Source organism: Electrona antarctica, assembly GCF_951216825.1.
Source record: "Electrona antarctica genome assembly, chromosome: 13".
In the NCBI taxonomy this organism is placed as follows: domain Eukaryota; kingdom Metazoa; phylum Chordata; class Actinopteri; order Myctophiformes; family Myctophidae; genus Electrona; species Electrona antarctica.
In genome coordinates, this window is record NC_136794.1 from 8,104,361 (window position 1) to 8,232,066 (window position 127,706).

General features: G+C 41.4%; 3 protein-coding genes across 3 annotated transcripts; all 3 read left to right on the forward strand.

Annotated features, from left to right (window-relative positions):
• Positions 1–14,814: 14,814 nt before the first annotated feature.
• LOC306935623 (guanine nucleotide exchange factor DBS-like) lies at positions 14,815–71,514 on the forward strand. Its single transcript, XM_079518723.1, has 34 exons — positions 14,815–14,854; positions 30,501–30,584; positions 33,822–33,936; positions 42,432–42,522; positions 45,766–45,885; positions 46,423–46,539; positions 47,387–47,536; positions 48,552–48,676; positions 50,162–50,276; positions 50,444–50,563; positions 51,183–51,374; positions 54,754–54,945; positions 55,624–55,783; positions 55,911–55,978; positions 57,068–57,153; positions 57,683–57,749; positions 58,455–58,570; positions 58,804–58,873; positions 59,259–59,351; positions 59,501–59,593; positions 59,851–59,976; positions 62,038–62,259; positions 62,731–62,823; positions 63,277–63,355; positions 65,234–65,303; positions 65,875–65,978; positions 66,603–66,695; positions 67,284–67,343; positions 68,064–68,138; positions 68,725–68,802; positions 69,220–69,329; positions 69,629–69,741; positions 70,079–70,182; positions 70,299–71,514. The coding sequence occupies exons 1-34, from the start codon at positions 14,830–14,832 to the stop codon at positions 70,376–70,378; spliced, it is 3,606 nt and encodes a 1,201-aa protein (XP_079374849.1). The 5' UTR covers positions 14,815–14,829; the 3' UTR covers positions 70,379–71,514.
• Positions 71,515–75,857: 4,343 nt separating this feature from the next.
• phf11 (PHD finger protein 11) lies at positions 75,858–88,133 on the forward strand (the record flags this gene model as incomplete). Its single annotated transcript, XM_079518699.1, has 12 exons — positions 75,858–76,091; positions 79,525–79,629; positions 79,996–80,129; positions 80,289–80,311; positions 80,646–80,728; positions 82,211–82,284; positions 84,576–84,625; positions 84,697–84,746; positions 84,919–84,941; positions 86,410–86,465; positions 87,939–88,025; positions 88,129–88,133. The coding sequence occupies exons 1-12, from the start codon at positions 75,951–75,953 to the stop codon at positions 88,131–88,133; spliced, it is 831 nt and encodes a 276-aa protein (XP_079374825.1). The 5' UTR covers positions 75,858–75,950.
• A 122-nt stretch (positions 88,134–88,255) lies between these two features.
• On the forward strand, positions 88,256–92,921 carry LOC306935452 (uncharacterized protein). Its single transcript, XM_079518524.1, has 6 exons — positions 88,256–88,294; positions 89,136–89,191; positions 89,736–89,805; positions 91,079–91,348; positions 91,443–91,514; positions 91,925–92,921. Exons 3-6 carry the CDS (start codon positions 89,736–89,738, stop codon positions 91,999–92,001), a joined length of 489 nt encoding a protein of 162 aa, XP_079374650.1. The 5' UTR covers positions 88,256–88,294; positions 89,136–89,191; the 3' UTR covers positions 92,002–92,921.
• The last annotated feature ends 34,785 nt before the right edge of the window (positions 92,922–127,706 follow it).

Here is a 127,706-nt window from a genome sequence, read left to right on the forward strand (position 1 = left end):
GGTGCTCTAGCACCCCCTAGTGTCTATCTGTGCACGCCACTGATAATGTTCCATATGTTTGTGCCGTCATGAGACACCTTTGCCTTACAGTTACCACACAGCAAAGCGGGCTAGGAGCCAAAAGTGGAAAAGTGGAGCTATCGCTAGTGGTGTATTTTTAAGCCTTACACACACCCATCAGCTGACGACGAGAAGGGGGGGGGGGGGGGGAAGGTCACACGAGGGATGTACAGTATTCTAGCCACCCTGCCTTAATTCATCAACTTGATTTATTTATTTCTCACCGGGTTTATATTTCCAGTGGGTTCCAAGGTTAATTACGTAAAGCTGTTCTGAGGGTGTACGTTTTACTATTCGTGTTCTTTCTTCTTTTTTCTTTTAGCCTATCTCCATTCTATCCCCTTTCTGTTTCCATCCTTATCAGCCCAGGGAAAGCGTTGTAAGGATCTCCCCGTCGCACACTGACCTATTCTTCTCTGTGCTGTTCCTCACAGCCTTCCACATCATTCATCATCAAGCATATCATCATGCCATCCTCTCCTCTCCCCCAACCCCCTGAACAATGAGCATATTGTATCCACGCTCGCCGCCATGTGGCTATGCATGGTAACGACAGCAGTGTTTAGGCAATGGTTCCCAAAGTGGCGTCCCGGGGACAACCCCAGGGGTCCTGGAGGGAGTTCCAAGGGGTAAAGTGAGTAAGAAGCCATGAGGCCCATAGGGCAGGAGCCTATCTCCTGTTTCTGTAGCGTGAGGCAGCTTGATGTACAAGTACACCCCCTGGACATGACGCTAGTATGTCGCAGGGACTTGGACCCCAATCCAACCCTTGATGCTGAGTGTCAAGCAGGGAGGTACTGGGTCCCATTTTTAGAGTCTTTGGGTTCCAGGGGGTCCCCAGCTAAATGATAGTTAGGAACCAAATGGACCCTTATGGGGTCTGTAACTCAGAGTGTACAAATTGAACCAAATGGACCAGTCCGGGTCCATATTTGGTTCCATTTGTACACTCCTGGGTTGAGAATCACTGCTGGAGCCATACAAATCTTCTCTTATGGGGGTTCCGTGGCATATATTTTCAAATGAGGGTCCGTGGGCTGATTAGTGTCAATTTGGGGGTCCTTGACATGAAAAGGTTTGGGAACCACATGTTATAACGGACAGACACTGGAGCTAGTTCACATGAAGTGTGTGTTGTATGTCGGGAAGTCCAAGGTGCGATAGGGTATTTTATTTATGGGCTTCCTAAATGACTCGCTGTTATTTTTGTTTGTTGTTTGAGTTCTGCTTGCTGCCATGCTCTGTTACTCACATGGTTAAGTCCTATAGAATGCATGCTTATGTCATGTCGTCCTCAACGTTTTGAGGATATTCTCTTTTTGACTACTACCGTTTTTTTTTTTGTTCTGCACTGTTAAGATTATTCATAGCAGTTACAGATATTGAATGGATGGATCTTATACTTTTTGGAGGTGAATATTATATCGGGCGGGCCTGTTGTAAGATAGAGAGGGAGACTTGAATCAGCGGTGTAACAATCAAATCTCTAAGAATGTTGATTTATCCATCATATCCTTCAGCTAAAGATTGTAGCTCATGGATGTACCGCTTTACTTTTTTTTTTTAAACATTTGAAGTCCCTTTTTTTTGGTTGTTGTTTGTCTCATCTTGTTGCATTACCGAGTGACAGAAAGTATTGAATGTCGGATTCGGAAGCGTCTTTGTGCGTTTATCCAGAGACGAGATGCATTGCATGGCCTACTGCAAACTTGTATAGATGACATATCCACCTTCTGTTAGGGGCTAGTAGGGGGACACTAGGAGGGGGACACTTGGAAGATGTCAGACGTTCAGACGTGTTTATAGTTTTCACTCCCAGCCCGCAGACATAAAAGTGTTATGCTGGATTTCTAGTCAGTTGCGTGCCACTGTCGCGTAGGGCTTTAAGCAGCTAGTCGACTATTCAACTAGTCGACTAGTAAATTCACTAGTCGACCTTGTTGGTCGACTAGAAAGAAAATAAAAGGTTTTTTCTTTTTTTCTTCTTTTTTTTAGGCCTCAAGATCAGCTAGAATGCTATATTATAGTCACCAATGTACACCGTTTTTTTTTTTTTTTACACAATAGGTAGTTAAACGACTAGTCGACTAGTAAACGAGGCAACTAGTCAACTAGTAAAAATCACTAGAAGTGAAAGCCCTACGCGCACCAACAGCAACAGATGTACTACAAACCTCACATTGCACTTGGCGTTCCGGACGGTGCACGTACGACACCGGCGCACAACAAAGTGTTTTTAGTTAGTTGTGCAGCAGCACGGGGCTTTAGTGTTTTTTAAAAAATACTAATTTAATTTGACGGTACAACCTATATGACCTCAGAGGTGTTGGAGAACGGCATTGGTGCTTGTTATGGCAGTGTGCAACCTCACTGTGTTGTCATCATTATGTCCAGAGCTATTCTAAATGTCATACATTATATATATATATATATATATATATATATATATATACTGTATGTAATATGTCAAAGCCCACTACAATAACTTTGTATGGTATATTTTGTTATAATGGAGTGATTAGGACGTTCAGTATTGTTGAAGAGTGTATATATTTTTTGTCATTGATCAGACTTCATTTGTTAGATGAGGGGGAAATCATCATTTTTCTCATGGCTGTCCATCGGATTGTTATTTTAATTTTTTGTTATTATTTAATTTTTTTAGTTTTTTGGGGGGGTGAGATTTCTTTTGCTACGTTTTGTATATCCCGGAGAAGAAGACTATATTTTAACTCTATTTATTTAGACTGTGCGTTTCGAGTTTGTTGTAACCAAAAGGAGGACATGGATACAAGATGTTATAGAGAATAACCAATAGGCTCTATATACACTGCACTTTGTTCTACAGTACAAGATTAGTTTATCCCCCTAATGAAAGGTCTATCGTATATCGTATGTACTGAGGTTTATAAATGTTACACTGGTTTCTCACACTTATTTTTCTAAAGACGATTGTAGTGTGGGGCGAGAAAAAGTGTGACCAAAATAACTTGACTAGGAATGAACTCTATAGGTGTCAGACAAAAAAAAATGGGTTTATTGCACCAGCCTTCTATACTGCTGATCAGAATGTCAAAACTGCTTTTTATAGAAGTCCCATCAGCACAACAGCAGGTGCTCATCATGTCACCCCTGAGCTTGGCATAGGTTTCGGGTGGGGTGGGGGGGAGAAAAAAATAAATAAAATGTAACTGTGCTGTCAAAAAGGCAGTGAACTGAAAAGCAAGCTGCATCCCACAACTTCGATACAGCAGTTTGTATTACTAAACCGGTTTTGAGAACTTTTTTTTTGTATGATGATAAAGAGAAAAAAAAAATATGTTCATCTGTTGACTTTTTGCCAGCCTATCTGTAGCGAATGAGGGCAAAGCATTGTATTGTCATTCTGCTTGTAATAAAGAAACTTAAAAAAAACAACAACAAAAAAACACTCCAAATTATTGTTGTCATTTTATGTTTCCGATGGTTTATTGTTTTCATTGCAGCTTAACCCATTTTGGACGGGAACCTCTACAAGTTCATAGCGCGGCACCGAGTGCCGCACTATGAACTTGTAGGTCTGCTATTTTTGAAAAATCGTGAAAATGTGGCGCAAATCTTTGAATATATATTCTTTCAGAATGAAAGTTTTTAACTCAAATCTTTGCTTCTGGGGGAGTCCCTGGAACAACATATTTTCAGATGGGGGTCGGCGGCCAAATACAGATAATTCTGGGGGTCCTAGACATGAAAAAGGTTGAGTATCACTGACATAGAAACAGGTTTTTCAGAAAACTTTTAGGATTTAGAAGACATTTTTTAAGAACCGTCCTCGGGTCTAAATGTAACTTAACACGAGGACACTTTTATGTGAGTTTGCTGTGCTCCAAAACAGGTATGCTCCACTGGATCCACCCTCAATGAAGTGGTCCCTGAAAGCTGGACATCAAGGAGCAGTTAGTTGGTCCACACAGCTGGTTGAGTCGACTGTCCTGGACAAAGTAAGTAAAGTAATATGAATCTTACTCTTTCACTTCAAGCCGAGCTTCTGTGGCTTATATGCGTTTTCAAAGCATCTTTGCTGAACTGCAACTGTGGTTTTAACAGGGGCGTTTGATAAGCTTTGCCCCACGGCCGGTCAGCCAGAATCTTCTCAACGGTGAAAGCTTTGTCTATCATGCAGCTGTCTCCTAACTCCATTAGGAATAGAGCAGTGTAGCAATGTAGAAGAATTGTTCATTTTGATCAACGTTTGCCAACAGCAACAGCAATATATCACCGAATAGTGTATGCAATTAATGCATTCAAAAGAGCTGAATAAATGTTTTATGGACCCATAATAGTGATTAAAATTAAGTTAAGTTTTGCCATAACCATTTCTTTTGCCATAAATCAGGTAGCTTTAAGGTACGGCCATGACAGCAATGGTAGGAAAAAAGATATGTAATATTAATCTTATTCGGTTTTAGGCCAACTGTTTCATATATTCGGTATTCGGTTTCGGCGAAGAATTTCCCTTTCGGTGCATCCATATTAGAGACCCGAGTTATTCCAATGTGGCAGACTGTGGACAGAGGACACACAGACAGCCGGCCCCTTCTGTGACACCTTTCGCTCTCATGCCACTAAAAATGTGGAACTCCCTACCAACAGCTGTTAAGAAATGTGAATCCGTATAGCCTCCTTCAAAACCGCTCTCGATGAGCACTTTCGGGCGGCTGCAATTCGAAACTGGCCCCTGTAAAACAGTAACCCATCCCCCCCTCTATTTTTTGGGGGGCGCTAGCCCCTCCTATGCCCAGCTTTGTGTGTTTGTGTGTACCCCATTGCAATGATTTAATTGGCTGAGCACTGAATGTGAGGACAGAAAAGTGAGGACGCCAAAAGTGATGGCATTATGTATGATGCCCCTCACTTCACACAAGTGTGATTTTTGTATACTGTACACATTTTCCCTTTTTTGATGTCCAGCTCTTGGTGTATGTGCACACACTTTGTCCTATACACAAACATTAAATCCCATTGACAATGAATGGACAATTTTGAGTGTTCGTATAAACACAAACATTGCGTAACACAAACATTGAAGAGGAAACTAACATTGAGGACGTTTCAATAAAACATCCATGAGGAAGTGGGGCCTGGCGGACGGAGCAGCATGTGAGTGTCATGGGGAGCCGGAGCAGACCGCTGACCACGCGCACTGTATAATAACCGCCTGTCCCCTGTATAAACCACCCTCGGAAGCCGCGGCCTCTTCGATGTGGGACCTGAGACGAGGCCGTGGCTGTGAGCTGGACATCTGATGATGATGACACACGAAAGAAGATTGAAGACGAAGGTGGGGACGCAAATTCTGATTGGCCGGAATGATCCCGAATCCTGGTCTCTAAAACTACCCCCCCCTGGCCAGCCGGGGAGCCTGATAGGGGAAAGGAACTGGTCGGAATAACGTGTTCCTTCCACACACGTCCGGCTGGGGAAACTCCCCTGTCAGGTGAAAACCCTCCTTTTAATACTCTATGGGTGAAAAGAAGCAGCTTGGACTCCTCATGCATACAAAGCATGAGGTCAGTCCGCTGCCCCCCAGGTTGGCAGAGGAAGTGTAGCGCCCAGGATTACATTAGATAATTGACACTGGGTGAAAAAATGGGTTACAAATTGCAATAGTTTGGTGGTAATCTCAAAGAATAATTGTATATATCCCAGGGCTGTGGTCTGAATGTTGCTCCACTTAGCGAACAACATCTAAGGGATGTTCATTTTGAATATTGTACAGTGGATGTGAATATGATCCAGGAATTGCTTTCCATTTTGGCAGAAGTGACTGTGTGCGGTTGAAGCCAAAACCTGTTATATTTTCGTGAAAATGGCCTTTTTTTCCTGATGACAATGCAGCATGTCATAGACACGTGTGTCCACATGGTGGCATTGCAGCATAGCCAATGGCCCGTGATATTCACTCGGGCTCATCTCCACAGAATCGCTGTGGCGTTTCTCCTCATGTGAAACAGCCACTGCTGTTGAAATGCTGACATCCAGAACCCCTCTACCTTGGTTATAGCCACCATCACACGTTTTGGGTAGACTGTTTATGCGTGAACGAGCTGTGCGGCAGTCCGTTTCCCTCCACCTTCACTCCTCCCCCTCTCTCTCCATCATACCAGCATCCCCTGCTTAACATCCCTCGCTTGGCGGAGGAGACGCCACAGCTCAGCTGAGACCACCGTCAACAGCCTCAGCATCCATCCACCGCTACGCATCATCCCAGCTGCAGCATCCTCTCTCCTCACCGAGGCATCCATCCATCTCTCATAAGCATCTGGGCATCACGCAGCCACACACCCCCTCCCCTCTCGGTTCTCTTAATTCCCTCCAGAACCATCTGCAGTGAGGGGTCGGGCGCCGTCCTCCTGTCTCCCCCCACTCCCCCTGTCGCTGCATCCATCCATCCACACTGTGGGCTATAGCTACCCTTCTCCAGGGCTATAGTTGACCTCCCCTCTGCCCAGGCTTGTTGCGACTGTGGCAGTCGTCCTCCTCCTCCACCAGCCATACAGTAGCAACGTTGGGGCAAGTGGGCAAGCTGTCTCTTCTCCCCGCTACAGTGTCTGTTGGCTGCTGGACAGCGGGATTTCCACTGTCCCTGTGGAGGATGATCCTGTGGATGAAGACGGAGGAGATGGCCCTGGGTGAGCTGCTGGACAGACTGAAGACGGTCACCCAAAACATAGGTAGGTGCCAACTGGCAGGCTCATCTTCATTCATATATATATTACATTGTAGTGATTAGCACAGCATGTCATACAATACAGTATTTGTCCCGAATGAGAATGAAGGACATGGTCACAACGTAGAATGGCCTGCATTCTGGACGATTGGATGTCAAAACATTGCTTTGTGGTGACATGACACAAAAAACCCAGTGAGTCATTCAGTTGCCGATACTGAAATAGCACAACACCATGTTTTTAATGCTGCGCATGCCGTGCATAGCATTTCCCCCCTTAAGCTATATGTTTACTTTGCGTGACACAATTTGTTTTGGTGTAAAAAGAAGGAAATATATATATTTAGGCTGTTCAGTGTTCGTATTACAGTACGCTTCCATTCTGAAACATTAGATCGTCGACCCACAGTCCCACACCGCAGTATATATCGTTTCATCTCGCGGGGAAAATGAATGCAATTGTAGTGAAAGTTATAGCTCTATGGATTTCTGCCAGGTAGAGTGAACACAGATATATGTGATATGTTGAGGTGATCAAAGCAGAAATTGGAGACAGGTGTGACCTACATCTATGTATCCCTGGGCACTGGGCGGTTTACCTGATGTAGACCCACATATTTCACTACTATACTCTTAGACTATAGGTCTGTTAGGTTGGGTGTGGTGTGTTTTGACCAGAGCTGCAATGACCATTTTTACAGTTACCTGAAATGATTAGAATTTGACCAGTAAGTATCATAGTTCTGAACAGTCACTGGCGGCTGCAGTGCGAGAATTGTAAAACGCACATCTAAAATAACTGATCTGCTATCTCACAATGCATTGAAGCATTGTGAGCGTGTAGATCAGCATATTTTCTATATGTTAGTTTTGTACAGCAGTGTTATTGTATTGCTATAGACTAAATGGAGTGATTCATTGATTGAAAAATCAAAAGTCACGGACTGAAAAAAAATCTAAATACATTTTTAAAAAAAGCACAGGAAAGTACAGTTCAATACAAGGTCTGATAAGAGGATTTTAAACCCAAGAAAGCCATATGGCTTGTTTCCATCGGGGTCCTTTGTAGTCAATTCATCGGCCACAATCTAGTGAGGTGAATCCAATACTGTGGAAGTCATATCCTGGCACTCTTAACCACAGTCAGGATTTATGACCTCTGATAGATGGCCAGTGTTTCCATCTTCCTCCTATTAATCTAATCCCACTAATATGATTTCTAATGGACGGCATTCTATCCGACTTCATCCACTTATAGAGCTCTCTCTTTATCCACTCAGTGCCTGCAGACACAGACTCTCAGGCCTGCATACAAGTATACAAGACAGACACACTGACTTCCCCCAATATGACTATAATTTGACTCGGCTATCTTTATTTCCATGTTTGTTTGTTAGGGATGTTGACCTCGTTTATAGAAGGACTGCAGCTGCTCCCCCAATGAACATCAGAGTTGATGTGTTTAGGACATTGTATCGTTTTCCCAGATGTAATTTGTGTTTACATAAGTGTTAATTCAATTAACACATTCTATAGGATTCACAGCTGTACATAATTATGAGGAAGAGAGAAAGAGAGCAGTGAGGTGTGAATACCTTGTGCTGTCGGTATGAATATAATTTAATCCGTCGACCTTTACGTGACTTGCTTTTACTTCTCCGAAGTTATACGTTTGCGGTGTGTGAGCATAGTTTACAGGCTACTGCAGTGCCTCAGGGCACTGTTCACTGTTCCTCAACACCAGAGATGGCAAATACACACACACACACACACACACACACACACACACACACACACGGCAAATGTATATGGGGGGAGGGGGTATTGCACACGCCACCGAGTCGTGAGAGAGAGACCTAGCTGCGTCAGGGTGGTACAGAGACATGACGAAAGAGATGTCACTGGGAATGATGACTCTGCAAAATAAATTGAATCATGCGGATGTTGTTGGGATCCAAAAAGTCTAAAACAGATGTGGAAAAAGACATTTGGCGCTGATTGCTCCAGCATTTTTTGCAAGATTAGCTCCAGACACACACACACACACACACACACACACACACACACACACACACACACACACACACACACACACACACACACACACACACACACACGCAAAGCAAAGTTCTTTGTTTACCCAGGGTGAATGGACTAAGCTCGACGAACTTGTTTACAGCCAGACCCTGCTCATAGAACATTTCATGGTAGGGGTTCAATGCCTTGCTCAAGGGCACTTCAGCGCTGGTAATTTTAACGTGCCGGTCCGGGGATACGAACTGGCGACCTTCCGATAACAAGACCGCTCCGCAAACCGACCCTCTTATACAGTAGATTGCTAGCCTCCTGCAGTGCCATAAAAACGAGTTAATTCAAAGAAGTCCTGTCAGCATGATTTTATTCTGCATGAATACGCATGCAGAGCTAGCTGTGCGTCCTCCTAACTAAACATAGAACTGCATTGGTTGGTTGATGCTGCATGACATTCATAATGGGATTTGGTGCAAAATGTATGAGTGGATGGAGAATGGAGATGGGACCAGACTGTTAATGAGAATAGAGACCTTGGCCGTTCACACTTGAGCACTACAACTCGGGGAGAGAAGGCGAATGAAGAGGGAGAGAAACGGAGAGACGGTGTGAATAGAGTGTGAAAGGGGTGTATGTATGTATAGTCTACTGCAGGGGTTCTCAACGTTTTTGGCCGGGGACCCCCGGAAATGCTTTGGCAATATCTCGGGACCCCCGCCCCGCCCCCTCCCGACCCCCAATATAAATTGACTGCTACAATAACCTTAACCCATTTTGGGCGGGAACCCCTTTTGGTGTTTTAAGCATTGTTATAATTTAGCTATTTAAAAATAGCAGATCTACAAGCTCATAGCGCGCCACCGAGTGGCGCGCTACGAGCTTGTAGGTCTGCTATTTTTGAAAAATCGTGAAAATAAATTTTAAAAAATAAATCTTTTTTTTTTAATATATAATTTGGGGACCCCCTAAAATAATTTGGCGACCCCCCCGAGGGGTCACGACCCACGGGTTGAGAACCCCTGGTCTACTGCAGAGTAGGTGCACAAACTGCACATCATGCATCATATGCTGCATTGCATAAGCTGGAGGGCTGTTGTTCACCTCCGCAGGGCATTTGAGGAAGTGTCATTCGGAAGTCTGCAACACAATGTGCTCCACTCTGTGCTTGTGTGATTAAAAAATCATGCAGATGATTAAAAAATCATGCAGATTAGCTCCAGACACATAGACCGTCTTATAGACGGCTAGCTTCCTGCAGAGCCACGGTATACAAATTGAATCATGTCGATCTGGGGATCCACAAGGGGTACAACGTGGCTCCAGTGTTGATCTGTGGTCAGTCTGTGATGTCAGTCAGTCGCTATGACATATCTATCATGTGCGACTTCAAATTCGGCACACGACATTTGACACTGATCCACACAGTCCAGTAGTTTGCGAGATTAGCTCTAGAAGCACAGACATTCACACAGACCCTCAAATAGACAGCTATATACTGCAGATCGAGCCACACCGTAACAAAAGAGATGTATGCACATTTTTTGTATCTCAAAGTTCTCCAAGTGGGTCCCCAGCTAAATTATTTATATAGTTATATAGTTAATTATAGGTATGAAATGGACCTTTGAACTCTGAGCGTGTACAAATGGAACCGCACGCGTCCATTTTGAGCCATGTCGGGTGTATGTGATCTCCAAAATATTTCACAATGTGTCTTGAGTACCTGTTAGCTAAGGACCAGGCAGCCTTACAGCAATCAGAACTTAAGTGGAAGAAGCAATCAGTCAAATCAGTCATGTAAGCAAATCTATGACTACTTTGAACAGAGAGCATCTCCTTGCTTTGCTTAAGAGGCCAATTGACCTACTTCCAGTCAATTCAAAGTGACACATCTAGAACAGAGAATAACTATACGCTAGGCGTTTTCAGTTGGCAGTAGTTAATGTTTGGACTTTAGGGCATGCTTACTAAAGGGATATTAAAACAGGGTTTTGTGTCTTTTTCTTTACTGTGCGTTCGTGCATGCTACGTAGCTTGCACATGTGCATATATCAGCGTGAATGCAGACTGCTGAGTTAAAGCCTGCTGATACTGTTGAGCCAAGGAAGGACCATAGGAAGGACATCTGCAATTTACAGACTGGTCCTGTTTTCTTCGTAGTCTCCAGAGTTCAGGGTTTGGACTGGCCATTAATTAACTCATAGCTTCATATTATTAATGTATCTAGTTGATGTCTTGAGTGTTTGACTTCCATTTTATCTTTCTTCTTGTGTTATGTATCGTGACATCTCACAATGCTTGTATTGGCGTGCAATACCTAATGTACGCTAAGTTCAGGAATGTGTATAGATGGCCAAAATGGGGAATTCATATATTTACATAAGGCCATACCCAGGTAACTTGAGAAAGCCCGGAGGGGCGAAACGTTGTTATATTTAGGTTGAAATAAAAAAGACGGGGAGCAGAACTATATCGTGTGCGGACATTCCACTTTTTTCTTCATTCAGTCATTTTTTTGGGTCCAGCACCGTATTCTGAAACTGGGATGTGTGCATATCGTTTTCCTTCTTTACATAGAATTCATATATTTACTAATAAGTGCCAACATAATACTACTTCAAAGGAGGAGTTCGACGTATGTTGAGTTTAGTTAACCCATTCTGGGCGGGAACCCATTTTGGTGTTAGAACCCTTCTGGACGGGAACCCCTCTTGGGGTTCTGTACAGGATGTACAGTATTCAAAAAAATTAAATATGTGATGCTGGTATATAAATATTTGAAGTTTTTCAGAAAACTTAGGTCAGGTTTTCAAGGCATTTTTAGAATCGGCCTCAGTCCAAAATGGGTTAAAGGGAAATGTTTATCCAGATTTGTGGCTTATGGTGGAGAGTGTTCACCTGAGCAGGTGAGCCGCCGTGACCCACTTCGTAGAAGCAGGTCAGGTGTATGTATAGCCAGATGGATCTAGCAGGTCGTAGTTATATTGGTCTTCAGCCAGTCGGTCACACACAACCAGAGTGGCCAGATGGCTGCTTGGCTCCATTGCTGCATTAGAACGCCCATTTCATTTATGTTTCAACTTCGCGACTCACAATGTGTTCACAAAGTACAATTCCACGCAAATACAAAATTTGCTTCTACACATGATATTGCTAAAGAGGTCTTGTATTGTACTTACATGGCAAAGTGGTTTTAGAGCAACATGAAAAATGATTCCTGGAATCTCCCGAGTTTTATGGCCTGACTATGAAGATTTAACCTCTACTCATGTACTGTACGTATTTCCACAGGAGAGTGGTAAATATCATACTGTAGTAGTAGCCAATATCAATATCACTACAAGGTTTATTGCTTGGGACATGTTTCTCCAAGTTTCTCTCTATGGTCTTAATTGTTCTCTATAGAAATGTTATGAACTGCAGCGATGATTATGCTATACGACATGTCTGCGGTTTTACCCAGTTCTCAACTATATTATATTTATTCTCAGACGCTGACTTGCTTTCCTAGACCGCTCATGGCCGACAGAACACAGTAGGTCCCTTCTTGTAGGAGGGAGTCGAGCGACTGTCTGCTTGTCTGCGGTTTGTGTGAAAGATATATGTGTTAAGCCCTGCTGGAGGTGAGCGCGCACACCTGAGACTCGTCAATTTAAAAGCGTTGGAAAGGTCCAAGGCACGAGAAGTGCACACGTCTGCAATGCATGCACGCACATGTATTAAGTGTGCGTGTGTGTGTGTTGTGTGTGTGTGTGGAGTGAGTGTGGGAGCTGAGTGTCATTAAAAGGTCCGTGACTTTTACAGGAGGTGCAGCTCACAGTGGGAGTCACGCTCACATGATTAACGAGTGATGAAATGGAGCAGGAAGGGGAGAGAGAGAGAGAGAGAGAGAGAGAGAGAGAGGAGAGTGCTATGGTGTCGTCTCTCCTCCGCCTCTGCAGTCGCCTCATCAGTATGTGTGAGAGAGAGAGAGTGCCTCCTCCCTCATCTCTATTCTTGCCCTGTGCAACAAAAGCAGGAGGCTATTGCATGCCAGCTTTCGCTCCACAGACAAAACCACTATTCCCATGAAACGCAGGCGTGCACACACATGCACACACACACACACACACACACACACACACACACACACACACACACACACACACACACACACACGCACGCGCGTGCGCACATGCACACGCACACACTGGCAGCGAGCCACCTCCTTATCTCAGGCTATTCTATGAACTTGAATGCTCTTTGCTTGCCTCCCCTGCTGCTGACATACATTGAGCAGTCGGAACTCTGTACAAGTGTAAACGCCACACTCCAATTATTATTCATTCCTAAATTTCCCAGTTTTCACTTTGCTCCTGCAGACAAAAGGATGCTGTGCGCTTGCTTTTCGGGATGTGAGAGTGAGAGACATGGAGATGTGTATAATAAGGAGAGGGGAAAGGGTGTCAAAGTGGCAGAGAAAACGATTAGCCCAGGAGGTTGGAGAGACCGAGAGCTCGGTATAATTAGCCCGTGAAGCAGAAGGGGATTTGCTCCTCCAACGGCTGCCCCCCCCCTTTCTTTCCCCTCCTCCTCCTCCCCCTCCCCTCACCACTCCCTCGCCTGCTAGAGGATGCTGCTCTGGAGCTATACAATACGGCAGTGCAGTCTGGATGAGGTGCGTGTGTGTGTGTGTGTGTGTGTGTGTGTGTGTGTGTGTGCAGAACTGGGTCCCATGCACCTCCAGCGAGAACAGCGTGTAGTCGCGGTGTGAGGTTGGGGATCGAGAGAGAGTGACTCAGCTCTGTTTTAGTTCTTCTGACTGCAGGACGGGGGATCTGGAGGACCAGATGGACCAGATGTCTCTGACTTGGATTTGCTCTGGAAATCGGCGTGTTGTGTGAGAGAGAGGATGGGTCTTTCTCTTTTGTGACCCTGCAAACAGAAGCTACAAAAAAGAAACGGGGAAGAAAGAGGATTTCTATACTCATCGTCATCGTCATGCCCATCTCTGTTTACAGACCTCTAAGTGGATGCTGCACCTTGGAAGTCTTATTAGTTTAGTGTGTCGGAGCGGAGCGGCACCTGCATGCGCGTGGCGGAGGGGTGTGGGGGGGTGTGGGGGGGTCGTTGGTTCTGGATGAGACAGAGCAGTCCTGTTTGAGTAGTGTGGTGAGACTGGTATAGTAGTGGAGCCCTCATCATGTCTGTGCCTGAGTTTCTGCGGGATGTGGGCGCCGGCGAGGGCGAGGCGTCGCACCGGATCATGAACCGGCTCAGTCAGCTGATCCAGAACCTGGACCTCTCCGGACTGGCTCCTTCTTCTCCGTTCAGCCCCGGCAGTCGCAAGAGCTCGTGGAGAGACTGGGATGGTGAATATTATTATACTGCACTCACTGCACTATTATAGAGTTTGAGTTTGACGCGTGAGCATGTGCACGCTTGTGCTTATACAAACGCATCATTTCTGCTTGTGTGCGTATGTGCGTGCATGTGTTTTTTTCCGATTGAAGTCCTGGCTGGAATTCTTCAGGGCGGTCTGCCCAGAGCACCACACACACACACACACACACACACACAGGGTTTCCTGTGGGCTTCCCCCTGCTCCCAACTTATGTGTGCGTGTGTGTGTGCGTGTGTGCGTGCGCGTCCAAATATCTGTGTGTCAGGAAACTCTCCGATGCAAGCAACAGCCACTGAAAACGGTAGTCACATCAGTAGTCAAGAGTTTTTGTCAGAGGGATCTGAACAGCTGCATTAATCCTCTTCTCGTCTCGTGCATGCCAGTTATTATCTTCTCAGGAAAAGAGCTAAAACTGCAACCCTAGGGTTGGTACAGAGTACAGACTGAGGAGTATAATAGAAACTGCTGACCACCCCCTTTCTTTTTGGAGTTGTGGAAAAGTTATAGCATTAGCTTTTTCCGAGCCATTTTGATGCGGGCTACTATAGCACAGGTTTGTTTCCCAGGGGACAACTACCAGTGAGGGAGACAAACCATGCTGAGAAAGCTCAGGAGGAGCACATCTAGATGTGATATTGCGGCAGGGATGTCCCTGGTGCCACTAATGCAGCGTGAGTCAGTCAACTGTTCCTTTGTGATTGTTCTTTTTTGTCCTTTCGCCTTCTATCTGTGTGTGCGCAGTGCGCGCATGCGTGCGCGTGTCATTTGCTCGTGTACGCATGCACTACTGTAGGACGGTATAACCTTGTCATTGACTCGTTGCTTTAAATATCTGCAGCCTTGCTCTGGACATGACTCTGGTTTATGTGTGTGCCAGCCTATTTCTCCACCAAGGTCATTGTTGCATTGTTCTGCCCCTGGCTAAAATGTCACTGCGTATTACACAAGCTATCATAATTAAGTTCCTGACCTGTGGGCCTGTGTGTACATACGTGTTTGGGTCTCACATGTGGTTTTGTGTCTGTGACTTTTAAGTCTCCAGTGAATGTAAAGGGCAGCAGTGAAAGTGCTTCATGTCTCTCTCTCTCTCCTGTTAAAGCCATTAGCCATGATATGAAAACATGCTGGAGAGGATCAGCCTCCTGCTGCTTTAGATCAGTATGGAAAGCCATTCAACGCTAATGTCACATGCTTCTGCGTTTGTTTTTCCCTGTAAAAGTCTTAGTTACCAGTAAGACGCCGGGGGGGGGGGGGGGGGGGGGAGAAGCGATCTCGCCTAAAGGGCGAAAGATTTTGACAAGTTTCGATAATCTTTGGAGAAAAAAAAGTAGTTGTGCATAATGGGTACATATTACATTTGCTACTTTAAGTATATTTTTTCTACTTTGTATCTAATACTTTTGTACTTTGACTTTAGTAACATTTTGAATGCAGGACTTAGTAGTATTTTAGTATCTTAGTAGTATTTTTACACTGTGGTATTGTTACTTTTACTTAAGTCCAAATTCTGAGTACTTAACTTGGCTACAGCAGTCGTGAAACTGCAGTTATACTGTATGTATTTATAGTGCTTGGTGTGGACGGCCCTTTAGTATCTCAAAGTAATGAGAAGCTTTCTTTAAATATTGATGTATGTCAAAAGAAAACAATGAGAGCCTTTATTATAAATAATGAGAAACTATTAACGTATTCCATTGAGGAACTAAGTCATCATTTTGTAAACGTTTCTCGTTATTTTTAGATAATACTTTAAGTCATTATTTTGGGACACTAAAGGTGGTTGCACACCGGCCGCGTTTTTCGGAAAACCGGTGGAGAATCGCCGCTAAAAATCCGAATTCGCATCCGATTCGCGCCCGGTGTGTGGAGACCTTTACTCATTATTTTGAGAAAGCATCTCATTATTTTGAGAAACTATTTCTTTTTTGTGATTAGTATTTTATTGGATTTTCTTTTTCAGACACAAACACCCACAATACCAGTAACAACAATACAGAACAAACAACGAAGAAAAAATAAATAAAAAAAAGGGTTTGACACTAATCGACAGTCACAGTACAAAAAAAAAAAAAAAAAAACACAACTAGGAGGGAAGGAAGGGGAGGGAGGCTGTGTTCTTCTCGATAGAGACATATGTGAGCAGGCGAAGATCTACTGTAGGGGGGGGGGGGGGGGGGGGGGGGGGGCAGCCAGTAGTCTGTCATTACGTAGTGCTATCATACAGAAGGAATCTGTCCCATTTTGAGAAACTATTAAAGTCATTCTTTTTAGATACTGAATCATTATTTTCAGGCTGCATGTTATTTGCAGGGGGTGACTGACTGACTGACTGACTGACTGACTGAATGACTGACTGACTGACTGACTGACTGACTGACTGACGTTTCAACAAGCCTCTTGTTCTTGACACAAAAATGTCATCCCTGCAATAAACGTTGCTCCATGATGGCTGTTTGAACTATTTGCATGTGACACGTGTGTAGGAGATGTTGGGGGCACGATTGTACTGATCAGGCTTTGATGAGTTCGCCCCTCTGGCAGACCTTAATCACACGGATGTGGAATATCTGACATGGATAAACAAACACCTCTTCACTCTACAGTATCTGGCGACCTGGCTGTCTAACCTCCAGCTGTGAGCCATGCAAGGCCGATAACATAAGCCATGTTTTGCAAATAAAATGCTTTATCTGTAACTGCATCCAAGGCCACATTTGTGTGCATGTTTCACCCCCCTTTCATTTTTTTTGGTTTTGTTTTAAGATTAGTTTTTTGGCTTTTCTGCCTTTATTGATAGATACAAGTGAAGATTGACAGGAAAGAGAGAGAGACGGGGGAGACACGCAGCAAGGGTCGTCATGAGCGGGACTCGAACACGCGACACTGTCAGGCCAGAGCCTATAATATGTGTCATGCGTCTGGACCACTAGGCCAGTGGGCGCCTCCACCCCTCTTTCATTTTCTCTCTGTAGAATACTGTAGATGAAATGGAGCCCAGTGTAACTGATAAGATGCTTCCAATACATTTCAGGCTATGAGTGTTGCATATAGTGCCAATTTATGGGTTTAGCCTAGCCTGCTGATTATCAGACTAAAGCTGCGTGGAGCGCAGACTATGGGCTGGATCCAGGCTAGGTTTGGCCCATATATTGGCCATTGTATTTGACTCTTTTGACAACAATTTGTGTGCATAGGCAGTTAAGCAGTGGATGTGTAGTTTTAAAAAATCACACCCGTGTGAACTGAGTGCTGCAACTACACTGTGATGTCAGTGACGTCACATACTAACCATAGCAACCATGCTCGTTTTTTTGGTTGCTAACCATAGCAACCGTGCTCGTTTTTTTGGTACGAACAAACACGGGTACACGGGTACAAAGCCAGTTGTTGGAGTGGTTTGCACCACTCAAAAATGTGCTTAATGTACCATATCTCTCTTGGTAAAACATCTCAAGTCACCAAACTAGACTTTGTGGTTAATCAATGAGCTGTGCCTTTTTTTCTCCAGCCCACTCTCTGGAGCCACTCTCGGGTTTATGACACTGATAACCTCATGTATGCCCTTGCTATAGAGCAAACACATTTTACACATAACAAACACACAGACACCCATGCATGCACAGTTGCACACACGCATGAATACACTCACTTAGCTTATAGGCCTATAGCCTTTTAGACTGTTTTGCTACCAGTGCTTTTGCTAGCAGATAAAGGCAGATCTGAATGGATAGAGATAGAATGGCAATAGTATATGAGCAAGGCTTACAGAATGACGTCTTTAACCAAGCCCGTGCAAAAGGACTCCTCCAAATAGCCATGTTCCATTCAGAACACAGTGTCTTTCTTTGAGAGCTCGGATTAGAATTACGTCTTTCTTTGAGAGAGTTTTTTAAATAATGAGGGGCTTTGAGTGGTGTAAACAAGAACAGAGGGCTTTGAATAGACGCAGTCCATGAATGGTTAAATGGGGATGCACACAGTGGTTTGAATGGCCCTGTCAGAATGGAGGCTTTGTACTGTCAGTCCAGATCTGCTGAGATAAGACAGACTGAGAGTCCAGACTCTCTGTTACTCTAGGTAAATGAACATCACCAGGAAACTACGGGGACGGGGAGCTATAGCTCCCATTAATAAGCCAACCTTATTATAGCATCCCTATTCTGGAGGTAAATTGGTAATATTCGCCACAAAAAATAACGCGCCAAGTACAGACATATCTCTGCTGTTGGGAGGAAACCTCATAACTCCAAAATGTTCATTTTCCAGGAAATGAAAAATATAAATTTTTCAGTAAATTAAGAAAACCTTATATTTTTAAAACAAAGCAATACAGCCTCATCAAAGTTGGTGCTGTAACTTTATATATTGTCAATTACTTCCATGAGAGGGGGAGAGGTGGTGGAGTTAGTTGCTTTAGCAGACATTTTGAGGGTCCTATGGAGTTAAGAGGTTTTGTCCAAAGCACTTTTTACTACTTTCCATTGGTTCAATATTTTCGAAACGACACACAGACGTAAAGGGTGTTCAATAGCACTGATGAAAAAAAATCAAAAACCTAGTAGTATTGCAGAGGAGCATGTGAGGAGAAAGGAATAGGAGTTACACTCTCGGTCAGAGTTAAATGAACACTGGTGGATGTCTTGTTTTTCCTCCTGTCCTTGATATAATACCTGGGTCATATTCAGACGTCAGGCTCGGCTCCATGTTTAGTGAGGGAAATACTATGGAAGTGGGAGGGATCGAGTGTAATTGTCCCATAGTGGGAGGATAAAGGTTAGTTGGTTTGTCAAGGGGAGGGTGGGGTCGCAATTGCTACACTGTAGCTTTTGTCTATGGGGCAGGTAATCTGAGGTCGAAAGAGGAAGTCCACGCAGGCTCTGAGTGTCATCCTGCAGGCTATAGCGCACAGCAGCAGTCACACTGAGAGCAGGAAGGGACAGAGGGAGCGTGTTTAGAGGCCCGCCATCAGAATGATAGTCAAATGGTTCCCACGATAACCCATAGACAGTGCTGCATGGAACACGACTACTCGGGGCAGAGGAGCGAAGGGGGAACAACAGGGCGACTGCAGTGGGGTAGAGAAGACACGTACTGGGACGGCGGGATGGGAGGAGAGGACGAGACGACAGACGCTGGCTTCTTCTTCGCAGGGGAGGACATCTCTGAGGTTGAACTAGACTCTGGGTTTTGTGTAGAGGGCGACTCTGTGCTGAGTCAGGTGAGCGTGGTGGTGGACTCGGACGAACAGCCAGAGGAGGAGGAGGAGGAGGAGATGAACTGGCTCGTTGGGACTAAAGGGCTCTCACGTCCTCCGTCCGGCAGCGAGGGAGAGAGAGAGGGTGGGGGGAAAGGTAAAGGAGGCTGCCCGGTGGTTGCATCTGGGTCAGTGAGCGATGGAGAAGCAGGTGAAGCAGGTGGAGGCGCAATGATGGATGGCGATGTGGAGGGCAAAGAGAAGGAGAAGGCAGGGAGAGCACTGGAGGTGGTTTTAAAGCCGATGGAGCAGAGCGGAGGCTTCATGAGGATCTCTCTGGAGGAGGTGGAGCGCTACTACAGATTCTCACGCTGCTGCCACTGGCTGTACAGTAGGTGTCCAGTCCCACTCCCCAACCTTGACCTACTCCCTAGACTTCAATCTGCTTTTCCGTCTTAATGACAAATACTCTTATCACTCTCTCTCTCTCTCAGAGTCTCTCTCTCTCTCACTTCAGCCAGGCTGAAGGCCTATCTGCTAGAGTTTTTACAGGACAGAAGCAGTATAGATTTGCTTGTTTTATGGTCTGCTATATCTCTTGTTGCACAGAGCGATTATAGTTTTGTGAAGAAGTCTACCCTGGAGCCACGGTTTAACATTTATATTTACATCTAGTCAAACTGCACTCTGTCACCCTTCGCTAAACCCTCTAACCCCCCATATTGTCTCACCACCGTCACCCACCTCCCGTTTAGTGCTTTTATCTCTGCCCTCCGCCCGTGTGTTTGTTTGCCTTCTAAGCTCTTTTTAACCCCCCCAAGCCCACACCGTTTCCCACCCCATCCCCCATCGGCCTATTCTATAAGCATGTGTCGCACTGCGACCCGTTGTGAACTTGCAGATATTTTGCTATTTCGCCTTTTTTCTGTGGAATGTTTGCCTATTTTAACTGAATGTTCTGCTATTGTGACTGAAATCCTATTTTCCCTGAATGTTCGCCTATTATGGCAAGCCCATGCCCGCTTATTATACACGACTTTGGGCTTGTTTTTCTGTAAAGGGGGGGTTTCAGTGCATGTTATTATTATCATTATCATGGCAAGGACCCCCAGATTAACGTGTAATTGTGCCAGGGACCCCATACAAGATTTGTATTGTTAAAATGTTTCAAAAATATCTTCCAAAATGTGTAACTCAAATTATTGAAGATTATTATCATTATTATTAGTATTATTATTTAGTTTATTTGATTTTTTGGGGGGAAATAGCAGATCTACAAGCTCACAACTTGTGCTACGGTTATTTTCAAATATCCTTACGCCCGTAGCATAGCCGCTTCTTTTGGACTTGTTTTCAAGTATATTAGCCAGCTATGTTTTCCACACCCCACAACAACAATTGAGAAGCATGTTTCTTTGAAGTGAGATAGAGTTTCAGGCCGTCCTTCCTGCATGCTGTAAAAGGTTTCTCTGTTGTCACTCCTCCTCCCACAGTTTAATCTGTGTCAGTAGTGGCAGAAGGTCCCAGTGTGTGTGTGACTGTGACCCACTAATGTTTGACTCCTTACACACAAATGTGAGCATGCGGGGGAGTCGGCGACGCTAATCCCTCATGGTTAAGCCTTTTAAAGTCCATTAGGCCTTATGAAGCAGGTGTGTGTGTGTGTGTGTGTGTGTGTGTGTGTGTGTGTGTGTGTGTGTGTGTGTGTGTGTGTGTGTGTGTGTGTGTGTGTGTGTGTGTGTGTGTGTGCAAAGTTAGAAAGATGATTTTCACTAGAAATATTTTGACAAACATGTGGTCATTTTTGTCAGTGAGACATTTATGCATGACCTCATTGACCTGTATACGAAACCAGCTCCTCTCATAGTGAAGACTGACATGTTGGGAGAAATACAGTACAGAAGCTAACAGGTAGCCAGCCCATAATGCACACAAAGCTGTCTGTATCCTCAAAGGCGCTGAAAGTGATATTCTTTAAAAAAATAAGTGTTAAATAGCTCTATATTCTGATAGCAATCATCGCTGTAGAGTGTTTGTTCAGAAATAATTGGTTTTAGGTCTCCAAGTCTCCTGCTCACAACAAAACAATACATGTTCAATTTCATCCAATCATGAGAGAGAACTTATACAAGCTACAGGGAAAAGTGAAATTGGAATTGATGAAACAAAATTGGAAGTGGAACAACTATACATAAAAGTTAAGCTCATAAATTGGTTCTCTCTCCTGACTGGATGAAATTGGGCAACCCACCTGAAAATGTGTTTTCTGTTTACTAAAGTCAATATCTCTAGCTCTCCATTACTGAAAAACACTATAGCAATGATTGCTATCAGAATAAAGAGCTTTAACATGATTGAAAAACATCACTCATTACAGCACCTTGAAATCTCCTGTCACCCCTCCAATATTGACTCTTGTGATTTAACTTTGCAGATACAATTTGTAATTTAGCTATGTTTGTATATGGCTGATAATTTACTTGCATGAATAGAATAGTAACTGTTGCACTTACTGGCCATGGAGCACTTACTATCAGCTGTTTAAAGTAATACAATCAAATGCATGCACACCACAGCACACAACATTATTAAAACATTTTGGGCGGGGACCCCTTTTGGTGTTTTAAGTATAAGTATGTTATACTTTAGCTATTGAAAAATATCAGATCTACAAGCTCATAGCGCGGTGCCGCGCTACGAGCTTGTAGGTCTGATATTTTTGAAAAATCGCGCTACGAGCTTGTAGGTCTGATATTTTTGAAAAATCGTGACAATGTGGCGCAAATTTGGAATATATATCCTTTCAGAGCGAACGTTTTTAACTCAAATCTTTGCTTCCAGGGACCCATCTAGCTGTCCCCGGAACAACATATTTTGAGATGTGGGTTGGAGGCCAAAACGCCAAATACATATAATTCTGGGGGTCCTTGACATGAAATAGTTTGAGAACCACTGACATAGAAACAGAGGTTTATCAGAACGTCTTTCGAAGACATTTGTAGAATCGTCCTCAGGTCTAAATAGGTTAACCTGAACCCTGTTGGCTGTGAGCTTGCAGAGTTTGACTGTTAGGATGTTGCCTCTGGGGTGCCTCAACCTTTCATAGATGCAGAGGGTCCATTGAGACCACCGCAGAGATAATATACAGTAGGATAACCTGCATGCGCTCAGTAATACAATTACTTGTTTCTCCCACAACAACCCTGTCCTCTCGTTTTGTGACATCACCGAAACTAGCTGAGGGTTTGAGAGAGAGAGAGAGAGACAGAGACCGAGAACGTGATACAGAGAGATATACTTTGGATCCTTTTGTAAGACACACTATCTGATACCATTGCCCTATCCACTCCCATTCACAGCCCTAAGAGCCTCAAGGGCTCTTAACAAAGCACAAAACTATGTGAACAAGGTGGTCGTAAACAAAGATGTTACCACGTATGCAAGGAAGTCATTAGTTTGGAAGATAGAATGATGGGCTGAACGAAGAGGACGATATTAAAAATATTTAAAAAAAACAATAAAAGGCGGATGGAGAGAAATGGCTAAACTGATGAATTTTAAATGTACACCCACGATTTTACACTTAAATTAAGAGTTAAATTAACACAGGGTTTTGCTGTGTGATTGATTGTGATTTTGGGGAGGTAATACTGTATCATTACAGTATCAAGACTGATCATTTACAGTAACACTGTGCTGTTTTTCAGTAGTATGGGTGTTACAGTTGAATCAACACTAGGGCTTTCACTTCTAGTGATTTTTACTAGTTGACTAGTTGCCTAGTTTACTAGTCGACTAGTTGATTAACTTCCTATTATGTAAAAAAGAAAAAGAAAAAAAACAACTTAAAAAGAAAGTTTAAAAAAAAAACTGTGTACATTGGTGACTATAATTTAGCATTCTAGCTGATCTTGAGGCCTACAAAAACGGGAAAAAAACGCCTTTAAAATTATAGTACCAGCAAGGTCGACTAGTGGATGTACTAGTCGACTAGTTGAATAGTCGACTAGTTGCTTAAAGCCCTAATCAACACCCATTATTTTTTCACACTGGTATTTGTCAGTAGGGGTACTGATTTCACACTGTGGTATTTATTGTCAGTATGGAGCAGCAGAATCGAATCAACACTGATTATTTCACACTGTGGTACGTATGCCAGTGGAGTAACAGGAGAGCATCTACCCAGAAATCAGTTGTTGCGGTGGAGCCGGGGAGGAAGCGCAGCTGCTGGTGGTTTTCCTTTATTTGATATGTGTGGGAGTCGCTGGGGGGCGAGGTGGGGCCGAGTGAGGCTGCAATGGGCGAGATGGAGACCGCTGGGGGTTTCTAAGCGAACTTGATGCCGTGTGTGGAACGTGTGAGTGCCTCCGAGCAGATGACCGGACAGTTGAGGGCTTTGTTTGTGTCCATTTCACCTCCTCAGGCATTTACCCAGCGCAGACTAGTAGCAGGTGTCTCGCAGAGTCGTAGCATAACACATGACAGACATGCCCATCTAGCTGTTTCTGGCCCACTTGGCTTCTGGCAGATGCTATCCATGACATTCTTCAGCCTGGGGCATGCAGGCCAAGCTATAGACTATAGAGGGAAGTTGTTTCTCAAATGACAATCGGTCAATAGTTCCTAATCAATATCTGTTAACTAGCACTGTCAGTTCATTCAGTAGTGTCAAATGCCTGATACAGGGTGGAGCAACCTTTAGCTTTATAGGCTTAACATGATTAATGACAGGCTCTGACAACAGAACATTAATGTCTACACGCACGCACGCACGCACGCACGCACGCACGCACACACGCACGCACGCACGCACGCACGCACGCACGCACGCACGCACGCACGCACGCACGTGGCTGTGGCTGTGGCTCAGGAGGTAGAGCGGGTCGTCCAATGATCCATGGGTCGGCGGTTCGAATCCCGGCTCCTCCTGTCTACATGTCGAAGTGTCCTTGGGCAAGACACTGAACCCCAAATTGCTCCCGATGTGCTGGTTGGTACCTTGCATGGCTTCCGCTGCAATCGGTGTATGAATGTGTGTGTGAATGGGTGAATGTAATGCACAATCTATGTAAAGCGCCTTGGATAAAGGCGCTATATAAATGCACCATTTACCATTTACCACGCACGCACGCACGCACGCACGCACACTAAGTGTCTGTTACTCAAAATAAAGTCTTAACTGGTAATGTCTGGAAGACGTTTAACAATAGCAGTTATAGTGATTTTCGATGTTAGGTTATATATTAATTCACAATTTGTGACCTTAATTACCTCATCAGAGACAGAACACATTTTCTGCATAAGTGGAAAAAGATTCTTGCCGATAACAGATAAGTGATAAAGGTGATAAAAATGAGTGTGTGTTGTGCGAGTCACCTCATTTTAGGCTGGCTGTCCATTTAATATTCAAAACCCAAACACAACACAAACTTATTCAAAGGCTTAAATTAAGGTTAATTTCTTACACCTTCTGTATTTCACAGGGTAAGATTACCAGTGAGACGCTCTGAGGGCGAGAAGCGACCTCGCCCCTAAAGATCAACATATAAATTATATACTGGCCATATATGGAGTGTGTCTTGAGTGTACAGGGTTTGATGAGGTCAGATAACATACATACATAACATATGGGATGTCAAATCAGGAACGACGGGTGGGGAAGGATCAACATATGGAATGTCACTCAGAACAGGTCAGCTTTATACAGTATATTGAGAGGGTTTGAGCTTTGAGGTCAGATGTAGAGTTGCTGGCCGGCTCCATATAATTATGCAGATCTAGAGACTGTATAACAGTAGTCTCTCCTGTAAAGCCCTTTGGAACTTATATAGCAGTATAGTCTCTCGAGACAGACCGTTATACTAAAAGAAATGAGGGCGCTGGTTCTCCTTTATTTGCCGATGGGTTCTCAGATTGGTATAGCAGTGATTGAGGACTGTAACCAAAAAAAATGAAAATACACAAAAATACACAAAGTATATATTTCTAACAAAAAAAAATTAAACGTTCAAAAGTAGCGTAAATAGCAGATCTACAAGGACATAATGCATCACAATGCGAAGCTATAGATCAGCTGTTTTTGCTGTTTATCGCACAAGGAAGTAGAAGTATACAGTGGTTAAGAGACTTGGCACCAGCTGACAGAGACACATCTGACTGAAACTGAGCTTTGTGTGTTTATTTGTGTGTACGCGCATGTGTACACTACACATGCATGCGTGCGTGTGTGTGCGTGTGTAGTGTACACACGTGCGTGTGAGCGTGCGTCAGTGCGCGAGAGAGAAAGGGCAGACTCTAAGTTAGTGATACCCTGAGGCCAAGGCTGTCACCTGATAAGTCTCAACGTTGTCAAACAAAGAGCCCCAAAGAGGCATTTTGGTCTGTTTGAACTGTAGTGTAGTCACAGGGGGGAGGAGGACCCAGGGGAACTCGTACGGGGCTGTTCCTGCAAAGAGAAAACCAAGGAAACTTAAAAGACAAGAGGCAGAAGAACGTTTGGCCTATAAGGAGTACGGACAGGCAGCGTATACTGTATATTTACATTCTTGGGTGACGTGTTTGCAGCTGTATACAGTAGACAGTACGGTATACAGTACAGTATGAAGCTAGCCTTGGACGAGCTGCCCTGGGCTGCCACTGCTATGCCGTGACGTACGTCACCACTCCCTGGCAGGAGCACCGACACGGGACAGCACAGGTACGGTATCCGGAGAACTCGCCAGTTTTCCCGACTCGCCGCGGTTTAGTGCATTTTAGTTTTACTGATATGATATGATATAGTACTTTATTGTCAGTTCACGCTGAAATTTGTCTTGTGTGTGTATATGTGCGGAACACATATACACACATTTGACATAACACAAAGAACAAGACAATTTACATACATAAAGACATGAAGACAAGAGCAATATCCACCGCTTAGATTACTCCGTGGCTACTACAACTCCTGATTAAGCCTCAAGGTCGACTGGTGGACAAAGGACCTCTTTAGTCTGACCTTATTGAATGCTGGTACACCATATCTCCTTCCCGAAGGTAGCAACCTATATTCTCCATACAACACATGCTTAGTATTAGAGGTGATATATTACTTCACCCTTCATTTAAATGTAATTGCATTGAATTGAGAGAGAGGATAGTTATTTAGGGTTTACACTAGATGAAGTAGGAATGCTAAAGTTTAAACACCAAAGTCCCGAAACAATATCCTGAAATATCATTGGTACTATCATTGGTATTCACATACTCACCTTTGTATCGTCATCTAGCTGAACATTTAATTGCACAAAATAATCACTTTGGAAATGAACTATAACATCCGTGGGTTTGACATACTACACTGATGAAGACAGCATGTTAACATAACGATGAAGACATTGATGAAGAATTTTCGATGCGGCGAGTTGTTAAACTTGCGAGTTCTCCGGTACACATCCAGGAGATATTCTGGGAATAGACTCAATTAGTGTGTTATCGGTTTGTCATTTCTCCTTCTTTCTAGTGACTTGTAGACTTCACGCTCCATCGGTTTGCTTGGGACACACACACAAATGTAATCATTTTATTTATTTATGTCTAATGGTCCTGACTATAAGTAATATGGATGATGAACTAAGCCAACCGAGCTTAGAGAATTGGTGCGACAGAAATGAACACAGGCTATTATAAAGCAACAAAGCTGTGTGTTTTGCAGCATGGCAGATGTGTGTTGACTCAGTGTTGAGTGTTAAAGGAAAAACAGAGCAAACAGTCTAATGAAAAGTCAACATTGATGTTCCAGGCCACACCCCATCCATGTTTACTTCACAACCCATGCCTACTACGGTGTTGTTTGTGAACATGAAAAAAGTCTTCCGAATATCGTCTTTCTTCGGCCCCATGCCTGTCCCTCCTTGTTCCCCCTTCTCCCGTCCTCCTCTGCTGAAGTGGTACGGTGAATTTGGTAGATGACAGCAGGCTAGTAGTGTGACTAGACTTGCGAAGGTCCATTTTGGAACCTCCCCCCCCTCGAGGAACCCTGAGGGTCCCCCATGGACCCCACTTTGAGAACCAACTGACAACAACAGGTCGTTGCTTTTACATTAGTGTACATTCATTATTTTACACAGCTCTGTAGTTCTAGATTTAAAAAAAAATAGCAGACCTACAAGCTCGTAGCTTGTAGATCTGCTATTTTTCAATAGCAAAAGCATAACATAATGCTTAAAACACCAAAAGGGGTTCCCGCTCAGATATATATAAATAAAAAAATATTTAAAAACGCTGTTATACAGTACCATTGATATACTGTACACAGTATAATGTGTGGTCATGAGAAATACACGTGTGTTCATGACATGTGTGTATAAGGGCTCAACTTGGACTTGGTCATGATGAACTCTTTAGTCCTCCCATAATGTCCTGCTTCTGAGAACAGGACAGATGGTTGTGTGTGTGTGTGTGTGTGTGTGTGTGTGTGTGTGTGTGTGTGTGTGTGTGTGTGTGTGTGTGTGTGTGTGTGTGTGTGTGTGTGTGTGTGTGTGTGTGTGTGTGTGTGTGTGTGTGTGTGTGTGTGTGTGTGTGTGTGTGTGTGTGTGTGTGTGTGTGTGTGTGTGTGTGTGTGTAATCCTTTACTGGGTATAGCTCTTCTCGGCCTGTCTCCTTGCATTGATCTGTTTGGCTCTGTTCTCTCATCTTCAATAATTGTCGTGGGACTTTTAGCAGTTTTTTTGGCTGGGCTTGTATCTTATAGCCCTGGGCTGGAGTTGTGACAGCACTGTTACACGATTGGTCAGTTTTGCTGTTTTGGAGATGCAGGAATGGTCAGTCAAAAGAGAGAGAGAGAGAGAGAGAGAGAGAGAGAGAGAGAGAGAGAGAGAGAGAGAGAGACACACACACACACACACACACACACACACACACACACACACACACACACACACACACACTTGACTGTGTGTATATGTGTGTTGGCAGTGCTTGCACTATGCTAGAAGATTTTAAACACAACCAGCGAGTCCAGGACTAAAGTTCTATTGAAAAAAGAAACAGTAGGAGTGTTGTTTGACAATATTTTTGTGTATTGATGTATTTTCATGAAAGGGCTATTTCACTTTCAAAACATGTTTGGGTAATTTCATTGTCTACCCCCAGGCTTTTGTGAACACCCAGGACAGTTTTGAAGTTGCTTGATTCCGTGTTTGGTTACATATCTGATATTCATTTTAGCTGCATTTTTTAATCTTAAGTGAAAGTAGTGTGATCGATGTGTACAGCTGACAACGTAATACATGCATGTAATTGTGAATGTGAACGCTAGCTGTGTACGTGTGTGTGTGTGTGTGTGTGTGTGTGTGTGTGTGTGTGTGTGTGTGTGTGTGTGTGTGTGTGTGTGTGTGTGTGTGTGTGTGTGTGTGTGTGTGTGTGTGTGTGTGTGTGTGTGTGTGTGTGTGTGTGTGTGTGTGTGTGTGTGTGTGCTGGTGTTGACCTAACTTACACTACTTAAAATGTGTGTTTAGTCTCCTGGTATTTCAGTATAAATCTCTGTATTTCACTACAACAGAACTGACCTGTATGCTGAAAGAAATACTCACGGTAAATGTTATTGCAATATTTCGATTATTGCATTTGATGTTTGTGGTTAATTTAGGGCTGTCCTATCATGCCTTTACACACATACTGCTGAACCTCTTACTGTTTATCTTTTGTGTTTACACTCCAGTTTTCACTGGAGTTCATCACTGGTTAAAATAAATACCATGAGGGCACCTGATGCTGAAACACATTCCACAGACACCGGTCGGCGGCCTTGCGTTATAAAGCTGAACCTGATCTCGCAAACCTTTCATTGTGATTTCACGGTCCATTAGAACAGTGGTTCCCAAACTTTTTCATGTCAAGGACCCCCAAATTGACACTAATTAGCCTGTGGACCCCCATTTGAAGAGATAATGCCATGGACCCCCAATAGAGCGTCGCAGTCCCGCCCCCTACCATGGACCAGGAAATGAATCCCAATGCATTTTTCCCATAGACATTTCAAAAAGTATTTATTTAAAGACGGTTACGCCGCGGACAAAGCCAACTCGAGTCGTGACAACTCATGACAACACAAACAATATGTTGGACCAAACAAATAATGAAAAAGAAGAAAAACAACAAACAAAAGTGTCTAATTATTTGTAAGGCCCAAAATTTTTTGTTTGTTGTCATGATTTGTCACGACTCGAGTTGGCTTTGTCCGCGGCGTAAACGTCTTTAAATAAATACTTTCTGAAATGTCTATGAGGAAAATGAACGGAGAATCATTTCCTGGTCCATGGTAGGGGGCGGGACTGCGACGCTCTATAAGAGAAGGTTTTCTTTTTACGGCTCTAGCAGAGATTCTCAACCTGTTTCATTTCAAGGAGCCCCTAGTTTGACATGCATTAGTCTACGGACCCCCATTGCATTTCTATTTCTGGGACCCCCAATTTATATTGTAAAAATCAACGTTAATGGAATGGAAAATCAATGTTAATGGAACCAAATGGACCCTGATGGGTCCATTTGGTTCCATTTGTACACTCTCAGAGTTACAGACCCACAAGGGTCCATTTTGTTCCAAACTATCATTTAGCTGGGGACCCCCTGGAACGTCACAGAAGGACACACCATTGGGGTTCCCTGACAAGCTCCCTACGGTACAGCGGTCAGGCACGTGCACACATAGACATCAAAGGGGGCTTGCAGCCCCTGCCCTTTTACCCGTCTGTAAAACCACTGACCAGACCACGAATGCAGCATTTGCTACGGTGAAAGAAATGCAAAATGCCACTCCTTTCCATGCCATACCGGAAGGCAGCATTCAGGAGAATTGCTTTTTTCCCCTGAACTTGAACGCAGCTAGCATTTTGCGTTGAACTAATTTGTTTCGAAATCCATGTCGTATACACCGCATCTCCAGTATAGATAAATAAATAGCGCTACCGAAAATAGCAGATCTACTAGCAGATCTACTAGCGACGTGTCGCAGCGCGACACATCGTGAGCTTTTATGTGAACGTTTATGGGATTTCAGCCCCTGCATCTCTAACACTCTCCGCACGGCCCTGACGGCAGTGATGTGTCACTCACATTGGATTTGTTCTCTGTCTCCTCCACAGATGAAATCATGCAGCAGGACCACAGTCCTCTCTGTGCTGCTGACATCACCCCAGACCTCAGGAAGCAGTTTGCCTTCCTCTCAGGTTAGTCACTTTCCACTATCTTTCTGTCCTGGCTTTCTATTGAACCCACATGCGTAGGTATGGCCCAATTGGCTTCCTCTTTCTATTGAACCCACATGCGTAGGTATGGCCCAATTGGCTTCCTCTTTCTATTGAACCCACATGCGTAGGTATGGCCCAATTGGCTTCCTCTTTCTATTGAACCCACATGCGTACGTAGGTATGGCCCAATTGGCTTCCTCTTTCTTGATTTGTAGCTGAGTATGTTTCCGTCTTTGCCTCTGTACTGTATATATCTTCGTCTGTCTGTCTGTCTGTCTGTCTGTCTGTCTGTCTGTCTGTCTGTCTGTCTGTCTGTCTGTCTGTCTGTCTGTCTGTCTGTCTGTCTGTCTGTCTGTCTGTCTGTCTCACTTTCTATTCCTCTGAATGTATAAAGAACCTCTTGCACACTGCTGCTTTTTTCGGATTTCTAGCGGCGTCTTTCCGCTGGTTTTCCGAAAAACGCATCCAGTCTGCAAGGACCTGTCCTTAACTGTATATGATCTATAGTTCCTGACTGTCTGCTTGTATGACACTAGTGGCCATTCTGCTTTGTTTCTATCCCACCGACTGGCTTTCTGATCTGTCCCTTAATAGATACACTGACAGAATGTGGGTAGGGCAACATTCTCAGTAACTTGGGCAACTTGACTAGCCTGACATATGTTTTTAATGGTAGCGATTCAGGGCTTGAGCCAGGCTACAGTACAACTTGACATCCAAATTTGATGGTTGGATTTTACAGTGAAAAAGAATGACAAGACATACTGCCACTGTTTCTGTTATCTTGAAGTCCCCTTTAATCAAAATGTAACAAATTTGTTATAATATTTTTAATCCACTGTGATTCCATAACATCTATATATTGAAAATGTATTTCAAGGAAAGCCCCTTGAGATGCATCATCCTGTTTTAGAGGGGGTCCTCGGGCACAACACAATACAATGAATACAATACATAGACAAATAGACAGTATTATAAGCGTATATATGCTGGTTTGTTTGATTAACAAAAAAACAAAAAAAAGAAGACCCAAAAGTTACAGTATAGGTTAGCCGGCTTGCTAGGTAAAATACTAAATAAAATAATTTTGGGCTGTTGAGGAAAGCTCGCTTGACCAAGCTCACCTTGACCTGACTTGTATCTGGCAGGATATCACACTGTATTGTTTAGAGTGGAATTTTTTTTTGCTCCAATATACAATTGTACATGCTGTACAGTTATATCATATCATTCAGGACAAGGATCATGATGGCGGCATAATTTTTATATGCGATATCTAGATAACAGTGACCCGCTTGCTTTAGTACGGCGGTTGGTTAGCGGTTCATGATTTGCTATTCAAATTATGTCCCGTGTCCTTTTCCCCTTATCAGTTGGTTTGTGTTTCGAGTCCAGTGCAGTTATGCTGAGCTCCTTTAACCCATTCTGGGCGGGAAGGGAACCCCTTTTGGTGTTTTAAGCATTATGTTACACTTTAGCTATTGAAAAATAGCAGATCTACAAGCTCATAGCGCGTGCCGCGCTACAAGCTTGTAGATCTGCTATTTTTGAAAAACCCGTGAAAATGCGGCACAAATCTTTGAATATATATTCTTTCAGTTTCAGTTTTTAACTATAATCTTTGCTTCTGGGGAGGTCCCTGGAACAACATGTTCAGATGGGGGTAGGCAGCCAATTACATAATAATCTTGGGGGTCCTTGACATGAAATAGTTTGAGAATGAAAACATGGGTGGAAACATGGGTTTTTCAGAAAACTGTCAGGATTTAGAAGGCATTTGTAGAATCGATCTCCTCTTTCCTTTCTATGAGCTGAGCTCCTGTACCTTCTGCACAGACAGCACCATGCAGGGTCCTTTGTTACATTGCCGTGTGTCTGTGTGTCTTCTCACCACGGTGACTACATCAACTGTACAGAGATCACCAGACAGCTGCAAGAACACTCTCCCACTCAAACCACACAGAAATAACCCACGAAACGCACGCACGCACACACGCACGCACGCACGCACACACGCACGCACGCACGCACGCACGCACGCACGCAACAAACACACAAAGGATATTATTCAATATCACAAGGAATGGCAGGGGTGATCCTGGGGCTGCAGCAGACTGTTTTCTGCTCTCCGCATCCATTTTCGAGACAAAGATCAGCGCTATCTGACTATAAAAGCATGACCGTGCACTTGCTGTTGCTATAGCGATGGCAGAGGGAAAAGCAGACGGATTGATATTCCGATCACATGGGCTGACAGAGCAGCTCCCCCGAAGGAATGGTTGCGTGTGTGTGTGTGTGTGTGTGCGTGTGTGGGTGTGTGTGCGTGCGTGCGTGCGCGTGTGTGTGTGCGTGCGCGTGTGTGTGCGTGTGCGTGCGTCAGTCACCATGTCTGCTTCTGTAACTGCCAATGTGTACAAACACCAGCCTCACCAAAAATAGCAGATCTACAAGCTCACAACGCATCCCATCGCAATCGTGTTATGAGCTTGTAGATCAGCGAGTGACTCCATTCTATGACAAGGTATAAAATAGGCTTAACCGAGTCTCTCTCTCTTCTTGTGTTTTTGTTTTTGTTTGTTTGTTTCACTCTCCCTCAGGCAGACAGCCATAACACTAGCATGTGCTCATAATTTCTCTTTTTTTTTAAAGAGCTGAAGACAAGCCCTGCTCTTGTTTGTTTCACTGTGTATTCTCTCCTTGCAATGAACTCACTGGGTTCATCAGTCCACGGGCCGGAAATAGAAATAAAGAGTTTCAAAATGATTCTGAAAGTAACTAATGGTGATCATTGCTGGCAGTGATTGTAATTAAGTTACATTAACACTCTTATAGTATTCTGCGTTCACACGGGGCGAGATGCAAAGATACAGTCTACCATTCATTGTCGATGGAAGCCATGCAGCGACATGATGATGCAAAGACGCATCCGACGAAAAGCTGAGGGGGTCAACATCCAGATGCAAAGCTACAACTTTAGCTGCAATGACACAGGTCACTATACGGACGCACATCTGACGACGTCAACGACAAATATGCTGTGATCTTTGCATCTTTGCATCTGCCTCGTGTGAACACAGCATTAGGCTTATCTGCTGGACCTTCCTCTTACATGATTATACATTAAAGCATACTGTTTATGGACGGCTTACTGTACATGCGGTTGATGGTGTATTTGCGCCTAATATTCCTTCTTGCTGTGCTCCCATTCCCCTGCAGGGGGCAGAGGTAACAACGGCAGCCCCATCATCATCTTCCCAGAATTCCCTGCCTTTGGACACATCCAGGAGAGAGAGTTCCACAATGTTCTGACCTATCTCACCAGCGTGCCCAGGTAGCCTTCTATGCCCAGCTTAAACACTGGATGCGCACGCACGCACGCGTGCACACACACACACACACACACACACACACACACACACACACACACACACACACACACACACACACACAGTCACACACACACACACACACACACACACACACACACTCACACTCACACTCACACTCACACACACACGGACAGTCACACACACACACACACACACACACACGCAATGCACTGCACTGCACTGCACTGCACTGGTGCAATCTGTCCCCTTCTTGCCGCAGCACAACTGCATTGCTGCTGAAATTATTTTGGTTGTCTGGAAGCCGTGTTCATGATGCTACGCCCACTGCAGAAATCCTCGGTGTGAATCTCACTGTAAGTGTGTAAAAGTGTGACTCACATGGTTCCATTTTGACACTCTCAGCTAGAGATGTCATGGTTAGTTTTAAGGCAAGCAAGTAAGTAAGAGATGACACAGGAGACGAGGAAAGGTAGGGAAAGGCAGTGGTTCTCAACCTGTGCACGCAGATGACAGTAAAGTGACAATTTAGGACCAGTAAGACATTTTTAACATCTAGAAAACAACAATGAAATGAAAAGAGACCATTACTGCATCAAAATAATCAACAAACTATAGTCCTACTATAAAAACTGGTCAAACATTAATTAATAGAAGAAATAGGCAAACACATTGAAACTATAGCCGACCGACAAGCTCACAACGCGGTGATTTTCACAATAATTATCTGTGGAACAGAGTCAAACTAAATGTAATGCCTCAACTCCTGCAAATCGAAGTGCTTGTCAGGGTGGAGGTCCCCAGTTCAACTATGATTATTTTGGGGGGGGTCATTCACGTCCTGAAAAGGTTGAGAAGCAGTGGGCAAACGTTGAGCGTGTTTGTGTACATGACATGTGTTCCAATCAGGGGTCATCGCCGCCATGTTGGCTTGTTTTGGACATTTTTGTCAACATTACATTTTTGCCACAGACATACAAAATGAGTGGACAATAATATTACCAGAAACACATAAATACATAGCCCTGAATGACCATAACAGGTCTGTAACAAATGGAACCAAAATGGACGCTTACGGGTCGATTTGGTTCCATTTGAACACACTCAGGGGTAAGGGGGTCTTTGCAAATACAACATCTGAGAACCACTTGTACTAGTGGTCTCCTAACGTGCCATAATAAACAATTGTCAAATGTCATACTCATTCTGAAGAAAACCTGGAGACTTGACATTCAGTGGGTGGCTGTTATGATCAAAATAAGAACATTTTAATGGTGTGTAAAACAGAAAATCTACAATTTGCCACGGACAAGGTCTTGTCTAGTCTCAAAAGCAAGGCAGGGCAAGGCATCACAGCAGGCAGGTCCTGCCTGCTGTGACTGTGAATGAATTTACCTGGAGCATTAGTACAAAGTGAGTTGCGAGCCCTTGCTTTTGTTCATGATATCTGTTAGTTTAACAGTTTGGCTCAGCACCAAAAGATCAGAGGATTTGTGCTGTTTTATCTTATCATGACAAAGTCTTTGCCACTGACACAGTACTACTGTGTCTGTGTACTGACATGCTGTGTCTGTGCTGACATGTTGGTGACCCCTGGTGACCCCTGATTCCAATGCCTTGTTGCTGCTGTCTGCCAGCAGGGGGCGTTAAGACACTTCCACACGGCTTTGATCTTGAACAGCCTGGTTAGGTGGAGATAAGAACAAGGACCAGTGTAATTCCCTTCATATCACAGCATTGCATTTCGGGCTGGTTTTAATGGATGAGGCTGTCAGTTTAGCCCAAAGAGCTTTCTATGGCTGTGGCGGAGAGGACGCGTTCTCTATTCACTCCTGGGTTAATTTAATTAGCTGGCCATGCAGAGACAAGGCCAGGTTTATTTTATTTTATTGTGTTTTGGGGAGATTGATTATCGGTCTGCAGACTGACTGACAGGGCCTGGGGGCTACAGTACCTCCATAGTCCATACCTCCTTCAAGGACCTCTTTACTGTAGCGGTTTTTCAAGGTGGGGGTCCGGGCACCTACGGGGGCTCCCAGGGGTCCTCAGCGAAATGTGTTAATATAGCACCAAAGGAAGGATTTGTTTTTGGCTTTTTGCTTTTATTGATAGTTATTAGTGAAGACAGACAGGAAAGTGGGAGTGAGAGAAGGGGAGAGACATGCAGCAACGGTCGTCATGAACGGGACTCGAACACGCAACGCGCTGTCAGGCCAGAGCCTATATGTGGCATACGTCTGGACCGCTAGGCCAGCGGGCGCCCGCACCAAAGGACGTTTAACCACTTTAACCCTATTTAATACTTCTTATTTTATCTACAGTCCTAAAGTCTTGTACTAGAGAGAGAGAGAGAGAGGTTTGAGAACCACTGCTTTACTCTTCATGCTCTTCTCTTTCCATTCCCAAACATGGCCTCTCTTAACCAAGCCAAACAACCCTGCCTTCTTCCATCCCCCACTTTGGGTCTGCTCTGCTGCATCGTGGCTGCAGTGTGGCACATATACTTAAAAATAGAATCAGCCGTGGAGGTTCTGCCCGTTTAGGCCTGAATAATGCATTTAGACAGCTAGATGAGCTTGTGTTTGTGTGTGCGTGCGTTGTGCAAAGAACCTGTGCTGTGAATAATATACATTCCAATGCAGAAATTATCCTGTCAACAAAGCTTTTTCATGTGTCTCTTGGTTTGGTGCACAGTCTGCGTGCACGTATATCCTTTTGAATCATGGTTTCCTTTACTCACAGCTGTCTAGCTGTGATCAATCATTGATCATTATAAATTTCTCCAGCCCTTTAGTAAACAGTAAATAAATGTTCAGGTCAGGATATACATTTGTATTCGTTCAGGAGAGAACCAACCCATTGACGCCTGGTGCAACCTATACGTTGTTCTACCTTTGATGCCAGCGCGCTCTCTGTGTCTCATCAGCTATTGCTATACATATAGCAACATAAATATTTAAAAAAAAGAATGAATCAGAAACCTTAGGTCAGGCCCTAGAAGGCGTCCCCAGATTCTGCCTCAGGCATCAATTTTGACATTAAATTAAAAGACTACAATATTACAGTTAAGACTACAATGTGATAATACAATTTGACAATAACACGTTGTGACAGTAAACCCTACAATATTATAGCAAAGACAATGTGACAGTACACTGTGACAGCAAAAAAGTATATTACTTCAAGTATATTCAAGTATATTACTTCAACTTCAAGTCAATAAGAACTATACCTTAGTTCAAATAGAACATCAAAAACCACAGGGCCTACACTACAATCAACGAAACTAAACTATTAAACAAACGGACTGTTGCAGCCTCTCAGTGGAAGATAGTGGTCGTCCACTGAATGTACTTCTGAGATTATTAAAAATACTAAATTAAGGTTGCCATTCGTGAATCGCTCACTATTGTATTTTTGTAGAAACAATGTAATTTACTCATATCTAGTCCAAAGTGTACACATGTTTGGCTTAATAGAGGATATAATTCCTACATAAACTCCATCTATCCATCCATCCAGTGTAGGGAACAACCAACTGAAAAAAACTGAAAACTTCTCAGCCCACACCTACAGTAATATAATTTGGCTAACATCATAATTAGATTGATAACAAGGAATTTCTTCTCTGTACTTTTATCATAATTATGGAATCCAAACACCACATTTTGATATGTGAATATTGAAGGGATGCTCGTCCCAAATTGATGATGTTGCTTTGTGTTGTCCTTTTTAGCAAAAGGCTGATGCACACCTCAAGGCTATTGACAGGTGCGTAGGGCAATAAAGCATACTTAAAAAGGTTATCTTTGAAAAACAAAGAAGGGTCCCGCACACCGTCAGAAAACTTGCCAATAATGTTGCTCTTTATTCAACGTTTCGGTCTATTCGACCTTCATCAGGACAGACAATGTCTGTCCTGATTTTTGGCAAGTTTTCTGACAGCTTTGTGATGTCCTGTCAGTAGTTCTCATAGCTAAAAAAAAAAAACAGCAAGTAATGAACATTCATGGATTTTTACTCCAGTGACATCACTGGAGTAAACAAATGCATAGAGATAATGCATTGATAGCGTCCCTTTAATATTTAAACGGGGCCTTACTACCCCAATACAATCCCTGTTAAATGGTGCATTTATAAAGCGCCTTTATTCAAGGCGCTTTACATAGATTGTGCATTGCATTCACACACATATTCATACACAGATGGCGGCAGAAACCATGCAAGGCACAAACCAGCACATCAGGAGAAATTAGGGGTTCAGTGTCTTGCTCAAGGACACTTCGACACTAACTCTGGGGGAGCCCGGGTTCAAACTGGCAACCTTGCGGTTGCCATCCGGCCACTCTACCCCTGAGCCACCGTCACCCTGTTCAATTTGAAGCATGTCTCATTTCACCTCCTGCTAGAGGTGAATAATGAGGTGACCGACATGAGAGCCTTGAGCTTCAAGCTGTTGTGAACAGGCAGGACAGATGGCACCTGCAGGTACCTGCGGGACCCATGTGAAAAAAATGTATAGCCGCACTGTCCGCACACTCATAGCTGCCAATGCAAACGTTTTAATGAGGACACAGAGACACCAACGTTTCGGACAGATAATACTGCCTTGCCCTTTTTCAGGGTGACCAGGTACATGCCGCCTGTCTTCAGTGGCATGGGTCCTGCAGGTGGGGTGGGGGGGGGGGGATGGGGCGGTCTCAGCCCAAGGACACGTACAGCTGTTAATTAATTTACTGAGTATGTTTGACGATGCAAAGCATAAATGGGTAAAAGGATTATGACACAGAAGATCACATGCTTCATGGAGACTATAGTGGGAGAAATTCATTAAACATCAAACAACATTAAACAACTTCATTGTCAAAGGAACCACAATCTGTATAAAATGATTTGTATAGTAGTAGTAGTAGTATTTCAGTCATCATTAGCCATGAAAAATTATGACATTTCATACAACTAAACAAACAGAAAACAGCACAAAACAAAAACCGGGAAGGCATCTGTGCCATTTTAGATTTTAGCAGACATCTGCTATTCTTGAACATTTTTGAAAAATCTTGGAAGTGTGATAACTTACTGATTTAGAAGGCATTTGTAGAATCGGCCTCAGGTCTTAATGGCTTAAGGAAAACCTGAATATTTCTGGAGGGAATGCATTCATCCACTATTACTGCGTTCAGTGGCATGGGTCCTGCAGGTACCTGGTGCCGCCTGCGTTCAGTGGCATGGGTCCTGCAGGTACCTGGTGCCGTCTGCGTTCAGTGGCATGGGTTAAGCAGGTACCTGGTGCCGTCTGCGTTCAGTGGCATGGGTCCTGCAGGTACCTGGTGCCGCCTGCGTTCAGTGGCATGGGTCCTGCAGGTACCTGGTGCCGCCTGCGTTCAGTGGCATGGGTCCTGCAGGTACCTGGTGCCGTCTGCGTTCAGTGGCATGGGTCCTGCAGGTACCTGGTGCCGTCTGCGTTCAGTGGCATGGGTCCTGCAGGTACCTGGTGCCGTCTGCGTTCAGTGGCATGGGTCCCGCAGGTACCTGGTGCCGTCTGCATTCAAAACCATGGGTCCTGCAGGTACCTGGTGCCGTCTGCGTTCAAAACCATGGGTCCCGCAGGTACCTGGTGCCGTCTGCGGGACTCGTATACACCGTATAGGACAAGCAAATTATTTTAATAGTGGATGAATGCATTCCCTCCAGAAATTATTACCTGAATATTTCTATTAATTATAGAAATATTCAGGTTTTCCTTAACCCATTAAGACCTGAGGCCGATTCTGCAAATGCTTTCTAAATCAGTAAGTTATCACACTTCCAAGATTTTTCAAAAATGTTCAAGAATAGCAGATGTCTGCTAAAATCTAAAATGGCACAGATGCCTTCCCGGGTTTTTCTTTTCTGTTTGTTTAGTTGTATGAAATGTCATTATTTTTCATGCTTAATGATGACTGAAATTCACTACTACTACTACTACTACTACTACTACTACTAGCATTTTATACAGACTGTGGTTCCTTTGACATTGAAGTTGTTTAATGTTGTTTGATGTTTAATGAATTTCTCCCACTACAGTCTCCATGAAGCATGTGATCTTCTGTGTCATAATCCTTTTACCCATTTATGCATGCTTTGCATCGTCAAACACACTCAGTAAATTAATTAACAGCTGTACGTGTCCTTGGGCTGAGACCCCCCTCCCCCCTAAACCTGAGCAATCCGTGCTCCATGTAGTGTGGCAGAGTAAGAGGAGTAGTAGTCATATCTATGCATATGTATCCATTCATGCAACAAATTCTCAGGCAGAGCTTTTCCACAGCTCAGCTGACATAACACTCACACAGTGAGTGAAGGTTTTTCCACAGGCAGCCATGATGAGAAATCCAATTATTTGGACACCTTCCAAGTGCACGGTTGCTCCCCCACTAATCAACCCAGAGGCATTCCATGAATATTTAAATTAATCAATTTATAGAAATGTGTGACTAAATCCTTTCACCAGTATTAGCGTATGTATACCAAATGTTTTTAATACACATTTATTTTTCTCCATACTACTGAAGTAATTATGTCACAAAAGAGAACGTTTCCATCCGTATTATGAAACATCAATTTGAATGCGATTTGTTTTTCCAAATCCAAAATTGTACATCGTTGTGTCTCTGATTAAAACTCTTGGGACACCTGCAACAGCCAATCAGCTTCTCCCGTCGGGGTCATTGTGTTTGGCGTGTCCTCGCGGGCAGAAAGGGCATGAGGGCCATGCATGAATCTCATCACATGACATGTTCTCTTATTATGCCAACCTCCAGCGCTGTGTTCTGGGCATAAACCAGTTAACAACCATGCTATTTCAGCGAGCGCTCGAATGTCTCGGAGGCAGACCCGCTTCATCTTCTCATGGCTTGCCCTCCCTCTTCTCCTCCTCCTTCCTGTGTCTCTGCTCTGAATGCCTATAAGAGACCAAGGGGGGTAATTGCAGAACGAACATTTAGGAGGGGGGGGGGGGGGACGGGGGGGGGGGGATAGAAGAAAGGGGAAGGGTAATGATTTCAGGAGGGGGAAAAAAGGATGAGGGAATGGCACTCTCAACATAGAATGTGTCATTGAGAGAGAGAGAGAGAGAGAGAGAGAGAGAGAGAGAGAGAGATATAAGAGGTAGTAATAAGCAGAGACTGGCAGACAGAAATGAGCCGGTATTGAAAGCCATACTGTATACCCTCCTCCTTCACAATAGAGAAAGCCTGCACCTTCAAGAGACACTGCCCCACACACACACACACGCACACACACACACACACATACACACACACGCGCACGCTGATTGGCCACCCGAACCTGTTTTCCACCTCACAGCCATCCTCAGGAGCCACCGCCCTCCTCTCATTGGCCGAGTGTCGCGCGCGGTACAAAGCAGCAGACGCTGGGATGCTGGGGATGGTCTGAAGGCAGTGCTTTTCTCTCCCTCACTGGGCTCTATATCTACATGCCTCTCAGGCACATCCCCCTCCATTCTCTCTCTCTCTCTCTCTCTCTTCCTCTCAGGTCCTTTCCCTTCTTCTGCAGGTCTCTGCTGGGACATTCATTTCATTTCATCTCCTGCCAGCCGGTTGGTTGTGAAGAGCTTGGTTGGATTGGATGTTGTGTCGTTTGAGGGAATTATACACTGCTGAGAAGGAGGTCTTGGTATATCTACCGTATTGCTGCCGACTGTCGGAGGCTTGTGTTGTTGTAACCCACGGAGGTTGAGGGCTCACGCGTGTCCACAATAGGAGGTGCGTGTTTCTACGTGTGTGCCAAGGAGAGGGATTCTGCTGACTGAAGCTGCATGCAGATCATCTGGCCATTGAGTGCTCCCGCCAGCAGTGTGTGTGTGTGTGCATCGTGAAAAACCCTCGTCTCTCTCTCTCAGGACCACAGAGAAAAGCGGGTGGGGGGCGGTTGGGGGGCGTTGGGGGGCATGGCGCTGGAGGCTGATAGACAGCTAGGGCATGTGGTGGACGTTCTGGCACATCGTTCTGTCGGACTGTCTGGGCGACCTGTCTCAGAAGGTCAGATTTGTTTGAGCAAGATATAAGTAAGAAGAAGAAGAAGAAGACATAAAAGGACTTGTTTCATGATTCTTTGCTGTGTATAAGCGTCTCCCTGCTGCTCCACTTGTCCTATTGGGCACAGAGCAAAGGAAAGCCAGGTGGATTATTTTCTTTAACACGCTTGGATGTTTTCCTTTTATTAAGCAATAGCATTGTTAAATGATATCTTCTGTGTTCTCAACTTGACTCATTGACTGGGTATTTGTGTTTTCCATTTCACTATATATGTTTTTTTATTGAATCCTTCACATCAGTGCCAACGTGTCTGGTCGACGTCTTACACCTTTCAACGTGGTGTTAAACCGCCAAGGACTGTAAGCGTGCAGCGTGTGTGTGTGTGTTTTATTGTGGTGTGTTGTGTTGTGTTGACCACAGTGGTCCTCTGTGTGTTGCAGTCTGTCAGCGACAGGAGTGGGTTTCATCTTGGTCATCGACCGCCGGCAGGACCGATGGGCGGCTGTCAAGGGGACCCTGCTTCGTATCGCAGTGAGTTTTGACTATTGTACTTACATGTGCTTGTGTGCGCGCGCGTGTGTGCGTGTGTGTGTGTGTGTCTGTCTGTCTGTCTGTCTGTCTGTCTGTCTGTCTGTCTGTCTGTCTGTCTGTCTGTCTGTCTGTCTGTCTGAGCATGCTGTGTATACATTTACTTTTCCACAGTGCTTCCTCTATTGTGGCTCTCCTTTGTGTCTGTACATGTGTTCGCTCCTTTGTTCAAGAGAAACCTAAAGTCTATAATCCTTGGTGTTGAGGGCAGCAGTCCCAGGTTTGAGAGAAAACCCACTTTACACCCTCACTGGGCGTGGGGGGGGGGGGGGGGGGGGGGGGTGGAGCATGTAGTAGGAGAGGTGTTATCACTCCCCCCTTCTCTCTCTTGAAGAGCTCCCACATCATGTTGCAAGGGAGAACATAATAGACTACCCTTGGGGGCTGTTATGAGGCACCCACCCCTCGACACACACACTCCCCCATGTCCCCTCAACTCCCTCCAACCTTCCTCAAAGGCATGCCATGTGTTTTCACAGATTTTTCTCCCCCAATTGAGTCGTTATGTGCCAATTGATTTCTTTCCACACACACATTTCTGTGTTGTCTCTTCTATCTCACTGCAGTGAAGAGCCCCCACCGGGAGGCTAGAGCCTAGAGATATCCTAGACTAGAGCCTATTCTCTATACTCCTCCCGCCCGACATTCCGTGCAGGTGCTATAGTGACAATAATCACCCTTCCCTCCCGCCCAGCTTCCCTCCCCCCCCAAACACGGGCCAATTGTGTCAATGTAGAATGATGAACACAAAGCCGGATGTAATGCGGTGGATTCGAAAACACACAACCTCTATACGGTGGTGGGCAGTGCACTTTAGTACCGCGCCACCCTCGCGCCCTGTGTTTTCAAATAGCTTGAGGGCAAAACAAACATGTACTGCATATGCCAGAGCAGGCAGGGAGGAGGCCGTGCTACTCTGGTTGTCACTTTCAGTTTATAGTTCATCTGTCTGTTCATGTTCATCTCACTCATGGATGACGCAAGTTATAGGATCACGCAATATCCAAATTCTTTGTAATAATAAATAGCATGCCTCTTTGAGAGGCTGTGATGTTCTGGGTTCACCCCACTAACCTACTTTGGCTGAAATATAGGGTGACTCATATTCTCGTTCGTGCTGTTATATCAGTTGTATCACACTCACGTTCAGACACCATGAAGGGAAGCAGGATGAGTCTCTCCCTCCACCCTCCCCATGTCTCTCTCTCTCTCTCTCTCTCTCTCTCTCCCTCCAATTTTTGTCCAAACAAGACAGACATGCCCCTCCTCCCCCCCACCCCCTCTCCCAAGTGGCGTTGTGCTTTCAGCACCAACGCAGCGATGGACAGCTCCCTGACGGATCTCACATTACCATTGAAGGCCAAAATGAGCTTCCACACATGTGTTTGTGGCGTATTATAATACCGGACCTGCACGCTTTTCAACACTCGCACTGCGCGCCAGAGACAATAACAGGCTGCTGCCGGGAGAGAGACCGTGGGGGGGGGGATGTGTTGTGTTGTGTTGAGAGATGGATTGTTTGATACAGAGAGAGCCATGAGAGATGAATATCACCACCCATGATCCCATGGGGGACACACGGGAGGCTCACTCGCTCATTTCAAATTGAATCAGGCTTTATTAATCCCACAAGGGGGACGTTACTAGGCTGACAGACATGGTTAATGGGGGGGGGGGGGGGGGGGGGGGGGTTATTCAGTCAACCCTGGAAGAGGCTGCTGGCCTGTTTGGGGGGGATTCGGGCCGCAGGTTGCTAAGTGAACGTTAATGAAAGCTGGCACGTGTTGAGCTGCCGCCATCTAGTTCAAATGAGGACGAATTAAGTCCAAATCTCCAGCAAGAGTCAAGTATATTTCATGATGGTTTGATGTTTATATTTGTTTCCTACTACAGTAGGTGTAGTTGGCGTGCATGCGTGCATGCGTGCGTGCGTGCGTGTGCATGTATGTGCGCTTTAACAAAGGCTACCGTTGCCGTGCATGTTTGGGTTTCCGCCTGCTGCTAGATTGCTGACAGACAGGCCATGCAGAAGTGCAGTTTATAGACCCGTCTTTAATTAAAACCCTATACTGTTTTCACTCATGCAGCCCCTAGAGAGATATACAAGCCCTGTGCTCCATTTATCAGGCAGCTTCTGTGTGCCGGCCTGCGTGTTTTCTTAGTAATAGGTGTGTAAAGAATAAATGGGCTGTGACCACTAATGACTAAACCACCAGTCTAAACCTTGTGGTTGAATAGTTAAGAGGTTAGACTTTTAAAGCCGTGCGTTTCAGGCGTTCTGACGTCTGTTTTGACGTCGTCGCTCATTCTGTCTGTTCAGCGAGAAGGAACAACTAATTGATTTATTAAATCCATTAAGAGTCCCCATCTCAAGTGGTTGTTTGTTAGCGGGGTATTCCCGTTCTATCTTCCCAGGCCAGCATTCCCATGGCTCTACGGGGGGGAAGAGGGCCATGCAGTCTCGTCTCAAAGCACCGCTTTGTCATTTTGCTAATTAAACCACAGCTGCGTTAACAACCGGCAGTCCATCTGGAAACCAGCCGCTTGCAGGTTGTCTGTCAGTTATAAAGATTTAGGTGGGATTGTATTGTTTATGTTTGAATTGTTGAGAGGTAAAATGGCACATTCTTTACCAAGATGAACATTCACTCGAAATGTTCATAGTGTGCGTGCGTGCGTGCATTCGTGCGTGCGTGCGTGACAGGGGAGTGTGTGTATGTCTGTGGGGGTCATTCTAACTGAAGAGACAGAATATTATCAGAGGCGGAATGGACAGAATATCTCCTTCTGATCTGAGTTGTGGTTGTAGACTTTGGTCAGAATAGGGTGTTCCATCTCCGTCCTGTCTGTGTCTCATCGATGTGTCAGGATGTGAGACGTGGTTTATACAGTGTTCCATCTCCTGTGTCTCAGGATGTGAGACGTGGTTTATACAGTGTTCCATCTCCTGTGTCTCAGGATGTGAGACGTGGTTTATACAGTGTTCCATCTCCTGTGTCTCAGGATGTGAGACGTGGTTTATACAGTGTTCCATCTCCTGTGTCTCAGGATGTGAGACGTGGTTTATACAGTGTTCCATCTCCTGTGTCTCAGGATGTGAGACGTGTTTACAGTGTTCCATCTCCTGTGTCTCAGGATGTGAGACGTGTTTACAGTGTTCCATCTCCGTCCATGTGTGTGTCTCAGGGCTCCTTCCCAGGGAACCTCCAGCTGGTCCTGGTACTGAGGCCCACCACACTCCTGCAGCGCGCGCTCTCCGACATCCTGTTCAAGTTCAACAAGGATGAGTTCAAGATGAAGGTGCCGGTATGTAATCTAATCAGCCTGCCTGAGAGTGGACAAATATGACCGAATGGGACCCGTCCGCTTGGTTGTATTTGTCCAGTCTATACGAATGTAGACACGAACACTCAGGATTTTTTGCTGTGCACACATGCTATTACATTATAGGAATGGCTAATGTGCCTATATGCACACACGCTGACTGTGCAATGTTACTGTGTGTACATAGTTACTTATGCATATTAAGAGTCACTGAAAACTGGAGTGAAATTCCATTCATGATTGCAATACTGTACTGTACTGTACTGTACTGTAACTTGAGCAGTTGGTTACGATAAAGGCACATTTATAGAACGGATCAACTCCAGTTTAGAGACAACCTTTGCCAAAATGTGTTTTTGAATCAAACTGTTGAAGTGTTTCATTATGTTTTGGAACCAATCTAGCTATTGTTGGTATAAAAATAATTCCCCAAAAATACTATGCTGAATATTTCAATGCTTGATTGAATTTGACGTATCATAGTGTGTGCGTGTTTGTGTCTGTGTGTGAATTCCGTAGGTGATCATGCTAAGCTCTGTGACTGAGCTCCACTCCTACATCGACCGCAGCCAGCTGACCCAGGAGCTGGGAGGAACGCAGGAGTACTGCCACGAGAAGTGGATCTATCACCGCACGGTGAGTGCAGTGCACGAAAGCTACTGGTTTTCACACCGCCACACTTTCAAAGTGTATCCAAAAACAGCGTTGTCTACTTTTGTACACTGTTGTACGACAAACTAGAGCAGGGCTGGGCAACTTTGACGATGGAGAGGGCCACTATATTTCCACACTCACTCCCTAGGGCCATATATTACTGTCGTAGCAAAAATAGCCGATCTACAAGCTCAAAACGCGTCGCAGCGCGACGCGTTTTGAGCTTGTAGATCGGCTATTTTTGCTATATTCGAATTGAAATCTTGCATTATTTTTTCCTATTTCCTGAAAATTAACATTTTTATGTAATTTCAAATGCCTTTAATTATACGTGTGTTGAAGCATTGAGCTACTAATTTAGACTGAAGTAATTAAAGCGGGTCATGTTTGCATGTTGTGGAATTGTAAACAGCTGAAACCAATATTATATCAGTATTCTGACATTAACCTGAGGGCCACATTAAGTGAAGGTGGGGGCCGCATGTGGCCCCCGGGCCGCCAGTTGCCCACCCCTGAACTAGAGCATTCATTTATTTAGGAAGAAAAGAAAAAACGTTGAAACATAGAGATACAAGGTTTCTGTCTGACAGTAACGATATGCTAATAATCAGAACCCTTCTGTCTTTTTCCGTGTGTGTGTGTGTGTGTGTGTGTGTGTGTGTGTGTGTGTGTGTGTGTGTGTGTGTGTGTGTGTGTGTGTGTGTGTGTGTGTGTGTGTGTGTGTGTGTGTGTGTGTGTGTGTGTGTGTGTGTGTGTGTGTGTGTGTGTGTGTGTGTGTGTGTGTGTGTGTGTGTGTGTGTGCGTGCGTGCGTGTGCGTGCGTGACACAGGCCATTGAGGGATTTGCGTTGCTGGTGAAAAGAACGGCTCAGTCTCTGCAGTCGTTTGGGACGGAGCTCGCTGAAACTGAACTGCCCAACGACACGCAGGCCACAACTATCCTTCTGGAAGTACACACCAACAAGAAGGACAGGATGAAGGTATAACACTAACACTAGTCAGTCCAACGCACAATATGCGAGAGCATGGCGTTGCTGTCGGGAGGAAACCTCATAACTCCATTTTTGAGGTTTTTTGGCATAAATCAGTGCTATTGAACACCCTTTACGTCTGTGTGTTGTTTCGAAAATATTGAACCAATGAAAAGTAGTAAAAAGTGTTTTGGACAAAACCTCTTAACTCCATTGGACCCTCAAAATGTCTGCTGAAACAACTAGCTCCACCACCTCTCCCCCTCTCGTGGAAGTAATTGACAATATCTAAAGTTACAACGCCAAATTTGATGAGGCTGTATTGCTTTGTTTTAAAAAATATAACGTTTTCTTAATTTCCTGAAAATGTTATATTGTTCATTTCCTGAAAAATGAACATTTTGGAGTTATGAGGTTTCCTCCTGACAGCAGAGATGAGCAGGTTCATGGACACACACATTATCTCTCTCTTTCTGTGGTGCATTTGGATGACATACTACTGTAGACCACAGTGGTTTTCAACCCTTTTCATATCAGGGCCCATTATTTATTCAGCATTTGAGACACAGACCACCATTAGATTATATTTCAGACCCCAACAAATAATATTTTTGTTGTCGTTGGATATGGTTTTGTCCGATTCCATGCTGTATTGATGTTGGTACCATAGGAGAGATAACAGCCAAAATGTTGATCAATTCAAAATAACAATTATTCTACATTCTCTAATTGTGTAGTCTTCTTGTAAATTAAGTAATGCAGATGTTTAACAATAATGAATATCTTGAGAGCATAAAATGAAACCAAATTATTTGGTTTCATTTTTACGCTTTCATTTCATTTTACACTTCATTTTGAAAGATCTAATAAGGGTCTAATTTGGTTACCAACTCTATAATTTAGCTGGAACCCCCTCAAGGACCCCTGGTGAAACTGATTGAACCACTGATTGAACCACTGATTGAACCACTGATTGAAAACATCTGCTGTAGACCCGTCCATCTCTCTCCCTCTGCGTCTGTAGGAGGACCTGTTGGTGGCTCTGAGTCAAGGCAGCAGAATACTGGAGGGCATCAACGAGCCTGTGAAGAGAGACCCTGACCACAACATGAACCAGGACGAAATGGAGAACCTTGCGACTGTGCAAAGGTTAGACAACCCTTGGGATCTAGAACACTAGCAGCAGGAGGGGCGTATTCCAGGACTACACACTAGCCAGACTTTAGGATAGTCGATGCTTTCAAAAGTTACAAAATCACGAAGCTTCAACACTGATGTGGTCCAAAATCATATCTAAAAAACTACTGGACGGCCTGGGCCGTGGCTCAGCGGTCCAGGCACCCTGGCCGGTAGCCCGAGCCTGGCAGTGTGCCGCGGGCTCGACTCCCGATCCCGACGGCCTTTACTGCACTCCCCCATCTCTCTCCCCCATTTTCCTGTCAGCCTACTGTCTGTCCCTCTATAAAAATAAAACAAAAGAAACTACCGGACATGATTGCCATTTTCTGCCATTTTCTGTGCCGTCATGAATGCTCATTATATGAGGCGATCTAAAATCCCCCTATGGGGATTACAATGCAAATAAAAAGTACATGAACCCGTGGACTTAGCGCCCTCTACCGATATTGACGTCGGACTTCGATGCTCTATAGTCTATAGTCACCTCCACCACAGTAAAATATCTCCAAATGGGCAGATTGCCATGAATTACCGTGAAGGTGATAACTTGCTGCGTGCGTTCATTCTCCATGGAAAAAAAAACCATGCACCCTGGGTCCCTGGTGTGGTTTAAGTCTTTAGAAAAATAATCTCTGTACCAGCTGTACCATGGCATGGATTCAGTTAGAGATTGTTTTACCACTGCAATAGAAAAACACATCCAGCAGGGATTGTGAGTTATTGTTGATGGTAAGTGATTTCGAGCGGTTGTCTCTTCTCTTCCCAATCAAGATGCTCCTAACCAGAGCTTGATTGGTGTTTGGTACGTGTGAATGAGGCCTTAAGGTCATAGCTACTTTTTCTGGCAACACTGAGTGCACTTGATTTGAGTATACAACAAAGTCATATCATATCACATAACACACATGCAAAAACGGGAATGTACACATTATAGTCCAGTCCACCGTTTTTACATATCTCTGCTGTCGGGAGGAAACCTCATAACTCCAAAAAATTTCAGGCAATGAAAAATATACATTTTTCAGGAAATAAAGAAAACCTTATATTTTTAAAACAAAGCAATACAGCCTCATCAAAGTTGGTGTTGTGACTTTATATAGGCCTATTGTCAATTACTTCCATGAGAGGGGGAGAGGTGGTGGAGTTAGTTGCTTTAGCAGACATTTTGAGGGTCCAATGGAGTTAGGAGGTTTTGTCCAAAGCACTTTTTACTACTTTCCATTGGTTCAATATTTTTGAAACAACACACAGACGTGTGTGTTCAATAGCACTAATTTATACCAAAAAGAAATCTAAAACCTCAAGAATTGAGCTATGAGGTTTCCTCCCGACAGCAACGAATTATCCTTTTGTCGCTTGGCTGCCAATTTTCCCCGTCTCTCTCTATCTCTGTTGATCATTCACATGTGTCTTCTTGTGCTTCCCGTCACATCTCTTTCTCGGCACCTCCTTCAGACTGCTGTCTCAGTTGGACGACACTGAGAGGGCGTTTGATGACTTCTGGTTGAGGCACAAGACCAAGCTGGAACAATGCCTCCAGCTCCGACACTTTGAGAACAACTACAGAGACGTATGTTTGGTCATGGCTATAGATGTTCAGCCTCTTTATCTGTTTTCATCCATGCTGCTGTAAAATCCTCAGTGTTACAAATAACTTAATCCGTAATAAATCAATACTCTGTACATTCGAGGACAGTCCACTTCATTTCTGACAGCTATTTTTCATGCTGTGTGTAGGTGACAGCTCTGCTGGACCAGGTGGCTGAGAAACTTGCAACTTTCTCTGAAGTGGGCATCAGTCCAGCCCATGCTGAACACATCTTACGTGAACTCACCAGCTACGAGGCCAAAGTCTGTGTAAGTGAGAAGTGACTCCCTAGCTACCTCGTATTGGCAGAGTGGAGCCTCGAGTCATATAATATTTATTACAAATGATTCCTTTTGTGTTGCTTTGCCTTTAAACTAAGCTACCCTCTGTAACTTTCCTGTTCTGTGCTGACATTTTAACCACTGAGCTAATAGAGTCTGCCTGCTTGTTCAGGGGAGAAACTCTATTTTGGCAACCAGTACATGTCCAACCAGGCACATGATCTAAATGTCTCAATAGGACAAAATACAACCACACCGATTGTATAAGTAGCATTGTAACAAAACATTTAAATACATCGCACAGCTTTAACCTGCTTGACATAGCATATGAGAGGGGTTTACCGGACTTGTACAATTTTGAGAATCTCGGGTGTCATGTCTCTGAATACTAGTGACATTAATAGTCACAGAAAAATGTATATTAAGGTGACATTCAAATACTTTATGATTATACAGACTGTGTTGTGTCAAACGGAATTTGACCAGGTAGTGTATTTAATTGCACATGATTGATACAAACTCCTTCTTGACTCTAAATGTAACGTCGTATCCCATGCACCCCCTACTCACTCACCCACCCACCCACCTTGGCTCTGTCTCCTTTCAGGAGCTGTTAGACAGATGCTTGGCCTTGGCACAAGAGGGCGACGACCTGATCCAGAACTCCCACTATGCTGAGGACTCCATCAAGCCCAAATGCATCGAGCTCAGAGCAGTCAGTGAGGATCTCAGCAGCAAGCTGAGAGTGAAGAAAGACCTGCTGGTCACGGCCATGGAGCTACACCACAGTTTGGAGAGGGTGAGAAGGATACTACATATACGTTTATATACTTATATGTACACACATGTATAATACACATATATGAATTCAAAGAAATAGAATCATGTGGATCTCAGGATCGACATGGGAACAGTGTGGGTTCCCATCTCAGATTTCATGTGGCCAGCCTGAACTTTCCTCATCAATAATGTCTATGATGTCAGTCTATATATATATGTATATAATTGGTTCCCAACCTTTTGTCTTTTTGAGTGGTGCAACCACTGTATAGACAGCTATGTGTGTGTGTCCCTAGCTGTGTCTGAGCCATAGACTGTAAAAAAAAATAGGTCTGAGCACAAACATAGCGTTATAGCGTTTGTTCACCACCAAGTGTCACTGTTGCACAGCCTAACACAGACACACACACAGGCCAGGATTAGTAGGAGAGTTGACACAGTAGGAGAGTTGACACAGGCTGACATGTTTTCTTTGATCAAATCCAGACCTGGCGAAAGTTCTAAAAGGCCTTTTCCGCATTGGAACTTCTTCCTCACAATCTGGATCTCCACCTATGCATAGTCTCCTTTACTTTCATTGTCAAGTATATGCAGTTTAGAAATTGATTGATTCCCACCCAATATGCAACTCACTCAAGACGGTGCTGAGTCGACAGCACAGCCGCCAGGAGCTGATGTTGGCACAAGCACTCACCTCGGCTAACACCTCATTTGGGTGTGCCTCACTACAGCTTCCTTCTGACTATATGACTATATGACTATATGACTATATGACTATACTACAACTGCCTTGTTTTCAAGTGTGAAGTTAAAACATACTTGAAGTCCCACATTATAACTGATAACAAAGGATAACATTGTAAGTGATAACAAAGGAACCAAAGGAACATGTGTTCCTTGTAAGCCACAGGTGCTCCATGTTCACAATAAGCATTAGCCAATTGATACACTATTGAGTAATTCTGTCGCTTGTATTTCTTTGCTGGAAAAAAATAATGTCCATCTTCTCTGGAACTCACGTCTTTGGTGACGGTGGCTAGATGGTTTAGTATTACCACATCATGGTAGAGTTTGTCCTCAGGTCAGGGGTTGTGGCAAGACTCAATACAATTCCACACATCATTGCAAATATGACCCGCTTTAATTACTTTAGTCTACTAGCTTCATAGAAAAAGACTAGTAATACGATTTTATTATATTTGTTTTCATGTACAATGTATTTGCACTTAAGTTCATAAAGTTAACATAAGTATAACTAAATGCATTTGAAATTAAATAAAAATTATACTTTTCTGGATTCCAATTCAATTTAGCAAAACTAAATTCAGGATTTCAATTCAAACATAGCAAAAATAGCAGTGCGACGTGTTTTGAGCTTGTAGATCTGCTACTTTTTCTACGACAGTATATATGCAATGTGGCCCTCTGGAGGGAGTGTGGAACTATAGTGTCCCTCTGGAGTGAGTGTGGAACTATAGTGGCCCTAGTCTGGAGTGAGTGTGGAACTATAGTGTCCCTCTGGAGTGAGTGTGGAACTATAGTGGCCCTAGTCTGGAGTGAGTGTGGAACTATAGTGTCCCTCTGGAGTGAGTGTGGAACTATAGTGTCCCTCTGGAGTGAGTGTGGAACTATAGTGGCCCTAGTCTGGAGTGAGTGTGGAACTATAGTGTCCCTCTGGAGTGAGTGTGGAACTATAGTGGCCCTAGTCTGGAGTGAGTGTGGAACTATAGTGTCCCTCTGGAGTGACTGTGGAACTATAGTGTCCCTCTGGAGTGAGTGTGGAACTATAGTGGCCCTCTGGAGTGAGTGTGGAACTATAGTGGCCCTCTGGAGTGAGTGTGGAACTATAGTGTCCCTCTGGAGTGAGTGTGGAACTATAGTGTCCCTCTGGAGTGAGTGTGGAACTATAGTGTCCCTCTGGAGTGAGTGTGGAACTATAGTGGCCCTAGTCTGGAGTGAGTGTGGAACTATAGTGTCCCTCTGGAGTGAGTGTGGAACTATAGTGTCCCTCTGGAGTGAGTGTGGAACTATAGTGGCCCTAGTCTGGAGTGAGTGTGGAACTATAGTGGCCCTAGTCTGGAGTGAGTGTGGAACTATAGTGGCCCTAGTCTGGAGTGAGTGTGGAACTATAGTGTCCCTCTGGAGTGAGTGTGGAACTATAGTGGCCCTCTGGAGTGAGTGTGGAACTATAGTGGCCCTCTGGAGTGAGTGTGGAACTATAGTGGCCCTCTGGAGTGAGTGTGGAACTATAGTGTCCCTCTGGAGTGAGTGTGGAACTATAGTGTCCCTCTGGAGTGAGTGTGGAACTATAGTGTCCCTCTGGAGTGAGTGTGGAACTATAGTGGCCCTAGTCTGGAGTGAGTGTGGAACTATAGTGGCCCTAGTCTGGAGTGAGTGTGGAACTATAGTGTCCCTCTGGAGTGAGTGTGGAACTATAGTGGCCCTAGTCTGGAGTGAGTGTGGAACTATAGTGTCCCTCTGGAGTGAGTGTGGAACTATAGTGGCCCTCTGGAGTGAGTGTGGAACTATAGTGGCCCTCTGGAGTGAGTGTGGAACTATAGTGTCCCTCTGGAGTGAGTGTGGAACTATAGTGTCCCTCTGGAGTGAGTGTGGAACTATAGTGTCCCTCTTGAGTGAGTGTGGAACTATAGTGTCCCTCTGGAGTGAGTGTGGAACTATAGTGTCCCTCTGGAGTGAGTGTGGAACTATAGTGGCCCTAGTCTGGAGTGAGTGTGGACTGTGGAACTATAGTGGCCCTAGTCTGGAGTGAGTGTGGAACTATAGTGGCCCTCTGGAGTGAGTGTGGAACTATAGTGGCCCTCTGGAGTGAGTATGGAACTATAGTGGCCCTCTGGCGTGAGTGTGGAACTATAGTGGCCCTCTGGAGTGAGTGTGGAACTATAGTGGCCCTCTGGAGTGAGTGTGGAACTATAGTGGCCCTCTGGAGTGAGTGTGGAACTATAGTGGCCCTCTGGAGTGAGTATGGAAACTATAGTGGCCCTCTGGAGTGAGTGTGGAACTATAGAGGCCCTCTGGAGTGAGTGTGGAAGTATAGTGGCCCTCTGGAGCGAGTGTGGAACTATAGTGGCCCTCTGGAGTGAGTGTGGAACTATAGTGGCCCTCTGGAGTGAGTGTGGAACTATAGTGGCCCTAGTCTGGAGTGAGTGTGGAACTATAGTGGCCCTCTGGAGTGAGTGTGGAACTATAGTGGCCCTCTGGAGTGAGTGTGGAACTATAGTGGCCCTCTGGAGTGAGTGTAGAACTATTAGTGGCCCTCTGGAGTGAGTGTGGAACTATAGTGAACCCTCTCCATCGTCAAAGTTGCCCAACCCTTTGTCTAATTAATTGTCTCATTCCTTCCTTCCTTCCCCTCCCAACCTGTCTTCTTCTCCTATCAGGCTGCTAAGTGGTGTGACGATGGCATTTTCCTGCTGGCATCTCAGCCAGTGGACAAATGTCAGTCACACGAAGGGGCGGAGTCGGCCCTGCAGGAGTTGGAGCGTTACCTGGACACAGGAGGGCAGAGCCGGCTGACGGACCTCAGTACCATCTGGACGCAGTATGAGGCAGTGCTCAACCAGGAGTTCAGGGTGAGTGCCCCCCCCCCCCCCCCCCCCCCCCCCCCAACACATGGGTCATTCAAACTCAAACATCAGCCTGTCGAATTGATGTCTCAAGCAAGCCTGGATTAAATTAATTATTAGTTCCAAGCTATATTATGCCCAGCTAATATTGATAGTATTTTGTAGTCTGCGTTCTGAACTGACAATGTTGAATTTCCAGTTACTTCCTTTTTCAGAAATTCAAGGTTTCATGACAAAGTTTTTCTTTTAGGTTTTATGACCTCAATTACACCCACACAACCTGAACTTTGAACATTCAGTGGATTTTCTGTGGTCTGGGGTTTTCTCTGTGTGTTCTGAAGCCCTCTGAGCTGCAATGAAAAACTCCTCACAAAATTCCTCAACAGTGACATCTGCTGGCAAATGCTTATGTCATATATGGGATTATCTGGACTGTTACATCACAGTCCACAGGGAAATCAGAGCGCTTGTTTGAGCCAGAAAACCCCAGACCACAGAAAATCTACTGTATGTTAAAAGTTCAGGTTTTTTGGGTGCAATTGAGCTCAGAAAAAAAGAAAAGAAGAATTACAAAAACTTTTTTTTATATCACGATCCCTTAAAAAGCAAATGTCAGTAACTTAATTAATAGTAATAAAAGCACCTATTTCACGCTCTCTCTCTCTCTGCTTTGCCTTGTATCAGGACCAAGTGGAGAAGGTGTACCAGAAGCAGGTGTCCATGCAGGAGATGTTTGACAAGAGGAGGGTCAGCTTGAAGAAACTAGCAGCCAAACAGACCAGGCCGGTGCAGCCGGTGGCACCGCGGCCCGAGGCGTTCATCAAGTCCCCTCTCACCTCCCCTGGTCAGTCATCTCATCATCAGATCAAATACATCTCATACTGCACTGTGTGGTGCTTCTGTGCATTCCGTGTGTGCTTCTATATTGCCCTGTCCCCTCATCATCACTTCTCTCCATCCCGCTGTCGCAGCGCACAGAGTTCAGCAGGAGAAAAGCGGCTCAGAGGAGGACTCCTTGAACGGTGACACCTGCAAGAAGGTGAGTAGAGAGTAGCTATAGCTAGAGAGACTCTAGCTATAGACTCCTTGCTGTTTTTTTGAGTGGTGTAAACCACTCCTACAACTGGCTTTGTTAGTTTACGTGTCTGTCCGTACCTGTGTCTGTCCGTACCAAAAAAAATCACACCCGTGTGAACTGAGTGGTGTAAGGTTTTATATAGCATGATCAGCTGTGGTCTGACGTAATGTCTGACGTAATGAAATCACACCCGGATGTGATTTCACAACTGGCTTTTTTTGTGCAGAAAAAATGAGCATGGTTGCTACGGTCATCCAGTTCACCCGGGTGTGATTTAATTACGTCAGAAATTATTTTGAACATAGCAACCATGCTCATTGTTTTCTGCACAAAAGCCAGTTGTAGGAGTGGTTTACACCACTCAAAAATGAGCACGGTTTCTATGATTTCATTACGTCAGACATTACGTCAGACCACTGCTGATCAGTCTATATAAGACCTTACACCACTCAGTTCACACGGGTGTGATTTTTTGTTTGTTTTTTAGCCATAGTTTGCCACCATAGTCTGCCGTTGCCGTCTTCCAATTGTTTGCCTCGTGATTCCGCTTCAGGTCACTATGCTGTAATGCTGTGGTTCCCAAAGTGGGGTCCGGGGACCCCCAGGGGTCCTTGAGAGAGTTCCAGGGGGTCCCCAGCTAAATGATAGTTTGGAACAAAATGGACCCTTAATGGGTCTGTAACTCTGAGAGTGTACAAATGGAACCAAATGGACCCTGACGGGTCCATTTGGTTCCATTTGTACACTCTCAGAGTTAAATTAGCATTGATTCTACAATATAAATTGAGGGTCCCAGAGATAGAAATGCCATTAAGTGGGGGTCCGTAGACTAATGCGTGTCAAACTGGGGGGTCGTTGAAATTAAACGGGTTGAGAATCACTGCTAGAGCCGTGGAAATCCTCTCTTATGGGGGTCCCTGGCATATCTTTTCTAATGGGGGTCCGCGGGCTGATTAGTGTCATTTTGGGGGTCCTTGACATGAAAAGGTTTGGGAACCTCTGCTGTAATGTGATGTGATGTAATGTATTTAATGTGATGTGATTTCCCAGGGAGACGGGCAGCTCCTGAACGGAGGCAGCAACAGCCGCCACGCCTCCCTGTCAGAGGAGGAGGAAAACCTGGCAGTCCTCAGAATGTACACACATTGTATTTTATTTATCATGATACTTCCACAATCAAACATCACATGAAAATGAAAAATGTATTTATTTATTTAATTGTTTATTGAGGGTCTCCTATGTCTAGCTTTGAGGGTTTGTGTAAACTTTTGCTACCACCACCTATAACTAGTTTTGAGTGTTTGTGTAAACACAAACATCGAAGACAAAAAGTGAGGACGCAAATTGTGATTGGCCGGAAAGATATGATGTAAGAGTGTCCCTCACTTCACACATGGTGTGATTTTTGAGGGGCGCTAGCTCCGTATTAGTGTAGATTTTCGTCTTACACAAACATCAATACATTCCCATTGACAATGAATGGACAATTTTACGTCATAGATAGTGTCTGAGCAAATAGACATGTTATGTCATGATGATGTACAATAATGATAAGAGCGCCCCTCACTTCACACGGATGTTTTTTTTAATTTATTTATCAATTGCAATTTGTATTTCACTGCGTCTGCTGTGCTCAAACTGAACATTTGCTCTCTTGTCTTGCAGGCATGTTATGAATGAGCTGCTGGAAACGGAGAGAGCATATGTGGAGGAGCTACTCTGTGTACTTCAGGTATAATACAGTATATCATCATATATCACTACATGCCACAAAGCAAGTCTTTCCATCATGCAGTGTTGCATTTTGACAGTACATTTTGATTTTAGTTTTAGTCTCTTGAATAGTTTTCATTTAGTTTTAGTCAGATTGTAGTCACCTGGAATGTTTTAGTGCTATAGTCTAGTTGTAGTCGACTTAATTGCGCAAGATTTTTGTCGATTTTGGCGGGCCTTGATGCCGTCGTACTCGTAATGACTGATTTTATACTTGCTGAAAACAGCCGATCTACAAGCACACAACGCGTCGCAGCGCAACGCATTGTGAGCTTGTAGATCAGCCATTTTCAGCATGCAACCAATTGTAGGAAAACAACTTTCGCACACCTAGAAGTCAGGCGTCTGCACAGGCCAGTTGACATCAATGAAAGGAGTAGAATGCACCCGCACACTGTATATTTGCTCAGTACAAGAGTATTTTTCTTTTTAATGCAACATTTCGGTCCCTCCGGCTCCGGACCTTCTGCATGCAACCAATACAATTACTTTTATTTGTTGACGAAATTGTCAATATATTCTCTTAGTTTTAGTCATCATAGCTTAGTTTTCATTTAGCTTCCATTTATAGTTTCCGTCAGTGAAAACAGGTAGTCGACGTCTCAATGAAGATTTTTCGTCATAGTATTAGTCGACGAATTTAATGTAATTAATTTTGCCTCAGGGATACGCCGCCGAGATGGACAACCCAACGATGGCTCACCTCATCCCGGCTCCCCTGCAGAACAAAAAGGATGTTCTCTTTGGCAACATGCTGGAGATCTACCACTTCCACAAGAGGTGAGCGAGCGCCCTCTGGCGGTCATGGACGATACCTGCAGCAGCAGCCTGTTCTAGTCAAAGCTCTGTACAAATATATATACAGGGTATACTCCGAATTCTACCTTAAATGGCCCTCACCTCCTCCTCGCCCGCGGCAGTACCTGTAACCCCTGACACTGTCTGCCCTCTTCCCTCCTTACTGACTATCTATCTGTCATATATTATATCTGTCACTGTTACTGTTTTTCCAGAACTTTTCTGAGGGAGTTGGAGCAGTACATAGATTGCCCTGAAATGGTTGGAAGGTGTTTTCTGGAGAGGGTGAGTACAGGGTTTTTGATTGATTGATTGATTGATTGATTGATTGAAGTATTTATTACCAGTTTGCAGAATGACAGTACATTTCAAGCACAGCTCAATACAAAAACTGTTAACTGTGAGTGGACGACACCATAAAGCATTTCACTTGTTTACAAGAGGGTCTACCGTTTTCAATTAATCATAACATTTAGAGACATAGTAATGGGACCTATAAAGCCGGAATGTTAAAGCCCTGTTTCACTTCATAGTTCATACTACAATTGTGTCACTTTATATCGTAAATAACGAATCTGTGCAATGCAATTTGTTTGCTTGACATTTTACGTATGAATGCAGTTGTTTAGTTCTGTCTCATCATGCATTATGTATATATTTTTTCCCTCAGATGACAGACTTGCAGATCTATGAGAAGTATTGCCACAACAAGCCTCGCTCTGAGAGTCTGTGGAGACAATGCTCTGACTGTGCCTTCTTCCAGGTACGCCAGCCTGGTCTCAGGTGTTCATTTATCTATGAACATCGGTCCTCAACCACTCATAACTTGGTTACCATCCAGTTATCTTTGTTTATTGCGGTGTGTGTGTGTCCTAAATCCTAATACATTGTCCTTGAATCGCGTCAAACCAGGAGTGTCAGAAGAAGCTGGAACATAAACTCGGCTTGGATTCATATCTACTGAAGCCAGTTCAGAGAATTACCAAATATCAGCTGCTGTTGAAGGTAATATATCATCTGTCTGCCTGCCTGCAGTAGAAGATTAGTGTTAGATTAGTTGAATTACCTTTTTCATAAGCTGTGTGTGTGTGTGTGTGTGTGTGTGTGTGTGTGTGTGTGTGTGTGTGTGTGTGTGTGTGTGTGTGTGTGTGTGTGTGTGTGTGTGTGTGTGTGTGTGTGTGTGTGTGTGTGTGTGTGTGTGTGTGTGTGTGTGTGTGTGTGTGTGTGTGTGTGTGTGTGTGCGCGCGCGCGCGTGACTACAGGAACTGCTTAAGTACAGTAAGGGCTGTGAGGGGACTGGTGACCTGCAGGAGGCGCTGTCCTCCATCCTGGGCATTCTCAAGGCTGTCAATGACTCCATGCATCTCATCGCCATCACAGGATATGAGGTGAGATATCATAATTAAACAGAAGAACAGGTTGTCAGACAGCGTGCAGGTAACTGCAGACAGGACAGAGAGAGACGGAACAGAACAGACATACACTTCGGGTCACCAACATCACATGTCCATCATGGCAAAGACATGGTCTTGTCCGTGACACAGCCATTATAATGTTCTTATATAAGTCTCCAGGTTTTCTCCAGAATTATTTACAGTATTATGACACTTCTATGCTATGGCACATTAGGAGTCCACTAGTACTATAGTGGTTCTCAAATGTTTTATTTGCAAGGACCCCCGTAACTCTGAGAGTGTTCAAATGGAACCAAACGGACCTGCAAGGGGTCCGGCTGGTTCCATTTGAACACTCTCAGAGTTACAGACCTGTTATTCAGGGATATCTATTTATGAGTTTCTGGTAATATTATTGTCCACTCATTTTGTATGTCCGTGGCAAAAACATTATGTTGACAAAAATGTTCACCATGACCCCTGTTCAGAACACACTTCAACACAGACACAAGCAGAACACACATGACAGCAAATGGAAGACAGACATGCAGTATAGAATAGATAGAGGGTGCAAACCATTGGACACGTTATATTTAAAAGACCGACCTAAGTGAATTTGGGTGAGTGGTTAAGGCCTATTCATACTCCAGTTTTAGGTGATAAGGTGACCACCGTAAACTACAACATGACGTCACGCTGCGGTGTTAAGCGACTCACCGCTCACCCAAACACATCTCTCTTGTTTTTGAGTGGTGTGGTGTTTTTGTGTGCAGAAAAAAATGACCATGGTTGCTATGTTCAAAATAATTTCTGACGTAATTAAATCACACCCGGGTGAACTGGATGACCGTAGCAACCATGGTCATTTTCTCTGCACAAAAACAGCCAGTTGTGAAATCACATCCGGGTGTGATTTCATTACGTCAGATCAGAGCTGATCATGCTATATAAAACCTTACACCACTCAGTTCTCACGGGTGTGATTTTTTTTACTAAAATGGAAGTATGAAGAGGCCTCTTACGAGCCCTTGATCTGAACGGTTACATCCACTCCAGTCATGAAGGGAAGACTGAAATTAAATGAATGATGTTGTGTTTTTGTGATAAGTAAAAATGAGAAAAGGCCGCACACACGTAGCCACGATGCTGTATATTTATTGAAAAGAAACCAACGTTTCGACCTTTCGGCCTTCTTCAGGGAGTGTTTTTGTGATAAGCCTACACAAAGGGTGTAAGTGGTGCTTATTATATTGTAGTAGAGTTTGAGACTAACACAGATACTGTATGTGTCACTTGTCAGTGTTAATGCTTCAAGTTCAAACACTGTGGTGTTGCTTGCCGAAATTTCTGAGAGTGACACCGTCATGCGACAAAGCTTAAATTAGGCTTCAGACAGAAGACAAGGCACTGGACGTGACACATGGACACAGAATGGACAAAAGACAGACAGAGACCTCTGACAGAACAAACATAATTATTTACCAGACTCATGAGTTTCATTTCCGACGTACAGGATGTCTTGAGGACTAATTCTGTCACTGGAGATAAACTGATTTTCTTTTGGGATAAATAACAAAATCAGTGGCGTGCACAGACATTTAGAGGGGCAGGTGCTCAAGTGAAAAAAGGGCACCTTGTGCAGCGAGTGGAACCGACCGGTTGCCTTAAGGCTCATACATAGTCTGGATTTTCGGTGGTGGGGTGACCACCGAACTACAACATGACGTCACGAGCCGCGGTGAAGAGCAAACCACCGCCACCGCTACAGCCCTTCTCTCTGTTTTTACTCACCACCGCTCAACGTTATTTCAGCTCCGGTGGTCAGCTCACCACCGAAAATCCAGACTATGAATAGGCCTTAAATAGTGTGAGATTTATAGATTTTGTGGCCTAAATAATATATTAGAAGCTTTTTTTTAATCAAGAATTGATCAATGTCACCATGGCCCACATACTGTATGTATGTACACATACAGTGTACACTGTAAAAAATAAATGTGCCCTTTTTTTCAAAAGGGCACTTTATTCTGTGAGTAACCCTTGCCTTTGTTATAGGGTAATATGGGTGACCTGGGCAGGCTGCTGATGCAGGGCTCATTCAGTGTGTGGACGGAACACAAGAAAGGTCACGCGAAGGTCAAAGACCTGGCCCGTTTCAAGCCCATGCAAAGACACATCTTCCTGCACGAGAAGGCCCTGCTTTTCTGCAAGAGGAGGGAGGAGAACGGCGAAGGCTATGAGAAAGCCCCGTCTTACAGCTTCAAACAATCCCTTAGTGTAAGTCTCTCTGTCTCTCATTAGCAGACAACAGTGCAGCACTATCTCTCTCTCTCTGTTTCTGGCACAACAGCGCCACTTTTGCCCCTACTGCTACTCATAGTCACATAGTCACATAGGTTAACACGGACATTAGTCACATAGGTTAACACGGACATTGCTGTTCCTTGGAGTGGTTGCACCACTCAAACAAAGTTAAAAAAAAAGAATTTGTGCAGCATTTTCACGATTTAAAAAAAATAGCAGACCTACAAGCTCGTAGCGCGCCACTCGGTGGCGCGCTATGAGCTTGTAGATCTGCTATTTTTCAATAGCTAAAGTATAACATAATGCTTAGTTAAAACACCAAAAGGGGTTCCCGTCCAGAATGGGTTAAACCGTGTATAGTGTGAGTCTGTGATAACATTATGCATTTGCAAAATATTAGTTTTTTGAAGATTGACTTTTATTCTATTGTGCTTTTTTTATCAGATGAGCGCTGTTGGTATTACTGAAAATGCAAAGGGTGACAACAAGAAATTTGAAATCTGGTGTAACTCACGGGAGGAGGTGTATATTGTTCAGGTAGGTGACGTTACAAACATAATGTATGATTATGCATGTTGAACACTAATCAACAGAAAGAATGTTCAACCTAGAATAGTAACAATAACAATGACATTGCTCTCTCGGGTAACATGCCAGTATAGTTATTTACTGTAAATAGTTATTTACAGTGTTTGTCAATTTGAGGGGCTATATTCAGGGGCTATATTCAGCTATTAGTGTATATTTTCGTATTACACAAATATTAAATTCCCATTGGCAATGAATGGAGAATTTACGTCATATGTGTCTGAGCAAATCGGCATTTTTTTTCCTAACACAAACATTAAATTCCCATTGACAATGAATGGAGAATATACGTCATATGTGTCTGATCAAATCGACATGTTATCTCATGATAAGAGTGCCTCTCACTTCAACACACGGGTGTGATTTCTATTATGGATTAAGTGTTTTATTGTTGTATTTCAGGCACCAACAGCGGAAGTGAAAACAACTTGGGTTAATGTGATCAGCAAGGTTCTGACGACCCAACTGGAGGCTTATCGAGGTATATATTTAAACAGAGACACAGAAGATTTAGGCATTTCTACTCCCAACCCCTTTATCATGACATTCATTTGGCCTAGCTCCAGGTCAAATGCCCATGCTTAAACCGGGATTTTAACTACTATAATTGACCTATAGCTAAGCCCCTCCCCAAACTGCTATGGTCCAATCACAGCCAAGCATAACATGCGTTAGACAAACCTGAGTCTCCACCAATAGTTTTCCTATATGATAAAACATTTTTTTAAAAAGAAATGCCACGCACATATTTGTCCACTGCATATGGAAGGCCTTGTTGGCGGATTTTGAAGAGATTTTGAAGGTCTGGTTCCAAAAATGAACCAGTATTTAATGTGTAAAATCCATGATATTTACATTGGAATGAATGAGCTTAGCTGGAAAGTGTCCAAGTGGGAGTGTCTTAAGTGGGAGAGGCCGGGTCTTAGCTATAGGTGAATTGTAATGATACAACGCTTCAATATTCACCAAGAAATTGGCACCCAGACTCCAGGTGGCATAGAAGTAAAACACTCCATCATCATCATCACCCACCCACGCAGAAATTCGTTTTCTGGCTATGGCACCAACAGCTTGGCTGGGCGATTCAACAAATGCATATTGGCAGTGTACGGGTCGGGTAGGGGTAAGCGGACAGCGGATTGTTCCCTTTTGGTTGGTTCCGCAGGGGGGACTAGGGGAAATAGCATGAACCACAGTCTCTGAACCTATAATTACACTCTCCTGGTGAATATCCTCGCTATCAAGAAGGATAGAACAGAAACATCACTTTTTTTTGGTCCGGCAATTCCAGCTGGCAGATTTGTGAGTGTTTGTCTGGCTCTGGGAGGAAAAAATTGGAGCTGGAAGTTTGATGGAATGTGTTGAAGTCAATGAGAACCAGTTGGACATGGACAATTTTGTTTCTGGATTCTAGTTTTTCGATGTGCACACACAATTTTATTGAGGCATCAAAAAGAACAGCGAACATTTCTGACTGGGCTATCCAGCATGGAAAGCTGACAAATCTGCCAGAGCAAGTCAGAATAATACACTGTAATCTTTAAGTATCTCAAAATAATTGTATAGTGCACACATGGAAAAACAAGAGATCAGACAACCATGTGTGATATGTCTTTTATTTTCCTGAATTTCCCGATTATCTGACAGCTCTCATTGACTACTACAAGTCGTTCCATTGAACTTGCGGTGCCACAGTTACCCAGTGTGTTTATGGTGCATGCTATGGCATAGATTCTGTGCTAGCCTATTCTTCAGTTCTTTACATCATCCTTGGCTGGTGACTCCACGTGTATCCCCATACATAACAATTATAAGAAAATGTAGAAATAAAATATATATAGGTAAGACCCTGTAATATACTGTAAGACCCTCTTTCCACCCTCTTTCCACCAGGTTCAGTTCTTTTTGGTTCCTAGTCCATGAGACAGAGCTCCAAAATTGGTGGGAAAAACTAGAACTATATTAAATTGTTTATAGGATCAATACCAGTAAATTAATACATAACGATAACCCTTCCACAGTAGTAGCTTTTTCATATTGCCTTATTTTGCATATTTTCCTACATAATGCCTCATTTGCATATTTAAAAATGTAACATTTGTAATACAATAAATCATTGTCTTCGTGTAAGTAATCAATTGGGGAAGTGTCATGGTGATAACAATCTAATATAGGTATGGTTTTGCCCACTCAATTCATAATTAACGTTCCAATTTTGGAGCCCTGGGCTCATGGACTAAGAACCAAAAATAACTGAACCGGTTCCCAATGGGAACCAACCAGTGGAAAGGTGGAAAAGTGTTTAATGATGGATGTACAGTATGTATGGTGACACTTCTCCCTCTCTCTGATTCTGAAGCCAGCCAGCAGAGGGCGACAGACCAAGTGTTCCAGTTCCCTCCTGTGTCAAGTGGAACTGTCAGCCTGAGGTCAGCCACGAACCAGTTCACACTCTTGACTTGAATGATATGAAGCTCTATCAGGGAATAGGCTCTGTGTGCATAATATGAAGCTATATCAGGGTATAGGCTCTGTGTGCATGATAAACGTAGTCCTAATATGAAGTTCTATCAGGGAATAGGCTCTGTGTGCATAAACGTAGTCCTAATATGAAGCTCTATCAGGGAATATTAGGCTCTGTGTGCATAAACGTAGTCCTAGGTTAGAAGGTGGCATAGCCCCTCCCTGTTTTGGTTCATTTCCCCCATTCCTTAATTTGATTGGCTCGGCACCAGATTTGAACTGCAAAACAGATGTGTTTCTGACTGGTTCAAATCTGTTGCTGAGCTAATCAAACAAAGCTATTGGAAAATGAATCCTTCTTGAAACCTAGTGCTACAGTTATGCACGCAGAGCCTATTATCGAAGAAGAGCTGAGAAACAGAAAGAAAAAAACGTGACTGCTTGTGTATACTGATGAACCGGGAAAGGCTATATAAAATGATAAACTTTTGTCACTAATTTACATACAGACCTAATATATCACTCTTCACCCCGCAGTCCTTTCAAGAGCGGTCAGAAGAGCTTGAAAAGGGGAGAGGAGAGGAGGTCTGAGCCTGGCAATCCTGATTCTAACACCGCCTCTCCAAAGCTAACAGGAAAAGGTACTTATGCTAGTAATTGGGACATCAAAGCAACTCTCCTTAAACTGAATATCTTCAACTCAATCTTACTGCTGCAACAGATCTGCTGCTCCGCCAGATTTCTCTTTTTGCTACATTTACTCCTCTGACTATATTCAGCTTGATTTTCATTCCCTGTGAGTTCAGTTCAGTGGCATTAACCGCACTGCAGGCACAATCTGTTAAAGGACCACTTCACCACTTTTCAACCTATCTTCATATAATAGGTCCTCACTAATAATCATGAGAAAATGGCACGATTTTTTTCTACTCAGTCTGTGTCTCATAGGAGGGTTGTGGGCAGTTTAGAAACCGTCTTCCAGTGACATCATCATTAGGCAGATGTTTTTTAAACAAGATTTTTTTCATGATTATTAGTGAGGACCTATTATATGAAGATAGGTTGAAAAGTGGTGAAGTGGTCCTTTAAGCTGAACACTTTCCTTCTTATGAAGACAGATGTGTGTCTTAACATTTCACTATTTACATCTACAATGTTTCTCTTTGCTCTCTTTAACACTCTGCTCTTCCTTTTTGGTTTTCTTTCTTTCCCTTTGTATGTTTTCACTTCCCCTTTATTCCCCCACTCTTCTTGGTCTACGCCAGACGAGGCTGCCACCAGCCCTACCGCAGACAGAGCCGCCGTAGCTAAAAAGCGCTTTACTTTGCAGGGCTTCAGTAACCTCAAAACTCAGAAAGGTAACCGCAGATCACCCACAGTTTTATGTCGAGAATATTTCCCCACCCTTTCATATTTTATTAACCCATTTAAATTTAGATTTAGATTCTACAAATGTCTTCTAAATCCTGACATCTGAAAAACCTCATGTTTCTATGTCAGTGGTTCTCAAACAGTTTAATGTCAAGGACCCCCACAAATATATGTTTGGCCGCCGACCCCCATCTGAAAATATGTTGTTCCAGGGACCCCCCCAGAAGCAAAGATTTTAGTTAAAAACGTTCACTCTGAAAGAATATATATTCAAAGATTTGCGCCACATTTTCACGATTTTTCAAAAATAGACCTACAAGCTCGTAGCGCGCCACTCGGTGGCGCGCTATGAGCTTGTAGATCTGCTATTTTTCAATAGCTAAATTATAACATAATGTTTAAAACACCAAAAGCGGTTCCCGCCCAAATGGGTTAAACAAATGTCCCCCCTAAAATTCAAAGTCACGTGGTTTTGTCATGCTGAAGTCCTCCTAATGGGCCAGAATCACAGCATGAATTTAAGGCAGTAAAAGTGAAGTTCAACAGATCAAACACCTGCATGCTTCCCTCCACAGAGTCGTCAACGACTGATGATAAAAGCTTAACATTGCCCATGATACTGCCTCCTTCTGCAGGTATACCATGCAACTCTTAGACATCACGGTAGTTTTAGTCAGTGCATTATAAATGTATTGTTACTGACTGCTGACACATTGCTTATCGTTCCCTCAAAATAATCACCGTATGTGTGTAATGTACACCTTTCGAATCTTCCATTCAGTATTATAGGTGTTGTTCTTTAGAATTATAGTTGTCCGTCTTGTGCCACATCCCTTCATTTCTCTCCATCTATCTTCTGTTAGGGTGTGCTGGGTTAGATCAGTTACTAAAGCAATATGTCACAAGACGACATGGTTTTTTCCATGGATTTTAGAACACCTAAGGGACGTTGTAAGAAAAACCCCTTATCTGTTCTAAAATCACAGTAAACCATGGCCTCGCATGGGTTATTGCTTTTCTAAAGCAGTTACCAAATATGGCAACATGAAATCATAGACATATCCCAATTAAAACTTTTTTAATGACTGTAGTAGTCCCGGCAGTCGCTGTGCAAATGCATGGAAAGTACCTAGCATTCCGAGGGATATATGCGTCTTGGTAATATCTGCCTTGTTTCTAAATGATTTGTAAAAACTTGCAGGAGCTCGCCTTATTGCCATGAGAAAAACAATATTGTTAATGTTAATACAGTCCATCATATTTCCATGTCCAATTCCAATTCAACACTACTTTACGTTTTCTCATCTTCTTCAATAACCCCTTGCCTGCATCTACTTCTGCTTTCTTCATGCTAGGATCTCCCACAAGCCCTGAACATAAGACCAAACGCCATGAGATTAGGAGTGACCCTACTCCATTTGGCTTCAAAGGTAGCTATAATGCTGATAATATTCTGCCGGGCTTCTTTTTTTTCTCAATGCCATGACTTTCACAGATATCAAACCCATTTCTGTTCATCTCAGGTGTAGCTGTAGTGAAAATCTGATTTGTTTCTCAAATTAGATCTTTAGGACTGACTGTTCACAGTCACACTGTTATTTGCATGTGATCAGATCCAGTTTGGGTATCCTAGCTGTGGTAACAACATAATGTTGGGAATAAAACATTTAGCAAGCAACACCAATAATAAATCAGGCTTCAGAGTGTCCAGAAGCCTGCGTGTGCGTGCGCACAGTTTCATGGGGCTCTGACACAAGCCTTAATTCTCAACCCAACCCATTTTTGTCGACGAAAATGACATATTCCCAGGCGAAAGCGTGTGAATGCAACGCTTTGTCAAGTGAAAGAGTAGAGTCGTGCATGAAGAATATATCAGTCATATGATATGACAACACTGTGGTTTCTTTCACGGATCAAGGACCCAATGAGTCTGTAGTAGTTCCACTAGACTAGACGACGCTTAGTTGGGCCAACAACACCGGTTGAATCCTTGTTGTGTTTGAATGCACTCTTCAGATGCAGGTCCTCCTTACATCAATCTGAGCAAGGTCAGGTGGCTCAGCACCTCTAATCTGTTGCAGGCAAAGAGGAGAGGTACAGTGGCTCCATATATGGATCACACGGTTCTAGGTGTTGGGTACACCGTTTCACCAAAAGGCTGCTGCTCTAAACCTTTCGTAGATATTTTCCTCACAAGTCCTCCACAGTCCTATCCCATCACAGTCCTCCCCAGGGCACTCCTATTGAAAATTAACATACAGAAAGGGTTACCTTTCACATTGTCTTTCTGTTGTGATGACTGTGCCAAGAGTTCCGATTTATTTTAGTTGCATGCTTTTGTCCTTTATCTTGGTTATGGTTTCTTGGTAGAGGTTGTGGGACAGGCATCTCCATCTTTTTACTTCACTGGATTTCTCCCTGAAGGCAATCTTTCCTTAACTGGTCAAAAGATGGCGCTGTCCTGCTTCCCTTTATGTTGATTTAAATACATGTCTGTCTTTCCTCCACAAGGTTGGACAAAGGCTTCCCTGTCACTAGATGGCCCAGAGGAGAATGATGGCTACTCCAGTGCAGAGGAGCCTCTTAACTCTGACCCTGAGGATGATGGACCTAAGAAGCTTGTGAGTGTGTGTGTGCGTGTGCGTGTGTGTGTGTGTGTGTGTGTGTGTGTGTGTGTGTGTGAGAGAGGGAGAGATGCTAAAACTCAATCAGTCAGTAGACTTCTCAAATCATTTCACATTATATGCACAAATCAACACACACACACACACACACACACACACACACACACACACACACACACACACACACACACACACACACACACACACACACACACACACACACACACACACACACACACTATTATGACTAGAGCTAATTTGATCATTTTCTGTTTCTCTACCTTTACTGTGAATAGTGTGTAGGAAAGTATACCGTGGTCTCTGACTATGAAAAAGGTGGCGTTGAAGAGCTGTCCGTCAAGAGTGGAGATATGGTGCAACTGGTCGAAGAGGGAGATGAGGGACAGTGGTGAGAACGTACATAGACTACACATACTGTACTGTGTACAGCGCAGTGAGCACATACATGGATATATACTTAAGTAGGACCTATATGCACTCTGCACCTGAAAGTGTGCTAATGTACATATTACTGTACATACATATTATTCTTTACCTTCTACTTACTATTGTTGCTATTCTAAATAATTTCTTTGTTATTGTTATTGCCGCTACAATGCCGAGGAGCCAAAACTACAAGAGTTTTACTTTTGTGTGCTCATATACAGTATAAGCTGCACCACAAATCTTGAATCTTGTGTGATTTCATGTGCTTTTTTTTTGTTCTGATGTTTGTGTTGATGCAGGTTTGTGCGTAACTTGAGGACGAGTAAGGAGTGCTGGGTTGCTGACGCCGATCTGCTCACTCTAATTGGAGAATCAAAGTCCTGTCAGTCCCTTACTAGTTCAGGTATTGAAACGATACACACATACACAGTATGAGCAGAATAGAGTGCGATTTTACTTGACTGTTGCACTGACATCATTCTTTCTGTGTGTGTGTGTCTGTGTGTGTGCTTGCGGCAGAAGGCAGTGGGTCTGGAAACTTAAGCACATCCTCCAGCTGTAGTGAGACCTATACAAGCTTCTCTGACATCAAGTCCTGAATCACAAGTCTTCCCAGAGCCTTCTGGCCATGCGCCATGCACTGGTCACCCCAGCACGCAATCCATAATCCCAACAATCGGTTCCGACCACCTTGTCAATTCTACGCACTGACAACTGTAATTTGTTTTCACATGCCACAAACACACACAAGTTACAACAAATGGGGTATACTGTATTGCCTGATGTAATCCACTTCACAGATTTGATCATGGGGAGGAGATTCAGTAGATCATCATCTAGTAGGCCTACGTAGTACTCAAAGTGTGGCGTCTGGAGACCGTCAGCGTTCCTTGGAATTAAAATGTTTGAGAACCACTGATCCTAGTGCACCATATTTCAGGATGGTGAAGGAGTCAGGACTCGATCAGATCATGTTCTTTTCTTACACTTGCCCATTTGTTATATTTAAAGCCTGCGGATTCCATGTGATTGTAATAGATGTACGAGTGGACCAGCAGGACTGATCTCGGTTAGTGCATCTAATAATGATCACATTAGTATGGACATAAAATGCAGAGGCACTTCTCCTGGATGGCTCTTTCCCATCTTGCTCTGTGCCTCAGCTTCAGGTCCGCGTGGAACAATTTCCCTTTATTGTCTGCATATATGTTGAGTTGAACTGTAAAAACGAAACCCAATAAGACATGTAAGGATGAAATGAATGAGTTGATTAGCTTTCAAGAATGTTGCTCGAGTGTTACAGATCACACTGCATCCACAGCTTTAGAAGTGCATATTTATTTGAAGGAAAAGGAAAAAGGGTCACAAATCTCTGTCTCACTTGTCTTGTATTTATTTAATTCTTTCAGTTTGACTCAGAATCTGTCCTTAAAGATGTCTGTGTTCCTCCACCAGCTATACTCACAGGCATCAAAGTGTGCATTTGGGACACATTTTACTCTTTGAGTCTGTATGTGTATGTGGAACAGTTTGAGATGTCGTCTAATGTGAATAATCAGATATCAATGTATAGAGCTAACTTATTCCCAAACGGGAGGGATCATGTTATGAATGTAGATATTGTTCATTAATTTCAGTTCGTCATGACATGTTTGAGATGCTATATTGTACATTATGTATGGTATGTCACTGACTTGTGACTTGTCTATTGTTTTTTACATAAAAGACTTGTAATAATTCATAAATTGCCTGATATTTGTGTGTGTGTGTGACTGTGTGTGTGTTTGATTGATTGAAATATGTATTAACAGTTTGCAGAATTACAGTACATTTCAAGCACAAACTCAATACAAAGACTGAGTGGACGACCCAATTAAGCATTACACTTGTTTACAAGAGGGTCCACCATGTTCAATTCATCAAAACATTTAGAGACGTACAAATACACTTCTATATATAGTCAAGGAACAGAACAGGAATTCATCAGAGGTAAAAAGGGAAAAGAAACATACAGTGAGGGGGAAAAAGGGGGGGGCGGTGGGGGGATTCAGATTTGTACGGGGGCCAGAGAGAGAGGGGGGGAGAGGGAGAAAGAGATGCAATACTTCCAAATTGTAATTGAATTATGGCTATATTAAATCATTTGCCGTGTGTGTGTGTGCGTGTGTGTGTGCGCGCGCGCCAGTGTTTCTCAACCTTTTTTGAACCAATATCCACATCCAATTAAAATGTAAACTTTATTTTATTGTTACGTAGTAGCATGGTCATGATAATAAGTTAATAAGTAATATTATAGGTCTACATATATAGCCTACACAAAGTTGCTTTACAAAAATAGAACAGACAAAAAACACACAAAACACAATTTTATAATAGTATAACTAGATAACGAATCCGCCCGCCCCAGACCGCTCACTAGAGTGTCGCAGTCCCACAAAAAGTGTAGCCTACTCGAGGCAGACGGCTGTGGAACGTGAAGCACAACAACGGACCTGCGCTTATAGTCCGGCGGCTTAGTGAAAGGATAGTGCAATTGCGGATAAAAGCGTAATTTTTTGCATGATGGTTCGTTAGGGTCAGTTATTGAATTTTAGCCTAGGAGCCCTTGTCAAATATCTATTTTAAATATCAAATTGCAAGACATTATTATCAATGCAATATGTGAAATATGTGAAAATCCGCCTAGTATTTTTCAGACTATATACATCATAAAATGATCAGATTATTTCCAAATGTGATAAAGTTGACTTATTTTGACATTATTAAAGTCACAGAACATGAAATATCATCAATAACACCTTTATTGCAATGAAGAATACATACGAATGAACTATAACTCGACCGGCCATCGGACGGTCTCGCGCCACACCATCCAGGTGGCCAGTTGTCCGGGTGGCCACTTGTGCAGGGTGCCCACTTGTTCAGTCAGACTACATTTTGGGTGCGGTACTGAACCATACTGTAGCGTACTGTACTGTACCGTACTGTACAATACTGTACTGTACCAGACTGTACTGTACTGTACTGTACTGTACTGTACTGTACTGCAATGTACCATACTGTATGTTACTGTACCATACTGTATGTTATTGTACCGTACTGTACCAGACTGTACGTTACCGTACCGTACCATACTGTACTGTACCATACCGTGCTGCTGTGTGTGCGTGTGCGTGTGTGTGTGTGTGTGTGTGAAGTGAAAAGGGGAGGGGTCGGTGAATGTGGAAATTGTGATATAATTTGCGTCACAGCAAAATGTTGCACAATAACAGTATGGCACACAAAAGCAATATTTGTACAATACATATGACAGGTGAGCGGAGGCAATGTAGTGCAGATGGATTCCTGTGGCATGTAGAATTTGTTTGTGCTTCTTCTGTCGTATATGTCCTTAGACCTTCAGCTCCATTGCAGCAAGCCAGTCCAGTGTGTCATTGTCTAGGTCAATTAAGCCTTGATCACTATTTGGTGGCCGGTATGTGGGGCAGCTGGTCAGCACGTGTTCCACAGTCTGTAATGGATCCCCACATTCTCAGTGGGCACTGTCTGTGAGACCCCACTTCTGCATGGATGCACCAAAGCGTCCCACACCCGTCCTCAGGCGGTTGAGGGTTGTCCACTCCCTGCGGGGGAGGCGCTGGCCAGGAACATCTGTGAGATCCTCGATGTAGTAGTGAAGCCTGGAAGGATCTGCTGCCTTCCACTGGTCCCTCCATCTTGCCTTCACCCAGGAAGCCTTGGAGGTGTCGGCTGGTGTTGTGCCGAGCAGTTCCTGGGCCTGTGTGGCAAAGGGCCGCCAGGACTTGAGATGCGTACGCTGTGGTGTCTCCGTGACGACCTTGTGGAGGAGGTGAGATTTGCTCAACTGTGCCTTCCAAGTGAGGGCCAGTGTGGCTGCTTCTCGCCTGACCTCTGCTGGGGCGATTCCCGGCTGAGGCACAGTATTCAGCGGCAGGGAAAACTAGGGCCTCGGTGGAGATGCGCAGTGTCTTTGTGGTGACTCCCCACGTGGTGCCAGCTAGATGCTGTATCAGTGCGGCACGGGCTTTCCCTTAACACTGTCCAGGTGTTGTTTAAAGGACAGTGTTCTGTCGAGCTTCACTCCATGTATGTCGGTGAGGACTGGGACTGTAGCCGGGCACCGTCGACCATGATGTTGATTTGGCGAGTTGCTTCCCTTTTGTAGAGGTCGAACATTGTTGCTACAGTCTTCTCAACACTGAGCTTGAGGCGGCAGTCCTTCAGGTATGAAGAAAGGGTGTTCATGTCCTCCGAGAGGCCTTCCCCTATACTGCTTCCCAGGATGGCTTGCTGAGCAGAATTGCCAAGTTTCGTAGGAGAAGCCGGACGGATAAATATATTGGTTTGCTCCCCCTTTCCATTATAGTACAAGGATATGCATCATAGTGTGAAACATGTTATAGAGCTGTGCTTTCTGCCTAGCTGTCACAATTGCATTTGCAAAGTGGGGAACAGTCCAAATTTGTATTACTGCATTTTCAGGTACTACACTACAGTCACCTTTACAGGTGCATCTGATCAGCTCTCTGCAAGCTCTGGAAACCTCTGGAATGGTCAGCCAAACTGGCACCCATGACACAACATATGCCTTAATAGCCGGGGAGCCAGTCACCCAAAATTTGAGAGGACCTGTGATGTCATAACATACTTTTTATTTGTGTTTTTTTTCTATTCATTTGGTCAGAGCAGACCTCTGTGTTCCTTAATGACCAAGTTAATAGAAAAAACACAAATAAAAAGTATGTCATGACATCACAGGTTCATCTCTATTCCCGCTCCCCGGCTATTAATGGAAAGGGTAAGAAGTCAGCTTGGCGGACCTGGCAAGCCTATGATGCTGCGACAGAAACATTTGTCAATCTGGCAAAGCATCCCTTCCAGCAACTAGATGTTGACTGCCAGCACTTCCGGGAGCTTGAAAGACTGACAGTAATTTTGTACGACAAATCCAGTCCTTTGAGCTCCATCAACGAAAAAAGAAAATAACTCTTCTGTGAACAAAATCGAACGATAGAGAAATTACCTCCCACCCAGGGTGCACTCACATGTGAAACGGGCAGTCTACCAAGCAGGCATCTGGGCCACCAGCACACAAAGCCATCAAATGATTCCTTCTTCACAAAACTATGGGCCAAGGAAGAAGGGTCATGGGTGCTAGTTTACTGACCATTCCAAAGGTTTCCAGAGCTTGCAGAGAGCTGATCAGATGCACCTGTAAAGGTGATGTATACCTGCCAATGCAGCAATGCAAATTTGGACTGTTCCCCACTTTGCAAATGCAATTGTGACAGCTAGGCAGAATGCGCACAGCTCTATAACATGTTTCGCACTATGATGCATATTCATTTGTATTCTCCATTGCAATAAAGGTGTTATTGATGATATTTCATGTTCTGTGACTTTAATAATGTCAAAATAAGTCAACTTTATCACATTTGGAAGTAATCTGATCATTTTATGATGTATATAGTCTGAAAAATACTAGGCGGATTTTCACATATTTCATTGATATTGATAGTCTTGCAATTTGATATTTAAAATATATATTTGACAAGGGCTCCTAGGCTAAAATCCTTTAGCATGACATAAAGAAGCCTCATACAAAATTTGGCGCTTTTATCCGCAAGTGCACTATTCTCCTAAAAAAGTGCACTAAGCCTCTGGACTATTATGACTGAAAGAAACAACACAAATAAAAATAAAAACAGAAGCCCAACACGAGGGTAAAGGAAACATTCAGTCCAAATATCCAGCTTGCTAATTCCACAACAACTACTAGGTGTTGAAACTTCGAATTTCTCTAACTATTAATTATAAACTTTCACGACAGTAGCCACGCTACTGCGATGCATCGCCCAGATGAGCGCCGCGGATCAGGGGAGCGGATACGGAAACGGCGCGCGTTTTTCCGATACGGAAACGGAAGAAGGTGGGCTATAATGAAAACCATGATAAAAAATTGATAAAAAACAACCAACCACCAGCAGCGATCAATCTCCATACCAATCAGAGCATGGCTTTCATTTTTGAAACGGGACTTACTTCCGCTGACAGCTGTGGCACAAATCACAATACATCGCTCTGTTATTGCGCCTATTTACCGTTACCACCAAATAATGTGGTAAAGTAATCACATTCAAATAATTCATCATGTCTGTAGAGATACTAGAGATGAGGATGATCGATGACGATGGTCGAGTTGTTTGCGTGCTTTGTCAAAGAAGTGAGGAGACGAAGGTAACTGGACCACTATCAACTAAACTCGATGTTACGGCTCATCAAAACTGTCTGGTAAGAGAGAGTCACTTACTCACTTTACTTACAGCGTTTAGCATTGTTATCTTTTCTTTGCCACTGTATAGAATAGGCTGCGATTGAATTGAACAGGTGGTCCCGCTTGTAAACAAGTCAGTGCTTTATTTCCTGTATTTTACTGTATTGTACTGTGTTTTCGTATGGACATGGTGTTGGGTGCTGGCACATATGCACACATGGCATTAGCCCGTCTCCGGACCCCCCGGGTTGAGCTCCTTTGGACCATCAAAATGTCAGAAACTTTAACGTAGGGTTCCGAAAGGAGCTAACATGGCATCAACGCATGGTGTTGTGTGCTGGCACACTACACTATGTCTTTCTTTTATCTGTTTTGTATTGTGCTTTTGTATGGACATAGTGTTGGGTGCTGGCACATATGCACACATGGCACCAACGCATGGTGTTGTGTGCTGGCACACACACTCTGTCTTTCTTTTTATCATTCATTTCTTAAGAGCCTGCCCAGGGACTACAGATGAAATTTAGCTTTGGCTAACTCTGGCCCATTTACATTGATGTGAAAACTGACATGTTGATTAATGAGCTTTGTCCCTGTCAAATAAATAATAAATAAAAAATAAATTATTGGTCGTCCACTCACAGTTAACAATTTCTCCTGGATTTGGTATCAAACTCCAAACATTCACTAGAACACAGGAAAATAAATTATATACATTATGTTAAAAACCCCAATTGGAGTGTGTGGGCAGTGCATGCAATCATACAGATAAGTTAACTTAAATAATGAATGGTTATTAATTACTGTACATTGTTAAGTCGTCAAATCAATTTACTGTATGTAGGCCTACTTTCTGCGTTTTAATGGTTGAAATAGTGTACCGGTACCCATCATTTTCCAATGCTAGTTAATTCACCATTGGGGAGGACCCCCGGACTGTGTGTGTGTGTGTGTGTGTGTGTGTGTGTGTGTGTGTGTGTGTGTGTGTGTGTGTGTGTGTGTGTGTGTGTGTGTGTGTGTGTGTGTGTGTGTGTGTGTGTGTGTGTGTGTGTGTGTGTGTGTGTGTGTGTGTGTGTGTGTGTGTGTGTGTGTGTGTGTGTGTTAATTTATAATTATTACAATAACATGTCATGGACAAAAACACCCATCTAAACTACAGTACTTGGCACATCCCAATCAATACTGCAGAGGAGAGACAGGTGATGAACAAGCAACTCATTCAACAGTTTAAAATAATAGAAAAGCTTAAAACCCATGAATAGAATAGATGTACAGATGATGTTGAGCAATCGCATACCCTCTATTGTTGCAGGGTTGCAAACTTTATACTCTTACACAATATATGCAGTTCTGCTCCACAGTAAGCTGTCATCTTTTTGCCATATTTGCTGTTTTCCGTTCACAAAAATATTATTATTATTACTTTAATTTCAGAGTGCCATACTGTCTTAGAGTAAAGTAAAAAATATATAATAAAGTGAGTGAAAGGCCACACATTGGATAATTCCTTATGTCTGCAAAAAGCCATGGGAACATAGCTCATTATGTGCAATACATATGTTGTGGGAATGTTCAGGGGTACTTGCTTTTTGGGCCAAAGTTTGCATTATTTCTGTCTGACATAATGATGTCAGAAATAAATATACCTTGTTTACCACACTTTATTTATTTAATGATGACTCATCTCTAAGCTTAACACTTCATAAGAAGAGTGTTATAGAGGGTATGCGCGTGACATCATCATCATACCCGGAAGTTATGCGGGAACGCCTACTGAGTGTCAAAAAACTACTTTCTGGCCTTGACACTATTGGCCAGTTTAACAGCAGCAAAGAAAATGCTTGTAATGAGATGGAAACCACCTCACCTTAGCATTCATCGTTGGAAATTGTCCTATGAGGTCTTGAGATTGGAGTCAAGGTCAAGTTTATTTATATGTCCCAAGCTGGGCAATTCATTTTACAGCAGATAATAAAAGCTCTAAAATACATAATACAGTAAACATACAACAACAACAACAACAAGAGACATACGTATACATTATCACAAGATACAGATCATTACCTTTAAATATAAAGTGCAACTAGAGCTAAAGTAAGTCAGTCCAGTGCTTGAGGCCTTAAAAGCACAGGGTGCAAAGACAGAATCGATCCAAACATTACAAGATGAAGGTTGAACACTTGTACTTCAGTATCAGAGAATGAGAAATTACACATGTAAACTGAATGTTTTATGTTTTTTCCATTATTTCATTTGTCTTGGTCTTCATTTTATTTTACCGGTCCGGTATGGTTTAAAATGTTTTATGTTATATATACTTAATACATATACAGTAGATCATGGTTTTTCCTTTCTTTTCTGAGGGTAATTGATTAGCGTCTGTGTGAACCCTGGGGTCTGGTGAGGGGGGTTAAGGTTGTTTTGCAACCACAGGACTGCCAGATCAATAGTGATACTATTGCTAGCAGTAGCAGGCAAACCAGTACATTAATTAATGGCCACTGACGGACAATCTTTGTACTGAAAATAATACACTTCTTCAAGTTGTTGTGGGACTTTGTGTGAACTGTTTGTCTATGCATAGTGATAGAAAGTAATGTCTCTTCCCTTGAAAAGCTTTTAATAAAATAAAGTTGAAAAGGATTATTGCATAAAACAATTACTTACTAATATCAACTAAATACCTACTAATTTATATCTTGGCATTTGTCTGATATGCACAATTACAGAGTCTGTCAGAAACATATACCGGTATTGCATTATAAATATGGACTCATGACAGAAATGTTACCAAATGTATATTACATGCCTGCATCAATGAAATGCAGGTATGTACTCAATCTTTGTACGGACAATCTTTGTACTGAAAATATACACTTCTTCAAGTTGTTGTGGGACTTTGTGTGAACAGAAATGTTACCAAATGTACATTACATGCCTGCATCAATGAAATGCAGGTATGTGCTCAATCTTTGTATGGACAATCTTTGTACTGAAAAGATACACTTCTTCAAGTTGTTGTGGGACTTTGTGTGAACTGTTTGTCTATGCATACTGCATAGTGATACAAAGTAATGTCTCTTCCCTTGAAAAGCTTTTAATAAAAATAACGCTGAAAAAGATTATTGCACAAAACAATTACTTGAAAGCAATATCAACTAAATACCTACTAATTTATATCTTGGCATTTGTCTGATATGCACCATTACAGAGTCGGTCAGAAACATATACCGGTATTGCATTATAAATATGGACTCATGACAGAAATGTAACAAATGTACATTACCTGCCTGCATCAATGAAATGCAGGTATGTACTCAATTACTAAATATATGTTTCTGTAAATATACCATTGAAAGATTATATCGGAAATAACTTTTGTTTAATTGAAAAAGTCACAAGTTAAAATGACATCTGTGATACATTGCTCTTTATTTGTCTGTTTTGCAGCTGTATTCATCTGGTATTTATTGCCAGAATTCACCAGAGTTTGATGACTTGTTTGGTTTTGCCGTGGAGGATGTGATGGATGAGGTGAAACGAGGAAATAAACTGGTAAAGTCCTTTATCGTTTTCACACAGCACTCAACTAGGGGCGGCGGTGGCTCAGGGGTAGAGTGCCTGGATGGTAACCGTAAGGTTGCCAGTTCGAACCCGGGCTCCCCCAGAGTTACTGTCAAAATGTCCTTGAGTAAGACACTAAACCCCTAATTGCTCCCGATGTGCTAGTTGTTGCCTTGCATGGTTTCTGCTGCCATCGGTGTATGAATGTGTGAATGGGTGAATGTAATGCACAATCTCTGTGAAGCGCCTTGGATAAAGGAGCTATATAAATGCACCATTTACCATTTTACCATTTAACTTCACACTGTGCCGATTTGATCTGCTCTCTAAATGCAAGGTTCCTTTTCTTTACATTAGCGCTGTGCCGGCTGTAAGGTAAAGTGTGCCACAGTTGGATGTGAAGTGAAACGCTGCAAGTCGTCCTACCATTATCCATGTGCTGTTGAACATGGAGCTGAGGCCATTGAGGATGAGATCAAAGGGAAATACGTGTTAGTCCATTTATATCTATCTTCTAAAATATATTTTGTTCTTCTGGTGACATGACATCACATAATTCCTCTATTATTATTTTTTTACAAGAATCTAGGAATCTAGACTTTGGTTAATTGCCACAGATTCAATTTTCTAAAAACATCTCTATTTTTCAGGTTGTTCTGCTCCAAACACAGGAGTGAGTTATTTTTTTTTATTCTTCACTTATTCTGAAACTTATGTTACTTATCTAAGCTGTCAGGTGGAACCCTTGTATGTCCAAAAGCATTACTTTTCAATAAATGGACAAAATAACCTGTATTCCAATGTAGTTATGATTTAGTCACAAGCTCTTGACTTGTTAATACTTTTCATTAGTTCAACATTTATCAACCCACAGACCAATTTCACTTTCAACATTTCAACATCGGCTATTTTCACAACTTATGTGTGACTTTTGTGTGACACTGTCATACAACAATGTTATGTATCTATCTATTAACTTTTTTTTCTATCCTCTTTCCAACTTGCAGAAATCAAAAGCGAGGTCAACGCACCTGCCTCTTCACCTAGAAATAGTGATACTTCTAAAGCACTTACAAAGTGTAGCACTAAGGTATGTAAGAGTAAGTAAGCCTTGCCGAGCCCTAAAGGTGCGTTCAGACTTGAATTTAAATATTCGCCTCGGTTCGTCCCGTTTGTGCTGCGCCAGGTCGCGATGCGCCCGTTTGCGGCGCTCGTGCAACTTCTCGTCTTGGCATTGACTTTGTATGTAATTGCGCCACTCTAACCATCCAAGTCTGAATGCGCCTTAAGGCCCATAGGGAAGGAGCCTATCTCCTGTTTCCTTAGTATGAGGCAGCTTGATGTACAAGTACACCCCCTGGACATGATGTACAAGTACACCCCCTGGACATGATGTACAAGTACACCCCCTGGACAAGTGGACATGACGCTAGTATGTCGCAGGGACTTATCCCAATCCAACCCTTGATGATAAGTGCCAAGCAGGGAGGCAAATCCCCCTTTTTGAAACTAGCTCCTTGCCACTCGTCCTACACACTTCCACTTGGTTTGAGCATAGATATATAAATAATAGAGACGGCACCGGAATTATCCTCCCATCCACTTGCATTGCATTGCGTCTCTATTATTTATATATCTATGCTCAAACTGAGTGGAAGTGTGTAGGGCGAGTGGTGAGGAGCTCGTTTCAAAAATGGACAAATTGGGTCCCATTTTCAGAGTCTTTGGTATGACCTGGCCGGGGATCAAACCCGACCTCCCAGTCTCAGGGCGGACACTCTGATATAACTAATAAGAGATATAATGTTATTAAAACGCCACATGGATTTAGACACATTATTGCATAGCCTATGTTCAAAGTAAATTATAGAACACAATTCATTGTTGTTGTCCATAACTGATATCATGAATACGACAAATAAGATCCCAACATGGTGATGAAACATAAAAAATCTGAAGTAAAAACACATACTTTCACATAAGTATTTTATAGATTTTTTATAATCATTAAATCAATGTGTCTGATTTTAAGCCCTGTATTATAATTGATTGTATAATGGTGACATGTGAAAATAGTTAAATAATTGTTCATTAATAGTAATCGAGGCAAAGTTTGAATCATGATACTGATTTAAAGTGATACTGATTTATACGCCCAGCTTGATACACAAACTTGTGCTGGTGCCAGTCATTCTATTCTATTCATAGTCTTTAAAAGCTGTGTGACTGATCATGTGAGTGAGGATATCCATGCACAGTAGAGTTGTATTAGAATTGTATTATTATTTTTTATTGTATTAGCATTTGATGTACTAATGAATGAATTAAACCCTGACTGCAATTCATGATACGATTTGGAGAACAAGAAAGTAAAAAGTTCAAATATGGAGGGATGGTGGGTCTGAGATGAATTTACAAAATGTGACAAATATTCAGTGTGTGAAAAATGTGAAAAAGACAGACTTACTTCCCTAGCCTACTGACAGCATGCACAAGAAAGCTACGGACACATAGACAAATTGCAGCCAGTTGCTGCCCTGTTCATTGCTCTTTTCTTTCTTTATATTTTCAGGTCATTTGCCTTGTCTGCAATAAGAGAGAAGAGAACATTAGCTTAGACAGTTTGAATGATGACATGAGTATCATGTGAGTATATGTAACGTAAGAATAAATGTAACGTTTCCAATCATGAATTATGTCAATTTAGAGTACACAATTATTTGTGTATACAATATGTGAGTGATCTATCTTTTTAGATCACATATGTACACAAAGAATTGTGTACTCTAAATAAAAACAGAATTCATGCAGAATCGTCCACATCTGCATCGCAATGCATTATATAATCGCTACATTTACATGATTATATGATGCATTGCGATGCAGATGTGGACGATTCTGACACCAATGTTGCATGAGGCTTCAAGGGTCCATTTTCAATTATAAATTGTAAGTAATAATCACCAAAGAGCAAAAAGTCATTTTTCAGACAGGCACGAATTAGCCGCCTTCCTGCCAGTAGTAAAAGCCAAATTCCAATACGCCAAATCTCGGCCACTCGCTCGCTCAGTCACAGACTCACAGTACACTCGCTCACTCCAGCATGGCGCCCGCGGTTATGGTGAAATTGCTGACCTGCCGGAATATGTGACGATCTTGTGGACTTAAGTTCACATAACTTACATCATGTCTTTTTAAATACGTGGCCTAAAAACCGCTAGGTTGAACTCTGATAATAAACAAACTGCAACGATTTGCATTCAGACACTGACAATAAATGTGATTGTCAAGTTGTCAACACAATTGTCACACATTTCAGCAGGTCACCAATTTTACCGTAACACCACCATGCAGGAGTGACCCCCTACTCTATGGAGTGACCGAGTGTGAGTGGCCGAGATTTTAGGTGTTGGAATTTGGCTTTAGATAAATGGATATGCGTCTATGCGCGAATCCGCGTCCGCGGGGTCCTTGCATTTTCAAACAACAATGGAGGCAAAAGTAGCTAAAGTGAGACAGCAACTTAAAAATGGAGAGTTAAAAACAATAAGGAAGACTGGGAAAAGTTTGGTTTGGGACCGATTTAGTGAAATAGTTAATGCTGCCAACGAGTCAGGTGCCGGATACGTAATATGCAACAGTTGCAACTCGATTTATACGTATGATAGCCGCAAAACGGGCACATCTCCCATGGTAAAACATGTTTGTGCTAAATCTAGAACGAGGGAGCCAAGTCAAAGCCCTATATCTTGCTTCGTTCGCAAAAAGATACCACCGGATGTCAAATCAAAGTTCGTGAATGATTTCGTGGACATGTGTTGCATGGACATTCGCCTGGTTGATATCGTCAGCCGTAAAGAATTCCTCCAGGTGGCCCAAGCGCTGATCAACATAGGAGCTAAATATGGCGTGGTTGACGCCGATTCCATCATACCCCATCGGAAAACCTTGAGTGACCGGTGTTCAAGTGCGGTGTGTGCAAAAAATCAAGAACTCAAAGGGGAACTACCTGAACTCATCCAGATCGTGTTGAAGGACGAATTCGCCTTCATCCAGCCAGAGTACTGTCATGTTTATTAAGTGCCCTGCTATGCTGTGTGAAAGCCTTATTATGTCCAGCTTTGAGGGTTTACAAACATTGTCCTAACACACAACACCCTCGGGTCGTCAGCAAACTCCAAGTTTGAAGTCGATAGGTCAGACTATTACAGTTGTGATCGAAACACAGACACACACCGAGATTCCATGTCTCTACTAGTCATTATTATTTCACGGCTACAACAACAAAAATGCCATATCGTCTTTGATTGTAGTATTTATTAACAGTTTGCAAACCTACATTTCAAGCACAACTCAATACAAAAAACTGTTAACTGTGGACAACACCATAAAGCATTACACTTGTTTACAATAGGGTCCACCATTTTCAATTCATCATCACATTTAGAGACGTACAAATATACTTATATAACCAAAAACAGGACATCATCATAAAAGGAGGAAAACTGGGAAAAACATAAACAGTGAGGGGAAGAGGGGTGGGGCCGAAACGTTAGCCACAATAAAAAGAGTGCATTCTTGATGAATATGTCTTGCATCACCTCTTATGGAGTGCAACTGTTTTTCACTCAGTGGTAATTCTTCATTTCTTTAGTGTAATGTTTAGCTGTAAAATGACATTGTGTTTGTTTGCATGGCACCCTTGTTTAAAATGGCAAAAGCTAAGGTTTTTCCAAAAACCAAGCACTGCAGATTTATCAAAAATGGCCTTGAGCAAAGATTTTGATGCATCATAGAATCGAATTAAATCGTTCACAAGTGACTTATAATCGAATCGTGAGTCCAGTGAAAATGTATAGGCCTACCTCTAATTTATTTTCTATGTTTACAGTATGTCCTGTATCCGTTCCTGACCATTTGTCCATATTTGTACTTAGGTTGTACTGTCAGGAACACAAACCTCAGTCCCACGCGGAAAGGCCCAACGGTATGTGATTATATATACACACCAGTATTTAACTTTTCTTGCTGCTTGTTAATAATGTTTTCTCATGATAGGTAAGGATGAAGCAGCTGGACTTGCCCACAGCAGTGACTCGTCTTTGAAGGTACATTTCATAACAAATGTCATTTGTGGATGGGGTCAGGCAACAGAGTATATATTACATTTGCCTGCAGCATTCTGCTCTAACACTCAATTACATGTATTTTGCTGTATACTACTTAATTCAGTGAAAAGAAAAGGTGATTTTACTCATTTGAGCTTTTCTATTCAAACAGAGAAAGCAGAGCTCCAATGGCAGGTCAGTGTTATGCTGAGAGGCATGTGAATGCTCAAATTGGCTGTTCTATAATCTTCTTACATCCTGCTAAGCTCTGGACTGAAATACTCGGGTCCAGAGTAATTAATGAGAAACATAGGCCTTTGAGGAAACTCCTCATTCCCCTTCGGTCTTGTACCCGCCGCTCCAGTTGTTGCCATGACAGCCCTCATGCCTTCATCTCCTGCTGAATGGTTCTTCTCCAGGTCGCTCGTCTAGGCCTTCCTCTCTTCTTTCTGCCTTGCGGGTTTATGTTAGAGCATGTTTTGTGTTCCGTTATGTCTTCGAAGTGTGTGACCTATCCAGTTCTATTTCCTCCTTCTGATTTGTGTTTCTATTGTCTTTCTTGTCTAGCTAAGCTATAGTGATGCAGCCCCGCCCCCTTTCACGGCGACGAGCGGCCCGGAAGGGTATTCTACATATTTTGTTTTCCCCCATAGAAGTTTCAAAAAGTATTTATTTAAAGACATTTAAGCCTCGGACAAAGCCAACTCTTGTTGTGATAAATCATGACGATAAACACAATGTTTTGGGCCGATCAAATAATTAGAAATAAGAAAAACTAAAACTCATATAATTGAGGAGGAGATGAAGTTCGCACACCAGGTATTGAGCTCCTTTATTTCATATAGAGATACAACGTTTCGACCCCTTCGGGTTTTCGTTCAGAACCCGTAGATTATTTTGAGATGTGCGCGCTTTCCTGCTGGATCCTATTTCTATAGTCATAATTACCAGCTGCCTCATGCAGAATTGTGCTATGAAATGTAAATATCTGTGTCTATCTGTATTCATGTGTGTGGAAACGACAGGATTTGTCCAGGTGACTGTAACTCTGAGTGTAGCCTACTACAAATCTACAAACCAAAGGACCCTTTTATAACAATAAACTCTGAGACTGTACAAATGGACTCTTATGGGTCCATTTGGTTGTATTTGTACACTCTCAGGTAGCCCATTCTCCAAACCATCATATATCATACCTCACGCACAGCTGTCGGTTGTAGTGTTGACATTGGCTTGGTAGGTATAAAGAAGTTATGATTTGTTGTCACAGGAAGAGTTGGCTTTGTCCGAGGCTTAAAAGGTCTTTAAATAAATACTTTTTGAAACGTCAATGGGAAAAAATAATGGGGAATTCTCTTTCGGGCCACTCGTCTGGAGGCGGGACTGCGACGCTCTATGAAGCTTTGTGTAAAAGAATATCACAATACATGCTTTTAACGTAAAAAACAAACAAACAAAACATATCCGTCTTTCTTAACACTTAATGACTTAACACTCTGTCTTAACTTTGAACTTTGAATTGCTTTGTTGAAATGTTGCTATAGAAATTAACTTGCCTTGCTTTGCCTTTGCTTTTGGCTGTAGTTGTTCTTGCTCCTTAAATCCTTTGCGTTAACCTGGTCAGTTTGTGTTGTCCCGCACTGATTTCCTGTTTCTATTACAGACAGGATATGGTTCCTTCCAAAGTTGGATTCAAGCGCAAAATATCTTCAAGCTCAGGTTAGTTTATTGCTTCCAGTGACATTTTATTTTCAATCAACAAACACGGTTTCACTGAAGGATGAGGCTGACATGGCAGTGAATTACGCCAACATTTTACACTATCTGTTAGAACTGTGAGAATTCAGTTTGAATCGCACGGCAGTGCCATCTGTAAACGAATGCTGCGCGGTCTCAAGGTTATTTTGGAAATCAACAAGGTTTCGAAAAACGCTATGTATTTACAAAACAAACAACAAATAACACACAAATACAATTGTCATTTTTGACAAACTAGTTTATGTTGAATGGTTATTGTGAACTTGTTTAATTGAACAATTTACACAATTTAAATATATTCATCACTGTTGATAGACTACTGGTATTTAATTTATTTATAGACTGTAGTGTACATATTGGAATTCAGAGATCCATTGCATATTTAATCAAGGACCCCCAAAATGATATGTATTTGGCCGTGGACCCTCCCATTCTGAAATGTTGTGCCAGGGACCTCCAGAAAAGAAGATTTGTGTTAAAGAAATAATTTTTTTTTCAGGAATTCAAATACTTTCAAGACTGTTATGCAAGGTTAATAAGTCAAATCAATCTGCACTTTAAAATTCATTACACCACAATACTGTAACTTAAAACTTTAATACCAATCAGTTGGTCTTTACTGGCTGATTTGTAAATGTTGTGTTTTTTAGAGAGTTTTCTGAAAAACGTCATGTTGAGAGAAAGTGTGTCCTGGTTTCAATTGGGCAATGAGTAATTACCACGAGTAATGGTGGACAATTGATATTTACAGCTATAGGAATGTTGAGAAAATAGAATAGGCTATGCATAGATCTAATAATTATGGGCTATGCATAAGAAGATGGAATGCATTCACAAGTCAAATGAAATCAAATGAATGAAAACGTGAACTTTGAACAGACATCGCATTTGATCTACTACAGAGTACAGACATGTTTTACACATCCCTCTCCCATGAAGAATTTGACTCATGCTCCCATACTGTAACTTGGTTTGCATTCCCTCAATGTAGATTTTCTGCCATTCAATGGTTTTTTTTTTAACCACTTAAATTCCCATACCCCCTAGGATTTGTGCGCAATCTGCACAAAAGCAGCTACGCACAATTGTGCAGTATATAAAACCATAACATTAGAAAGGTTTGTATGTACCAGGAAGAAAATCATAATATTACGCCTCCATGAGTGAATGACAACTTTAACCCTCCATTATTGCCCCACAAAAACAAAATGGTGGCACCGACTAGAGATATAATTTCGAAACTTCTTACAGTGGTAGAAGGGCACCCCTGATGACCACTGGAGGAATATAAAGGCAATTGACCCCATGCTGTAGCACTCACTTACATGTGTTTTTTGTCCCCCTGTGTTTCAACCTTGTTACTGTTTCTGCTATGACACCTGAATTATGCTCTGGGATCACTACAATGTTTTATCTTGTCTTATCTTATCATAGATGATGACAGATCTTTCAAAAGCCTGAACATGATTGCCCCCATAGAGTCGGAGGACGAAGAAGACTCCAAAGCAAAACTAAATGTATGTATTTTCTTTAGTGGGTTTTACTGTCTTCTCCAGATTAATAGTATCAATCGAAAACTAAATCTGTTATTGTTTTCCCTCACGGTCTTGAATGTTCAACTCAGATTGACAGGTATACTATAAGCAATCCCTCCTTCATGAAATATTGTACTTTAATAAGTACATTTTAAACGTTAATGAATACACCATGACGATTTGGACCGAGTAATGACTATGAGAAATGATTTCTTCACAGAGATTATCTTGGGACTGGCTGTGCTTCCACCTCAGGTAGGATTTCACATTGCCTCACATAGTGAGACGAATCAGAGATCTTCCCCCAATGATAGCCTTGTGACATCTACAGTATATTCCATGTAGGGGATAGATTAGACCAATGACAAACCTAACCTGGTACCAGTGTTTGCGTCGACTAAAACTAAGACGAAAAATGTTTCTTCGACTACCTTTTTTCACTGACGGAAACAAAATGGAAACTAAGTGAAAACTAAGCTATGATGACTAAAACTAAGACTAAATATATTGACAATTTCATCAACAAATAAAAACTAGACTAAAATGTTAGGAAGGGACTAGTGGACAAGAGATCCAGTATAAGTCAGTTTACACTGAAACGCTGAAAATAGCCGATCTACAAGCTCACAACGTCTCGCTGCGACGCGTTGTGAGCTTGTAGATCGGCTATTTTCAGCAAGTGTAAGCCATTATGACGGCATCAAAGCCCGCAAAAACACATTTTAGTCGACTAAATCAACTAAAATCTCATCATATTTTGTCGACTAAAACTAGACTAAAACATTCCAGGTGACTAAAACTAAATGAAAACTATTCAAGAGACTGACTAAAATCAAAATTTGCTGTAAAAAAAAAGACTGGTACTACACCCACTGTAACCCAAACCAACCATATCCCTGGCCTAATATGAAGACTGCCCTGAAGTCTTTGCAGGTTTGTTTGTGTGTCGTTTTAGCCGATTTAGCACATACATTGAAATGTTCATTAAATATATATCGCAGGATATATTGGTAGGCAGAGATCTCTGATCGTCGGGCTACAAAGGACACACTCAGAAAATGTGAAAACCTAATGTAATCTACTACACTTTCCCCAGGTAATGAGTGTCAAAGCCAGGACGATTGTGAAGATGCCAATGAAACAGACATTTCAGTGAGTTTTACCCATTCTCGGCGGGAACCCCTTTTGGTGTTTTAACCATTATTTTAAACTTTAGCTATTGAAACATAGCAGATCTACAAGCTCATAGCGCGGCACCGAGTGCCGCTCTACAAGCTTGTAGATCTGCTATTTCTGAAAAATTGTGAAAATGTGGCACAAATCTTTGGATATATATTCTTTCAGAGCGAACGTTTTTAACCCAAATCCTTGCTTCTGGGGAGGCCCCTGGAACAACATATTTTCAGATGGGGGTCGGCGGCCAATTACAGATATTTTTGGGGATCCTTGACATGAAACTGTTTGAGAGCCACTGACATAGAAACATGGGTTTTTCAGAAAACTGTCTTTAGAAGGCATTTGTAGAATGGTCCTGGGGTCTAAATGGGTTAATCCTATATCCAGTAAGCCTTATGCCTGTGCAACCAGCACATAGAAGCCACTTCACTATTTGGCATGATGTTTGTATTTCACAAGTTGTCATAATTAGAACAAATATAACATATGCAAACTAAACGTTGCTATTGTGTCTCTTCAGATGGCAGAATCTCAGAGTTTGTTGCTCCCTGTGACGATCTGCATGGAGTCGGAGTCTTCCCAGATGACGGGTATTGTTCTTACTCAAATACATCATCACCTGCACTATAGAGAATGTACATTTATGTTGTTTTAAATTGTGATTCCTATAAACACGTTTTTATATCGGCTGTGCAAGCTACATTGTATGGTAGAGGATGAACAGAAACAAAACAAGCAATGCTAGTTGGTACCGGATCCCCATGGCAGGGGATCTAGTAGAATTCCAAGTGTTTGTCAGGGTGGCTACTGGGGAGGGGTCCCCAGTTAAAATATGAATCACTAATTTAAGCGTATGGATTTATTTATTTTCATTAAAAACAAAATCAGAGTTTAACTGTGATGTACAAAGAAAGCATTGTATTTATTTCCCCCTTGCCATTCTGTGACAACTTTACCTATTTTCAAACTATATAGCAGTTTATTTTAAAGAGAGCTGTGAACAGTTAACCCGCCTAGGCGCTTACCAGTGACAATCGTTAAGCAGGTTTTCTTATCTCTCTTTCAAGATTAGATTTTTCTTTTTTTTCTTAGTAACCTGAGAACAATGGCTTTCATTATAGAATGCTAACTTTTCAAGGATAGAAAGCCCATCGATGATGTCACCTTTCTCTGAGACACGGACCGAGTAGACAAAAATGGTTCTGTGTTATCAGCATGAGTGAGGATCTATTATATGAAGATAGGTTGGAAATGCGTGAAGTTGTCTAGTCTTAAACTAGAAATGTCAGGATAAAGGCAACTGATGGGCAAATCAGACAGTAAAGACCAACTTGGTAATTGATATTAAAGTTTTAAGTTACGGTATTGTGGTGTAATGAATTTTAAAGTGCAGATTGATTTGACTTATTAACCTTGCAATGATGTTCAGTCATTTAGCAAACATTGAATTAATCAGTTACGTTTGACAATTGAGAAAATATAAAACGGAATCTCGTTTTTTGAGTGGACAAGGACATGTATTGACATTGTTGCGGTCCTTTAAAGAGATATTTATACCCGAGGCGGGCTTGGCGAAAGGGCCAAGGCCAAGCCCGGTAGTCGACGAAAAATGTTCGTCGACTACCTTTTTTCACTGACAAAAACTAAATGGAAACTAAATGAAAACTAAGCCATGATGACTAAAACTAAGACTAAATATCTGACAATTTTGTCAACAAATAAAAACTAGACTAGAGTTTGGAAGGGACTAGTGGACAAGAGATCCGCTGCGACGCGTTGTCGCGTTGTCACTGCGACGCGCTGCGGCACGTTTTGAGCTTGTACATCGGCTATTTTCAGTAATGTCACGGTCTCTCCTCTCAGGGTCCAGTCTTGGGAGTCTTGGCTACACCTACAATCCAGCGGACCATCCTCACTCTCCTGTCGATGCACCTCCAAGTTCCCTGTCCTCTTTACAGCCCTCCCCTTCCTTTTCTCTGTCCCTTCCCTCAGTCCCAAAGCCCAGCATTGACTCCGCCAGCTTCTGGAAGGACTTCAACGAGGCAGGGCGTACAAAAGCCATCTTCTCTGACTTCATCGGCGAGCTAAATGACATCTCCGACAGGATTCAATCAAATCAGGCCAGCCAGGAAGGTAACGATAATGTTAAAGAATGGATATTTGTTCTCGTCTCCAGATATTGTCATGGGATTTCCTAAAATGAAAGTTCTTTAATGTCTGTTGACAGATTACGATATGGCTCTGAGAGTGATGGAAGCCTCTGGTAGCCTCGCAGTGCTTGTGGCCAAGCAGGATGAAGGTATTAACCCATTCTTATACTTTAGCTGTTAAGAAATAGCAGATCTACAAGCTCATAGCGTAGCACCGAGTACCGCGCTATGAGCTTGTAGGTCTGCTATTTTTGAAAAATCGTGAAAATGAGGCGCAAATCTTTGAATATATATATTCTTTCAGAGCGAACGTTTTTAACTTGAATCTTTGCTTCCGGGGGAGTCCCTGGAACAACATATTTTCAGTTGGGGGTCGGTGGCCAATTACACACGTTTTTTGGGGGTCCTTCCTTACTGATATAATGGTAGAAACTATCATGATTTAGAAGACATTTTAATTTTGATGTCGGGCCTAAATGGGTTAAGAAAGAAAATAAACGCATATCTTATAATGTTTAACTCGAGGTATATGAAATTGAAATGACTACTGTTTGTCCAGAAATTAAGAAGAAAAAAGTGGAGGTGCAGATAGAAGAAGCAGCCATGAAAAGGATCATGTCAGCCATGGGGAGATAAGCTTGTCCAGAAATGAGAAGAAAACAAGTGGAGGTGCAGATATCAAAAGCATATCTTGGCACATAAGAACACTCAAAAATGTTCATATACAGCCAGTGGCGTGCGCAGACATTTAGAGGGGCAGGTGCTCAAGTGAAAAAAGGGCACCTTGTGCAGCGTGTGGAACCGGCCGGTTGCCTTAATAGTGTGAGATTTATAGATTTTGGGGCATAAATGGTCCACATACTGTGTACACTGTACAAAAAAACAAATGTATATATTTCTTTTTTTACAAAAAAGGTCCAGAGGGCAAGGGCAGGTGGTGCTCTAGCACCCCCTAGTGTATCTGTGCACGCCACTGTATACAGCCCATATTACTGTCTGCAATGGCAAATATTGTTATTGTATTATGTTTAAAAACCTGTTATCCCTGCGTGTCTATCAGTTTATATTTGATGCATTTCACTTTATATGTACTGTAATGTTGATGTTAAATATACCATATCTTGTATTGATACATTTTTTTTAAATGATGTAAAGCACAGGTCAACAGTCTTGCTGTCAAATTTCCCAAATGTATGCTCCTCTGACCCTATAGTCTTTATACTTGTTGAAAATGAAGGAAAGACAAAATTAACGTACACATTTTTTATTATTATTATTATTGGCTTGTTGGAACTTACCGGTAACTATCATTTCAAATGCAATGTTATTGGCATACAAATAATGTTTGGAAGGAGGTAGGGCCGATTCTTTTGGTAAAGGATTACTTTATAGCAGGGGTTCTCAACGTTTTTGGCCGGGGACCCCCGAAAATGCTTTGGCAACGTCTCGGGACCCCCGCCCCGCCCCCTCCCGACCCCCAATATAAATTGACTGCTACAATAACCTTAAACCATTTTGGGCGGGAACCCCTTTTGGTGTTTTAAGCATTGTTATAATTTAGCTATTTAAAAATAGCAGATCTACAAGCTCATAGCGCGCCACCGAGTGGCGCGCTACGAGCTTGTAGGTCTGCTATTTTTGAAAAATCGTGATTTTTTTTTTTTTAAATTTTTTTTTTTTTGCAAAATAATTTGGGGACCCCCTAAAATAATTTGGCGACCCCCCGAGGGGTCGCGACCCACGGGTTGATAACCCCTGCTTTATAGGAAAAAAACAACGTTTCGATCCTAGTGGATCTTCGTCAGGTCAGTATGACCATGGCAAATATTGTTGATATTGTATTATGTTTAAAGACGTGTTAACCCTGCGTGTATTGATGTTAAATATACAATAGTTGTATTGATACCTTTTCTTTTCCACATTTTGAAAAAAGTTCTTATCTTTCAAGAAACGGTATACAGTCTTGCTCAGTTGGCAGATGTTAATCGCACATTGTTCTGTATTTGGCAAATTTCTGAAATGCATGCTTTCCGCTGACTATATATATATATTGTATACTATATATATATATATATATATATATATGAAAGTTTTCAGTAATCCTCGATCTTTATACTTGTTGAAAAAGAAGGGAAGACAAAGTGAATGTACCATTTTTATTTTTTTTATCATTGTTATAACGTTTTGCATTAAAGCATGGAATTACTTTGTATAAATTGTGGCGCAAACATTACTAAAGCATAAAAATGTTCTGAAACATTTGTGGAAATATTTGCGGCATGAATGGATTTGAGTGTGATGGAAGTACTCACATCATTTTTCAAGTAGAACTCGGTTACAACAAACTGGTGGAGACCTGACTTTTTTTTGGAGGAGCTGAGGAGCACTTTCTAGTATTTCTTTGGGGCATATCCTGTACTCTGCAAGAGCAATAGCAAAACTCCATTTCGACCGTGTCACCTGGCAAAAACAACGGGATTCCCATTTTTATATTTCACAGTAACATTGGGGGGTTATGGCAAAAATAAATGACCCCTATCTGAACTTTTGTGTAACCACGGTAACTGACAATTAGGTGAGGTCACTTCCTGAACTGCACTTCACGTCACTGTTTAAGGTTGGTGCTGCTGCCGCCCTGTCTGCGGACAGCTTTTTCATGAATACCCCTCACTCAGGTGATCCAGCCGGGGTGATCAAGTCCCGACTTACGTACCAGTAGCTACCCTCGATCAGACCCACTAGGGAAATACCAGGGCCACACCATCCGTTGGAACCACTCCGAACTACTATGCCGGGCTGAGAGGTACAATTCTGGCATGTGGAGGGACTAGGCTCTGTGGGTTGCCTCCTGTCCAGGCCCCTCCTACGTCTCACCAGTTCCACTCCTGCTCTCACCAGGAGTACAGCGAGGACATGTGCGTTGCACCAGACTCCCAGCACCAGACACTTCCTTCAGGAGTGGTGGATTCTTGAGCCGCAATGGTTCTGCAGGCTCCACCTGGGCAACGGCAGCACTGCAGGCTCCACTTGCGGCTTGAATGGCCCTCCTAAAGGCCTCATCGAAGGTTTTTGGGCTTCCTCCTCACGGAGAATGCAGGCTGGGGCGCTAACCCATAGGCTACTGCTCCCGGGGTGCCGTCTACATTCCGGCTGTCACCCGTCTCTCCGGTGACATGATTTTGGAGAATTTTAAAAAATGATGAAAATAATAAACTAGAAAAAGTGCCCTTCTGGGCACAGGTCTCCACCAGGAGGATAGGACTGTGAGATGTTTGGCAAAATGTTTAGGGGTAATATAAACATGTTTTTTTGTTTGTTTGTTTTTTGTTGAGGAAATGCAGAGCCAGATCACTCAGAGCATCTCTGAGGATAGAATTCTGGATGAGCAGGACATGTGCAGCATTTTGAACGAAACGAGCCACTCCTGAAAACTTTGGAAGGCAATGTTAGCCAATCAGTGTAGAATCTGAGAAATCCAACAGACTCGTCTTGATCACATGACTACAGAGATCATGTGTACCGATTTGTGTGAGATTTGGATGAAATCTGACTAACATAAGCAATGTGTTTAGCAGAAATCGGCCTCATGGTGGCGCTATAACCAGCAGATGTGGAGGGATGCAGGGACAATGTTTTTCCATGGCCTCTAGGGAGTGCGCATACATAAGTTGTATACAGATTGATGCAGTTATAGCTAAAAACAGGAATTGGCCTGTTATAGTGCCACCATGAGGCTGATTTGGAAAAAAATGAGTGGCATGTCGTCCTCGGCCTAGTGGAAATGTGCATGTATAATTTCACGGAAATTGCACACTGTTTGTGATTTGTGGCATTTTGTTCGAAACGGACCAATCATGTGAGCTTTGGAAGCCAATATTAGCCAATCAGGATGGAAGATGGCATTTCTAGAGGCACTTATACTTATGGGAGTATGGCTCTGAGCGGGAGTGAAGCGATGGTTAGGTTTCACGAAGTTAGAAGAGCTTGCGACTGTCTAGCACAGTTGCTATCTGGGCTATGGCCTTTCCGTCTAACAGTTTTTCTTTCTCTCAATTTTATTCTTTATTCGGAAGGGGTGGGGGTGGGGGGGGGGGGGGGAGGAAAGGATGGTTGTTTTTTCAAATTCTTCGCTCATCTGACAGCTCCAGACTTTTAAAGTGCTGGGCGGGGCAGCATTTCCATTCTAATTTCGAGGATAAGGCAAGGGGAGTATCTATCCTTATATCTATTTTCGAATCAACTAAAGTATTTCTAAAACTATGAAACATTTCAAAGATTCCTTTTCAGGCGTAAGATGAACCTAAATACGTTTGAATGGGGTTTCTAGGTGTAAGTATGTAGGACTAGTAGCATGCCAAAGTTTGTGCTATTGCCATTGAGAATGCATTGGGCGTTTAAGTTAAATAACTCAGAAACTACAAAACATTTCAAAGTAAAAAGTTCCAGCATGTGTCTCCACAGTAAGCTGAATTATAAAAAGTGTGAATGGAGTTTCTAGGTGAAAGTGAAAGTGACGTGCCACTATCTGCCATTATACATTTCTCAAATTAAAAGCACTATATTTCTAAAACTATGAAACATTTCAAAGATTCCTTTTCAGGCAAACATGTCCACCATAAGATGAACCTAAATAGGTTTGGATGGGGATTCTAGGTGTAAGTATGTAGGACTAGTAGCATGCCAAAGTTATATATTTTTTTCGGACGGCATACTATAGCATGTCGTTTTTCGTGATTTTGGACTATTTGAAAAAGAGATGAAAATCATGAAAAACAACATACTATAGTTCATGGTTTCGGACGGCATACTATAGCATGTCGTTTTTCGTGATTTTGGAGGATTTGAAATAAAGATGAAAATCATGAAAAAATGACATACTATAGTCCATGCTTTGGGACGGCATACTATAGTATGTCATATTTTCATGATTTTGGGACACTATGTCAGAGCGGGGACTTGAACCTGCAGCCTCCAGATTCCCAGGCAGGATCTGTACCCAGTGAGCTACTGTGCATGATGTTCTTAAAAGGCCGAATAGATAATGACAGAAGAGCCAGAGACTTGTTTCCATTGTGGTTGATAAACATTCGAACGTCTAGAGATAAACAACAGCAAAAGAAACAATAGACAAATCTCCTGTTATTTTATTTTTTGTATTTTATTTTTGTATCAATGTTGTACTCAAAGGGAACAGCAGACTGCATTGTGGCAGATAGCAAGTTGATCAGTGACTTAGCACACTGGCTGCATGATCTGGAGGTTGTGGGTTCAAACCCCACTCAAATCTTTACTTGCCAAAATCTGCCATTGACCCCCATTCTGAATTTCTCAAATTTAAAAGCACTATATTTCTAAAACTATGAAACATTTCAAAGATTCCTTTTCAGGCAAACATGTCCACCGTAAGATGAACCTAAATACGTTTGAATGGGTTTTCTAGGTGTAAGTATGTAGGACTAGTAGCATGCCAAAGTTTGTGCTATTGCCATTGAGAATGCATTGGGCGTTTAAGTTAAATAACTCAGAAACTACAAAACATTTCAAAGTAAAAAGTTCCAGCATGTGTCTCCACAGTAAGCTGAATTATAAAAAGTGTGAATGGAGTTTCTAGGTGAAAGTGACGTGCCACTATCTGCCATTATAAATTTCTCAAATTAAAAGCACTATATTTCTAAAACTATGAAACATTTCAAAGATTCCTTTTCAGGCAAACATGTCCACCATAAGATGAACCTAAATAGGTTTGAATGGGGATTCTAGGTGTAAGTATGTAGGACTAGTAGCATGCCAAAGTTATAATTTTTTTCGGAAGGCATACTATAGCATGTCGTTTTTCGTGATTTTGGACTATTTGAAAAAGAGATGAAAATCATGAAAAACGACATACTATAGTTCATGGTTTCGGACGGCATACTATAGCATGTTGTTTTTCCTGATTTTGGAGGATTTGAAATAAAGATGAAAAACTGACATACTATAGTCCATGGTTTGGGACGGCATACTATAGTATGTCATATTTTCATGATTTTGGGACACTATGTCAGAGCGGGGACTTGAACCTGCAGCCTCCAGATTCCCAGGCAGGATCTGTACCCAGTGAGCTACTGTGCATGATGTTCTTAAAAGGCCGAATAGATAATGACAGAAGAGCCAGAGACTTGTTTCCATTGTGGTTGATAAACATTCGAACGTCTAGAGATAAACAACAGCAAAAGAAACAATAGACAAATCTCCTGTTATTTTATTTTTTGTATTTTATTTTTGTATCAATGTTGTACTCAAAGGGAACAGCAGACTGCATTGTGGCAGATAGCAAGTTGATCAGTGACTTAGCACACTGGCTGCATGATCTGGAGGTTGTGGGTTCAAACCCCACTCAAATCTTTACTTGCCAAAATCTGCCATTGACCCCCATTCTGAATTTCTCAAATTTAAAAGCACTATATTTCTAAAACTATGAAACATTTCAAAGATTCCTTTTCAGGCAAACATGTCCACCGTAAGATGAACCTAAATACGTTTGAATGGGTTTTCTAGGTGTAAGTATGTAGGACTAGTAGCATGCCAAAGTTTGTGCTATTGCCATTGAGAATGCATTGGGCGTTTAAGTTAAATAACTCAGAAACTACAAAACATTTCAAAGTAAAAAGTTCCAGCATGTGTCTCCACAGTAAGCTGAATTATAAAAAGTGTGAATGGAGTTTCTAGGTGAAAGTGACGTGCCACTATCTGCCATTATAAATTTCTCAAATTAAAAGCACTATATTTCTAAAACTATGAAACATTTCAAAGATTCCTTTTCAGGCAAACATGTCCACCATAAGATGAACCTAAATAGGTTTGAATGGGGATTCTAGGTGTAAGTATGTAGGACTAGTAGCATGCCAAAGTTATAATTTTTTTCGGAAGGCATACTATAGCATGTCGTTTTTCGTGATTTTGGACTATTTGAAAAAGAGATGAAAATCATGAAAAACGACATACTATAGTTCATGGTTTCGGACGGCATACTATAGCATGTTGTTTTTCCTGATTTTGGAGGATTTGAAATAAAGATGAAAAACTGACATACTATAGTCCATGGTTTGGGACGGCATACTATAGTATGTCATATTTTCATGATTTTGGGACACTATGTCAGAGCGGGGACTTGAACCTGCAGCCTCCAGATTCCCAGGCAGGATCTGTACCCAGTGAGCTACTGTGCATGATGTTCTTAAAAGGCCGAATAGATAATGACAGAAGAGCCAGAGACTTGTTTCCATTGTGGTTGATAAACATTCGAACGTCTAGAGATAAACAACAGCAAAAGAAACAATAGACAAATCTCCTGTTATTTTATTTTTTGTATTTTATTTTTGTATCAATGTTGTACTCAAAGGGAACAGCAGACTGCATTGTGGCAGGTAGCAAGTAGATCAGTGACTTAGCACACTGGCTGCATGATCTGGAGGTTGTGGGTTCAAACCCCACTCAAATCGTTACTTGCCAAAAGCTGCCATTGACCCCCATTCTGAATTTCTCAAATTTAAAAGCACTATATTTCTAAAACTATGAAACATTTCAAAGATTCCTTTTCAGGCAAACATGTCCATCGTAAGATGAACCTAAATACGTTTGAATGGGGTTTCTAGGTGTAAGTATGTAGGACTAGTAGCATGCCAAAGTTTGTGCTATTGCCATTGAGAATGCATTGGGCGTTTAAGTTAAATAACTCAGAAACTACAAAACATTTCAAAGTAAAAAGTTCCAGCATGTGTCTCCACAGTAAGCTGAATTATAAAAAGTGTGAATGGAGTTTCTAGGTGAAAGTGAAAGTGACGTGCCACTTTCTGCCATTATACATTTCTCAAATTAAAAGCACTATATTTCTAAAACTATGAAACATTTCAAAGATTCCTTTTCAGGCAAACATGTACACCATAAGATGAACCTAAATAGGTTTGAATGGGGATTCTAGGTGTAAGTATGTAGGACTAGTAGCATGCCAAAGTTATATTTTGTTTCGGACGGCATACTATAGCATGTCGTTTTTCGTGATTTTGGACTATTTGAAAAAGAGATGAAAATCATGAAAAACGACATACTATAGTTCATGGTTTCGGACGGCATACTATAGCATGTCGTTTTTCGTGATTTTGGAGGATTTGAAATAAAGATGAAAATCATGAAAAAATGACATACTATAGTCCATGGTTTGGGATGGCATACTATAGTACGTCATATTTTCATGATTTTGGGACACTATGTCAGAGCGGGGACTTGAACCTGCAGCCTCCAGATTCCCAGGCAGGATCTGTACCCAGGGAGCTACTGTGCATGATTTTCTTAAAAGGCCGATTAGATAATGACAGAAGAGCCAGAGACTTGTTTCCATTGTGGTTGATAAACATTCGAACGTCTAGAGATAAACAACAGCAAAAGAAACAATAGACAAATCTCCTGTTATTTTATTTTTTGTATTTTATTTTTGTATCAATGTTGTACTCAAAGGGAACAGCAGTCTGCATTGTGGCAGGTAGCAAGTAGATCAGTGACTTAGCACACTGGCTGCATGATCTGGAGGTTGTGGGTTCAAACCCCACTCAAATCGTGACTTGCCAAAATCTGCCATTGACCCCCATTCTGAATTTCTCAAATTTAAAAGCACTATATTTCTAAAACTATGACACATTTCAAAGATTCCTTTTCAGGCAAACATGTCCACCGTAAGATGAACCTAAATACGTTTGAATGGGGTTTCTAGGTCTAAGTATGTAGGACTAGTAGCATGCCAAAGTTTGTGCTATTGCCATTGAGAATGCATTGGGCGTTTAAGTTATATAACTCAGAAACTACAAAACATTTCAAAGTAAAAAGTTCCAGCATGTGTCTCCACAGTAAGCTGAATTATAAAAAGTGTGAATGGAGTTTCTAGGTGAAAGTGAAAGTGACGTGCCACTATCTGCCATTATAAATTTCTCAAATTAAAAGCACTATATTTCTAAAACTATGAAACATTTCAAAGATTCCTTTTCAGGCAAACATGTCCACCATAAGATGAACCTAAATAGGTTTAAATGGGGATTCTAGGTGTAAGTATACGTAGGACTAGTAGCATGCCAAAGTTATAATTGTTTTCGGACGGCATACTATAGCATGTCGTTTTTCGTGATTTTGGACTATTTGAAAAAGAGATGAAAATCATGAAAAACAACATACTATAGTTCATGGTTTCGGACGGCATACTATAGCATGTCGTTTTTCGTGATTTTGGAGGATTTGAAATAAAGATGAAAATCATGAAAAAATGACATACTATAGTCCATGGTTTGGGACGGCATACTATAGTATGTCATATTTTCATGATTTTGGGACACTATGTCAGAGCGGGGACTTGAACCTGCAGCCTCCAGATTCCCAGGCAGGATCTGTACCCAGTGAGCTACTGTGCATGATGTTCTTAAAAGGCCGAATAGATAATGACAGAAGAGCCAGAGACTTGTTTCCATTGTGGTTGATAAACATTCGAACGTCTAGAGATAAACAACAGCAAAAGAAACAATATACAAATCTCCTGTTATTTTATTTTTTGTATTTTATTTTTGTATCAATGTTGTACTCAAAGGGAACAGCAGTCTGCATTGTGGCAGGTAGCAAGTAGATCAGTGACTTAGCACACTGGCTGCATGATCTGGAGGTTGTGGGTTCAAACCCCACTCAAATCGTGACTTGCCAAAATCTGCCATTGACCCCCATTCTGAATTTCTCAAATTTAAAAGCACTATATTTCTAAAACTATGACACATTTCAAAGATTCCTTTTCAGGCAAACATGTCCACCGTAAGATGAACCTAAATACGTTTGAATGGGGTTTCTAGGTCTAAGTATGTAGGACTAGTAGCATGCCAAAGTTTGTGCTATTGCCATTGAGAATGCATTGGGCGTTTAAGTTATATAACTCAGAAACTACAAAACATTTCAAAGTAAAAAGTTCCAGCATGTGTCTCCACAGTAAGCTGAATTATAAAAAGTGTGAATGGAGTTTCTAGGTGAAAGTGAAAGTGACGTGCCAATATCTGCCATTGAGCCCCATTGTAAAATTCTCAAATTTGAAAGCACTATATTTCTAAAACTATGAAACATTTCAAAGATTCCTTTTCAGGCAAACATGTCCACTGTAAGATGAACCTAAGTAGGCTTGAATGGGGTTTCTAGGTGTAAGTATGTAGGACTAGTAGCATGCCAAAGTTTGTGCTATTGCCATTGAGAATGCATTGGGCGTTAAAGTTAAATAACTCAGAAACTACAAAACATTTCAAAGTAAAAAGTTCCAGCATGTGTCTCCACAGTAAGCTGAATTATAAAAAGTGTGAATGGAGTTTCTAGGTGAAAGTGCTTTTTGGACGTGCCAATATCTGCCATTGAGCCCCATTGTAAAATTCTCAAATTTGAAAGCACTATATTTCTAAAACTATGAAACATTTCAATGATTCCTTTTCAGGCAAACATGTCCACCGTAAGATGAACCTAAGTAGGCTTGAATGGGGTTTCTAGGTGTAAGTATGTAGGACTAGTAGCATGCCAAAGTTTGTGCTATTGCCATTGAGAATGCATTGGGCGTTAAAGTTAAATAACTCAGAAACTACAAAACATTTCAAAGTAAAAAGTTCCAGCATGTGTCTCCACAGTAAGCTGAATTATAAAAAGTGTGAATGGAGTTTCTAGGTGAAAGTGCTTTTTTGACGTGCCAATATCTGCCATTGAGCCCCATTGTAAAATTCTCAAATTTGAAAGCACTATATTTCTAAAACTATGAAACATTTCAATGATTCCTTTTCAGGCAAACATGTCCACCGTAAGATGAACCTAAGTAGGCTTGAATGGGGTTTCTAGGTGTAAGTATGTAGGACTAGTAGCATGCCAAATTTTGTGCTATTGCCATTGAGAATGCATTGTGCGTTAAAGTTAAATAACTCAGAAACTACAAAACATTTCAAAGTAAAAAGTTCCAGCATGTGTCTCCACAGTAAGCTGAATTATAAAACGTGTGATTGGAGTTTCTAGGTGAAAGTGATTTTGACGTGCCACTATCTGCCATTATACATTTCTCACATTTAAAGCACTATATTTCTAAAACTATGAAACATTTCAAAGATTCCTTTTCAGGCAAACATGTCCACCGTAAAATGAACCTAAATAGGTTTGAATGGGGATTCTAGGTGTAAGTATGTAGGACTAGTAGCATGCCAAAGTTATAATTTTTTTCGGACGGCATACTATAGCATGTCGTTTTTCGTGATTAAGGACTATTTGAAAAAAAGATGAAAATCATGAAAAAACGACATACTATAGTTCATGGCATACTATAGTTCACATTTAAAGCACTATATTTCTAAAACTATGAAACATTTCAAAGATTCCTTTTCAGGCAAACATGTCCACCGTAAGATGAACCTAAATAGGTTTGAATGGGGATTCTAGGTGTAAGTATGTAGGACTAGTAGCATGCCAAAGTTATAATTTTTTTCGGACGGCATACTATAGCATGTCGTTTTTCGTGATTAAGGACTATTTGAAAAAAAGATGAAAATCATGAAAAAACGACATACTATAGTTCATGGCTTCGGACGGCATACTATAGCATGTCGTTTTTCATGATTTTGGAGGATTTGAAAAAAAGATGAAAATCATGAAAAAACGTCATACTATAGTCCATGGTTTGGGACGGCATAATATATTATGTCATATTTTCATGATTTTGGGACACTATGTCAGAGCCAGGACTTGAACCTGCAGCCTCCTGATTACCAGGCAGGCTCTGTACCCAGTGAGCCACTGTGAATGCTGTTCTTAAAAGCCCGAATAGATAATGACAGAAGAGCCAGAGACTTGTTTCCATTGTGGTTCATAAACATTCGAGCGTCTAGAGATAAACAACAGCAAAAGAAACAATAGACAAATCTGTTATTTTATTTTTTGTATTTTATTTTTGTATCAATGTTGTACTCAAAGGGAACAGCAGACTGCATTGTGGCAGGTAGCAAGTAGATCAGTGACTTAGCACAATGGCTGCATGATCTGGAGATTGTGGGTTCAAACCCCACTCAAATCTTTACTTGCCAAAATCTGCCATTGACCCCCATTCTGAATTTCTCAAATTTAAAAGCACTAATATTTCTAAAACTATGAAACATTTCAAATATTCCTTTTCAGGCAAACATGTCCACCGTAAGATGAACCTAAGTAGGCTTGAATGGGGTTTCTAGGTGTAAGTATGTAGGACTAGTAGCATGCCAAAGTTTGTGCTATTGCCATTGAGAATGCATTGGGCGTTAAAGTTAAATAACTCAGAAACTACAAAACATTTCAAAGTAAAAAGTTCCAGCATGTGTCTCCACAGTAAGCTGAATTATAAAACGTGTGAATGGAGTTTCTAGGTGAAAGTGATTTTTTGACGTGCCAATATCTGCCATTGAGCCCCATTGTAAAATTCTCAAATTTGAAAGCACTATATTTCTAAAACTATAAAACATTTCAAATATTCCTTTTCAGGCAAACATGTCCACCGTAAGATGAACCTAAGTAGGCTTGAATGGGGTTTCTAGGTGTAAGTATGTAGGACTAGTAGCATGCCAAAGTTTGTGCTATTGCCCTTGAGAATGCATTGGGCGTTAAAGTTAAATAACTCAGAAACTACAAAACATTTCAAAGTAAAAAGTTCCAGCATGTGTCTCCACAGTAAGCTGAATTATAAAACGTGTGAATGGAGTTTCTAGGTGAAAGTGCTTTTTTGACGTGCCAATATCTGCCATTGAGCCCCATTGTAAAATTCTCAAATTTGAAAGCACTATATTTCTAAAACTATGAAACATTTCAAAGATTCATTTTCAGGCAAACATGTCCACCGTAAGATGAACCTAAGTAGGCTTGAATGGGGTTTCTAGGTGTAAGTATGTAGGACTAGTAGCATGCCAAAGTTTGTGCTATTGCCATTGAGAATGCATTGGGCGTTAAAGTTAAATAACTCAGACACTACAAAACATTTCAAAGTAAAAAGTTCCAGCATGTGTCTCCACAGTAAGCTGAATTATAAAACGTGTGAATGGAGTTTCTAGGTGAAGGTGCTTTTTTGACGTGCCAATATCTGCCATTGAGCCCCATTGTAAAATTCACAAATTTGAAAGCACTATATTTCTAAAACTATGAAACATTTCAAAGATTTCTTTTCAGGCAAACATGTCCACCGTAAGATGAACCTAAGTAGGCTTGAATGGGGTTTCTAGGTGTAAGTATGTAGGACTAGTAGCATGCCAAAGTTTGTGCTATTGCCATTGAGAATGCATTGGACGTTAAAGTTAAATAACTCAGAAACTACAAAACATTTCAAAGTAAAAAGTTCCAGCATGTGTCTCCACAGTAAGCTGAATTATAAAAAGTGTGAATGGAGTTTCTAGGTGAAAGTGCTTTTTTGACGTGCCAATATCTGCCATTGAGCCCCATTGTAAAATTCTCAAATTTGAAAGCACTATATTTCTAAAACTATGAAACATTTCAAATATTCCTTTTCAGGCAAACATGTCCACCGTAAGATGAACCTAAGTAGGCTTGAATGGGGTTTCTAGGTGTAAGTATGTAGGACTAGTAGCATGCCAAAGTTTGTGCTATTGCCATTGAGAATGCATTGGGCGTTAAAGTTAAATAACTCAGAAACTACAAAACATTTCAAAGTAAAAAGTTCCAGCATGTGTCTCCACAGTAAGCTGAATTATAAAACGTGTGAATGGAGTTTCTAGGTGAAAGTGCTTTTTTGACGTGCCAATATCTGCCATTGAGCCCCATTGTAAAATTCTCAAATTTGAAAGCACTATATTTCTAAAACTATGAAACATTTCAAAGATTCCTTTTCAGGCAAACATGTCCACCGTAAGATGAACCTAAGTAGGCTTGAATGGGGTTTCTAGGTGTAAGTGTGTAGGACTAGTAGCATGCCAAAGTTTGTGCTATTGCCATTGAGAATGCATTGGGCGTTAAAGTTAAATAACTCAGAAACTACAAAACATTTCAAAGTAAAAAGTTCCAGCATGTGTCTCCACAGTAAGCTGAATTATAAAACGTGTGAATGGAGTTTCTAGGTGAAAGTGATTTTGACGTGCCACTATCTGCCATTATAAAGTTCTCACATTTAAAGCACTATATTTCTAAAACTATGAAACATTTCAAAGATTCCTTTTCAGGCAAACATGTCCACCGTAAGATGAACCTAAATAGGTTTGAATGGGGATTCTAGGTGTAAGTATGTAGGACTAGTAGCATGCCAAAGTTATAATTTTTTTCAGACGGCATACTATAGCATGTAGTTTTTCGTGATTAAGGACTATTTGAAAAAAAGATGAAAATCATGAAAAAACGACATACTATAGTTCATGGCTTCGGACGGCATACTATAGCATGTCGTTTTTCATGATTTTGGAGGATTTGAAAAAAAGATGAAAATCGTGAAAAAACGACATACTATAGTCCATGGTTTGGGACGGCATAATATATTATGTCATATTTTCATGATTTTGGGACACTATGTCAGAGCCAGGACTTGAACCTGCAGCCTCCTGATTACCAGGCAGGCTCTGTACCCAGTGAGCCACTGTGCATGCTGTTCTTAAAAGGCCGAATAGATAATGACAGAAGAGCCAGAGACTTGTTTCCATTGTGGTTCATAAACATTCGAGCGTCTAGAGATAAACAACAGCAAAAGAAACAATAGACAAATCTGTTATTTTATTTTTTGTATTTTATTTTTGTATCAATGTTGTACTCAAAGGGAACAGCAGACTGCATTGTGGCAGGTAGCAAGTAGATCAGTGACTTAGCACAATGGCTGCATGATCTGGAGATTGTGGGTTCAAACCCCACTCAAATCTTTACTTGCCAAAATCTGCCATTGACCCCCATTCTGAATTTCTCAAATTTAAAAGCACTAATATTTCTAAAACTATGAAACATTTCAAATATTCCTTTTCAGGCAAACATGTCCACCGTAAGATGAACCTAAGTAGGCTTGAATGGGGTTTCTAGGTGTAAGTATGTAGGACTAGTAGCATGCCAAAGTTTGTGCTATTGCCATTGAGAATGCATTGGGCGTTAAAGTTAAATAACTCAGAAACTACAAAACATTTCAAAGTAAAAAGTTCCAGCATGTGTCTCCACAGTAAGCTGAATTATAAAACGTGTGAATGGAGTTTCTAGGTGAAAGTGATTTTTTGACGTGCCAATATCTGCCATTGAGCCCCATTGTAAAATTCTCAAATTTGAAAGCACTATATTTCTAAAACTATAAAACATTTCAAATATTCCTTTTCAGGCAAACATGTCCACCGTAAGATGAACCTAAGTAGGCTTGAATGGGGTTTCTAGGTGTAAGTATGTAGGACTAGTAGCATGCCAAAGTTTGTGCTATTGCCCTTGAGAATGCATTGGGCGTTAAAGTTAAATAACTCAGAAACTACAAAACATTTCAAAGTAAAAAGTTCCAGCATGTGTCTCCACAGTAAGCTGAATTATAAAACGTGTGAATGGAGTTTCTAGGTGAAAGTGCTTTTTTGACGTGCCAATATCTGCCATTGAGCCCCATTGTAAAATTCTCAAATTTGAAAGCACTATATTTCTAAAACTATGAAACATTTCAAAGATTCATTTTCAGGCAAACATGTCCACCGTAAGATGAACCTAAGTAGGCTTGAATGGGGTTTCTAGGTGTAAGTATGTAGGACTAGTAGCATGCCAAAGTTTGTGCTATTGCCATTGAGAATGCATTGGGCGTTAAAGTTAAATAACTCAGACACTACAAAACATTTCAAAGTAAAAAGTTCCAGCATGTGTCTCCACAGTAAGCTGAATTATAAAACGTGTGAATGGAGTTTCTAGGTGAAGGTGCTTTTTTGACGTGCCAATATCTGCCATTGAGCCCCATTGTAAAATTCACAAATTTGAAAGCACTATATTTCTAAAACTATGAAACATTTCAAAGATTTCTTTTCAGGCAAACATGTCCACCGTAAGATGAACCTAAGTAGGCTTGAATGGGGTTTCTAGGTGTAAGTATGTAGGACTAGTAGCATGCCAAAGTTTGTGCTATTGCCATTGAGAATGCATTGGACGTTAAAGTTAAATAACTCAGAAACTACAAAACATTTCAAAGTAAAAAGTTCCAGCATGTGTCTCCACAGTAAGCTGAATTATAAAAAGTGTGAATGGAGTTTCTAGGTGAAAGTGCTTTTTTGACGTGCCAATATCTGCCATTGAGCCCCATTGTAAAATTCTCAAATTTGAAAGCACTATATTTCTAAAACTATGAAACATTTCAAATATTCCTTTTCAGGCAAACATGTCCACCGTAAGATGAACCTAAGTAGGCTTGAATGGGGTTTCTAGGTGTAAGTATGTAGGACTAGTAGCATGCCAAAGTTTGTGCTATTGCCATTGAGAATGCATTGGGCGTTAAAGTTAAATAACTCAGAAACTACAAAACATTTCAAAGTAAAAAGTTCCAGCATGTGTCTCCACAGTAAGCTGAATTATAAAACGTGTGAATGGAGTTTCTAGGTGAAAGTGCTTTTTTGACGTGCCAATATCTGCCATTGAGCCCCATTGTAAAATTCTCAAATTTGAAAGCACTATATTTCTAAAACTATGAAACATTTCAAAGATTCCTTTTCAGGCAAACATGTCCACCGTAAGATGAACCTAAGTAGGCTTGAATGGGGTTTCTAGGTGTAAGTGTGTAGGACTAGTAGCATGCCAAAGTTTGTGCTATTGCCATTGAGAATGCATTGGGCGTTAAAGTTAAATAACTCAGAAACTACAAAACATTTCAAAGTAAAAAGTTCCAGCATGTGTCTCCACAGTAAGCTGAATTATAAAACGTGTGAATGGAGTTTCTAGGTGAAAGTGATTTTGACGTGCCACTATCTGCCATTATAAAGTTCTCACATTTAAAGCACTATATTTCTAAAACTATGAAACATTTCAAAGATTCCTTTTCAGGCAAACATGTCCACCGTAAGATGAACCTAAATAGGTTTGAATGGGGATTCTAGGTGTAAGTATGTAGGACTAGTAGCATGCCAAAGTTATAATTTTTTTCAGACGGCATACTATAGCATGTCGTTTTTCGTGATTAAGGACTATTTGAAAAAAAGATGAAAATCATGAAAAAACGACATACTATAGTTCATGGCTTCGGACGGCATACTATAGCATGTCGTTTTTCATGATTTTGGAGGATTTGAAAAAAAGATGAAAATCGTGAAAAAACGACATACTATAGTCCATGGTTTGGGACGGCATAATATATTATGTCATATTTTCATGATTTTGGGACACTATGTCAGAGCCAGGACTTGAACCTGCAGCCTCCTGATTACCAGGCAGGCTCTGTACCCAGTGAGCCACTGTGCATGCTGTTCTTAAAAGGCCGAATAGATAATGACAGAAGAGCCAGAGACTTGTTTCCATTGTGGTTCATAAACATTCGAGCGTCTAGAGATAAACAACAGCAAAAGAAACAATAGACAAATCTCCTGTTATTTTATTTTTTGTATTTTATTTTTGTATCAATGTTGTACTCAAAGGGAACAGCAGACTGCATTGTGGCAGGTAGCAAGTAGATCAGTGACTTAACACACTGGCTGCATGATCTGGAGATAGTGGGTTCAAACCCCACTCAAATCTTTACTTGCCAAAATCTGCCATTGACCCCCATTCTGAATTTCTCAAATTTAAAAGCACTATATTTCTAAAACTATGAAACATTTCAAATATTCCTTTTCAGGCAAACATGTCCACCGTAAGATGAACCTAAGTAGGCTTGAATGGGGTTTCTAGGTGTAAGTATGTAGGACTAGTAGCATGCCAAAGTTTGTGCTATTGCCATTGAGAATGCATTTGGCGTTAAAGTTAAATAACTCAGAAACTACAAAACATTTCAAAGTAAAAAGTTCCAGCATGTGTCTCCACAGTAAGCTGAATTATAAAAAGTGTGAATGGAGTTTCTAGGTGAAAGTGCTTTTTTGACGTGCCAATATCTGCCATTGAGCCCCATTGTAAAATTCTCAAATTTGAAAGCACTATATTTCTAAAACTATGAAACATTTCAAAGATTCCTTTTCAGGCAAACATGTCCACCGTAAGATGAACCTAAGTAGGCTTGAATGGGGTTTCTAGGTGTAAGTATGTAGGACTAGTAGCATGCCAAAGTTTGTGCTATTGCCATTGAGAATGCATTGGGCGTTAAAGTTAAATAACTCAGACACTACAAAACATTTCAAAGTAAAAAGTTCCAGCATGTGTCTCCACAGTAAGCTGAATTATAAAACGTGTGAATGGAGTTTCTAGGTGAAGGTGCTTTTTTGACGTGCCAATATCTGCCATTGAGCCCCATTGTAAAATTCACAAATTTGAAAGCACTATATTTCTAAAACTATGAAACATTTCAAAGATTCCTTTTCAGGCAAACATGTCCACCGTAAGATGAACCTAAGTAGGCTTGAATGGGGTTTCTAGGTGTAAGTATGTAGGACTAGTAGCATGCCAAAGTTTGTGCTATTGCCATTGAGAATGCATTGGACGTTAAAGTTAAATAACTCAGAAACTACAAAACATTTCAAAGTAAAAAGTTCCAGCATGTGTCTCCACAGTAAGCTGAATTATAAAAAGTGTGAATGGAGTTTCTAGGTGAAAGTGCTTTTTTGACGTGCCAATATCTGCCATTGAGCCCCATTGTAAAATTCTCAAATTTGAAAGCACTATATTTCTAAAACTATGAAACATTTCAAAGATTCCTTTTCAGGCAAACATGTCCACCGTAAGATGAACCTAAGTAGGCTTGAATGGGGTTTCTAGGTGTAAGTGTGTAGGACTAGTAGCATGCCAAAGTTTGTGCTATTGCCATTGAGAATGCATTGGGCGTTAAAGTTAAATAACTCAGAAACTACAAAACATTTCAAAGTAAAAAGTTCCAGCATGTGTCTCCACAGTAAGCTGAATTATAAAACGTGTGAATGGAGTTTCTAGGTGAAAGTGATTTTGACGTGCCACTATCTGCCATTATAAAGTTCTCACATTTAAAGCACTATATTTCTAAAACTATGAAACATTTCAAAGATTCCTTTTCAGGCAAACATGTCCACCGTAAGATGAACCTAAATAGGTTTGAATGGGGATTCTAGGTGTAAGTATGTAGGACTAGTAGCATGCCAAAGTTATAATTTTTTTCAGACGGCATACTATAGCATGTCGTTTTTCGTGATTAAGGACTATTTGAAAAAAAGATGAAAATCATGAAAAAACGACATACTATAGTTCATGGCTTCGGACGGCATACTATAGCATGTCGTTTTTCATGATTTTGGAGGATTTGAAAAAAAGATGAAAATCGTGAAAAAACGACATACTATAGTCCTTGGTTTGGGACGGCATAATATATTATGTCATATTTTCATGATTTTGGGACACTATGTCAGAGCATGGACTTGAACCTGCAGCCTCCTGATTACCAGGCAGGCTCTGTACCCAGTGAGCCACTGTGCATGCTGTTCTTAAAAGGCCGAATAGATAATGACAGAAGAGCCAGAGACTTGTTTCCATTGTGGTTCATAAACATTCGAGCGTCTAGAGATAAACAACAGCAAAAGAAACAATAGACAAATCTCCTGTTATTTTATTTTTTGTATTTTATTTTTGTATCAATGTTGTACTCAAAGGGAACAGCAGACTGCATTGTGGCAGGTAGCAAGTAGATCAGTGACTTAACACACTGGCTGCATGATCTGGAGATAGTGGGTTCAAACCCCACTCAAATCTTTACTTGCCAAAATCTGCCATTGACCCCCATTCTGAATTTCTCAAATTTAAAAGCACTATATTTCTAAAACTATGAAACATTTCAAATATTCCTTTTCAGGCAAACATGTCCACCGTAAGATGAACCTAAGTAGGCTTGAATGGGGTTTCTAGGTGTAAGTATGTAGGACTAGTAGCATGCCAAAGTTTGTGCTATTGCCATTGAGAATGCATTTGGCGTTAAAGTTAAATAACTCAGAAACTACAAAACATTTCAAAGTAAAAAGTTCCAGCATGTGTCTCCACAGTAAGCTGAATTATAAAAAGTGTGAATGGAGTTTCTAGGTTAAAGTGCTTTTTTGACGTGCCAATATCTGCCATTGAGCCCCATTGTAAAATTCTCAAATTTGAAAGCACTATATTTCTAAAACTATGAAACATTTCAAAGATTCCTTTTCAGCCAAACATGTCCACCGTAAGATGAACCTAAGTAGGCTTGAATGGGGTTTCTAGGTGTAAGTATGTAGGACTAGTAGCATGCCAAAGTTTGTGCTATTGCCATTGAGAATGCATTGGGCGTTAAAGTTAAATAACTCAGAAACTACAAAACATTTCAAAGTAAAAAGTTCCAGCATGTGTCTCCACAGTAAGCTGAATTATAAAACGTGTGAATGGAGTTTCTAGGTGAAGGTGCTTTTTTGACATGCCAATATCTGCCATTGAGCCCCATTGTAAACTTCACAAATTTGAAAGCACTATATTTCTAAAACTATGAAACATTTCAAAGATTCCTTTTCAGGCAAACATGTCCACCGTAAGATGAACCTAAGTAGGCTTGAATGGGGTTTCTAGGTGTAAGTATGTAGGACTAGTAGCATGCCAAAGTTTGTGCTATTGCCATTGAGAATGCATTGGGCGTTAAAGTTAAATAACTCAGAAACTACAAAACATTTCAAAGTAAAAAGTTCCAGCATGTGTCTCCACAGTAAGCTGAATTATAAAAAGTGTGAATGGAGTTTCTAGGTGAAAGTGCTTTTTTGACGTGCCAATATCTGCCATTGAGCCCCATTGTAAAATTCTCAAATTTGAAAGCACTATATTTCTAAAACTATGAAACATTTCAAAGATTCCTTTTCAGCCAAACATGTCCACCGTAAGATGAACCTAAGTAGGCTTGAATGGGGTTTCTAGGTGTAAGTATGTAGGACTAGTAGCATGCCAAAGTTTGTGCTATTGCCATTGAGAATGCATTGGGCGTTAAAGTTAAATAACTCAGACACTACAAAACATTTCAAAGTAAAAAGTTCCAGCATGTGTCTCCACAGTAAGCTGAATTATAAAACGTGTGAATGGAGTTTCTAGGTGAAGGTGCTTTTTTGACGTGCCAATATCTGCCATTGAGCCCCATTGTAAAATTCACAAATTTGAAAGCACTATATTTCTAAAACTATGAAACATTTCAAATATTCCTTTTCAGGCAAACATGTCCACCGTAAGATGAACCTAAGTAGGCTTGAATGGGGTTTCTAGGTGTAAGTATGTAGGACTAGTAGCATGCCAAAGTTTGTGCTATTGCCATTGAGAATGCATTTGGCGTTAAAGTTAAATAACTCAGAAACTACAAAACATTTCAAAGTAAAAAGTTCCAGCATGTGTCTCCACAGTAAGCTGAATTATAAAAAGTGTGAATGGAGTTTCTAGGTTAAAGTGCTTTTTTGACGTGCCAATATCTGCCATTGAGCCCCATTGTAAAATTCTCAAATTTGAAAGCACTATATTTCTAAAACTATGAAACATTTCAAAGATTCCTTTTCAGCCAAACATGTCCACCGTAAGATGAACCTAAGTAGGCTTGAATGGGGTTTCTAGGTGTAAGTATGTAGGACTAGTAGCATGCCAAAGTTTGTGCTATTGCCATTGAGAATGCATTGGGCGTTAAAGTTAAATAACTCAGAAACTACAAAACATTTCAAAGTAAAAAGTTCCAGCATGTGTCTCCACAGTAAGCTGAATTATAAAACGTGTGAATGGAGTTTCTAGGTGAAGGTGCTTTTTTGACATGCCAATATCTGCCATTGAGCCCCATTGTAAACTTCACAAATTTGAAAGCACTATATTTCTAAAACTATGAAACATTTCAAAGATTCCTTTTCAGGCAAACATGTCCACCGTAAGATGAACCTAAGTAGGCTTGAATGGGGTTTCTAGGTGTAAGTATGTAGGACTAGTAGCATGCCAAAGTTTGTGCTATTGCCATTGAGAATGCATTGGGCGTTAAAGTTAAATAACTCAGAAACTACAAAACATTTCAAAGTAAAAAGTTCCAGCATGTGTCTCCACAGTAAGCTGAATTATAAAAAGTGTGAATGGAGTTTCTAGGTGAAAGTGCTTTTTTGACGTGCCAATATCTGCCATTGAGCCCCATTGTAAAATTCTCAAATTTGAAAGCACTATATTTCTAAAACTATGAAACATTTCAAAGATTCCTTTTCAGCCAAACATGTCCACCGTAAGATGAACCTAAGTAGGCTTGAATGGGGTTTCTAGGTGTAAGTATGTAGGACTAGTAGCATGCCAAAGTTTGTGCTATTGCCATTGAGAATGCATTGGGCGTTAAAGTTAAATAACTCAGACACTACAAAACATTTCAAAGTAAAAAGTTCCAGCATGTGTCTCCACAGTAAGCTGAATTATAAAACGTGTGAATGGAGTTTCTAGGTGAAGGTGCTTTTTTGACGTGCCAATATCTGCCATTGAGCCCCATTGTAAAATTCACAAATTTGAAAGCACTATATTTCTAAAACTATGAAACATTTCAAATATTCCTTTTCAGGCAAACATGTCCACCGTAAGATGAACCTAAGTAGGCTTGAATGGGGTTTCTAGGTGTAAGTATGTAGGACTAGTAGCATGCCAAAGTTTGTGCTATTGCCATTGAGAATGCATTTGGCGTTAAAGTTAAATAACTCAGAAACTACAAAACATTTCAAAGTAAAAAGTTCCAGCATGTGTCTCCACAGTAAGCTGAATTATAAAAAGTGTGAATGGAGTTTCTAGGTTAAAGTGCTTTTTTGACGTGCCAATATCTGCCATTGAGCCCCATTGTAAAATTCTCAAATTTGAAAGCACTATATTTCTAAAACTATGAAACATTTCAAAGATTCCTTTTCAGCCAAACATGTCCACCGTAAGATGAACCTAAGTAGGCTTGAATGGGGTTTCTAGGTGTAAGTATGTAGGACTAGTAGCATGCCAAAGTTTGTGCTATTGCCATTGAGAATGCATTGGGCGTTAAAGTTAAATAACTCAGAAACTACAAAACATTTCAAAGTAAAAAGTTCCAGCATGTGTCTCCACAGTAAGCTGAATTATAAAACGTGTGAATGGAGTTTCTAGGTGAAGGTGCTTTTTTGACATGCCAATATCTGCCATTGAGCCCCATTGTAAACTTCACAAATTTGAAAGCACTATATTTCTAAAACTATGAAACATTTCAAAGATTCCTTTTCAGGCAAACATGTCCACCGTAAGATGAACCTAAGTAGGCTTGAATGGGGTTTCTAGGTGTAAGTATGTAGGACTAGTAGCATGCCAAAGTTTGTGCTATTGCCATTGAGAATGCATTGGGCGTTAAAGTTAAATAACTCAGAAACTACAAAACATTTCAAAGTAAAAAGTTCCAGCATGTGTCTCCACAGTAAGCTGAATTATAAAAAGTGTGAATGGAGTTTCTAGGTGAAAGTGCTTTTTTGACGTGCCAATATCTGCCATTGAGCCCCATTGTAAAATTCTCAAATTTGAAAGCACTATATTTCTAAAACTATGAAACATTTCAAAGATTCCTTTTCAGCCAAACATGTCCACCGTAAGATGAACCTAAGTAGGCTTGAATGGGGTTTCTAGGTGTAAGTATGTAGGACTAGTAGCATGCCAAAGTTTGTGCTATTGCCATTGAGAATGCATTGGGCGTTAAAGTTAAATAACTCAGACACTACAAAACATTTCAAAGTAAAAAGTTCCAGCATGTGTCTCCACAGTAAGCTGAATTATAAAACGTGTGAATGGAGTTTCTAGGTGAAGGTGCTTTTTTGACGTGCCAATATCTGCCATTGAGCCCCATTGTAAAATTCACAAATTTGAAAGCACTATATTTCTAAAACTATGAAACATTTCAAAGATTCCTTTTCAGGCAAACATGTCCACCGTAAGATGAACCTAAGTAGGCTTGAATGGGGTTTCTAGGTGTAAGTATGTAGGACTAGTAGCATGCCAAAGTTTGTGCTATTGCCATTGAGAATGCATTGGACGTTAAAGTTAAATAACTCAGAAACTACAAAACATTTCAAAGTAAAAAGTTCCAGCATGTGTCTCCACAGTAAGCTGAATTATAAAAAGTGTGAATGGAGTTTCTAGGTGAAAGTGCTTTTTTGACGTGCCAATATCTGCCATTGAGCCCCATTGTAAAATTCTCAAATTTGAAAGCACTATATTTCTAAAACTATGAAACATTTCAAAGATTCCTTTTCAGGCAAACATGTCCACCGTAAGATGAACCTAAGTAGGCTTGAATGGGGTTTCTAGGTGTAAGTATGTAGGACTAGTAGCATGCCAAAGTTTGTGCTATTGCCATTGAGAATGCATTGGGCGTTAAAGTTAAATAACTCAGAAACTACAAAACATTTCAAAGTAAAAAGTTCCAGCATGTGTCTCCACAGTAAGCTGAATTATAAAAAGTGTGAATGGAGTTTCTAGGTGAAAGTGCTTTTTTGACGTGCCAATATCTGCCATTGAGCCCCATTGTAAAATTCTCAAATTTGAAAGCACTATATTTCTAAAACTATGAAACATTTCAAAGATTCCTTTTCAGGCAAACATGTCCACCGTAAGATGAACCTAAGTAGGCTTGAATGGGGTTTCTAGGTGTAAGTATGTAGGACTAGTAGCATGCCAAAGTTTGTGCTATTGCCATTGAGAATGCATTGGGCGTTAAAGTTAAATAACTCAGAAACTACAAAACATTTCAAAGTAAAAAGTTCCAGCATGTGTCTCCACAGTAAGCTGAATTATAAAACGTGTGAATGGAGTTTCTAGGTGAAAGTGCTTTTTTGACGTGCCAATATCTGCCATTGAGCCCCATTGTAAAATTCTCAAATTTGAAAGCACTATATTTCTAAAACTATGAAACATTTCAAATATTCCTTTTCAGGCAAACATGTCCACCGTAAGATGAACCTAAGTAGGCTTGAATGGGGTTTCTAGGTGTAAGTATGTAGGACTAGTAGCATGCCAAAGTTTGTGCTATTGCCATTGAGAATGCATTGGGCGTTAAAGTTAAATAACTCAGAAACTACAAAACATTTCAAAGTAAAAAGTTCCAGCATGTGTCTCCACAGTAAGCTGAATTATAAAAAGTGTGAATGGAGTTTCTAGGTGAAAGTGCTTTTTTGACGTGCCAATATCTGCCATTGAGCCCCATTGTAAAATTCTCAAATTTGAAAGCACTATATTTCTAAAACTATGAAACATTTCAAAGATTCCTTTTCAGGCAAACATGTCCACCGTAAGATGAACCTAAGTAGGCTTGAATGGGGTTTCTAGGTGTAAGTATGTAGGACTAGTAGCATGCCAAAGTTTGTGCTATTGCCATTGAGAATGCATTGGGCGTTAAAGTTAAATAACTCAGAAACTACAAAACATTTCAAAGTAAAAAGTTCCAGCATGTGTCTCCACAGTAAGCTGAATTATAAAAAGTGTGAATGGAGTTTCTAGGTGAAAGTGCTTTTTTGACGTGCCAATATCTGCCATTGAGCCCCATTGTAAAATTCTCAAATTTGAAAGCACTATATTTCTAAAACTATGAAACATTTCAAAGATTCCTTTTCAGGCAAACATGTCCACCGTAAGATGAACCTAAGTAGGCTTGAATGGGGTTTCTAGGTGTAAGTATGTAGGACTAGTAGCATGCCAAAGTTTGTGCTATTGCCATTGAGAATGCATTGGGCGTTAAAGTTAAATAACTCAGAAACTACAAAACATTTCAAAGTAAAAAGTTCCAGCATGTGTCTCCACAGTAAGCTGAATTATAAAACGTGTGAATGGAGTTTCTAGGTGAAAGTGCTTTTTTGACGTGCCAATATCTGCCATTGAGCCCCATTGTAAAATTCTCAAATTTGAAAGCACTATATTTCTAAAACTATGAAACATTTCAAAGATTCCTTTTCAGGCAAACATGTCCACCGTAAGATGAACCTAAGTAGGCTTGAATGGGGTTTCTAGGTGTAAGTATGTAGGACTAGTAGCATGCCAAAGTTTGTGCTATTGCCATTGAGAATGCATTGGGCGTTAAAGTTAAATAACTCAGAAACTACAAAACATTTCAAAGTAAAAAGTTCCAGCATGTGTCTCCACAGTAAGCTGAATTATAAAACGTGTGAATGGAGTTTCTAGGTGAAAGTGCTTTTTTGACGTGCCAATATCTGCCATTGAGCCCCATTGTAAAATTCTCAAATTTGAAAGCACTATATTTCTAAAACTATGAAACATTTCAAAGATTCCTTTTCAGGCAAACATGTCCACCGTAAGATGAACCTAAGTAGGCTTGAATGGGGTTTCTAGGTGTAAGTGTGTAGGACTAGTAGCATGCCAAAGTTTGTGCTATTGCCATTGAGAATGCATTGGGCGTTAAAGTTAAATAACTCAGAAACTACAAAACATTTCAAAGTAAAATGTTCCAGCATGTGTCTCCACAGTAAGCTGAATTATAAAACGTGTGAATGGAGTTTCTAGGTGAAAGTGATTTTGACGTGCCACTATCTGCCATTATAAATTTCTCACATTTAAAGCACTATATTTCTAAAACTATGAAACATTTCAAAGATTCCTTTTCAGGCAAACATGTCCACCGTAAGATGAACCTAAATAGGTTTGAATGGGGATTCTAGGTGTAAGTATGTAGGACTAGTAGCATGCCAAAGTTATAATTTTTTTCGGACGGCATACTATAGCATGTCGTTTTTCGTGATTAAGGACTATTTGAAAAAAAGATGAAAATCATGAAAAAACGACATACTATAGTTCATGGCTTCGGACGGCATACTATAGCATGTCGTTTTTCATGATTTTGGAGGATTTGAAAAAAAGATGAAAATCGTGAAAAAACGACATACTATAGTCCATGGTTTGGGACGGCATAATATATTATGTCATATTTTCATGATTTTGGGACACTATGTCAGAGCCAGGACTTGAACCTGCAGCCTCCTGATTACCAGGCAGGCTCTGTACCCAGTGAGCCACTGTGCATGCTGTTCTTAAAAGGCCGAATAGATAATGACAGAAGAGCCAGAGACTTGTTTCCATTGTGGTTCATAAACATTCGAGCGTCTAGAGATAAACAACAGCAAAAGAAACAATAGACAAATCTCCTGTTATTTTATTTTTTGTATTTTATTTTTGTATCAATGTTGTACTCAAAGGGAACAGCAGACTGCATTGTGGCAGGTAGCAAGTAGATCAGTGACTTAACACACTGGCTGCATGATCTGGAGATAGTGGGTTCAAACCCCACTCAAATCTTTACTTGCCAAAATCTGCCATTGACCCCCATTCTGAATTTCTCAAATTTAAAAGCACTATATTTCTAAAACTATGAAACATTTCAAATATTCCTTTTCAGGCAAACATGTCCACCGTAAGATGAACCTAAGTAGGCTTGAATGGGGTTTCTAGGTGTAAGTATGTAGGACTAGTAGCATGCCAAAGTTTGTGCTATTGCCATTGAGAATGCATTGGGCGTTAAAGTTAAATAACTCAGAAACTACAAAACATTTCAAAGTAAAAAGTTCCAGCATGTGTCTCCACAGTAAGCTGAATTATAAAAAGTGTGAATGGAGTTTCTAGGTAAAAGTGCTTTTTTGACGTGCCAATATCTGCCATTGAGCCCCATTGTAAAATTCTCAAATTTGAAAGCACTATATTTCTAAAACTATGAAACATTTCAAAGATTCCTTTTCAGCCAAACATGTCCACCGTAAGATGAACCTAAATAGGTTTGAATGGGGATTCTAGGTGTAAGTATGTAGGACTAGTAGCATGCCAAAGTTATAATTTTTTTCAGACGGCATACTATAGCATGTCGTTTTTCGTGATTAAGGACTATTTGAAAAAAAGATGAAAATCATGAAAAAACGACATACTATAGTTCATGGCTTCGGACGGCATACTATAGCATGTCGTTTTTCATGATTTTGGAGGATTTGAAAAAAAGATGAAAATCGTGAAAAAACGACATACTATAGTCCATGGTTTGGGACGGCATAATATATTATGTCATATTTTCATGATTTTGGGACACTATGTCAGAGCCAGGACTTGAACCTGCAGCCTCCTGATTACCAGGCAGGCTCTGTACCCAGTGAGCCACTGTGCATGCTGTTCTTAAAAGGCCGAATAGATAATGACAGAAGAGCCAGAGACTTGTTTCCATTGTGGTTCATAAACATTCGAGCGTCTAGAGATAAACAACAGCAAAAGAAACAATAGACAAATCTGTTATTTTATTTTTTGTATTTTATTTTTGTATCAATGTTGTACTCAAAGGGAACAGCAGACTGCATTGTGGCAGGTAGCAAGTAGATCAGTGACTTAGCACAATGGCTGCATGATCTGGAGATTGTGGGTTCAAACCCCACTCAAATCTTTACTTGCCAAAATCTGCCATTGACCCCCATTCTGAATTTCTCAAATTTAAAAGCACTAATATTTCTAAAACTATGAAACATTTCAAATATTCCTTTTCAGGCAAACATGTCCACCGTAAGATGAACCTAAGTAGGCTTGAATGGGGTTTCTAGGTGTAAGTATGTAGGACTAGTAGCATGCCAAAGTTTGTGCTATTGCCATTGAGAATGCATTGGGCGTTAAAGTTAAATAACTCAGAAACTACAAAACATTTCAAAGTAAAAAGTTCCAGCATGTGTCTCCACAGTAAGCTGAATTATAAAACGTGTGAATGGAGTTTCTAGGTGAAAGTGATTTTTTGACGTGCCAATATCTGCCATTGAGCCCCATTGTAAAATTCTCAAATTTGAAAGCACTATATTTCTAAAACTATAAAACATTTCAAATATTCCTTTTCAGGCAAACATGTCCACCGTAAGATGAACCTAAGTAGGCTTGAATGGGGTTTCTAGGTGTAAGTATGTAGGACTAGTAGCATGCCAAAGTTTGTGCTATTGCCCTTGAGAATGCATTGGGCGTTAAAGTTAAATAACTCAGAAACTACAAAACATTTCAAAGTAAAAAGTTCCAGCATGTGTCTCCACAGTAAGCTGAATTATAAAACGTGTGAATGGAGTTTCTAGGTGAAAGTGCTTTTTTGACGTGCCAATATCTGCCATTGAGCCCCATTGTAAAATTCTCAAATTTGAAAGCACTATATTTCTAAAACTATGAAACATTTCAAAGATTCATTTTCAGGCAAACATGTCCACCGTAAGATGAACCTAAGTAGGCTTGAATGGGGTTTCTAGGTGTAAGTATGTAGGACTAGTAGCATGCCAAAGTTTGTGCTATTGCCATTGAGAATGCATTGGGCGTTAAAGTTAAATAACTCAGACACTACAAAACATTTCAAAGTAAAAAGTTCCAGCATGTGTCTCCACAGTAAGCTGAATTATAAAACGTGTGAATGGAGTTTCTAGGTGAAGGTGCTTTTTTGACGTGCCAATATCTGCCATTGAGCCCCATTGTAAAATTCACAAATTTGAAAGCACTATATTTCTAAAACTATGAAACATTTCAAAGATTTCTTTTCAGGCAAACATGTCCACCGTAAGATGAACCTAAGTAGGCTTGAATGGGGTTTCTAGGTGTAAGTATGTAGGACTAGTAGCATGCCAAAGTTTGTGCTATTGCCATTGAGAATGCATTGGACGTTAAAGTTAAATAACTCAGAAACTACAAAACATTTCAAAGTAAAAAGTTCCAGCATGTGTCTCCACAGTAAGCTGAATTATAAAAAGTGTGAATGGAGTTTCTAGGTGAAAGTGCTTTTTTGACGTGCCAATATCTGCCATTGAGCCCCATTGTAAAATTCTCAAATTTGAAAGCACTATATTTCTAAAACTATGAAACATTTCAAATATTCCTTTTCAGGCAAACATGTCCACCGTAAGATGAACCTAAGTAGGCTTGAATGGGGTTTCTAGGTGTAAGTATGTAGGACTAGTAGCATGCCAAAGTTTGTGCTATTGCCATTGAGAATGCATTGGGCGTTAAAGTTAAATAACTCAGAAACTACAAAACATTTCAAAGTAAAAAGTTCCAGCATGTGTCTCCACAGTAAGCTGAATTATAAAACGTGTGAATGGAGTTTCTAGGTGAAAGTGCTTTTTTGACGTGCCAATATCTGCCATTGAGCCCCATTGTAAAATTCTCAAATTTGAAAGCACTATATTTCTAAAACTATGAAACATTTCAAAGATTCCTTTTCAGGCAAACATGTCCACCGTAAGATGAACCTAAGTAGGCTTGAATGGGGTTTCTAGGTGTAAGTGTGTAGGACTAGTAGCATGCCAAAGTTTGTGCTATTGCCATTGAGAATGCATTGGGCGTTAAAGTTAAATAACTCAGAAACTACAAAACATTTCAAAGTAAAAAGTTCCAGCATGTGTCTCCACAGTAAGCTGAATTATAAAACGTGTGAATGGAGTTTCTAGGTGAAAGTGATTTTGACGTGCCACTATCTGCCATTATAAAGTTCTCACATTTAAAGCACTATATTTCTAAAACTATGAAACATTTCAAAGATTCCTTTTCAGGCAAACATGTCCACCGTAAGATGAACCTAAATAGGTTTGAATGGGGATTCTAGGTGTAAGTATGTAGGACTAGTAGCATGCCAAAGTTATAATTTTTTTCAGACGGCATACTATAGCATGTCGTTTTTCGTGATTAAGGACTATTTGAAAAAAAGATGAAAATCATGAAAAAACGACATACTATAGTTCATGGCTTCGGACGGCATACTATAGCATGTCGTTTTTCATGATTTTGGAGGATTTGAAAAAAAGATGAAAATCGTGAAAAAACGACATACTATAGTCCATGGTTTGGGACGGCATAATATATTATGTCATATTTTCATGATTTTGGGACACTATGTCAGAGCCAGGACTTGAACCTGCAGCCTCCTGATTACCAGGCAGGCTCTGTACCCAGTGAGCCACTGTGCATGCTGTTCTTAAAAGGCCGAATAGATAATGACAGAAGAGCCAGAGACTTGTTTCCATTGTGGTTCATAAACATTCGAGCGTCTAGAGATAAACAACAGCAAAAGAAACAATAGACAAATCTCCTGTTATTTTATTTTTTGTATTTTATTTTTGTATCAATGTTGTACTCAAAGGGAACAGCAGACTGCATTGTGGCAGGTAGCAAGTAGATCAGTGACTTAACACACTGGCTGCATGATCTGGAGATAGTGGGTTCAAACCCCACTCAAATCTTTACTTGCCAAAATCTGCCATTGACCCCCATTCTGAATTTCTCAAATTTAAAAGCACTATATTTCTAAAACTATGAAACATTTCAAATATTCCTTTTCAGGCAAACATGTCCACCGTAAGATGAACCTAAGTAGGCTTGAATGGGGTTTCTAGGTGTAAGTATGTAGGACTAGTAGCATGCCAAAGTTTGTGCTATTGCCATTGAGAATGCATTTGGCGTTAAAGTTAAATAACTCAGAAACTACAAAACATTTCAAAGTAAAAAGTTCCAGCATGTGTCTCCACAGTAAGCTGAATTATAAAAAGTGTGAATGGAGTTTCTAGGTGAAAGTGCTTTTTTGACGTGCCAATATCTGCCATTGAGCCCCATTGTAAAATTCTCAAATTTGAAAGCACTATATTTCTAAAACTATGAAACATTTCAAAGATTCCTTTTCAGGCAAACATGTCCACCGTAAGATGAACCTAAGTAGGCTTGAATGGGGTTTCTAGGTGTAAGTATGTAGGACTAGTAGCATGCCAAAGTTTGTGCTATTGCCATTGAGAATGCATTGGGCGTTAAAGTTAAATAACTCAGACACTACAAAACATTTCAAAGTAAAAAGTTCCAGCATGTGTCTCCACAGTAAGCTGAATTATAAAACGTGTGAATGGAGTTTCTAGGTGAAGGTGCTTTTTTGACGTGCCAATATCTGCCATTGAGCCCCATTGTAAAATTCACAAATTTGAAAGCACTATATTTCTAAAACTATGAAACATTTCAAAGATTCCTTTTCAGGCAAACATGTCCACCGTAAGATGAACCTAAGTAGGCTTGAATGGGGTTTCTAGGTGTAAGTATGTAGGACTAGTAGCATGCCAAAGTTTGTGCTATTGCCATTGAGAATGCATTGGACGTTAAAGTTAAATAACTCAGAAACTACAAAACATTTCAAAGTAAAAAGTTCCAGCATGTGTCTCCACAGTAAGCTGAATTATAAAAAGTGTGAATGGAGTTTCTAGGTGAAAGTGCTTTTTTGACGTGCCAATATCTGCCATTGAGCCCCATTGTAAAATTCTCAAATTTGAAAGCACTATATTTCTAAAACTATGAAACATTTCAAAGATTCCTTTTCAGGCAAACATGTCCACCGTAAGATGAACCTAAGTAGGCTTGAATGGGGTTTCTAGGTGTAAGTGTGTAGGACTAGTAGCATGCCAAAGTTTGTGCTATTGCCATTGAGAATGCATTGGGCGTTAAAGTTAAATAACTCAGAAACTACAAAACATTTCAAAGTAAAAAGTTCCAGCATGTGTCTCCACAGTAAGCTGAATTATAAAACGTGTGAATGGAGTTTCTAGGTGAAAGTGATTTTGACGTGCCACTATCTGCCATTATAAAGTTCTCACATTTAAAGCACTATATTTCTAAAACTATGAAACATTTCAAAGATTCCTTTTCAGGCAAACATGTCCACCGTAAGATGAACCTAAATAGGTTTGAATGGGGATTCTAGGTGTAAGTATGTAGGACTAGTAGCATGCCAAAGTTATAATTTTTTTCAGACGGCATACTATAGCATGTCGTTTTTCGTGATTAAGGACTATTTGAAAAAAAGATGAAAATCATGAAAAAACGACATACTATAGTTCATGGCTTCGGACGGCATACTATAGCATGTCGTTTTTCATGATTTTGGAGGATTTGAAAAAAAGATGAAAATCGTGAAAAAACGACATACTATAGTCCTTGGTTTGGGACGGCATAATATATTATGTCATATTTTCATGATTTTGGGACACTATGTCAGAGCATGGACTTGAACCTGCAGCCTCCTGATTACCAGGCAGGCTCTGTACCCAGTGAGCCACTGTGCATGCTGTTCTTAAAAGGCCGAATAGATAATGACAGAAGAGCCAGAGACTTGTTTCCATTGTGGTTCATAAACATTCGAGCGTCTAGAGATAAACAACAGCAAAAGAAACAATAGACAAATCTCCTGTTATTTTATTTTTTGTATTTTATTTTTGTATCAATGTTGTACTCAAAGGGAACAGCAGACTGCATTGTGGCAGGTAGCAAGTAGATCAGTGACTTAACACACTGGCTGCATGATCTGGAGATAGTGGGTTCAAACCCCACTCAAATCTTTACTTGCCAAAATCTGCCATTGACCCCCATTCTGAATTTCTCAAATTTAAAAGCACTATATTTCTAAAACTATGAAACATTTCAAATATTCCTTTTCAGGCAAACATGTCCACCGTAAGATGAACCTAAGTAGGCTTGAATGGGGTTTCTAGGTGTAAGTATGTAGGACTAGTAGCATGCCAAAGTTTGTGCTATTGCCATTGAGAATGCATTTGGCGTTAAAGTTAAATAACTCAGAAACTACAAAACATTTCAAAGTAAAAAGTTCCAGCATGTGTCTCCACAGTAAGCTGAATTATAAAAAGTGTGAATGGAGTTTCTAGGTTAAAGTGCTTTTTTGACGTGCCAATATCTGCCATTGAGCCCCATTGTAAAATTCTCAAATTTGAAAGCACTATATTTCTAAAACTATGAAACATTTCAAAGATTCCTTTTCAGCCAAACATGTCCACCGTAAGATGAACCTAAGTAGGCTTGAATGGGGTTTCTAGGTGTAAGTATGTAGGACTAGTAGCATGCCAAAGTTTGTGCTATTGCCATTGAGAATGCATTGGGCGTTAAAGTTAAATAACTCAGAAACTACAAAACATTTCAAAGTAAAAAGTTCCAGCATGTGTCTCCACAGTAAGCTGAATTATAAAACGTGTGAATGGAGTTTCTAGGTGAAGGTGCTTTTTTGACATGCCAATATCTGCCATTGAGCCCCATTGTAAACTTCACAAATTTGAAAGCACTATATTTCTAAAACTATGAAACATTTCAAAGATTCCTTTTCAGGCAAACATGTCCACCGTAAGATGAACCTAAGTAGGCTTGAATGGGGTTTCTAGGTGTAAGTATGTAGGACTAGTAGCATGCCAAAGTTTGTGCTATTGCCATTGAGAATGCATTGGGCGTTAAAGTTAAATAACTCAGAAACTACAAAACATTTCAAAGTAAAAAGTTCCAGCATGTGTCTCCACAGTAAGCTGAATTATAAAAAGTGTGAATGGAGTTTCTAGGTGAAAGTGCTTTTTTGACGTGCCAATATCTGCCATTGAGCCCCATTGTAAAATTCTCAAATTTGAAAGCACTATATTTCTAAAACTATGAAACATTTCAAAGATTCCTTTTCAGCCAAACATGTCCACCGTAAGATGAACCTAAGTAGGCTTGAATGGGGTTTCTAGGTGTAAGTATGTAGGACTAGTAGCATGCCAAAGTTTGTGCTATTGCCATTGAGAATGCATTGGGCGTTAAAGTTAAATAACTCAGACACTACAAAACATTTCAAAGTAAAAAGTTCCAGCATGTGTCTCCACAGTAAGCTGAATTATAAAACGTGTGAATGGAGTTTCTAGGTGAAGGTGCTTTTTTGACGTGCCAATATCTGCCATTGAGCCCCATTGTAAAATTCACAAATTTGAAAGCACTATATTTCTAAAACTATGAAACATTTCAAATATTCCTTTTCAGGCAAACATGTCCACCGTAAGATGAACCTAAGTAGGCTTGAATGGGGTTTCTAGGTGTAAGTATGTAGGACTAGTAGCATGCCAAAGTTTGTGCTATTGCCATTGAGAATGCATTTGGCGTTAAAGTTAAATAACTCAGAAACTACAAAACATTTCAAAGTAAAAAGTTCCAGCATGTGTCTCCACAGTAAGCTGAATTATAAAAAGTGTGAATGGAGTTTCTAGGTTAAAGTGCTTTTTTGACGTGCCAATATCTGCCATTGAGCCCCATTGTAAAATTCTCAAATTTGAAAGCACTATATTTCTAAAACTATGAAACATTTCAAAGATTCCTTTTCAGCCAAACATGTCCACCGTAAGATGAACCTAAGTAGGCTTGAATGGGGTTTCTAGGTGTAAGTATGTAGGACTAGTAGCATGCCAAAGTTTGTGCTATTGCCATTGAGAATGCATTGGGCGTTAAAGTTAAATAACTCAGAAACTACAAAACATTTCAAAGTAAAAAGTTCCAGCATGTGTCTCCACAGTAAGCTGAATTATAAAACGTGTGAATGGAGTTTCTAGGTGAAGGTGCTTTTTTGACATGCCAATATCTGCCATTGAGCCCCATTGTAAACTTCACAAATTTGAAAGCACTATATTTCTAAAACTATGAAACATTTCAAAGATTCCTTTTCAGGCAAACATGTCCACCGTAAGATGAACCTAAGTAGGCTTGAATGGGGTTTCTAGGTGTAAGTATGTAGGACTAGTAGCATGCCAAAGTTTGTGCTATTGCCATTGAGAATGCATTGGGCGTTAAAGTTAAATAACTCAGAAACTACAAAACATTTCAAAGTAAAAAGTTCCAGCATGTGTCTCCACAGTAAGCTGAATTATAAAAAGTGTGAATGGAGTTTCTAGGTGAAAGTGCTTTTTTGACGTGCCAATATCTGCCATTGAGCCCCATTGTAAAATTCTCAAATTTGAAAGCACTATATTTCTAAAACTATGAAACATTTCAAAGATTCCTTTTCAGCCAAACATGTCCACCGTAAGATGAACCTAAGTAGGCTTGAATGGGGTTTCTAGGTGTAAGTATGTAGGACTAGTAGCATGCCAAAGTTTGTGCTATTGCCATTGAGAATGCATTGGGCGTTAAAGTTAAATAACTCAGACACTACAAAACATTTCAAAGTAAAAAGTTCCAGCATGTGTCTCCACAGTAAGCTGAATTATAAAACGTGTGAATGGAGTTTCTAGGTGAAGGTGCTTTTTTGACGTGCCAATATCTGCCATTGAGCCCCATTGTAAAATTCACAAATTTGAAAGCACTATATTTCTAAAACTATGAAACATTTCAAAGATTCCTTTTCAGGCAAACATGTCCACCGTAAGATGAACCTAAGTAGGCTTGAATGGGGTTTCTAGGTGTAAGTATGTAGGACTAGT

What these genes read in the sequence shown, in the direction of transcription:
- LOC306935623 (XM_079518723.1), top strand. Translation starts at nt 14,830, where the DNA reads ATGTCCCTGGTGCCACTAATGCAGC. An exon ending in GCAGTTTGCCTTCCTCTCAG is followed by an intron (nt 30,585 to 33,821) that starts GTTAGTCACTTT and finishes ATTCCCCTGCAG; the next exon opens with GGGGCAGAGGTAACAACGGC. An exon ending in TAACCTCAAAACTCAGAAAG is followed by an intron (nt 66,696 to 67,283) that starts GTAACCGCAGAT and finishes TTCCCTCCACAG; the next exon opens with AGTCGTCAACGACTGATGAT.
- LOC306935452 (XM_079518524.1), top strand. Translation starts at nt 89,736, where the DNA reads ATGGCAGAATCTCAGAGTTTGTTGCTCCCTGTGACGATCTGCATGGAG. An exon ending in GGAGTCTTCCCAGATGACGG is followed by an intron (nt 89,806 to 91,078) that starts GTATTGTTCTTA and finishes CTCTCCTCTCAG; the next exon opens with GGTCCAGTCTTGGGAGTCTT. An exon ending in TGTGGCCAAGCAGGATGAAG is followed by an intron (nt 91,515 to 91,924) that starts GTATTAACCCAT and finishes CTGTTTGTCCAG; the next exon opens with AAATTAAGAAGAAAAAAGTG.